We start from the raw sequence: 113,266 nt of genomic DNA, 5'->3' as shown, positions 1-113,266 counted from the left end.
TCTGTATATCAAATGCCAACTTTGTCTTGGTTTTCCTGGGACGGGTGGCTTCCATGTTGCCTACAGTCCTGAGACTGTTTCACTACTTTTTTTAAAATGCAACATTCATGTGCCGTTGTTAAAGAAAATGAGGGTAGATGATTAGTGTTAATCTTTTTATATAAAATTTGAATATCAAAATAAAGTTGTATTGTGCCTTTATTATCCATTCAGAATTTTTAGTTGGAAATTCTTCATTTTAGTACCGTACCTATCAAAGCAAAACAACACTTAAATCAAATTCAAGTGCTTTTAATGCTTGGTATAAAATACCAAAACTAGATTGAGGTTCCAAATTGCTAAGTCGACTTCCGTTTCCAACAAAAACTTTTTGCAAAGCATACTACTTGAAATCAGTCTGCGTCATCCGCCTAAGATGGCAGGCGTGGACACAGTGGAGGACAAAAAAAAATTAATACTAGAAGCAAATAATGAATGTTGTAGGAAGTGTAATGGAGAATATGCATAAACTGGGCATTTGTATACATTATGGCAAACATATCGTAGAAGCACATTTTTGTGACCCAAAAATGTCACAAAAGGAGGGAGGCCACAGAACAGGGTGTTTGCAGAATTTTGCAATGGTGTTTCCAATACAGTGGTGCCTCGCTAGACAAAATTCGTTTCACAGGTCTTTTCTTATAGCGAAAAATTCGTCTAGCGAATCCCATAGGAATGCATTGAATTTTTTTAAAAAAATTTTGCCCATAGGAACGCATTAATTGAATTTCAATGCATTACTATGGGAAACCGCGATTCGCTAGACGAATTTTTCGTAAAACGCATTCGTCTAGCGAGGCAACCTCTGCTCGAAAAATCCTTTCGTTAAGCGGAAATTTCGTTAAGCAGGGCATTCGTTAAGCAAGGCACCACTGTATATTCATTTTCACTTAAACGTGCGGTTCGCCTGTACTTCACTCAGTCTCAGAAGGCTGACACCATCAGTTCAGGGTCTTACCACAAGGGGCAGTGACAGATTCCAGCAGTTCCTGGAGGTCTACCCTGACAACCTTTCCAGGCTGGTTAGTGAGACGAACCAATTCCCGCCGCAGAAAAAGAAAACAATTTAAAAGGCTATAGATAGTTTAATAAATCAAAGGCCTGGTTATAGAGGAATATTTTCATTTGGCACCTAAATACTGTATATTCCTTCGTATAAGACTACTTTTTAACCCAGGAAAATATTCTCAAAAGTCGGGGGGTCGTCTTATACGCCGGGTCGTATTTCTTATACGTCAAGTATATCCCAAACTCTATATTTTAACTGGAAAAGTTGGGGGGAGTCTTATACGCCCAGTCGTCTTATATGCCAGAATATACGGTATATGTAGCAAAGGCACCAGGTGAGCCTCCCTGGGGAGAGCATCCCACAAATGGGGAGCCACTACAGAAAAGGCCCATTCTCATGCTACTGCCCTACATACCTCTCGAGGAGGCACACAAAGAAGAGCCTCTGATGATGATCACAGAGTCCAGGGTGGTTCATAGAGAGGTGGTCCTTGAGGCATTGCAGTCCTGAGCCATTTAAGGCTTCAGAGGTCAAAACTAGCACTTTGAATTGGGCCTGGAAACTTAATTGGCAGCCAGTGCATTTAGGCCAGGATTGGTGTAATGTCCCCAAGCCACCTTTCCCTGGTCAGCAACATGGCTGCTGAATACTATACCAGCTGAAGTTTCTGAACCATCTTCAAAGGCAGCCGGACATTTTAACACATTGCTGTACTCTAACCTAGAAGCTACCAGAGCATAGATGACGGATCAAGCTCCCTCCTGAAAGCATTCCAACTGCTATCAAGACGAAGTCCATTCCCTGCAATTCTGCTCTGCTTCCAGAGTTAAGTGGGAAGAGTGGTGGTTGTTGCTCCCCAAGACAACTGGAATTGAGCCATTCAGTGCTTTTTTTGGTGCAAATTAGGTGCTGGTTCTCCATATCTGTGACTACGGTCACAAAAAGACCTACATTATAGCAAAAAGATGGTAATATTTGGAGCATTAGTCATGCTCTGAGTAGATTGATAGACTGAAGTCTTGATTTCAGCAAGTCTTACTGAGTGTGAGTTACTTGGATATCATACTGTAATGTTACGAGCTGCTGCCTGAGCTTGTTTTTTTCCTCTTCCCTCCTCTTCCCCTTCCCCTCATGTGCCATGTCCTTTACACTGTAAGCCTGAGGGCAAGGAATGTCTTACTACGGTACTGATTTTTAGAAGTCATTCTGGAAGCTCTCTTGGCTAACGAGTAAGGTATAAATGCTTTAAACAAACCTAATTATGGCAATTACGTGTGCTGGCTCTGCCTTACTGGAACAATGTCGAAAAGTAGTTTGAGCAAACAGGATGAACTGTGAGGGGGCACAGTCTTCCAGCTGTACCTATTTAGCTGTATGCATTGTACAGTACTTGCTCTCTCCTAATATGCACATGTTGCTACTGGCACATTCTGAATTTGTTCCTGGGTTGTAGAACTTACCTGCCAACTGCACCTACTTGGTTGCAACTATCAGAGGCTGGCTCTCCCTATCTTGCCCATATTAAGGCTGCAATCTGATATTCATACTTCCCTGAAGGTAGGTTCCGTTGAACACTGAAACCTACTTGTGAGTAAACATGATTAGGATTAATGTCCTAATGGAGACCTGGACATGTTTGTAGTTGGGATGTGAGACACACATCTTATAGGAAATAGTTGATTCCCTGCCCTTCACCCTATGACCCTACGGTGGGTTACAGAAATTAAAACACAGTGTCCAAAACAGTTTAAAACAGAAATAAAGCAGGCCATTAAAATATACATCACAGGTGTGTCACTGAAAGCTGTATAAGGTGGAAATTATTGTTTATTGCTTAAAGTGAAAATTTAATAAAAATTATATTTATAAAAAAGCTGTATAAGGAAGATGCCAGACAAACCTCTGTGGGAAGGGGGCTTATTTATTTCAATTAATTAAATTTATATACCACCCTTTGTCCAAAGATCTGAGGCTGGTTCCCAAAATAAAAATACAGGATAAAAGCAAAAAATAAAAGAAAGCAAAGCAAAACCCTCTTCCACACATTTAAAAAGCTATACAACATTGATCAGCCAAAAGCCAGGTTGAAGAGGAACGCTTTTGCCTGTCACTTAAAGATGTACATGTGAAGTTCCAAAACTTAACGGCCACCACAGAGAATGCCAAGACCACCCCTGAACTTCACTTTATTTTCAAAAGCTACAAACACTGCCTTTTATAATATCCTTCCAATTGCACATAATACTACAGTGGAACCTTGGTTTATGAACACCTCGATTTATGAATTTTCGGTTTACGAACACCACGGACCCATCTGGAACGGATTAATTCACTTTCCATTACTTTCAGTGGGAAAGTTCGTTTCAGTTTATGAATGCTTCAGTTTATGAACAGACTTTCGGAACCAATTACACCCATGCTTTGGGTTAAGTACCCTTCAGGTTGAGTACTCCGTGGACCCGTCTGGAACGGATTAATCCACTTTCCATTACTTTCAATTGGAAAGTTCACTTCAGTTTATGAACGCTTCAGTTTAAGTACTCTGCGGACCGTCTGGAACAGATTAATCCACTTTCCATTACTTTCAATGGGAAAGTTCGCTTCAGTTTATGAACGCTTCAGTTTATGAACAGACTTCCAGAACCAATTGTGTTCATAAACCAAGGTACCACTGTACATTTCCAACGTATGGATTCCTGCACCCAATTTATTATTGGGTTTAGGCCTGTGTACCAAGAGGTCTGGTCTCAAAGGACAAGCAGGGCTTTGTTTGAGTCAAGACTCATTACATATAGCCCAGAGCCAGATCTGAATATTATGGTATTCAGTCCTACCTGGAGCACGGTACTAAACTAGGAGATGGTTGCTAATTGGGATGTCCTTGTTTTCAAATCTTGTATCTGCCATGAACTAAGGGTATTTCCAGATTACCACTACCTTCAAGTGGGGTTCGATCACATGCCAGCGTGTTCAGGTTGAACAATTAAAAGTCTAGTGCAACAAGCCCACTTCCCCCAAAGACTTTTTGCAGTAAGGAAAGTGATGGGGGAAATGTGCTGCAGCAAATTGTGAGATATGCAGATGACACAACCTTGATGGCAGAAAGTGAGGAGGAATTAAAGAACCTTTTAATGAGGGTGAAAGAGGAGAGTGCAAAATATGGTCTGAAGCTCAACATCAAAAAAACCAAGATCATGGCCACTGGTCCCATCACCTCCTGGCAAATAGAAGGGGAAGAAATGGAGGCAGTGAGAGATTTTACTTTCTTGGGCTCCTTGATCACTGCAGATGGTGACAGCAGTCACGAAATTAAAAGACGCCTGCTTCTTGGGAGAAAAGCAGTGACAAACCTAGACAGCATCTTAAAAAGCAGAGACATCACCTTGCCTACAAAGGTCCGTATAGTTAAAGCTATGGTTTTCCCAGTAGTGATGTATGGAAGTGAGAGTTGGACCATAAAGAAGGCTGATCGCCGAAGAATTGATGCTTTTGAATTATGGTGCTGGAGGAGACTCTTGAGAGTCCCATGGACTGCAAGAAGATCAAATCTATCCATTCTTAAGGAAATCAGCCCTGAGTGCTCACTGGAAGGGCAGATCGTGAAGCTGAGGCTCCAATACTTTGGCCACCTCATGAGAAGAGAAGAATCCTTGGAAAAGACCCTGATGTTGGGAAAGATTGAGGGCACTAGGAGAAGGGGACGACAGAGGACGAGATGGTTGGACAGTGTTCTCGAAGCTACGAACATGAGTTTGACCAAACTGTGGGAGGCAGTGGAAGACAGGAGTGCCTGGCGTGCTATGGTCCATGGGGTCACGAAGAGTCGGACACGACTAAACAACAACAACAACTTCTCACTGCAAGTGAATCAGAATGAATGCTCAATAAACAGGTTGTCTGCAAGCAACCTTGCCACTTCTCAGCCCTCACCCACCTTGAAGTAAATAATCTCACCCTTTAATAGTTGGCTGACAAAATTGGCCAAATTACATTTATGAGGCTTAACACTTCATTTGGGAACAGCTGGTTTGTTTAAAAATATCTATCTGCGCATGTAATTCCCTTTCAGAATTTGTCTGTTACACAGCCTAACGCCTCCCAACTTTTCCAAACCTTTCCACCCTGTTGGATGTGATGTCAATAAGTGCCTAGCATCTTGGGCAGGCTATGCTGGCCATGACCCTGCAGTTAGATTCCTCTTCTTCCCAAGGCGGTGTGTGTGTGTGTGTGTGTGTGTGTGAACAAAGTTTAGGACTCTGAACCTGAAAAGGGAGAATATGAGGAGCCAGCCCCCAAAAGTCCTTCCACCAGGTGTGCCTGTATGGCCTGGACCCCTGCTACTGCCATCATCTGACTCAGAGGCTCCCCAGCTCTGTTGCAATAGGAGACTAAAAGAGCAGGTTGGGCCCCTTTAAAGAAAGAAACACTTCCCAGTACAGGTAGGGCTAATAATAACTGGGAAGCAGCTGCTTCCACTACAGAAGATGGTCTCAGTTTGGTTCTTGCTGAAGCAACACCAAGGTTTTATGTTGATATAGGAGAGCGGAACAAGCCTGTTACGTGTGAATAGCCCTAGGATAACCTGAACACTGTGATCAATGCATTGGTAATCTCATGACTGGGTTACAGTGGTACCTTGGTTCTCAAACTTAATCTATTCCGGAAGTACGTTCCAAAACAGAAGCATTCCAAAACCAAGGCGGCTTTCCCATAGAAAGTAATGCAAAATGGATTCATCTGTTACATACTTTTAAAAACAACCCCTAAAGCAGCAATTTAACATGAATTATACTGTGTAAGCCAGGGGTCTCCAAGCTTTCCTTGCCCCGGGCTGGTGTCTCGAGTGACGATCGTGCGGCGGGCCGGAGGGCAGGGGAGCACGTGTTCGTATGCGCGTGCACACGCTGTTTCCGGTGCACTTCTGGGTTGGAGGAGCAGCAGAAATAGCTTGTGTGCATGCGCATGGGCCTCCTCCGCCCCGGATGTGCACCGGAAATAGCGTTTGCACACACGTTGCACATCTAGGGCGGAGGAGGCCTGTGCGCATGCACACAAGCTATTTTCGGTGCTCCTCCATCCCGGAAGTGGGTCCCCGTGCCGCGCCGGTAAGAGTGTGTGGTGGGAGGCGGCGTTTGCTGCGGGCCAGATAAACGAGTCCCTTGGGCCTTATCTGGCCTACGGGCTGTAGGTTGGTGACTACTGATCTAACGAGACCATTGACCCATAAAATGAAAGCAATAAACAATGTACTATAGCCACACAATCAATCAGTAGCTGAACTGGGTTCCACACAGTCACAAAAACAAAACAAAGAAGGGCTGCAAAAACAAAAACGCAAAAGAAATAGCAAAAACAGATAGACCTCAGTGTGGCACTCAAACCAGAAGTGTGGCACTCAAACCGGCAGCATAACACTCAAAGAGGAGCACATTCAGCTTCCGAAAAAAATTAACAAACCAGAACACACACTCTTGGGTTTGCAGTGTTTGGGTTCCAAGTTGTTTGAGTACCAAGGCGTTCGAGAACCAAGGTACCACTGTACTGTACTGCACTTTATGTGGGGCTTCCCTTAAGGGTAGTTTGGAGGTGTAGTTTGGCGCTGAATGCTGTGAATGAGGTGTTAAAATGGGACACCTAGAGGAGCACATATGAACACCTGTGCAAAGAAAACTACATTGGCTGCTTATTAGCCACTATGCAATGCTAGTATGCATTGCATACTATGTTAGTAACATTCAATGGCCTGAACAACTTAGGGACCTAGTTACCTGAAAGGCTGCCGGCTCCTATATGCGGCGGGAAATCGCTGGGATCATCTTGGAAGCTCCTATTAGTGGCACTGCATATTATAGAAAATTGTGTCATAAAAGACCAGTTTCTTCTCCTGGCCCTGTTCTCTGCAACACTCTGACCTCTGCCACTGGTTACCAGCTTCAAACATACCTTTTTATCTCAGGCTTTTCCTAATTGTTGAAGCTGGACCTTGTATTTTGTATTTTATAATGCTTTGTTTTAGTTTGGGGGCAGGGGGGAGAGAGCAGAATATTTTTTTAAAAAATGCTTTATTGCATGTCTGCCATTTTTTATTAACTTGTATTGATGGTTTATTGGGCATTCAATACTAATTTAAAATGTGCGTGGGGGGAATTACTGGATTGTTCTTGTTTTTGATTATGCATTCTGTGTTTTTATATCATGATTTTAACCTGTAAACCACCCTAAGATCTGCGGCTATAGGATGGTATACATATTTAATAAATAATAATAAATAGTTTTAGTGAGGTAAATTGTTGATATTTAAAAATATTAAAGTGGCATAGAAATAGTTTAAAACAAGCAAAGGGTGCCCATGCCCCGATCCTTCACAACCCCCATGTCCTGAACCTGTGCCGAATCTTATAGGGTTCCTGCAAGGATTAAGACAAAGCAATGCATTTGGGATTAAAACAAAATCCCTTCTACCCTCGACTCAGCTGAAATACTTTTCTTATTTTGGGGAAAGGGAAAGGGATGGGAAGTCAGAAACTGATGAATGGGAAAGAGATAAACATCCCTCAGCCCATTTGCAACACAAATCTTCCAGTTTTGATAGGTGACTCCAGTGAAGTTTAGCCCTGAATGCCAAGGGATAAACTTACCTCACAGTTATTCTGAAGATAAAATGGGGAGCATGCAGGGAAGGGGCATAGAAAAGAAGGATCGTGGATTATATTTGTAAAATGTAATAAACGCCTGGGAAACTCTACTGGTCTTTTGCCGGACTACAACTCCCATTATCTCTGACCATTGGGGGGGGTTATTGGGTTGCTTTTATTTTGATTATGTATTTTGTGGTTTTATATTTTGATTTTGTTCTGTGAACAGTCCTGAGAACTCCGGGTATAGGGTGGGGGCTGGAGTTTTAACTGCATCCACTCAAGGGCTCCTTGTCAAAGTCATCCTATGCATGCTTACTTCTGAGTAAGCTCCCTGCTGCTGAGCTGAACGGGGCTTTTGACAGGACTGGCCAAAGTCATGCAGCTAAAGGTGGCCTTGTTTATTTAAGAGTGAGGTGAAAGGGGGAATTCTGGCACCATGGCCTGAGAACAAAGAAGGCCTAACTTGTGGTATGGCAGTATATGTATATGTGTTTGTGTATATATATATATATTTAAAAAATACACATACTTATACAAATAAAACCCTCACAATATATATATTTGTATACATATACATATACACACGCACATATACTGCCATACCACAAGTTAGGCCTTCTTTGCTCTCAGGCCATGGTGCCAGAATTCCCCCTTTCACCCCACTCTTAAATAAACAAGGCCACCTCGATAAATAAAAATGATACAGGGATTGGGGAAACTAGTCGTCTTTTTCTTCCTCTTCCTCCTTCCGCCCCGGCCTCTCCTTCTCCAAGAGCGCGGGAGCCCGTTTTCGCGAGGAGCGCGCGCAGGCGCACTGACTCCCTCCGAGGGAACGGGAGGGGTGGGCGACGACGGCGACGTCAGGACGCCTTTTCCGCCTTGCGCGAGGCGCGCCGCGCCGCCATTTTAACCTGCCCAACTCCCCCATTCCCCCCCGCTTCCGTGCCTTAACCCCGCGCGCGCGCGCGCTGTTCGCCCCGCCCAGAGAGAGAGGGAGGGAGGGAACTCGAAACTCCTCCTCCGCCGGCGACGCCGCTGCCGCCGCCACCCCCGCACTTCGTCTCCCGCCGCCCTGGCCCGGAAACGCCCGAGCCGGGGCCGAATGTGCGTGCGTGTGCGCGCGTGCGCGTAGGCTCCCTCCTTTTCCCCCTTCCCTCCCTCAGCCCTCCTCCTCCTCCTCCTCCTTCCCCCTCAGCAAAATGGCGGCGCGTGGAGGCCTTGGGAGCCAGTGAGTGACTCGCCGTCCCTCCTCCACCACCTCCTCTTCTTCCTCCTCCTCCTCCTATCCCCCCACCCCTTCCCTCACGCTCCTCTCCGTCGCCGCCAGGCTCATTTGCATCGGGCAGTCGCCGCCCCCCCGCCCTCCTTCCACCTCGTAGTTGTTGTGTTTCTCCCCCTCCACACACACCACCAATTCTCACCCACTTACACACACACACACACACATCCTCCTCCTCCTTCACGGTTGTTCCTCCTCCTCTCCCCACCCCCTTCTCCCCCCCTTCCATCTCTCTCTCTTTCTGTCACAGCCGCCCCTCCCCCCGTCCCCGCTCTCGCTTCCCTCCCTCCCTCCCCCTCTCTCAATCCACACCTCCCCCAACCAACACCGCCAAGCCCATCAATCAATCAGCGGCGACCGGGAGCGGATCGATCAATGGTCGGGAGGAGGAGGCGGCGGCGGCTGCTGCTGGTTAATGAACAATGTGTGAGAGCTGCGCCGAGCTGCTGGAGGTGTTAAACGAGAGTAAGTCGGAGGCCTCCGAGCTTCGGAGGAGGAGGAGGAAGGGGCGAAAAAGACGGTTTTCTATCTATTTATTTCCCCCCACCCCTTCTCATCCTCCGACGATTTCCCCCCTTCCCCCATTTTCTTTTCTTTTGCACGAACCTCCCCGTGTGGAGGAGGGGGGGCGGAATACCGGGCACCGCGTCGCCCTCCCATTTCACCACCACCACCTTTATACAGTATATATCTAAAATCCACTTGGCCTCGTTTTGGAGGAGAGGCAGGCTTGGCCATGTTGTGCAGAGTGGGAACAGGAAGGCCGGTTCCTGGGCCCGCCGCAGGGCTGCCAATCCCCGGGACTCGGCCCGAGGAAGCGGCCGGTGGGGGAACGGAGGAAGATGGGGAACGGTTGTATCTCCCCGTCGTCGTCCTCGCTACCCTTCCCACCCACCCCCACCCCACCATGCCACCCCTCGAAACGAGGGCGAAGGGACACGGATGCGGAGGTTTTATTGGTAGCAAAGGGGTTTCCTCAACCCCCGCCCCCACCGCGCCCCAGTTGAAGGGTGCAAGGGGGGCAGCAACTTAAAAGCCTCTCTTGTAGCTCTTCCCGTGGCATTTCTGCCGGCATCCTCTCGCCCTGCAGCCGAGGCCTAGCTCTCCTGCTTGCCTGGGGTCGGGATGAGGCGGCAGGCAGGCAGGCAGGCAGGCGAGCCCGGCTTGTGCTGCGAGTTGGCTGCGTGGATGTGCTCTGAGCACAGGAGGAGGGAGGAGTAAAGCTCTAGTTGCAATATACTCCACTGTCCTCCCGCCGCCTCGCCCGCTGTACTGAGGTCCTAAGAGGGGACGAGCGGCAAAGGGGTCTTGAACCGGGAGTAACCCCTTGGGGCGTTTTGTTTTTGGTCTGTCAAGGGTTGGGGTTACTACGAAGGAGGAGGTGGTAGTGGTGTGCCTTTTTATTTTGGATCCATATAGTGAGTTTTGCACTGTTGCCTCTGGTTCTGTCATATTCTGCTGCGCTACTATTAACATTTAACGTACTGTACCGTAATGCCTTTTTGTATCTGTTGTAAATTTTTACTATACTCTTACTCTAGTAAACTACTGCAGTTGTTTATTGTGTTCAAAGTTCTTTCTTTCTTCCTTTTTTCAAAAACCTAACTCCTCCCATCTTCTGCATATCTGCACAATTGGTTTTTCTGTTGCAGCTCTCAAGCTCACCTGGACTCCTGTTTCCAGAATTTCTTGTTCCCTTGCTGGGATATTAGTTGCAAACAAACATCCCTGTCTTGTATACTTAGTAAAGGATTTAAACAGTCATCTTTGAAGTAGAATGCGTCTGATATGCATTATTTTGTCTAAATCCCTTGCAACTGAGACTTGGTTCCTTGTGAATATGTGTAAAGTTTGGATTAAAATGGATTCCGAGTTCAAGTTTATGCAAGCTGCTTGGAACTTTTTATTGCTGTGGATGACCTGGGTAAAGAACTGCCAATAAAGGAAAGCATGGGTACCATAGATAGAGGGTGGATGTTGATAGGCAAATCTCCCTAAAATGTTAGAATGTGTAAATAATGAAATTGATGTAAAAGGGGGGAAATCCTTGTACAGTTCCTGATCGTATAAAAGGTGTCCAGAGAACATTATCTTCTGTGTGTGCAGGCTGAAGGAAAATGGAGAAAATGTTTATATACACTTATTTCTCAATCCTGTACAGTATTTGGAAGGTGGTGGTGATTGCTAATAAATGCAATATAGGGTTTTTGTTAGGATAAGCTCCTGGAAGAGGAATAGATCAAATAAAACTCTTGACCAGAACTTAATCACTTTCTAATTAAAGTCTACCGGTACTTTACCAGCTGGTTTGGTTATTAACATGTAATTACTTACATGTAATTATTTTAGCTTGTTATTGAAGAGTTAAATGTTTTGCCAATGGTGTATTCTGTAGCCCTTATTATTTGAAGATTTGGTATGTCCATTTCTGATAAAAGATCCAAAGCTAGTACCTGTGCTTGCATAGCCGCTGTGAAGCCTGTGACTTGCTCTGACTGTGTTATGATTGGAGTCAGTGGTTGGTTTTACTGCTTGTAAGTGTTGATATATTTGTTTCTATTATATAGTTTGTTGGTATGGACTGGTATGGCTTTAACTTTGAGCTGGAGAGAGAGAACCCTGATGTGATCAATCTGGAATGACTGTAGATTATGGATTATCAATCAATGAGACCTCAGATTTATTGAACAGGTGTTAATGAGGCTTTGGATGGTTTGATTTTAGAAACTTATTTTCATAAGATTTGAGTATCCATATTGAGCACACTAAAATAGCATTAAAAGAATTATAAAGAGTTCTAATTGCTATACTTAAGGCAGACATAAGCAAACTCAGCTCTGCAGATTTTTTGGGACTACCCATCATCCCTGACCACTGGTCCTGTTAGCTAGGGATGATGGGAGTTGTAGTCCCAAAACATCTGGAGGGCCAAGTTTGCCTATGCCTGACTTAAGGCAATGCTGTAGTGTACTGTTCTAGGGGCAGTTGTAGTTTAATGTTCTATGGACAGGTGTCACTGGTTAAGGAAAATAGGTGGAGGGAAGAAAAGTAATTGCAGTAGTACTTAAAATTCAGAAAAGAATGTTGGCAGTGCATTTGTATTTTCATGAATTTCCCCCCAGTGTAAGTCCCACTAACTTCCATGATATTAGGCTGCAAGCCTAACATGTCTACTCAAAATCAGACATGAAACCAAAGTGGCTTACACCAAGGTAAGTGGGGTTAAGACTGCCGGCTAATTATGCAATGAATATAAAATCATGGCTTTTCAAGTATCTGCAGTGCTTTGCATGAAGTGAGCTTATCATAAATATTTGACTGTGTGTACATCATACATCTAAAGCACATCCTCCCACTAAAGAATCCTGGGAACTGGTTTACTTATCACAAGCTACAATTAGCAGCATTCTTAACCACAGCAGTTCACAGGATTCCTGGAGTAGAGGTGGATCATGTTTTAAATGTATAGTGTATATGCAGCCTTCCCCCCTTGTGCGTGCATGCATGCGTACTCCTCACTTTCTTGCCCACTTTAGTGCATCTGGTTTATGCCTAGTTGTAACTGACAATTCTGAGAACCGAATTTACTAACTTATGCTATGAAAGGGACCCAAATTACATGATGTCCATTTGTTTCATTTGCAGTATCTCAAGAATCCCCCAAAATCACACTAGTAATGGCATAGAGAGAGAATGGCAGATGCGGACTCCCTTATAACACATGCAACGTACAAAATGTAGAGCAAATTAAAAATAGTTGCATCACTTGTGAGAAGATATTACCCATTGAGTGTTGTGCATTGCAGATTGTGGGGTGGAGGCTTACCTTTTTACTGTTTTATTCAAGAAACTTCATTATTTACTTGTTTTAGTTTTACAGCTATTACAACTGGAAATTCCAAGTCTACATTCACTTCAAAAGGGAAGAAAGCAGCCAGTGAAAACTGGTAATGAATGAGGTCATGTTTAAAACTTGTGAGTCAGAGATTGCCAACAGTTCTCTGCCTTGCCTGCTGAGCATTTGGAATTGCTTTTCATTCTACTAAAACTACTGGAGCTGAGCCTTGAGAGAGGTTCGGGAACTAAATTAAACTTCCACTGTGTCACTGAATATTGTTAAAGAGTATTTGTGTATACTAAGCAGAAAACCCAAATATGTATTTTGACACGTGCCGTTTTGAAAGAGAGAGTGGGATATTTAAAACAAACTGTTTTAGATACCAAGTTGCATGCAATAATTGGGACAAGGAGGAAATAATACAACGTTCAAGAAAACATTAAAAAAATTGGGCAAAGGTGATGGAATCACATAGGTGAAGGATTTACATAGCAAGGGGACTACTAGTTTTCCTCTTATCCACAACACTATTCTAAAATTTGTTCCTTCCTGCTGGCTGGGAAATAGTCTCTAGCTAGCCCAAGTAAGAGAATGAGAGGCACTTGCCACAGCAGAGGATATAGAAAGGCTAGAACAGGATGGGGCAGTTATCTCCTTGCTATGAAAGTTTTCCCCAAGAAACATGCATTTTGCTGCCACAGCTTTCCTTTTCCTGTGCTTTGTGTGCAACTAGGAATAGAGACAACATAATGCAATAGAAAACAATTCCACTTTTTGATGCACCTAATTTGCCTCAAAAAATACTATCCCATCGCAAGAATGAGGCAAAAGGTGTCAGCTGCTGTGATATAAGTTATTTGAGTGTAGTGTACCATCTATATTGTTGACAATATTGGGTTAAAAGTTTCTGAATCGGATTATATAATAGTAGAATATTGTGTTTGGGGAAGTTGTGGGGATATTCTGGAACTCTCTGCAGTTCTGCTTTCTACAGTTATACTCAGCGGTGGACTGAGGCACTACAAAGAGGAAGTGTGAGGCTCCTTTTGTCTAAACCAGGGATTGGGTACCTGTGGCGCTCCAGGTGTTGGTCTGCAGCTTTCATAATCCTCCTCCATTTGGCTATGCTATCTGTTGGCCCTGGTTCTACATCCGCACTGTAAGCAGTGCTGCTGCATGTTAATATAGTGCTATCAATATGTGTGGTGGTCAATCTGGGCCCCTGATAGATTGCCCCTTGGAGAATGCTGCTCTTGACAGAAAAAAGGTTCCTCAACCTTGCTTTACAGAGCGCCAAGCAAAAGGACCTTAAAATCTAAATCTAAAGACTATTGGGTTCCATCCTTGTTTTCCTTCTTCTGGATAAATATTGCTGGAATTTAAAATTTAGAGAGTGTTAATAAAACAGATGTGGGGTGTGTGTGTCAACATGACCATTAGCAGCTACTTTGAGTAATGCTTAGAAATGATTTGTGGAACATAAAGTAATGTGGTCTTTAGAACTTAATGCAGTGTTGGCTTCTCTTCAGAGATCACGTGGACTATAGTCCTGCTGCTCCGTTGATGAAAGTTAAGCACGTGATAAGTGTTTGTTTTTAATATTATCCTAATCCCCATCCCTCCAATGGGTTCAGTATGAGTAATCTACTAATACAGAACTCTGATCTAGAATTAAATTCTTGGTTAACTTGTGTTCCTAGGAGAGCTGTTCCATGTTCCTTGTGGACCATGTGGGAATGCTCTTTTGAGACGCAACCATATCCAAATAGCTGTGAAAATGTGAGATCAGGACTATACTATGTGCATGTTTCACAGAGGAGGTATATGAATTGACTGCAACTCTTAATATTGGATGTTGACGCTTTGTCTCTGAAATAGATTTGTGCATTGAATTTCTGATGTAATAACATAGATTGGAGATTTTAGAGCCACAGTTTCAAATTAGTAATGCCTACTGCATTTCACTTGAGCAGGCCCTATTGTTGCCTTCGCTTCCTCCCCTGCTCTCTTCTTCCTTCCCACAGGGCAGACACTGCCTGAGGCCCCTATAGAGATAGTCTGCCTGGAGCAGGCCTCGTTGTAGTCTTAGAAACTTATTGGAATCCAAAGAATCCACTTCTTATGAGTCTTTCTGTAGTAATATATAGGGTCTATATATGTAGTACTTTTGGACAGAAGAACAGATTTCTGAGTTTAGAATAGGCTTGCTTTTAATTTATGAAAGGTGTCTATGTGTCAATTATGTACAGTATTCAGGGAAAAAATTGCAATGTATCCACATTGGGTTCTACCCAGGTAGTGGCTTTGCACTAGCAGAAGTGTTGCCATCACTCCAAGGTGCATCTCTGTGCTGTACCACATTCTGTTCCAGAGGGCTCCCTAATCCTGAGGGGTATAGGAATCTGCATTCTGTAGGAAGGATTAGCAAGAATCGGATGCCCTGTCTTGCATAAGCAGAATCATTTCTTTTCAAAGCCACCACTAGCATGGAACCATGACTGAATGCTATTAATAAATGATAATTGGGAATTGATTCTGAATAGTGTTCCAAATTCCCCAGGCACATTTCACACCTGGCTATCAGCCACTTGCGACCAAGTAAAGATGCCCAGGTGCCAGGATTGGCACCTGACGTCTCTACCATCTGGAGATGCATGCCCGGGGATCATTGGATCTGCTCTGCTTTCACAAACTAATAACCCAACCTGTAGAATTCTATCCATTATCTTTTATCTGCACATTAAGAATGAATTTCAGGAGTCATCAAGTCATATTGAAAAATACGACCCAAAAATGGCAAACAGTCATTCGTTTTGGCGACTGTAATTCTGGTTTAAAGAGCCATTTGGCACCTAGCTTATTTATTGATGAGTTTCTAATAATGATTCTGAAGTACAAAATCTAGTGCATGAATATGACAACCTAATAAGTAGTTACAGTAGTACCCAATAGGACAAATTTGTGAAGAACCTATCATATGGTTTTCTGTGGTAAGGAAAGCTGCAATTCTATGCATAATTACTTGAGAGTAATTCCTATTAAGATTCCAAGCATATACGTCACCTGTGGTTGATCAAGCATGGAAGCCTTACTATGTTTAGGCTGGCTTGCAAATTACTGTAACTATTTACATGCAGCTGCCTTTGAAGACTCATTGGGAATGAAATTTCACCTGGTGCAGAATTCAATTCATTGACTGAGGCCAGTTTTTCAGAACTGGGGTTTGAAATTAGCAGGGTGCTATGTTTATTTTGTGCCTAAAGATTCTCCATTTGTAAGCACCTCAAAAAGTCTGGGTGCTATTTTTTGTGCCTAGCTGACACTCAAGGATTACTGAAATGTATGTGTTTTGAAGCCTTGCAGTGTATGTTAAGGTTAGACAATATGTTAAGGAGTTTAACCATAAAGAGTACAGTGGAGCCTCGGGTGATGTTGCCTCCGGCTTACGTCACCCTCGGCTTGTGACCGGCGCAAACCTAGAAATACCGGAACAGGTTACTTCCGGTTTTGAGCATGCACAGAAGTGCTAAACCGTGGCGTGCGTGGGCAGACACGACGCTTTGGGTTACATCATTTTCGGGTTGCGGCAGGGCCTCCGGATCCCCGCTGTAACCCGAGGTTCCACTGTAGAGTGTTTTGGAAACTGAAGTTTGGTATCAATATTTTATTGTAAACACCAAATTCAACATACATATATTAACAATTTCTGTTTGAAATTTGATATTAACAATGTGTCACTAATAATAATAATATTATTATTATTATTATTAATAATAATAATTTATTTATACCCCGCCCATCTGGCCGGGTTCCCCCAGCCACTCTGGGCGGCTTCCAACAAAATATTAAAATACAGAAATCCATCAAACATTAAAAGCCTCCCTGAACAGGGCTGCCTTCAGATGTCTTCTAAAAGTCTGGTAGTTGTTTTCCTCTTGGACATCTGTTGGGAGGGCGTTCCACAGGGCAGGCGCCACCACCGAGAAGGCCCTCTGCCTAGTTCCCTGCAACTTGGCTTCTCGCAACGAGGGAACTGCCAGAAGGCCCTCGGTGCTGGACCTCAGTGTCTCCGGGCAGACTTAGGTGAATTGCATATTAGTTCATGCTTATCAAAATAATAAATAAAAAGTGTTGCCAACCCCCCCAAATGATGACTAGACATTCTGTTTTGGCACCCACAACTCAGGTCCCAGGAGCCATTTGGCTTTTAGCTTTTCTATCCCAGTTTCTAACACTGTCCAGAACATATAACACCAATGCTATTTCAACTGTAATGGCTTTTGATAAGTTTTCAGTCCCTATTGAAGATGCTGGTTATTTCCTTTAACATCTTATATGACTTAGGACCAGGTGCCTCTCATATGAATTTGCCTAACCACTCAGACCATTGGGAAAGGCACTGTCTGGATTCAGCTGGTGGAGATGTTGTGAGACTGGCTTTTTTGTTACAGCACCCAGATTATGGAGCTCCCTAGCACAGAAAATCTGCTTTGGCTCCTATACTGGCCATGTTTTGGCAACACCTGTATACCTATTTATTTCAGCAGGTTTATGGCCTAACTGACATTTGATCCATCTTCTGACCCTTGGATTTCCCCCCCACTTCTTGGATTATTTTGTCTGCTGCATTGTTTATTATTCTGTTTTTAAATTATTGCTGATTATCACTTTTGTTGTAAGATGCTTTGAGCTCAGCTCAGAAGCTAGAAAAGTGGGGTATAAATATTAATATAATATTTTATGGGCTATTACCTTATTTTCAAAGCCACAGTTGAGATTTACATGCTTGCTTACAGGCTTAGAAATTCATGGAACCTGTCCCAAAGAGTAGATTCACTAGATTCTTGTTTGGGACTGATATAATCACTACCTCTCATTCTGTAATCATAATCACTACTACAGATTAAAGTCACTACCTTTCATTTCTCTCAGTACATTTAAGCAAATAATTCACTTTTTTTATCTTGAAGTACAAAGTGATGAGTTAGGATTGTGGGAGTTTTTTTGTCCCCGGAAATAACTTGTAAATTAATGTAGCTTTTCCCAGGCTAGTACTGTCCAGATGTTGCTGAACTACATTGTTCTTGGCCATTGGCCATGTTGTCGGAGCTGCTTTCAGATAAGGTGCGAGGGGCAGGTGGAAAGTGCTGTGCACGCCTGTGTACTCCAGAAGTAAGTTCCACTGAGTTTAGCAGGACTACCCTTAGGTAAGTGTGTCTGGGTTTGCAGCCTTATTGTGGTATAAACCTTTGTGGAATACAGTGGTACCTCAGGTTACAAACGCTTTGGGTTACAAACACTTTGGGTTACAAACTCCACTAACCTGGAAGTAGTACCTCGGGTTGAGAACTTTGCCCCAGGATGAGAATGGAAATTGCTCGGCGGCGGCAGCGGGAAGCCCCATTAGCTAAACTGCACCTCAGGTTAAGAACAGTTTCAGGTTAAGAACGGGCCTCTGGAATAAATTAAGTTTGTAACCCGAGGTACCACTGTAGAGCCCACTTAGATTCACGAAGCATTAGGTGTAGTTGGCAGGTGACGACGGTGTATGCATTTTTCTATCTTCACACACATGGGAAGGAATGGTAAATTGTAGACCCAGCAAAGGGCAGCAGAGGCCTGTGACACTATTATGACTCTCAGTATGCAAGATAACAACAGAATGATGCATTCATAGCAACAGTCAGTGTGATGATACTGTTTTTTTAGTTTTTCTATGCTAATTTTCCACCAGTAGTGCAAAAGAAATCCAGAGTTGTGATAAAATCTGAATTCAACAGAACCAGATTTGCTGATGAATTTTAGTTTGGTGGTTTTATGCTGGAGCTTCCTTTGGTAGTATGATTACTTGAGTTCCAATAATGACCTCATTTGAACATAATATTTAACTGTGTTTTAGGATGTGGTGCTGAAGCTCATGGGGGGCAGTGTCTTATAGCAGGCCTTCTCAGTGGTGGTGCCCTGGATTTGGAATGCTTCCCTAAGGAAGTTTGGCTTCATTCGGTTAGTTTTTGTCTGTCACTATGAAGACTCACTTTTATGTAAGCATTTGGTAATAATTTATTGGGCCCTGAGCTGTCAGTAGCTGCTGTTTGGAATGTCAGTATGTGTTCCTGATTTTAGTGTTTATTTGATTTTAATGCTCTTTTATTTTGTGCTGATGGTACCGGTATTAGGTGTATGCATATGGTATTTGTTGTTTAGCTACTGTATGCACCCCTGGGATTGTAGCTGATGAAGGGCAGCCAAGAAATCTAATAAAAAGAAAGAAAACTTGTATTAGCAAGGAGGTTATCTGGGATGTGGCTAAATGTCACTTGTCTTTCATAATGCCATTTGTGGTGCTATAGGCATTGTGACTATTATGCATTGTTAATATCTTTGTTGGCTCAAAACATGAGGTTTGTGGTTTTCTTGATCACATTCTGAGACCTTGGGCATTGATAATGGCTGAGAGCAGGAAAGAAGCAGAAGTCTCAGCAAAGGAAGAAGGGATACAAAAAACTTATGGAATATGCAGAAATGGCGAAACTTACCAGAAGAATAAAAAAATCAAATAACATACTTTTTTAAATAAAAGAATGGAAATGGTTTATTGAATATTTACAGATAAATTGTAAACAGATAAGAACATTGGCAGGATTATTGTAATAAGCTCCAGTTTCATAAGAGTATATTTTTAAAGTAGATGAATACATTGGAAAATTAAGTTAATTTGGATATGCAGAAGATATTAAAAATAAATGTAAGGAACCGCAGAAAGAGGGGGAAGGAAGTCAAGTTTTGAAATGTTTACCTGTTTCTCATATTTTAAGACATACCCATAAAATAAGCCATAGCAGGATTTTTAAGCATTCAAGGAATATAAGCCATACCCCGAAAATAAGACATAGTGATAGGCGCAGCAGCAATGCCAGCCGCGGCAGGAGGAGGAGGAAAAAAATAAGACATCCCTTGAAAATAAGCCATAGTGTGGTTTTTTGAGGAAAAAATAAATATAAGACATGTCTTATAATATGAGAAACACGGTAAATGACTGTAAACTTAGTGAAATATATAAACCTGAAAAGTATTTATTTATTTTTTTTAAAAAGATAATGGCTGAGAGCAGTACTTCCACTCATTTGCTTCCCAGGAGGCAACAGTTTCACAGTGAATGTTTTAATCTCTGTGTTAAATGTGTTCTTTTTTTAGGAACGCTGCTTAAATTTCAAATCTAGGCACAATAGTTGTTGAGCTTTTGGGGGGGGGAGTTTTTGAGCATTTTAAGGCAAAAAACAAGACAGCCAACATGGGCTGCTGTATGTCCGGATTTTCCCAGACATTTTGCTGATTTCCACCCGGACATTGCTTCTGACAATGTTCTGGGTATGTCCAGAATATCCGGACATGTGGGAACCCTAACTTAGCTGTTGTCCTTTATATTTGATCACAAGTTATTCTGTTTCTCTTCAAATGTTTACTAAAATTCCAAGTATAATAATAATATTAATAATTGTTGTTGTTTAGTCGTGTCCGACTCTTCGTGACCCCATGGACCATAGCACGCCAGGCACTCCTGTCTTGCACTGCCTCCCGCAGTTTGGTCAAACTCATGTTCGTAGCTTCGAGAACACTGTCCAACCATCTTGTCCTCTGTCATCCCCTTCTCCTAGTGCCCTCAATCTTTCCCAACATCAGGGTCTTTTCCAAGGATTCTTCTCTTCTCATGAGGTGGCCAAAGTATAATAATAATAATAATAATAATTACTAGCCTTTTCAAAAAGAGGAACAGAGAGAATATTTAAACCCCTCCTCCTCCCTTCCCTCACCCTGTCCCACTTACAACTTCATGACAAAAACAGCATGTATACATATACCATATGACTTCCTTTCCACCCTTTTTCTGGTTCCTTTGCTTTTCTACTACTACACGTAATCCACATCCTTTTAATCATCCAATTTGTTATCTATTAAATTATCTATTTCATCTCTGCTTCATTTACTCAAGACTTGCTAAGCTATGTATTTGTTTATACTGGTTCTTAAAATATTCAATAAATATTGTCCACTCCTCCTTGTATTCCTTATCTTCGTTTTCTCGTACCCTGTTCATCAGACCAGCCAGTTCAGCATATTTGAACATTGCACGTTGCCATTCTTCCTTAGTGGGTACTACAGTCATACCTCTAGTTGTGTTAGGTTCATGTTGCGGATTTTCAGGTTGCGAACGTGGCAAACCCAGAGGTATACGTCCGGGTTTCACCGCTCAGAAGTGTTCTGCGTGCTTCGCACATGCACAGAAGCGCTCTATCACGCACGCGCAGAAGCGCTGCTCTAGTTGCAGACTTGTAGGGGGTGCGAACAGATCGTGTCCGCAACTAGAGGTACCACTGTATACTTGTTCTCTACCTTTGTTCCAATAAGCTTCTAGCTGTGGTGGTGGTGCATACAGTAGTAGTAAACTCTTTTGGTTTGGGGGGGACCTCTGTTACGATCCCCAAGAGGAAAATCTCATTTTGGGGAATGTTTTTTAAAGTATCTTTTTAATTTATTATATATAGTTTCCCAATATACCTTAATTATTTTACACAACCACCATGTGAAAAAATATCCCTCAATTTCATTACACTTCCAACATATATCTTTTTCTTTTTTAGACATTTTCGCCAATCTAGTGGGTGTTAAATACAATCTAGTAGGCCATTTTCATCATGGCGTAAAATTCATATTTATTTTCCACAACTTTCCCCATAATTCATTATGAGTGACCAAACTTCAGGAGGCAGTGGAAGACAGAAGTGCCTGGCGTGCTCTGGTCCATAGGGTCACAAAGAGTCGGACACGACTAAACAACAACAACAACAATAATTGTGATGCACGTCTCGTGCCCACTCCATAGCTGCCAAGTCTCCCGTTTTTCAAGGGAAACCCCCGTATTAAAACCCGTTTCCTGCTGTTATCCCAAATAGAGGTAAATCCTCTGGATTTCCTACCTGCCAGGGAGGCTCCTTCTGCGCATGTCTGGACATGCGCAGAACCGATTTTGGGTGCCGCTCTGCCCATGTCTGGGCACCAGAAGTCGCTTCTACATGTGTCTGGACATGCGTAGAAGCAACTTCCGGTGCCGCTCTGCCCATGTTTGGGCACCGGAAATTGGGCATCATCGGCACCGGAAGTTGCTTCTACGCATGTCCAGACATGCGTAGAAGTGACTTCTGGTGCCGCACCGCTGCTGATCCTGGATTTTTCTTACTGGGAGTTGGAGGGTATGGCCCACTTTCACAGTTTGTTTCATACAGAGCTAATTTTTTTAGAGACTAAGTGCACTACTAATGAAATATCTTTGCCCCACCCCTTACACCGGATGCCTTTACTGTGAAGAGAAAGGAATATAGAATTGATGGATGCTTAATACTCCTAAAAATAGGATTTTATTTAGACGCCTTAGTTCCTTGTTTTGAGAGCATTAATATCAGACAGTCATATTCAGTCCATCTTGCCCAGTATTTATAGGTGTAGTAAGAACTGAGCAGTCAGGCCATTGGTCCATCTGGCTTGGTAGTGTCAATGATAAGTGGCAGTGGCTCTCCAGGAACTTAGATATCTTTCTCAGCCCTACCTGGAAGCATCAGATGCTGAAGTATCATCCTTCCTTAAGGAAGACAACTTGAAAGGTAAAGGACAATACAACTAGATATTTTAAAGTACTTTGATTTTTCCACTAGAAGAAAAAACCAACAGCAAAATAAAGTAATCATTTTTTAATTTATTTAAAAAATTGTTGGTTTCTGTTCTATTTATTCCCCTTTATGCATCCACCTGTTCATTATGAGTCGAACAACAGTATTGCTGCTTACTTCCTATAAAGCCAAGGCTTTATATCAGGGATGGAGAACCTTTTGGCTCCACAGGTCAGATGCTTATCAAGATCAGCCTTTTGAGCCAGATTTGAATCAGGAAGTGGTGTGCTTTGGAATCTCCCACTGAAATGTAGTGGTCCCCGTCCCCCCAATCATTTTAGCATGGAAATGATGGGGACACACACACATACATGACTCGATTCTAGCAGGGCCTTGAAATCCTGCCAAACTGAGCAGGATTGAACTCCAACTCATGAACTGATGGGTGAAGGTTAAATCCTGTTCAGTTTGACCCCAGCTACTGTTCTTTGCTGGGAACAGATGTGCACAGCCAAAGCAGGATTTAACCCTGACCATCTGCTGATGTCAGAGTAACATCAGCTGATGGGTGGATGTTCATGGTTTGGGGAAAACTGTCTTGTGGGCCAGCTTGGGCTCCCTGGTGCGCCAACATTGGCCTGTGAGCGGGAGGTTCTCTACCTACCACTTCTTTATATACCAAATGTTTTATAAAATCTTCAGAGCCATTGGAATGTTCATAAAACATTCCATAACGCCTAAATTGCTGAGCTGGATATAACTCATTTTAACCTGTTGAAGCAAGAGCTGGTTTAAATAATGCCCCCACCCCCACATTTGCTTCTGTTTTTTCTTTGGCTGGATTTATCTGATTTATTGGGCAAGGTGTCAAATCCACATGTTCTTTAATTTTATACTTCAAGTTGATTGTTCATTTGTATGACCATTTGTATGTTAATCTGTATTTGCCATAGTTGATTATAGAGTTGTGGCCTATATGGAAAATTCTGATTTTTTTATTTTAAAAAAATATGGGAAGTTTCCTAACTTTTGTTTTGCTTTGGAAGATTTCAGATACCCTAGCAGGTGATCTGATTTGACTCCATTCATTTTGTATCTAGTAAACAAAGCTAAAAACTTCAACACTATCAAGCTTGCTTAATATGAGTGAAGTCGTGAAGTAGAAAATTTTCTGCTGCAAAATGAAGTTTTGAAAACAATTTCACCTAATATTACTGGGTGATTATCTAATTCCAGCTTTGAAACTGGAAATCAATTATGGCTTTTAGGAAGTGGGAGCTGCTATATATTCAGCAATGTGTTCTTAATTCTTCAGAGGAATTGCTTTCCTGAGTTATCTGGTCCAACCATAAGGCAGTATATAAGGTGCCTGAAACCTTCCCAGTTGCAGATGCCACTGTTCTTGAATAGCTTGCTCTGTTGTCGAAACTCTATTACCTTCTGGATCCTTTGAAAGTTTTCAGTTGTCTGACAATACAGTTATCCACTTGCTTATCTTGGCTTTGTTACAGGAAGCTAGGAGAAATTGTCCCCTTTGGTGAAAGCAACGTAAACTTTTCCTTATATGAGGGAAGAATGCCAGCTACTTTGAAAGTACCAATGATTCAGTCCTGGTTTCACCAGCAATAATGGAAATTATATGGAAAATTTTCAACTAGTTTGTAATTGCCATTCTTGGGCAGGCCTGTAAGGCATATGGTCCTGATTCAACTGGAAGCATTCATGGATGCAAAATCTTCTGCATTTATTTCAGCCTGTTTTTTTCCATAACAATGGCATGTTGGCTTTTCCTAGCTTATTGTATTTGATAGAATCAATCTCAAAATTATGTTGGGATGTCTTTGTGGATCCCACCATGTTGGAATTGGAGGCACTGCTCTTAAGTATTGTGATCGTAACTCTTCAGGTGTGCTCAAATGATAATCTTGGGTGACTTCTGCTTGACCCTATGAGAATCAGTTATCTTTTGCTTATATTCAACATTTATAGGCTATTGCTGTCGGTTTGGAATGAATAGTTGTTGCTATGAGTCTGGAAGTTTATTTGTTTTTTTAAACTATTTTTTAAAACTTAATGCTGCTTGTAGTTTTAATCCCAGGTCTATATTCAAGGGTGGTTTTTTAAAGTTGCTTTTTAAAAGGTAAAATAACAATCCAGTGAGAACTATGAAATAAAGAAAAAGAGAGAAAAAGTATGCCCTCCTGGAGCTCACAGCTATTGCTTCATAAAATAAAATACATTGTCAAGATTCACAATTCACACAGTGAATTAGATGTTATAACAAAAGCCGACCCGATACACAAAGAGTACCAGACAAATATTATGAATTCCAAATAAAGCCATATTTCATTGTGACTTGCCATCTCTGTGGTTGGCCTGTCATATAAGTAACAAATGGCCACCAAATGGAGGGAAAAAATCCCTTGGTTTAACTGAACCCTCAGATACCCTGAATTTATAAATCAAATTCTCAGAAATGAGAATAGCCATTACGGTACTTTATTGAACCAAATATTTAAAAAAGGACCCGAGGACTCCTCCCAGCCCAGTGATATGGCCACACAAGCAGCTACTTAAAAACAAAAAAGGTCAGTGATTTACATAAGCTAGTCCATATTTGACAAATCAAAAATTGACAAAAGACACAATTTGGGGTTTAAAGTCACTGGTACACCTACAGGTATTACAGAAATTTCCTTCATTACCTCTTCCCAAGAGGCAGGACTACCCCATGTGTCAATAGTTGTCTTTTTTGTTACACCCTTCCAACACAGGGGAACCAACTCTAGTTTGATGTGCAAGGCAGAACCATCAATGTGCAAGTTAAGAACCATCAATGGATTATTTTTCAGGAATTCTCTTGGATAGTTGCAAGGAAGGTGGGTAAGCCATTGTTTTACCTACTGCACATTATCCAATAGACTTCCAGGATTGTCTCTCAAATAGATATCAAAGAAGAGAGGGGAGAAAACTGATGGTCTAGCAACAAAGAGTGTATAAGAGAGACATGGCCTCTTTATGCTCTGGATCTAACCAAAGCAGGTGTTTTCTAGCACTTTGGGGTTTTACATACCACCTACTACATTCAAATGTTGAATGCTTAAGAAATGCTGATTGAAAAACTTAACTCTAAATATTACTTTTCCACCTGTGGATAATCCCTGAAGCATTTAGAAAATATGTTGTTTACTTTAATATGCTTTTAGTAGACAGCTTAACGTTTCAAACGTTCTTCATGGCATTGATGATTCAATTGTTTTTCTTTAGTATCTGACATTGAAGGTGGTGATGGATTGCAGCTCAGAAAGGAACATGCACTCAAAGTGTTTGCTTATATCAATTCTTGGACACAAAGGTAAATCCAGCTTTTTAAGTGCTCCCAATTTATGATGCATCTTTGTAAGTTCATGCCCATGTATTTATAAGTACATTGTACATAAATAGTAAGCATAAAGAAGGACTATGGCATGAAGATTACTTTGCTTCTTCTCAGCTAACTGTTTTTGAAATTTTAAGACAAGTGTGGAAGAGTTTTATAGGTTCTAGTTAACTTGTGAAGCAGGGGTATCTTATTATTTTAAAACATGTTTATTTTTTTAAATTTAAATGTTGGAGAGTGGTGATGTAGGATTTCTACATAGGATTTCTACATATAATTTTAAAAGTTAATTATTGGGTCTTATTGATTTCAAAATAGCTTTTGCTGGAATTGTCACAGAGGAGAAATTTTAACGTATTAGTCACAGCCAGAAGGGTATCTGTTTGAAATAGTGATAGATTATTTGCAATGATTCATGCTGTGCACTATGTCTGAAGAGAAAAGCAGCATTATAGTGGAAAGGACTAGTGTCTGAAAGTACAAATCACAACCTCTCGACCCAAGGTATTTTTGGAAAAGGATTGTGATTGGTGGGAAAACGCCTACATACTGATTAAACAGTGGCATTTGGGTTTGTGGAACACACCACCTATAAAAGAAGCATATGCTTATATTGATTAATATCTAATAAATCTCCTAGAATGTGATATTGTCTGTGCCTGCCGAGCAAGGCTTACTTTGCCAATAAACGCCTTAAATACACACCTTGCAAGGTTGGCCAGATGAGATTTTTTTCCAGTGGAGAAACGGAGCATACCAGAAAGGATTCATTCCTTTTCTGGAAGGCAGTGTCAAAACAAGAAAAAATGGTTGCCTGTGACCAACCAGAAGTAGGAACCCCTTCCTACCAATCTTGACTGTGTTTTCTTCAGAAGAGTAGGGTTAACTTTTGGCTCCTCAATGCTTTTCCTCAAGGTACAGGACTGACTTTATTTTTCTTTATTTTTTAACCTTTTCAGATTGTTCCCTTTTCTTTTATCTTTAGTTGCCTCCCCTCTCGGTGTTTAATCTAGGGCAGGCATGGCCAAACCTGGCCCTCCAGATGTTTTGAGACTACAACTCCTACCATCCCTAGCTAACAGGGCCAGTGGTCAGGGGTGATGGGAATTGTAGTCCCAAAACAGCTGGAGGGCCAAGTTTGGAAGTGGGTATTGGGTTATAGTGGGAGTAGCTGGAGCAATATTTTCAACCCCCTTATCCAAGTCTATGTGGGGTTGTAGGGATTCTTCCTCTGTCCCTGGATGGTTGCAATACCTATGGGAGGGGATGCAGAAAAGGCCTCCTCAGTAAGGAGCAGTGATGCCCAAGTATCTTGTTTCATCCTGACTACATGCGTAGCTGCTGAAGCTGAAGAACCAAGAGGGCAAGCATGGTGGTCAAGCAAAGTTGGCCAGGCTAAAGGTCTTTTATTTAAACAACAGGAATGACGTTGCCTTTGAATCTTGGAAGATGTGGAATATCCCCTGGAATCAATAGTAGCAAAACTTCAATGCAATTATTTCACTGTGATTTTATTTATTTATTTAAAAAAAAAACCACATTGTTACTGTTCACTATGCTGGTCAGTACATATTAAATACAAAAGATTTCTGTATAAGGTGTTTTAGTTCAATATAATTATCTACAGGTGTGCACAATGCCGGTTGCTAGTGGCAACCATAAATGTAATCCGGTTGCTGCTGGTCTCCTGTATTTACAGCACAAAATGATGCTTTCCCCTCCCACATTGCCTGTACAACAAATGAGTCTTTTTTTACCAGGTAAAATTGATGGCACCCCACACCTTCAGAGTCCTTTGGCATATGCTCAGTGCTTGGGGGATGGGTGGCATTGGACTCACACTTCATGGCAGACATTGGAGAAAGTCAGAAGCTTCATAGATGTTTCTTGCTGTTTCTGACATTTCCCAACACCGTGTGATGCCGATTTTTATTAATCCTTTTTATTTATAATGGTAAAGAACTCTCAGATCATGCTATAGTTTTACAAATACCAAGGGCACAAGTATCACAGTATTTATGTAACCGCAATCAATTTGTATCAGTCTTCCTTCATATAAGACCATAAATACAAGATGGAAGAAACATGACACGTTCAGCCTCAGGTTATCTACATGAATTATTGCTTAGTCATTTGTTTCTGAAGCTCTTCTAACATTTTCCATCTTGATTTACCATTTAAATCCCTTTTAAAACAGGCAATGTCTGTGCTGCTTCAAGGAGTATAAGCATTTGGAGATCTTCAACCAAGTTGTGTGTGCGCTTATAAATTTAGTGATTGCCCAGGTTCAAGCTCTTCGGGACCAGCTGTGTAAACATTGCACTATCAACATAGACTCAGCATGGCAAGATGAGAATAATCCATCTGATGAGCCACTGAATGTAGAAAGAGAATCTCGTGGAGGAGAAAATGGGGAAAGACACAAGTCCATAGAGAAAAAGTTAGACTCTGGAAGAACTTGTATCCTGTCAGAGGAAGAACCCACAAAGGGCGCTGATGCCTTCAGCATATGGAGCACTGAGGAAAAGGAGAAGCTTTTGCTTTGTGTAGCGAAAATATTTCAGATCCAGTTTCCCCTGTATACTGCTTATAAGCATAATACGCATCCTACAATAGAGGTACATGTTATCCTAATTAACACATACAAAGGTGGGCTGTTCTGTGCTGAAACCATTACTTGATTCATTGTTTGACTTTCCAGTTTGTAAGTTCTTACTATTTTGTCAAAGCATAACTCTTTTTTAAAAATAATCCTTTGGAAGGTACAGTGGTGCCTCGACTTACGAATTTAATCCGTTCCGAAGACACCTTCGTAAGTCGAAAAATTCGTAAGTCGAAAAACGCCATTGGAAACGCGGTTTCCCATAGGAATGCATTGAAAATTGAAAAATTCGTAAGTCGAAGCAACCCTATCTAAAAATTCGTAAGTCGAAAAATCCCTATCTAAAACCGCCGCGGTTTTTTCGGATGTCGAGACATTCATAAGCGCGAGACCCCCATTCGTAAGTCGGAATTTCGGTTGAGTCATTCGTCAGTTGAGGCACTACTGTAGTTAGGTTTCTATTCTGCTACCTTGTTCAATTATATTTGTAGCCTGATTTTGTAAATTGGCTCAAACCCCCAAGGACTTGTCCTGCTGCTGCCTGAACACAAATATTGTGAAAGTAAAAATTGAGTAGAAACCAGCTTGCAAGGGAAGGCACCCTAACCACTCCTCCTTTCATCACTATTACTACACCTAGTTAGTCCACAATGTGCTATGCCAAGAGTGGTTTTGGATCCAAGTTCCAGAGAATCAAGGCATCAATTTATCACCCTCAATTTATCACCCTATAGATATTGATGCTGACTTCTGTGATCTATGGTTCATTGGATTGAAAGAACATACTCTGTAATAGGCAAATTCAAATTATTGCATTACTTTTCTTGAAGCCCAAGAAAACATATGGCTTTGTCTAGAAGGCGGAAACAAAACAAAACAGTTTATATACTAGGTTCTGTATGCAAGCATGTGGCTTTTAAAAACGGCAAAATTCAGTCGCCTTGAATCAAACATGCATTGTTGCAGCCTTAGGAAAATATTATTGAATTTCACGGCTGTGTTATCTAAATTATGGATGATGTTCATCTTTTTCTTTCATGTTGGTTAAGTTCATAACATTTATTATTTTTTAAACAGGATATTTCTGCACAAGAAAGCAATATATTGGGAGCATTCTGTGATATGAATGTAAGTTAGCTTTATTTCTGTATATAAGATGTGTATAGTTTTAATAAATTACAGCTCATTAACTTCCAGAAGCCTGCTCCATCTCAGTAGTTTAGAGTGATCCAGGATACGCTATAACTGGAAGAACCCATTAAAATAAATAGAATTTTCAAGCTGCCTTAAACAGATTCAGCCCATTGGCTCATCTAGCTTAATATTGCTCATGCTGACGGGCAATGGCTGCCTCTGGTTTCAGAAAGGGGTTTTTCCTAGCCCCATCTGGAGATTACAGGGATTGAACATGGGACTTTCTGCATGAATATTATGTGTTCATTGAGCTACAGCCCCTCTCATTAGTCCATCATATGGAGCTCATAAGGAGGCCTTTTCCTTACCTGATCCTTTTAACTAGAGATGAAGGACTGAACCTGGTGCCTTCTGCATGGAAAATAAAGTACAGTCAAACTTCGGTTGTCAAACGTAATCCGTTCCAGAAGACCATTCGACTTCTGAAACGTTCGTAGCACATTTGGCTTCCGAAAATTGTTTGAAAACGGAGCAGTTACTTCTGAGTTTTTGGCTCCATTCCAAAATGGAGGAGTTTGGGAAATGAGGTTTGACTGTACTGAGCTTTAATGTTAATGTACAATCCAGCTAAAGTCAGTTGTTCCTGGGCTGCACTTGGGACTACCCTAGCAGCTTAGTTATGGCCACCCAAGACCAGCCCAGGTAGAAACCTTCTAGTGATTTTGAAAGATATTTGGGGAAGTCTCCTGAAGAAGGAAGTCCCATAGTCATAGGGTACATTTTGTACTTGTCGCTTGCTCTTTGAACTTTGTATATAAATGATTTATGACTACTTTTTGAAAGAGCTTATATGCAACAGACCATTTGAAAATGGTAAGAAAATAAATAAATAAATAAAGTACACACACAGTTGAAGCAAGCAATGGAATCCATTAGATCATTCTGTAAAAGCCAGCAGAAACCATATCCAACAATGCTATCCTGAAAAAGCATGGTTGAATATAAAAAAAGTATTAAGAACTAATTGCTGGCACCATCCTAATTCCAGGAGAAATGTATTTCAAAGTGTGGGTGAAAGTAAATTTTAATACTTGGCTTTTCTCCTAAGATACTGGTCATTCCAACATAATTTAGAGTCCTTTCAAGCAGTGTGTGTTTTGGCTCTCCATACTTCTGAGTTGAGCACTGTGGCATTAAACCCTCCCATCCTTCTGAGCAAGCAGACACAATGTGGTATAGATATATCTCGCGTCAGAATCATGGTCTTGCACATTTTCTGACAACCAAACCAAAAGTCCCCCATCAGCCATGTCTGGGTGACCTGCTAGATGCTGGGTGATCTTGCTTTTGCAGTCCCAAGCAGGTAGTTGAGATGCTTCTTGTGAGCCTTAAATGAACCCGTAGAGTGGTGGATTGAGTACAATCCCAATCTTCCATTGTGCTTAGGCTCTACTCCCTTTCTGAGTGGGGTTTTGTGCATGGTTTGTTCTTGGGGCTGTGTTCAACTTGAATGGTCATATATTGCACTGCTGTCTTGGATGTGGGTGAGTAGAAAGGCAGAAGAAAGCTAGAAAGAAATAATAAAAATATATTTATTCATATAGATTGACCAAGGTTTGCAGATACGCAATGAATGTGAAATGTGGTCCTTCAAACGTCTTCATGCATACGGCACCCTTAGGTAAATTGAGTCAAACTTTGAAGACATGAATAAGTCAGACATTAACCCCTTTGAATTGTGCCTGGAACACAAAAGAAAGTCAGTGCAGAACCTGGAAGACTGGCGTAATGCCCACAAAAAGCCTTTCAGAATAGTCTATAGGAGGATTATTAAGATGCTGTCATTTTGGTTGAGAAAAATTTATATGTGGACATTTGTAATATATATTTTAATGTGTTCTTATGTCCATAGGATGTAGAAGTACCGCTGCACTTGCTTCGCTATGTTTGCTTATTTTGCGGGAAAAATGGTCTTTCCCTCATGAAGGACTGTTTTGAATATGGAGCCCCTGAAACATTGCCATTTCTCATAGCACATGCATTTATCACTGTGGTCTCTAATGTGAGTATGTGTCCAAGATTTTCTCATTTATTTAACATGGATGCAGTAAATGTTGCCTGTAAAGTCGTCTTAAAGGCAAGAGGCTTTCTGTGGTAACATGTACTAGTCCCAAAACCTCTAAATTTTAATTATACTAATTTTACTTCTAAGTTACAAAAATGCTGCACTTTAAAAAATTGGAATATATTTGCTTGCATACCCCTTTATTGCAACCATTGACTAAAAATCCAGATGCTGAGAAAAATAGTTTAGTTATTCACAATATCTTTGTGACAAATTCCATCATTTTTTTTAAATCTTGCTTTCATAATATGTGTCTTCCATAGCTACAATTTGTTCATTTTTCACAGGATAATTTTTCAAATTCCTGTGCTCCAGAGTAATTTGCAATAAACTGCACCACAATAACAGATTTATTTTCCATCCAGCTCAGTAATTTAAAGTATGTTCTGATGCCACACAGACAGAGGGCTTATAAATGAGGTTTGGGTACTTCCAGTGGAAAACCACTGGGTGAAAGTGAAACGGTTACGGTGTAAATGTTAGGATTTATTTATTTATATGTTTTTGGCTTAACTTTATGCAAAACAACCACCAGTTAAACATACTTAAGCCAGATGTGAAATATAAAGAAAGCCCAGTTATTTTCCACCACTGTGTCAGTCTCACAGGCTACCACTTTTCTGTGTTGTTCCTCTGGTGATTACTGTGGAGTCCATTCATTTGAACGATGCTCATTAAAACTTGCAACTGGCATAGATATTGTTTCCAGGTGGTTGCGCTGGCATATATTTAACATGGGCAAATACAACCTTCAACAACCAAGTTGTTCTATTGTATTGATGTTTTGAGAATGTCTGTGTTTGTATTTGTGATAGCCACAGAGCAAGTGTATGAAAGGTATTCTTTAGAAATACCTTATTATACAGTTGAATTGGAGGCCCAGTTGTAAATATTTTCTAATGAAGTAGTGTATTTTTCATTCACATCTGACCCTTGAACTGAATTAAGAGAAAGTAAGTTTGCCACATATTTGGTTCTGAAAAAGGAAGAGAATTTAAAAGAGTCTGCTGGATCAGGTCAATGGCCTATCTAGTCCTTCATCCTGTTCTCACAGTGGCCAACTAGATGCCTGTGGGAAACCCACAAGCAGGATCGGAACACAAGGGCATTCTTCCCTTCCTGTGGTTTCCAGCAACTGGGATTCAGAAGCATTGCTGCTTCCAGTTGTGGAGGCTAAGCATAGCCATCATGGCTAGTAGCCATTGATTGCCCTCTTCTCCATGAATTTGTCTGATCCTCTTCTAAAGCCTAGGTTGGTGGCCATCACGAGTGCAAAGCATCAGTGGCTACCATCTTAATAATGGCACTAGGCTGGGTGGAAATGTTTCAGTCTCTCTGCCCTGCCCAGTGGCACAACAGGATTGCCCCTGAAGGGGGCAATGAGGAGGAAAATCCCCTCCCTCAATACACAGTGCTTTAGAGGAGAGGGCATGATAGGGATCCATGCGGTCTCTGTGTTGTATGTAAGTATTTGGGAGTGAATGAGCAAAATGAGAGTGAGTCTGATGACCATATCCCTTTGCCCATGCCAACACCTGAACCTCAGCCCTCAGAGTGTTAGCCAGCACCTAATGTGGGTCTTGGCCAAAACAGTTTAGACACCCTTGCATTAGTGTAATAGAGCCATGCCTCAGATTCCAGAGTGAGGCCCCAATTGAATGCGCTTCGTTGCCCTCTATGGGCTGGGGCTAATAGGAAAAGGCATCAGAAAACTTTCTGCGAAAGCACATTCCATCTCTATTATTTTTCTCTTACACAAAAACTTGCCTTCTACCCTTCTGGCTTAGGGGACCCAGGCAAACTGGCATTCCATTTCCGTCTTCTGCATGAACCCAAGTTTTGAATGTAAAAAAGTTTTTTTTTATTAAGGGTTTTCTTGGTTTATAAAGATATGTGCAATGTCTCTTAGCATTTTTACAAATCAGTTTCATTTGTCGAGACATTGGTGAGGAGAGGGGAAGGAAAGTAGATGGGTAAAAAAGTTATGTGAAGGGAAAATAAATGTCCCTCTTTTCAGTAGGCAAGTTATGTGAATCTGAAATACAGTTGCTGGTATAACATGTCGATTCATAGTGTTCAATTTTTGTATTTGCTATACAGATCAGAATATGGCTGCACATCCCTGCTGTTATGCAACACATTATACCGTTTAGGACTTATGTTATCAGGTTTGTTTTGCAGACCCATTATTGGGTTTTTCTTGTCAAAATAAATTCAAATCACTCAGATGGTATATCTAATGTGACAGAAGCTAATAAGCAAATAGTATTGCTTGCAATTAATATTAGTAAGTGATTTGGTGCTTGGTTTCTAGGCATGAGTTTACATACACTCAGGTATTTAACATACTGTGCTGTATACGTACTGAGATTGGGAGTAGCTTGGGCTTGTGTGCTTTCTCTCATTCTCCCCCACCCCTGAAACTGCTTCAGGAGATCCATGTTCGTTTTAAGCATGGGATCCCTGGTGCATTTAACTTCTGCACACAATGATAAGGATGTAGGAGGTTCAAGTGAGGGAAAACATGCACCTGAAGCCTGTTTCTGATGTCACTGTACATAAGCAGATGCTGTTGTACTCCCAAATCCCATCAGTCCCAGCTAGCATGTCCCAACAGGGAGAAATTACGGGAGTTGTAGTTCAACATCTGAAGGAGACTACGTTGGCTGTCTCTAGCATCATGGTTCAAGGAATAAATGGTATCCAAACTTGCCTTTATATCATAAGCTAGCCTGCTATTGGATGGACTGCTTTTAAAACTGCAGGGATGCCTTGATTTCCATAATGCTGGAAATCCCTTGTTGTCCCTTCCAAGTGTAATTAAGCAGTTACAATATTTGACTGCAGTCCTGAAGGCTTCCAGAAGAGCGTATGGCTATTAAAAATGATTTGTTAAAATTAAACTGATTTGCCGATACTAATTTGAACTTTCCCCCCATCCCTACCATTTTGTTTAGGTATTTATGTAAACTGTCGGACCAGGAATTAAGACAGAGTGCAGCTCGTAACATGGCAGATTTAATGTGGAGCACAGTGAAAGAGCCACTGGATACTGCCTTGTGTTTTGATAAAGAGAGTCTTGATCTTGCATTTAAGTACTTTATGTCACCAACCTTAACCATGAGATTGGCCGGCCTCAGCCAAATAACAGTAAGACTTGTAAAACTATATAAACACATATACAGAATTATTTTCATCTGCACTTGAACAGTTATAAACTAAGGTGTAGCAGTCAAAGCTTAGTCTATAGATGCAGCAATGCTAGATGGGAGTGGGGTAATATGTTCTCTATATGAATAACTTCCTCCAAGTAGAAAGCTAGCATAATGGGAAATGAGTCATTCTAGGATGTTTTTACACGGAGAAACACTTAAATTTGGTTTCGCTACCTGTAGTCTGAAATCATATAGACTGCTTTACCACCTAAGGCTTCTTAGCACCTTGTTTGCAACAGGTGTAGACCACGCCTATCTTTGTAACATTCAAGGCCCTTGTAAGCAGTTTTTTAAAAAGATATCTGCTGTTGGGAATGGAGGCGGAGGTACAGTACCACAGACATTGGGTGATACGCAACTTAATAGTCATGTTAATGCAAGGATTAGTGCTAGTGCAAGGATTAGTGCCAGCACTACAGGATGTCACCCCTCCTTCCCTTCTATGCACCATGAGCTGCTCTGGAAGGTTATGGGGAAACCCAGAACAGATGTAGCTGAGCACACATGGGGAAGAGGTGGTTGTGAAGAGAGTGTCCCATTGCAGAAGGAGAAATTCTTTTGCTGGTGTGTAACATTCACAGTTGTACGCTGCATCCAAACACACCTTGAGCACACCCAAATAAAGTGAATGAAAGTGTTTACTTGAGCGATTCATTTCAGTGGGACTTGCACAGAAGGTGTCTCTTGGGGGATTGTGTCTCAGGTTTATAATTTGTGAAGCTAGGCTATAAAATGCTAAGAATCTTGATACAGTTGCATTTTGCAAGCACAGCAGAAAATCGGATGTGCGGCTTGACTTACTGCATTTCAAAACAGCCCTGTTTATTTTAAACTGTGTCGTAGAGGAGCAATGTCTTTTTCAACTTCTTTGACAAAACTCCTGTATGGCCAGAGTATGTCAGGCTGTCACAACTAGCACAGTGATTTATGACATGTCTTCACAGGGAAGAAACTGCAGTAGCACGGTCAGCCCTGCATTGCATTGCATTACTAGTTCAAGCAGACCATAAGCAAAAGCATTTAAAGGCATACAGAGTATAGTGTGCACTAGAGCAGGCTTCCTCAACCTTGGCCCTCCAGATATTTTTGGCCTACAACTCCCATGTTCCCTAGTTAGCGGGACCAGTGGTCAGGGATGCTGGGAATTGTCTCAAAACATCTGGAGGGCCGATCTGATTCATTCATCACTGACATTGTGTTTACAGAGGTCTTGTTGCCAAAGCTCCTTGAAGTTGCTAGCCTGCACAATTTTTTACTTGCTTTCCTTTTTAACTTTTGTTGTTACTGTTCTTAAATTTGCAAATAAAAAATTAAGGTAAAGTAAAGAAGGATTTTTGTTAAAGGAAATAATATATGAATAATACTAATTGTAACAGAAAAAACCATAATCAGTTAACATTACAGATAAAGTAACAATGCATAGAATTGTAAAGTTGGAAGGGGCGAAGGGGCCACAAGGGTCATTTAGTCCAACCCCCTGCAATACAGGAATTTTTTGCCCAGCATGAGACTTGAACCCATCACTTTTAAAGTAAGAGTGTTATGCTCTACCAGCTGAGATATCCTAGACACATGCATTTTAAGTTTCACAAATAAGTTAATATAAGCCCTCCAAATGTCCAAATAGGTATCCACACAAAATTGGCATCTGTATGAAATATGTGCAAATGCAGCCAGGGCTGTGTAGCCTCAGACCATTCGGTAATAGAAGGATAACATTCTAATTCCCTATTTGATACCCGAGTTCCTCAACGTCTATCTTATAAAAATCCATTAAGCATTTACAAGCAGCCGTTACAGGTTTAGCTTCCTGTAAGGACCCAATAATTTTTTCCAACAACTCTGGTGATGCCAGAATGCTCAAAGCAGATGGTGCCATAAATAGAAACTAGCAAATACTGTACAGCCAGTACAGAAGCAGATCGGGTGGCAAAATAGAGCACTCTGTCTTTCACCTAGAGAGGCATGGAATTTGGATGCCCTCCCTTATTTCCAGACTAGTACCTAGATGTCCAGAATTGCTTTCTTGGAACATAAGAATTTGATATATTTTTCCAGACTATGTATGGAAGCAGAAATCAGCATTTGTAACCCACATTGCCTTTAGCAAGGTCAGTTGTGGGCGCATGTTTTATACGGTAGCTTTTTCTAAATGCCACAGGAACTCTCAGTGTAATAATGTTTGTTTACAGAACACCATCTTTGTTGTATGGTGAATTCTTCCATTTGAAAACTAGGTCAAGAGCAAAATATTCAAAGAATGTGGTTCTGAAATTAAATAGGGAATATTTGAAGGCTGGCATCAAACTTCAATAGTGTTCATATTTCTGAAGCTTACGAGGCCACAGGTGGAACGTTATTACAGTAAGCTAGAACATTCACTGTCCATAAGCAGTTGGCTCTGTATCTGGATTCCTCTCAGTTGGTACATTGCAAATTCCAGAAGGTCATTTCAGACAAATTAATATCAGAACCATTTTTAAAAAAAGAAAAACACTCTGCAGTTTCCAGATCATTCTCCATTGTACTCGCACTACAGGATATGAGTCAAATAATCACATTTTGAATGTTTGTTTTCCATTACGATGGGCCAGTTAATGTGTCTTCAAAACACAAACCAATGGTCCTTTGGTCACATGTAATTAAATCTGTCGTCCAGGCATCACCCAAAAAATTGATGAGGGAGGAGGTGGATGTAAAATCTGGCTGTGCTCATTTTTGTCCTTTGCTCAGGGCCAATCAAGTTTTAAAAAGGGGTGAAAAGAGCAGCGAAGAGTGACATCGTGGATGGTGAAAGAGAGGATTAAAAAGTCTTGTTCCTTCCTAGGAAGCACTGCACCTTGTGTACTCTTGCTTGAGGGAGGAGGTGGGGAGGAAAGAAGGAACAGATGCCAAACAAGGCTGTTCAGTGAGTAACGTGAATGAAATTGCCATGTGGTCTGCTTTAATTTCTTTGGAAGAACACATGGTTTATTCTGTATGTCCAAGGGCTTTTGATTGCTGTTTGTAACAGAACACAGCTGCAGTACTATGAACACTCATGTAAAATAGAGCTGAACTGGCTTTGTTGACATGTGCTTTCTAGGAAGACAGCCTGTCTTTGAGGCATCCTTATAACCTTCAGTGATGATTCCATACTCTCCTTACCTGTGCTGAACATTCGTTTGTGAACTAGTAATGAGTAGAGGGAGGAACTATTAATTCCATTAGGAGGAAATGGTCTTCATGAGAAGCACCTTGCTCAGTGGTAGAGAAGGGTCATTGCTCAGTGGCTGAGCACAATAATAATAATAATAATAATAATAATAATAATAATTTATATCCCGCCCATCTGACTGGGTTTCCCCAGCATCAGCGGTAGAGGTTTGATCCCTGGTATCTCTAGGAGGGCTGGGATAGACCCTGACCTGAAAGCATGGGGAGCTGCTGCAAGTCAGTGTAGACAACACTGAATTAGAGGGACCACTAGTCTGACTAATAATGTTTGCATGCTTTCAAGTTTCTCAGAGTTCTTCATCAGGCCGGTAGAGATTGTAGCTGAATCAAGGGAAGATTTTTTGAAATGTGACCCTGCTCTTACTCCCACTCCAAACTCCCAATTCAAGTAGTTGAGGTTTTTTCAGGATGACAGAGTCCTTGCTTGTATCCCAGGAGAGGTACAATCCTTTCTTAATTTGGAAGTTGGTAGCCTCCTGAGCCCCTCCCACTGCAACTTCAGTTATGACAAAGCATTTGTCTGTTTCTTATTGTCATCTTTTGACAAATGTAACTAAAATTGGTCCTTCATTTTGCCAGGGTCATCTTAAGTGGGATCTTGAGTCACTATTTAAGGGTTTTACATCAGTTTAGGGATCTCTTGTTGTGCAAAATAAGAGCCAGATCTGATTAAGTCAGTTTTTATTGATGCTTCAGTTAAACGAATGAAATCCTTTTTGAGTTTATAAAGCTAAACTTTATAAACTTTCCTCTCCCTTTTCCCCCCCAACTGTAGAATCAACTTCACACCTTCAACGATGTGTGTAATAATGAATCATTGGTTTCAGACACAGAAACGTAAGTAGTTTTTTAGTACCTTTCATTTAAATACATGCGCTCTGACCACTGGACATTCACTTCTACACCTCCCCATGTCAGTTTGTGATGTGTCAGAAGCCCAAATATCGACATTGCATCCCAACTGCAGGCACTGGGTGGGACTGGGCAATGTGGCAGACGCTGTCCAACTTTTTCACTGTGAGCATAGCTGCAAATTCACAGGAAAAGAGTTTCTGACTTTCTAGTGGCTGGGCACCACCCACCACTTAAATCAGCATTCTTGAAAAATGTTGCCATTCTAGCTGCCAGCCTTGTGTTTTGGTTTGTTGCTTTTGTGAAATAAACAAATGCCCGCCAGAGGTTAGGATGAGAGAAATCCACTTGAAACTTGAATGCCTACCCCCTTCTGGTTTTGTGAAATGTCGCAGTAGTAGAGGAAAGATAATGAGAAATCAAAAATAGCAGCACTAGTCTAAGTTTAACTCGCATTGCTATTCTTGGCATAGGACGAGAAGTCTCTCTTATGACATCCAGAAAAATTTCCTTGGCGCCTGCACAGTTGTGGGCAAATGGTTTTAGCTTTTGGCAAATGGGGGTCCTAGTTTGCCTTATCCAGGGGAGATAAAGGAAACTGGTGATTCATTGAAAATCAACCAACAATTGACCTAATGGTGATAAAAAGATAAATATTGTGCCTACCTGTCCTCAGAAACATAGAAAGAGAATCAGAGTTAGAGGCCTGTATTGGAGACTCATACAATAATTGGAGTATAGCAGAAAAATTGTTTTGCTTATACACTTACGTACCTTTGGAAATAGATGGGAAAGTTGATGTAAAAGGGAAAAAAGATAATAAATGTCAGAATGATGGTAACATTAATAAATGCAAGAGAAGCACAGTGTTAGCAGATTTTCATTATCTTTTGTAGTTCATGACTTGCAGAATTCAGTGGCATTTAATAATAATAATATTTATATCTAGCCTTTTTCCCACACCAGGGCTCAAGGCAGCTTACAAAACACAGATAAAAAGCTAAAAACAGAGAAAAGATAATAGTTAAAAAGTAATTAACACTAATAGAATCAAAACATATTTAAAAGATCTATTAAAAATACAGATAACAACAAAAACACCCCAGCACTAGTCCTTTCCAATCAGTTTCTAAAGGCCTTTGGAATAAAAAGGTATTCACCTGCCAGCAGAAGGACAACAAGGAGGGAGCCAGTCTAACTTCTCTGAGAAGAGAGTTCTAAAGTCTTCAAGCAGCCACCAAGAAGTCTCCTATGTCCCCATCAGGCATTCCTTTAAGGCTGCTTGGACTGAGATAAGGGACTCCCCAGAGATCTCAGTGCCAGGGCAGGTTCCTATGAGAAAATAACAATCTTTCAGATAGCCTGCCACTGAGCCCAAGAGCCCAGCAGAGCTGTTCTAGCCAAGGGAGTTGTATAATCCCGGTATGATAACCAGCCCTCACCAACTGTCTGGTTGCAGCTCTTTGGGCCATACTGTCTGGTTGCACCAACTGTCTGGTTGCAGCTCTTTGGGAAGTTAGCCACATAATAATAATAATAATAATAATAATAATAATAATAATAATAATAATTTATTTATACCCCACCCATCTGGCCGGGCCTCCCCAGCCACTCTGAGCGGCTTCCAACAGAAAAATAAAACACAGCAAACTATTAAACATTAAAAGCCTCCCTGAACAGGGCTGCCTTCAGATTTCTTCTAAAAGTCTGGTAGTTGTTTTCCTCTTTGACATCTGTTGGGAGGGCGTTCCACAGGGCAGGCGCCACCACCGAGAAGGCCCTCTGCCTAGTTCCCTGCAACTTGGCCTCTCGCAACGAGGGAACCGCCAGAAGGCCCTCAGTGCTGGACCTCAGTGTCCGGGCAGAATGATGGAGGTGGAGACACTCCTTCAGGTATACTGGACCGAGGCCGTTTAGGGCTTTAAAGGTCAGCACCAACACTTTGAATTGTGCTCGGAAACGTACTGGGAGCCAACGTAGATCTTTCAAGACCGGTGTTATGTGGTCTCGGCGGCCGCTCCCAGTCACCAGTCTGTCTGCCGCATTCTGGATTAGTTGTAGTTTCCGAGTCACCTTCAAAGGTAGCCCCACGTAGAACGCATTGCAGTAGTCCAAGCGGGAGATATGCATGCACCACTCTGGCTAGACAGTCTGCAGGCAGGTAGGGTCTCAGCCTGCGTACCAGATGAAGCTGATAAACAGCTGCCCTGGACACAGAATTGACCTGCGCCTCCATGGACAGCTGTGAGTCCAAAATGACTCCCAGGCTGCGCACCTGGTCCTTCAGGGGCACAGTTACCCCATTCAGAACCAGGGAATCCTCCACACCTGCCCGCCTCCTGTCCCCCATGAACAGTACTTCTGTCTTGTCAGGATTCATCCTCAATCTGTTAGCCGCCATCCATCCTCCAACCGCCTCCAGGCACTCGCACAGTACCTTCACCGCCTTCACTGGTTCTGATTTGAAAGAGAGGTAGAGCTGGGTATCATCCGCATACTGATGAACACCCAGCCCAAACCCCCTGATGATCTCTCCCAGCGGCTGCTTGTAGATGTTAAAAAGCATGGGGGAGAGGACAGAACCCTGAGGCACCCCACAAGTGAGAGCCCAGGGGTCTGAACACTCGCCCCCCCCACACCAGGGCAGTTTCAGTCCCATGATGAGGCCTGAATCCCGTCTGGAAGGGATCCAAATGGTCCGCTTCTTCCAGGCGTGCCTGGGGTTGTTCAGCAACCACTCGCTCAATCACCTTGCCCAAGAATGGAAGATTTGAGACTGGGCCATATTAGCCGCATCTAAAGATGTTTTTTAAAGAAGCGGTTTAATGACCGCCTCTTTCAGCGGGTCTGGGAATACTCCCTCATAGAGGGAAGCATTTAGCACCCCGCGGAACCCATCGCCCAGCCCTTCCCGGCTCGCTTTGATTAGTCAGGATGGGCAAGGGTCAAGGAGACAGGTGGTTGGTTTCACTCATCCAAGCAGCCTGTCCACATCCTCAGAGGTAACAAATTGAAATTGATCCCATGAAACATGACTAGACTGGGCTCCAGCACTCTCCCGCCCCGGCCCTGCTCCCACATGTAGAGTGCATTAATTAAAGCACAAAAGTAATTGACTAATAGCCTGATGGAGGGCATGTTTGCTTAGAAATAAATTCCTTCATTTCAGTGGATTAATTATTTAATTTGCACTGGCCTCCAGAAAAGCACTTCTATTGTAACAGCGTGTTCCCCCCCCTTATTTATCTTCTGCCACAGGTTTAGTTTAAATGAATTTGTAGCTATAAGTGTACCAGCCATTTCCACTTTGTTCAAAACAATTCCTTGAATTTGGAAAGTAATCCTTGGTTGTAAATCTGTTAGGAAAGAACAATGGCCTTTTATTTAGGAGAATGAGCATAATATGAGCGTATGAAGTTGCTTGCTTATGGTTTCCCCATTTTATGTAGGTCCATTGCTAAAGAGCTTGCAGACTGGCTGATCAACAACAATGTGGTAGAACATATTTTTGGACCAAATTTGCATATTGAGGTAGGTTTAAAGTGAAGTATGATTTTCTTTGTTAACCATGAAGCTATGTTTTTAATATTTGATATATTTTTTTCCTTGTTTTCCCTCCCAGATCATTAAGCAGTGCCAAGTGATTCTTAATTTTCTTGCTGCTGAAGGCCGGCTTAGTACGCAGCACATAGATTGCATTTGGGCTGCAGCACAGGTATGTCTATACTTAAGCAAGAAACAGGCCAATAATATGTTGGCTAAATTTCATGGAGCTTAAATTTTGTTCATGGAGCTTAAATAGTTATCTAAAATGAACAGAACCCATAATAACTAGTCTTACTTTTTTTTAATAGAGCTGTGCCATACAAAGCAAACTGCTCAGGTGGCAGAGTTGGTGGGCCTAAACATTTTCAAGTGCTCCTTTCCGATTCTCTACCTTCCTGCGCAGCTGTCTTGGTGCCATTTTTTTTATAAAAAAATAACTCATGGTTCCTAGCTGGCCGTGTGGCCAACATGATATCACACCAGTTTTATATTCCTTTAAGGATTTTGTCTTCTTTACACAACAATTGTGCAAACCAGTGTAATGTCCAAATATTAACAGTTCCTGTAAAAGTGATATCCTGCTTTCTTCCCCTGTACTAAGGAAACACGAAGTTCCAGGCAGATTTTCCTCACTCTTTTTATTCTAATGCTAAATTATCTTGGTTTAGACTTTGTTCCCTTTGATTAAAGACACACCAAAAAGTGTTGAAGTTATGCTGAAATCTTAGATGCATATCTAGCTACCATTTTACACCCTTTTTGTTACTCTGACACTAGTTTTATCTTTACTACCTTTAATACGCAGAACATTTTTAAAGAGGGAAATTGCCACAATAATGAAATCTACAGGGGAAAAATGTACAAAAATGTGTTTCAGTTTCTCTGAATGTATCTCTTCTCTTTGTGTTTCTTTTTGAAGTTGAAGCATTGTAGTCGCTATATACACGATTTGTTTCCCTCCTTGATCAAGAATTTGGATCCTGTTCCACTTAGGCATCTTCTTAATTTAGTTTCAACACTCCATCCAAGTGCACATACTGAACAGGTAAAAACAAAGAATTTTGAAGCAGTCTCTTTTCTGTTTTGGTTCACTTAGGAAGTTCTCTTGCATGTGTCCTGTTGAAGTGAACAAAATCTACACATGAATGCTGTTATAAGATGAAAGCCCTTGCATTCTGTTCCTTATATCAGTGTTTCCCAAACTTGTGCCTCCAGCTGTTTTCGGACTACAATTCCCATCATTCCTGACCACTGGTCTTGCTAGCTAGGGATGATGGGAGTTGTAGTCCCAAAACATCTGGAGGCACAAGGTTGGGAAACACTGCCTTATATGGACTATGGTTTATATTCTTTGATTCTGCATTGCAAGAGGCTGGTCTGGATGACCTTTGGTGTCACTTCCAGCTCTACAATTCCATTCTTCTTCTCCCCCACCTCCCTTCTTGTTAGAGAAGACTACTTTTGGCCCTATTACAGTATAAGAGCTTGGGTTTCCCAGTTATAGTACAAAAGACAACATAGTTTTATATATAAAACTCCATTTTGCTTGTGAAGTATTTTTTTTGTCATGTATTGAATATACAGTGGAACCTCGGTTTATGAACACCTCGGTTTATGAATTTTCGGTTTATGAACGCCGCAGACCCATCTGGAACGGATTAATTCACTTTCCATTACTTTTAATGGGAAAGTTCGCTTCAGTTTATGAACGCTTCAGTTTATGAACAGACTTCCGGAACCAATTACACCCATGTTTCAGTTTATGAACGCTTCAGTTTAAGTACTTCGCGGACCCGTCTGGAACGGATTAATCCACTTTCCATTACTTTCAATGGAAAAGTTCGCTTCAGTTTATGAACGGTTACTCCGCGGACCGTCTGGAACGGATTAATCCACTTTCCATTACTTTCAATGGGAAAGTTCGCTTCAGTTTATGAACGCTTCAGTTTATGAACAGACTTCCGGAACCAATTGTGTTCATAAACCGAGGTACCACTGTAATGAGAAACAAGTCCTGTTTTCTGTTGGGAGTACAGTTTCTGCTTTGATTTACAGACCTTGTATTTGGCATCCATGCTCATTAAAGCACTGTGGAATAATGCACTAGCAGCTAAGGCTCAGCTATCAAAACAGAGCTCATTTGCATCATTACTCAGTACAAACCTACCAATGGGTAATAAGAAAGGTGAGTGTTTATTTTCTTCCTTGGTTTAATGTATTGTTACCAACTTGAAATCTTACTGCTGGTCTTATTACAAAGAGATTGCTAATGGTTTTGATTTTGAAGACGATTTAGGTATTATTATATATAATTCCCCCCCCCCTTTTGCTCATGCCCTTTTCTCCTTTACTTCTTTATAGGCAATGGATTTTTTTCTACAGTTAGCCTCTTTCCTTATAGAAACAAGTGCAGTTAATAATATACTGTGGGTGATGTCCAACTAAGTCATACTCAAAACAGACCAGCTGAAATCAATGGATTTAAGTTTGTTGGTTTTGGTGGGCCTATTCCGAGTATGACTAATGATGGATATTGCCCTATATATTTTTTATCCCACTTTTCAGAAAATTGTTTTCTCCCAAAGTGGTTCATGTCAATAGGCCTTGCCTTCAGGGATTACAAACTAAAAGGACAAGACACACAAGAGATGGGGCGTGGAGGGAGATAGTAGTAGATGAGGGTGCTCAGTTCTTCGAGGCCAGAAGGAATTGGTAAGCTGTAAGCAGGTGTTTATATCCACTTTGGGCCAGGCTGATCTTCCTTTGCTGGCGCACTTGCTTGCATAGACAGGTGGTAGCTCTTATTCCTTTGCCCCATGGATAGGGACATAGTGTCCTGTCACCTTCTTCAGTTCCAGATAAACTGACAGTTGAAGCAGAGTGTTCTTTCTGCTGGTCAAAATATAATTGTAACTATTAATTGTAACTATCGAAAAGGCTACAGTGATCAAAATTATAATGACTATTCAGGATGGTTTTGTACTACCGGTACCTTCCAGCATTGAATGCCTCAGTACCAGTTGCTCAGGGGCACAAATGCAAAGAGTACTATCTCACCCAAGTCCTGCTTGTTGGTTTCTTAAAGCCTCTGATTCACTATAGTTTCTTACTTAGCCTAAACTATCAAGCCAAGGTTAGCAATCTTGGAACGATCCAGGTTGGTAAACCCACTTTGAACCATAGTTTTAATACCCTGGCTTGTTCCAAAGCAGGTAACCATAGTTTCTTGTTTTGAGTGACGTAGGAAGATGGCTTTCCCCTGTGATATCAGTTGTGTAAAGTAGGAAAACCCGGTTCCTTCTCATGAAAGGAGCTGTATTGATTTTAGCCGAAGTTAATAAACATCATTTTATTATTTCAAAAGGCTCTTAAATAACCCCAAATAACAATAGGAACATATTGTATATAGAACAAGTAGATATTTCAGTCACTACCTATATAATAATAATTATCTGGCTGGGTTTCTATATTAGTAAAGATCAGGGATGTCTAATCTGTGTTCACTCCAGATATTGTTGGACTACAATTCCATTCACTCTTGAGATTTGGCCATTGTGGGAGTTGGAGTCCTACAACTTCTTGAGGGTCACAGGTTAGCCGCACCGGTTATAGACTGTATATTGTATAATGTTAACTCAATTGGAATGTTCTTCCCCTTTTTGTCTCCTCTTCAGAGGAAGAAGAGCTCCGAAGAGCTGCTCCTTCACCATGTAAGTTGTTGTAGAAAGGCACTTTGAAATCAAATATGATTTGGGAGTCATGATTATTCCCTAGGTCAGCGACCTTTGTATCACCTCCTGTTTTCTCCAGATGTCAGCCCAATGTTCAGTGCCATCAGCTCCGAAAATGGCTTGAGAATGTTTTATAGTGTTTGTTTGATTCTAATATTTTTAATTGTAAGGCACCTTGGCAAAAAGATAGTTAATAGATGTTTTATTTGGCAGAGGCTGAAAGAAAGTTATACTTTGTGGCAGATGACAATTTGAATTATACACATTCACTCACTTTGGGTTGATTCCAGTGGTACCGCTCATCTGATGGTAAAACCTCACCAGCCATTGCAGATTTAGGAGACGGTGGGTGGGCTGTGGGAGAGTTCACTGAATATTGCTTCCCCCATTAGCTGAAAAAGATAATACATTAAGCTCCTTGGAGAAAAAGGTGAGATAAAAATGCATTAAATCAATTAAAAAAACTGATGATAATTGTGAGAATTAAATTTATTTATAATCCCCCCCATCTCAAGAGTTCATAGTCATTTCACAGCAGTGAGATGACACTTAACTCTGTGTCAGACGTGGCTTCATCCAAGTCAGGAGAATAAAGTTTGGTGCAGAAAGGCAAAGCCGGTCTGTAGCAAGAGCAGCAGTAGAACCCCCTTATTGTAATTTATTTTGGTGTTGACAGGAGAGTTTGAGCAAGCATCTCAATCCTGTGTTAAAATTATTTAAAGCAGTGATCCCAATTAGCTAAGTACTGTAGAGACCCTGTGTTTTTCAGAAGTCAACTCCTTGCTCTCTTAGGTAATTTTTGTTGTATGAATGGTGCCACAGATCCTCTCAGTGGGTTGCGTGGACTCCTGATTGGGAAGCACTGGTTTAAAGCATTTGCTTTTCCATTACATGGAGTAACTTGAAAAGCTCTTTCTAAAATAGGGTCACCTGCAGCAAGTCCTCAAAGCAGTGACAACAGTGATACTCACCAGAGTGGAGGGAGTGATATTGAAATGGAGGAACAGCTGATCAGCAGAAATAAACATGTCCAGCAGCGGCTTTCAGATACAGAGGTAAAATAAATAACTGTTTTTCTCTGATGGTTATCAAAGAATCTGTCAGTATGAAAGGTTGTTGTTGTTGTTAATAAGGTAACTGGTATTCTACCCTTCATTTAGAAAAGAGGTACCATGGTGGTTCTCCCTCTTTGTTTTTCTCAACTCCACTGGCCAATCTTCTCTGATGTTTTTAGAGCAATAATTACTTTGTGAAGAGCTGCTAATGGAAAAAGTACAGTTTGCTGAAGTATCGGTCTTGTCTGTGCATTAATACCATCACTTGATATCTTTCACCACCTTACCTTAGGTGGGTCCCCACCCACTGCCAGCATGTCCCCTCCATCCAGATTATCCCCGAGGGTCATTTAGTCCAACCCCCTACAATGTGGGAAACTCACCTTCTGAGGCAGTCTGTTCCACTGTCAAACAGCTTTTATCATCTAGAGAGTTCTTCCTGATGTTGAGTCAAAAATCTCCTTTCTTGGAGTTTGAAGCCATTGGTTCAAGTCCTACCTTCCAGAGCAGGAAAAAAACAAACTTGCTCCATCTCCTATGTGACAGCCCTTGAAATATTTGAAGATGGCTATCATACCTCCTCTGTCCTGTCCTCACCATAATGGGTTGTTGTTAGCCACCCTGGGAATACCTGTTGACATTGGAAGTGCAGAATAGTAATTTTAGAAAGTAAATGCTTGGTGGTTTTGTATCCTTAAAAAAAATGAAAATTAAAGGAGTCGATGCAGGGGAGTTCCGATGAAACGGCAAACAGCGGTGAAGATGGCAGCAGTGGGCCAGGTAGCAGTAGTGGGCACAGCGATGGATCCAGCAACGAGGCCAACTCCAGCCATGCAAGTCAATCTGCAGGGAGCCCAGGCAGCGAGGTGCAGTCAGAAGACATTGCCGACATCGAAGCTCTCAAGGAAGATGAAGAGGACGATGAGGACAGATGTCACAGTTCCCAGAAAAATGGCCGGAATGCAGAGCTGCGGAGCCGGAAAATGGAATCCCAATCAGGCATTTGCTTGGGAGACTCCCAGGGAGCAGCGGAGAGGGGCGGTGTCAGCAACGGGACTGGAAATGACCATGTTTTTAATACTGACTCGGTCCCCTCGGTGGATAATAGAATTAGAATGCTTGATCCCTGTTCACATGGGGAGGACACAGAGCATGACATGGCTGGGGAAATCGGCACAGCTCATATATCCCAAGGCTCTCAAGATTCTTGTATAACGCATACCGGGGACTTCCTTGGGGAAGCCATTGGAAATGAGCTATTTAACTGCCGGCAGTTTATTGGGCCACAGCACCACCACCAGCACCATCACCACCACCACCATCATCACCATCATGAAGGGTAAGTTACTTGCGCGCGCGCACACACACACATATATTCTGGAACATAATCACATTTGCATGCCTATTGCTTGCCTTGCATCATCCTTACAGCATTTACTTATCTTGGAAAGAGGTGCAAGGAGCTGAATTGGGGCCTGAAGTTTCCCTGACCAATTCACAAAGTCCGATTAAGAACTCTCCCATGTTTCCCCCAAATTTTGAACAGGCTGCACTAGCTAAAGCATTCTGTCATCTAGTGTACAGTCAAGCAGAATGCATGCAGTCCTAGTTACCAACCATTTAAAAGAATGTAGCTGAAGCTGAGCAGATACATTTTAATATTAAGACCGGCTCCTTCCCTACATACTCTCTTGGCTGTTAAGATAATCAGAGTGCCTTCTCAGTAGTTTCACTACTAAGTAGTTTCACTGCCTTCAGAAGCTCAGGGTGGTGGAGCCCGCAATAAGGCATTCTCTGTGGCAGCCCGTAAGTTGTGTAACTCCCCACAGAGGTGCGCCTGGCAACTTCATTATATTGTTTTCTCTTAATGCTGTTCACCTGAGATGTTTATTTTCAAGAACCACCCTATTTTTTGTGGTAGCGCTTTTTGTAACTGCATACTTATTAAATTGTTTTTTAAAGTTTAAACCATATGGTGAAGGGGTATATTCAGAATTATATTCAGTGGTGATATTTTCTCTTTGCATATATGCAAGTGCTGCTTTTCCGTAGTCTACTGGGTCTTCATGGACTGAAAGCAATAAGTTGGCTTATTCTTGCCTGTATCTTACAGACACATGGTCGATGACATGTTAAGTGCTGATGATGTCAGTTGTAGCAGTTCCCAAGTCAGTGCAAAATCGGAAAAAAATATGGCAGATTTTGATGGTGAGGAATCTGGTTGCGAAGAAGAACTGGTGCAGATTAACTCGCATGCCGAACTGACATCTCACCTTCAGCAGCACCTTCCAAATCTTGCTTCCATTTATCATGAGCATCTCAGCCAAGGTAAGATGTAGCAAAGGAAAGAACAGCCACATTTTATTTCAGTGGTCTAGCTACTTAAAAGGAAACAAAGCAGAACCCAAGTACCATGCCTGTGGTAGAGATAACCTGATAGGAATTAGTTATTTAAATCAAATCATGAGCAAATACAGGTTTCACCTTCATGCCCTATCATGGGCCATGTTGAATAGGACTGATAGGAATTGTGGTTCGAAACATAGAGAGGGCACTAGGTTAAGGAAGGCTGATACTAGAGGTTCTCAATCTCTTTTTCTGACCCTGCTCCTTTAACAACAGCCTAACAGGATCTTTGACTTGTAAAGCCTTTCCCGCATGTTGGGGAAAGCTTTCATTTGTTCCATTGGCGTGTGTCCAGGCCGCAGGAGCACTAAAAAGTGGCAACTCTGTGATCCGTTCCCCTGGATGCTTAAATAGCATTTATATCAAAATTAATTTCAGGAGGGTAAAAAAGAGAGCAAGTGAAGAAAGGCAGCCTGCCTTGGCCATTATTGCTGTCATCAAAATACCCATTTTGTTTTTTTAAAAAAAACTTTTAGGAGTAGAATAATGGAGAGAGGTGTAAAGAGAATGTGAGTTGCTAGATTGCTTTATAAAGGCAGATAATACAGCATTGGGCCTGCAGGAGGATTGGCTGATACTTGGCGAGCCTTTTGCTTATGGAGTAATTTTGCTACATTCAAGAACTGTCTTATTGTCCCCAGTCAGTAATGTTCTGTGGATTCTTCTTGACTCATTTATGTTGTTTCAGCAGCACCCTTATAGAAGGGAATTTCATTTCTAGAACCTTTTAGAAAGGAAAGAGGCAGGTGAGCCCTTTTTAACACCACATCTCAAGGGCTGTGCATTACAAGAGCAAGAGTGTAGCATGAGAACAATTAGGGCTTGGTAAAAGAAAATGCGCATAACTGAATTACCTGCTTAGAAAATGGCACCACTGCAGCTTTTGTGGTACAAAATCCTTGGGGGCAGCTGATAAAGGTTGGGGGTAGGATCAGGCTTAAGGCTTCAGAATCAGTCAGAAGTTTTTCTGTGTTTGAGTTTGAATTTATTTATGTCTGAGTTAAGAGGTCTGCAGTAGTTTGCCTATTCTGGTTGAGACCCATAGAAAAAGATTAAGAACCTGCCCTTCAAGGTCAAGACTGTATCAAGTAAAAAGATTCCTGTGCCACTTCCTTCCAATTTGCTGCAGAAATGATATCTGATCCTGAGCTAAATAGATGTGTTCTGTCATGTGTAAGTCCTGCATCTTGCAGAAGCTCTATATTTTATGATGGATGCTGCATTCAACCTACAGGAACACTTGTGATGTCCCACGGATATAGATAAGCAATTGTGGGCTGGATTGCAGGCATGGGGATTCCAGCTTGGGGACACTGGGTCTCGTGTGCACATAGGAAGATTCATTAGTCCATCTAGTTCAGGGTTTCAAGCAAGTAGAGGTTCCAGCGACTGAACATGGGATCTTCTGCATACAAAGTAGATTCTGTACCACTGACCTGCAGCAACACTTAATTTGGAGATGCCTCTTCAAACACTTAATTTGGAGATGACTCTTCCTTCTGTTAAAGTGAACAGGGAGACAGCAAACACAATTCTTTGTTTATCTCAATAAATACAGACCCTGGATTGGGACAGTTGTCTTTAATCGCATTATCACAATAGCTCTTTTTTTGCAACAGGTTTTTACTTTTGAAGCAGTTTCACATCCTAATTAAATAACTTTACAAGCAAATACAGACATTTGCAATTGTAATGCTTTTCAATGAAAATTTGAGTTTGAATGCTAAGTGGCTGGTAATATATGACGAAAGGCCTTTATTTTAAAGGGTTGAGGAATCTTCTGCTTCCTCACTGTATTCTAACAAATAGTATTGACATTGCATGTGCTTGTATTGGGTCTCTCTGTACCCTCTCCTGGCTTAGTTTTCCCAAGTGTATTTGTTCCAACCATTTGTAGGTTTGTGATCTTTAGCCGTTATTAACAGCTGTTGATGGACAAAGTCCATTCAAATCAGGATACACATTCCATATTTTTAATAACACCTGTCTTTTGCTCAGGGCCAGCAGTTCATAAGCACCAGTACAACAGCAACGCAGTGACAGATATTAACTTGGACAATGTTTGTAAGAAGGGAAATACCCTTTTGTGGGATCTGGTCCAGGATGAAGATGCAGTAAGTTGAATATCACACAAGAATATTTGATAGAGAAAATGTAATAATAATTGTCAATAACTTTTCTCTTACTTGCTCTAGATTCATCTATCTGAAGGTTTAATAAATGAAGCAGAGAAGCTTCTGTGTTCGTTAGTATGTTGGTTTACTGATAGACAGATTCGAATGAGGTTCATTGAAGGCTGCCTAGAAAATTTAGCAAATAACAGGTAAATGAGCTTGAGTGGCACATCAGTGTCTTACTACCGATCCATTTCTTTGTCCATCAAATCTCTAAAAGCTGCTTTATTTGAACTCATATTTGAAAAATGGATTCTCAGTTCAGTCTATATTGATTTGCTGCTATGAGCATATGGATGGTGACCAAAGAGCCAGAACCACACCAGAAAGAAAGTGAATTTAAACTTGATTTAAAATAACTGACAAATGGTAACTTTCATTTGAAACAACAAAAGCACGATCTAAAATAAACTTAAGTTATATTTTTTTAAAAAAGGATTACAGTACAGTAATACCTCGGGTTACGAACGCGATCCGTTCCGGATCGCAGTTCGTAACCCGAAAAGTTCGTAACCTGAACGCTGCGCAAAGCGCCATTTTGCGCATGCGCAGACCGCGCGCGCCGCTTCTGCGCACGCACGCGTGGCGAAAACACTTCCGGGTTTGCGCAGTTCGTAACCCGAACTGTTCGCAAACCGAGGTGTTCGTAACCCGAGGTACAACTGTATGGTAGATGGAACAGTTACCGTGAAGCTACCAGATAAATATATTTGCGTTATTAACTGCTTATAACAAGAAACTGCAAGTGAAGAAAATACATATGAAAGCAGTTCTAACTCCCACCCTCTGTCGTGGACCACATGGTGTGGTGGTACTCACCTGATCATCCATCACATCTGTGCCTGCTTACTGTGGTGGGATGAGGTCAGCACAGTGGAAACGCACTGCCAGGAGCATGGGATTGGTTCTGCCCCACCTCCCAGTTAGCAACAGCAATGGAAGTCAGATGAGCACTGTCGTCTCACAACTTGCTTCAGTCCAGCTAACTTGAGCAAAAGCCATGAGAATGCCGTCAAAAGGTCCATATCTTCCAGATTTGCTGTAGTGAGGCCTGCTTGTTCCCATTGGAATCCATGGGAATTAGGGGGAAAGCAAAATAGAATTAAATAAAATCCTAAGAAAAATCAAACCTCTATGAGGCTTGTTCCAGAAGAAGTCTAAGTCTCCTCTTGACAAACAGACAAGCTTGCTTAATACAAATTACAAATCAAAATGTAGAAATCACAAATTTACTCTTCCATCTCCCCAAAACACTCATCATCAAGGAAGGTGCTGTTTTTAGAAGGGGAACAAGAATAGGGCTGTGTAAACTAAAGGTTGCAAAAAGGAAGGAAGGTTGGGATTTAAAGGCAAGTTAGTAACCCTTTTTGGTATATCCCTAATTGAAAGAGCCCTACCAATTCAAATCTTCTCCCACACTGGGTCTCTGTACTTGCCCTTCTGAATAATGTACGCCTCAATCATAGTTCTTCATTAATTTAGAACGGCAGTCCCAAAGTTAGATTGCTTCTTCCTTTCCTCCCATACAAAGGCATCTTTTTCTCTAAATGTGGCTACATGATACATTTTAATTTAAGGGCTATAAATCTCAGAGAACATTGATCCTGTGATGTTACTCTATACCTGTCTCCTCAGATCAGTGGTAGTTTCTCTTCGTCTTCTCCCAAAATTATTTGGTACCTTTCAACAATTTGGAAGCAGTTATGACACACATTGGATAACCATGTAAGTACAACATGTCCTGTCTGTACAGAAGAGGGTGGTTGATCATTGAGGGATTACTGTTCTGATATTGGCTCCTCCCTAGCTACCTTTAGTTTGTCAAACGCTGAGCATAGATTATTAACCCGACCCTTCCCTGAAATTTCAGGGCAGTTTTTAACATTTCCTTGCTCAAGCCCATCCCTTCCTGTTTGGTGTTAAATGGAATCTTGGCCTCTTTTGATTCTCTTCCGCCCCCTCCCCCCTAAAAAGAGAGGCTACCCATTTCCGACTCTAATCTCCATAGTTTGACAGTGGCTCTCCTGATCCTCATAGTAGGGAGTCAGTGCTGTGTGGCTCCTTCGCGCATTAGAAAGGTAATGGTAGAAGCTCAAGTCTAGTGTGGTGTAGTGGCCAGTGTGGTGTAGTGGTTAAGAGCAGTGGACTCTTAATCTGGTGAGCCAGGTTCGATTCCCTGCTCCTCCCTCACAGAGTGTTTGTGGGGGGGGGATTGTTAGCCGCTTTGAGACTCCTTAGGGTAGTGATTAAGCGGGATATCAAATCCAAGTCGATAATTTTACATGGAGAAGACTTTATCATGGATTTCTCCCACATGAATTGGGTCTTCTGACATTACTTTTGTATCACACAAAAGAACTATGTTACAGCATTTCCCCATATCGCGAAGGTAACGTCAGAAGGCACCTTAAGGCCTAAGCATATGTCATAAAAGGTTTGTTAGGAGCACATTATGTTGCCTGCAGTAATAGGAGCAAGCTTCTACCTGGCTAAATTTGTGGCATTCTTAAAAGTTGTTTGTACAAATATTTTTTATTGCATTTGACAAATATTTAAAGTGGCAGGTTCACAATATTTGCTGCTAAGTTTCCTTCACAATTCCTGTTTTAAATTAAATCATGGTAGTATGTCCCAAAGCAATTATAATAATAAAGATTAAAGCTGATTTCAAATGTAATTATTCTCTTGTGTTTATTGCTACTTCTTTGCTATGGAGTGCTTGTAATCTATACAATTAATTCCAGAATGTTACTCAAGATAGCCAAATATGATGCTGGACTTGTCGTTCCCCAATCTGGGACATTCTTCCTTTATGTTAAATCTGCTAATCCCTTTTAAATACTAAAAGTGTTCAGATCAGACTGGACTGAGAAGCAGGAAGCTCTGATGAGGACAGGCAAAATAAACTACGTTGTGCATAATCTTCCACTAATATCCTGGGCTATAGCAAATGAATGAGTTGCCCTTCAATTGTTTGTGACTAAGTCATGCATGTTGCAGATTTCTGAGCCACCTTTGAGCTGAGAAATTTTATGAGGAGCGTTGGAATGTCCTGTAGTTAGCTTTTTGAAAGATAGTTTGCATCGTTTGTTTGTATGCAATTTCCCCCCAAGACATATGGATATGAAATGACAAATGTTACTTAAATTGAAACAGGTGGGCCGAAAAAGAACTTAATATGATGAAGCTCTTCTTTGATAATTTGGTGTACTACATTCAAGCTGTCAGGGAAGGACGCCATAAACATGCATTGTAAGTATGGTGTTGCAGTGGGGGTGTGTGTGTATCTTGTCTGTTCATGGTTTTGATGTTTTTAACATTTATCTGAACCTTGTTAAAAATCCATCTTCACATGGTCGAAATTTGCTCCTGATCAAACAAAATTCCTTTCTACACCTTATTTATTGATGTGTATTTATACTCATCAGTATTTCCTTTCACCCACATTATCACTTGTGAATAACAAAGTCTTTTTGTAAAGGCCCATTTTGAGCCGGTTTGAGATGGCATTTGGCTAAAGGAAAGTACACCAAGGTCATGCGTGTGTGACTATTATCTCACTCTCATACCCATCTTCCTATATTTAGCAGCAAAAAAATGGTTTGCTTTTAATTAGTCTACAGTATGCTTGCCGAGCTTTCTTTCACTTTGAACATTGGGCACTCAGTGAAAATGGGTCTGTGTTGGAGGGTTGTTTGTGGCAAAGGGGTTAAGGGTGAGCATCTTTTATGGTTGGGTGGTGCAAAGATGTATGGATAGGTAGAGCAGCTTTATAGGGTGCACTTGTGGGTGTGGAGGTGGTTGTCATAAGACTGATGGTAGCTGAAAAAGGTTGAGGGAAAATCTGTTCCAAAGTAGGCCCATGTTGAGCCAAGCTGACATTATGTGGGAGTGGAATTTTAATGTTTGTTAAGTGTTAGTTTTAGAGGGAGTGTTTTGTTTCTTTGTTTCACTAGCTTTGGAGTCCTGCTATTCTAGGAGTGCCAAGTGGGAATTCTTTGAACAACAAAAAAATTCCCCTGCTTTTGTAGTTCCAAAACAGTTTTGTCATATTAGTTTGGGGAGTTGAGGCCAAAGACTCCTTGTTGGAACCCTTCTTCTTACCTAGTAAGCATTGTTATCCATCCCAAGCCATATGAGCTGAGCCAAAAATGTACGGTAATAAATAGATGAATATTTTCATATGTATCTTAAAATTATACGGTATTTTAAAAAAATGTTTGCAGTGGTGGAGTCTGTTAAATTTGCTTGTACACAAACAGTTTGTATCTTAAATTGACCAGGAGTGCAGATGCCATCTCACCCGCAGAGGTCCTCCTTAGAGCACTCATTTGGTGACCCTTGCGATTGAGGGATGAGGGTGGCAAGCACTTCCGTCACCTGTGGAGGAACTTTTATAAAGTCTGAATGTCTGATCTGTGTTAGGGAGAGATGCCCAGGGCCAACTATGGTCAAGATCTTGTGCGCTGCACAATATTTTGTCTAAAATCAGCACTGATGCCAGTGGTGGAGGAAGTGGAGCAGGCAGGGCACCACCTCACCCCGCCTAGAATATTTTGTATATTAAGTGGCAGGGGTAGAAGAAAATGTTTGAAACCGGGTGGTATTAGATTTAAGCTTTACTCAGAGTAGACCCATCGAAATGAATTGACCTTACTTAGCCACAAATACCACACTTTGAGAATGCTAAGGAAAAACCATCTTCCACAAAAGCTGCTGCTTGCCTTCTATCACTGTGCCATACAGAGCGTGCTCACATATGGTTTATGTGTGTGGTGCAGAAGCTGTACTTCTCAGGATAGGACAGGGCTGTGCAGAATTATTAAAACAGCAGAGAGCATTATTGGCTGCTCACTCTCTACCTTAGAACAAATCTATACCACCAGGTGCCATAGAAAAGCACTAGGCATTTCAAGAGATCTAACGCACCCTGGTCACCGTTTCTTCGAGCTCGTGCCATCGGGACGGAGATATAGAACAATGCAGGCAAGAATGAGCCGTCTCAGGAACAGTTTCTTCTATAGAGTGATTTTGTCCTTAAATGGAAAGTCTGGACTTTGAAGTCATCTTATTTTACTTGTTATATTGTACCATATTGCCCTGTTTTAATTAGGTTTTTGTAGTATTTTTTTTATTATGTGGAATGCTTTATCTGAGTGGATGTGGTAACCGAGCAATTTCGTTGTTTTCGTTGATTTATCTTACCTTTTAAAATAAAATATTAAAGATTTTCCCCATTTACAAAAGCACATGCATTGTCTCTTTCTTCAGGTTGTGTTTTCTACAGATCAGTTATATTTGTTGTGAGACATTGGTATTATATGTAGTATAGAATTGGGAAGAAAAGAGAGGGGGTGGGGTGGTAAAGCTTATGTTCTTTTACTTAGTGTTTTTGTGTCAGCGTCACTTGAGTAGGTTCTCTTTCTATTCACCTGTTAGGTTTCCTTGGTGGTGAGAGAGGTTAGGGTGGCCTAGGATGTGATTGATTGTCTTTGGCTGCAGTGGGATTTGTTTGTGCGTCTGTGAGGGGCGGTGTTGTTGAGTTAAGTTAGCCATATTGAATCGTCTGCTGTCGGTGGGTTCGTATTGTTGTCTTGTAGGGCTGTGTTAAAGGGGAGCCACACTGGAGTGAAAGCTATTTCTTCCCGTGTCAGTTGCAGTCTGTTGGTTGGCTTTTCTAGCAAGGCTGTTTCCCATTCTACTTGATACCAGTGTTCCGTGTTTATTCCTGACAGCTCCTTCCAGTGTTTCCAGGCTATGATGTTTCTGGCTGCTGAGAGTAGGTGGGTTATGAGCTCTTTATAGTGTGAGTGGGCATTGTTATCTTGGAAAATATTCAATAGGGCCAGTTCTGGGGTGACTTCTAGTACCAGTTTAGTTATTTTGCTTATTTCTTGAATGCCTGTTGTCCAGAAGAGTTGGGCTTGGGGGCATTCCCACCACATGTGGAGGTTTGTGTCTGTGGAGGTGCAGCCTCTCCAGCATTTTGGTCAGGCTCCTGTGCATATCAGTGCCAGTTTCCATGGTGTTAGGTACCATCTGTAAGTGAGTTTCAGAGTGAGTTCTTTTCTTTTTGCTGATACTGATTTAAAGGGGGGTTTAGAACACATTCTAGTCCATTGGGTGGGGTTGATTTTGTAGCCTATGTCATCCTCCCATTGTTTATTGATTGCGTCAAGGGGGTTTGTGGGGCTTTGGAGCAGTGTTTTGTATATCGTGGATGCCACCCCCTTGCCATGTCCCATTGCTGTTAGGAGAAAGTTTTCGAAGGTGGTCAAGGGCCTAGTGGCTGTTGATCTAACTACTGGATTATTTAAGAAGGTATGTAGCTGATGGTGTGTTAGCCATGGTATTTGGGTGTCCCCTTGTTTGTTTTGTATTTCTTGTGTCGATATGGGTTTGCTGTTTTTGTAGAAGTCTGCTAGGCGATATAGGCCTTTGGCTTGCCAGGTTTATATCTGAAGATTTTTTTTGCTGCATGGTGGAAGAGTGGGTACCACCCATATGTTCAATTCTTTTTTGGGGTGGTTTGACCCCAGTTATGAAAAAGGGTTTAAACAATGGCAAAACAGTTGTTGATGAAGATGTGCTGAAATAACAAATAATTTCCATGATAGGTACAGCCACAGTGCAGAAGTTCAAGTGCGCCTTCAGTTTTTGACATGTGTCTTTTCAACTCTAGGATCACCAGATCATTTCAGTAAGTTCTAAATATATGTACATATATGTACACATACTTTTTCTTTTAAATAACAAGGTTGATTTGCTGGAACCGTATAATAGAAATACCATTGTTACATCAGCCAGACAAACAAGGGAAGTAACAGAAAGGAAATGGCTTCTTTCTTTAAAGCTAAAATAAAAATGAATACTAAGAGTCCGGTAGCCATCTTAAGGTATCTGAAACATAGAAGATGGAGCAAGCTTGCTTTTTGCTGCCCCAGAGTCTAGGATCCAAACTAATGGGTAAAATTAGGAAGAACTTCCTGACAGTAAGAGCTTTTTGACAGTGGAATGGACTAACCCAAAGGTGACGGACTCTCCTTCACTGGAGATTTTAAGAAGGTTGGCTGGCCCATCTGTCAGGGATTCTTTAGCTTTTATTCCTATATAACAAGGGGTTGGGCCAGATGACCCTTGGGTTCCCTTCCAGCTCTAGAGTTCTACCATTTAATAAGTTTGAGAAGCCAAGTTGTTTAGCCCTTTAGAGCTTTTAGGGCTCTTCCGGGTTGGTGTGATTTGAGAGACTGAAGGTGCTGTTTCAATCCCGTCAATGATACAGGTAAAACCAGTAGACAGGCGTGTGTGGGGTCAGGTTGCCTTGCTGTGTTTACTGTGGGAATGACTTTTGGGGAAAGAAGTTAGCTGTCTTTTACCAGGATGTTGTCATATGTTGCTTTGAATCTCTAGGGTTGAGTCTGGAGCAAGTAGACATACTATGGCACTGTTTAGTAGAAGATTCTGAATGCTATGATGATGCTCTGCACTGGTTCTTAAATCAAGTGCGAAGCAAAGACCAGCATGCCATGGGAATGGAAACCTACAAGCATCTTTTTTTAGAAAAGGTAGAAGGGAAATAGCTTCTTACATACAAAACCTATTAACTTTTCTCTTTGAAAACAAGGCTGATGTTGATGGAAGCAAAACATGCTTTTATTTTATTTAGATGCCTCAGCTAAAGCCCGAAACCATTAGTATGACTGGATTAAACTTGTTTCAGCATTTATGTAACTTGGCTCGATTGGCTACTAGTGCATATGATGGCGGTTCAAACTCAGAGGTAAGCAAGAGTATTACATTGCTGTTTCCCTTCTTTCAAAGTTTTACATAACTCTTCAGTTCTTCACGAGATAGATTTACTATACTTAGTGAATATTTGCTGAGCGGTACAATTTAGTAAATGCAGTTTGACCTTTCTGTGTTCCTGTGTTAAGACTTCCTGTTCTGTAAATGATAAGCAGCAGCTTATCTGACAAGGGAGTTGTAACTACCATATCAGAGATACTGAGATTGGGAATTATGTCTCTTGAGGACTAAGGATGCTGTTTCTCCTTGGAAGAAAGCAGTTTGTATACGTTTGGTATGGAACTGGCTGAAGTTGTATCTTGCCTATGTAAAGAGTTGAAATGGTGGTGGTGGTGAGGGTTAGATTATTTCTATTGACCTTTGCATGAAAATAGGGTGGAAATTAGTTTTCAGAAAGCTGCCCAGTTGATTTGGGATTGTTATTTTACTCAGTCCTGTTAATTGAAGCCAAGGATTCTGAAAAGGGGAAAGTGGAGCTGCTAAGGAAGTTGAACCATAACTTAAAACTAACCTCACTCTGCATGGGTTTTGATATAACTCCAAACTGCGATGAGGAAACTTTCAGTTTTTAACCTTCTCTGCACAGCCGTATTAGAGGAGGAGTCGCCCAGAGTCTTTCACAGATCACAAAACATAGTTTAGCATCATTTCCAAACATGTCTGACCAGTACACCCAATAAGTGGGGGCAGGGGGACAGACAGAAAGCACCTCTGTTAACCTGTACTGGCACCCCCCAATTTGTGTGGGGATTGCGGTCTGTGAAACTGCATGCAATTGAAACAGCCTGCTCCGCCCTTTCAGTGACGTCTTTTATGACGTTTCCGGGTCAATTCCAGGTTCAGCGTTTTGCGCGATCACATATCTGTCCCTCCTAAAACGGGGGTTGCCTATATTGTGGAAAATGCATAGATGATACATGATATTGTACAGCACAGCATTGACATGATAATGATTAGGTGGTCATTCGTATGAAAGAAATAACCCAGTTTCTCACTTCTTTTTTGCAGTTATGTGGCATGGACCAATTCTGGGGTATTGCTTTAAGAGCACAGTCTGGAGATGTGAGCCGTGCAGCTATACAGTATATTAACTCCTATTATATTAATGGTATGATATAATTCAGTTTAAGATACTGTGTGTTGCTCAGTCCCATGTTGTATATCAGTGATACCGTACTTCAACTCTCTTTTTCTTAGGAGGGCAGATAAGTTTCATCATGCTTACGGAATGTTTTCTTATAAATCATATTTTAGGTAAAACGGGTCTGGAGAAAGAGCAAGAATTTATTAGCAAGTGCATGGAAAGCCTAATGATAGCATCCAGTAATCTTGAGCAGGATTCTCACTCTAGCCTCACCATTATTGAACGAGGACTTCTGATGCTCAAGACACATTTGGAAGCTTTTCGGAGAAGGTAAACTATGTCTATAGTTACTTTATTTAATAAAGTTGCTGTTTAATGATATTCATGGAATCACACAGGGTGCTTGCACTAGCCTCATAGAATTTAATGGTGGTTTATCTTTTTCCCAGTTGTCACATACAGTCGTACCTCGGTTTACGACCCGCTCGGGTTGCGAACACTTCGGGTTACGAACTCCGCAAACCCGGAAGTGTTTTCGGCGCGCGCGCGTCCCGCGCATGCGCAGAAGCAGCACACACGCTATGCGCAGAAGCGGCGCTCGGTTTGCAACTTTTTTGGGTTACGAACCGCGATCCGGAAAGGATCGTGTTCGTAACCCGAGGTACTACTGTACAGTCATATGGGCTGCTGTTAGTAAGTGCACTATTATTTTGGTACCTTCATCAAAGTAAAAATTGTTAAAGGGGTCTAGAGAGTTCACAACCAGCAATATTACCCCCCCCCTATTAAAATCAGTGTTTAGGCACTGCCAAACATATGGTAAATATGCTTTTCTTTTGAACAGCTCATTCGATGCCATATATATCAAACTCTTCCTGAAATGCCCCTAGTTTCAATTGCAGATTGTTCCCCTTCAGCTCATGCAACTGGCTTTACAGTTCTTTGGATCCTGGCCAAAGTTTATAACGGCAAGATTCAAAAGGTTCAGAAATTCATGGAGTCTCCTTTCCTTGCCCCAGCTTTAGCCACACCCCAAATGCCAGCCTGAATAGGAAAGTCTAAAATGCTACCATAAGAAATGTTTAGGTGGTTCAATTGGTTTAAGACACAAATTGCCAATGAATTTCCTTTTTATATGATAAATATTATTTCTTTCTCAGGTTTGCTTATCATCTGCGACAGTGGCAAATTGAGGGCACTGGCATCAGCAGCCATTTAAAAGCCTTGAGTGACAAACAGTCATTGCCTCTCAGAATTGTTTGCCAGCCAGCTGGGCTTCCTGACAAGGTACAGTCTAGCAAGTTTTTTCTGAAAGAGCATTGTATTATGTCCCTGCTTTCCCGCTATTTTCAGCTAAACAAATTTGTTATGTTTCAGATGACAATTGAAATGTATCCGAGTGATCAGGTAGCCGATCTGAGAGCCGAAGTTACACATTGGTATGAGAATTTGCAGAAAGAGCAGCTAAACCAACAGGCTCAGCTGCAGGAGTTTGGCCAAAGCAGTCGGAAAGGAGATTTTCCGGGTATGTTTTAAAGCATGTTGACATAACTTCAGCAGGGTGGATTTGATTTAAATCAAACTGATTTAAGTCACGATTTAAGTCACGATTTAAATCACTAGTCAGTAAGGCTTGATTTAAATAATAGTTTACTACATAAAGACAAATTCTTGCTGGTATAACTTTAATATGCAAGTAGATGAAGATTTTTAGAATAACAACTTTTCATATTAGTTTTTTATCCCCAGTTTGATAGATTAATCATTCATACCGGGTATTTGGACAACTTTACTGTTGTACTTAGGAAGGAGAAAAAATAATCATTACCTTAATAATAACAATTTAAATAGATTTATTCAACTGAAACAATAACATTACAGCATATGTTATTTGCTTAAACAAACATCCATGTTTGTTAACTAATTTGGCTAAACAAATGTCAGCCCAGCCTACACATGAAAAACTTAAATACTGTCCACTCCAAACAATCAGAAAAATATTGTTTCTATTCTAATCACTGAACTTCTTGAAATTTAGCACTGAAGGGGTTGTTTCTGTATTCATAGGTTTGTAGAACAATAGGATTAAGGTCTTTTTCTCAACTTTGTTCATGTTATAACATTTTTGCTGTGAAGAAGAGGCATGTGATCTCTGTTGAGTCAAATTCAGTTTTGAGAACTGCAAAAGTAAACCAAGCATCTGTGATAATATCTTGTAGGCAGAGAAACTGCCCAATAATCTTACAAAAACCTCTGGAAGAGCATGACATTGTGAATGGATTAATGGAATTTATTTACCCCCAAAATTAAACATATACAACCTTATTCTACATAGTTAAAAAACTAATCTTTATTTCATGATGGAATAACCTTTGGATGGTAATATATGGATGGTAATAAATGCTCAAAAAGCATTTTATTTTAAAAAATCGATTTAAATAAAAAATTGATTTTTATTTTATTTTATTTTTTAAAAAAATCATTGATTTTTATCCACCCTGAACTTCAGCCTGGCTTCTTTGCCCCTCATTTAGAATACTTCTGAAGTAAACACAACTAAGGGAAATACAGTGGTACCTCGTAAGACGAATGCCCTGCAAGACGAATTTTCTGCAAGACGAATGCGTCTTGCGATCTGATCTGATGGTGTCTCGCAAGACAAATTCATTTTACGAAAAAATTGTCTTGCGAATCACGGTTTCCCATAGGAATGCATTGAAATTTAATTAATGTGCTCCTATGGGCAATTAAGATTGCCGGAAGAAATATCAACAACCTCAGATATGCAGATGACACAACCTTGATGGCAGAAAGCGAGGAGGAATTAAAGAACCTTTTAATGAGGGTGAAAGAGGAGAGCGCAAAATATGGTCTGAAGCTCAACATCAAAAAAACCAAGATCATGGCCACTGGTCCCATCACCTCCTGGCAAATAGAAGGGGAAGAAATGGAGGCAGTGAGAGATTTTACCTTCTTGGGCTCCTTGATCACTGCAGATGGTGACAGCAGTCACGAAATTAAAAGACGCCTGCTTCTTGGGAGGAAAGCAATGACAAACCTAGACAGCATCTTAAAAAGCAGAGACATCACCTTGCCGACAAAGGTCCGTATAGTTAAAGCTATGGTTTTCCCAGTAGTGATGTATGGAAGTGAGAGCTGGACCATAAAGAAGGCTGATCGCCGAAGAATTGATGCTTTTGAATTCTGGTGCTGGAGGAGACTCTTGAGAGTCCCATGGACTGCTAGAAGATCAAACCTATCCATTCTTAAGGAAATCAGCCCTGAGTGCTCCCTGGAAGGACAGATCGTGAAGCTGAAGCTCCAATACTTTGGCCACCTCATGAGAAGAGAAGAATCCTTGGAAAAGACCCTGATGTTGGGAAAGATTGAGGGCACTAGGAGAAGGGGACGACAGAGGACAAGATGGTTGGACAGTGTTCTCGAAGCTACGAACATGAGTTTGACCAAACTGCGGGAGGCAGTGCAAGACAGGAGTGCCTGGCGTGCTATGGTCCATGGGGTCACGAAGAGTCGGACACGACTAAACGACTAAACAACAACAATGGGCAAAAAAATGCATTCCTATGGGAAACCATGATTCGCAAGATGAATTTTTTGCAAAATGAATTGACTCACGGAACAAATTAAATTCGTCTTGCAAGGCACCACTGTAGCAGTGTGGGTGGCCTTGTTTCTCCTTCGATTTTAACAGGATTTAATGTTCATACAAGGTTAGCATTTCTTCTACAAATGCTAGTTTTTCTTAAATATTCTCTCCAAATTAGTATATTATTATTATATAGTATAATAATAGTAATAATGATCTGTGTTGATAAAGGAAATGAGCCAACACCCCCCAATTGATTTTCTTTTTTTCAATGATCAAATAGTGAAGCAAGTTGTGATGTTTCTTTAGGTGGCCTCATGGGACCTGTGAGAATGATCTCTTCTGGACATGAACTAACAACTGACTACGATGAAAAAACTCTTCATGAATTGGGCTTTAAAGATATGCAGGTAGCGAGAAACATATCAAAGAAGTCGTTTTACAACATTTTACATTGTCACATGGTAATGGTTTTCATTTCCACAGTAACATCGATGTACATGCTGGTATGCAGAGTTTCATAAGCAAAAACAAGAGACAGGTCTTGGGAAACCTAAAATCTAAAGCAGACAGCAGGGGAATGTTGCAGTCTATTTAGTTTCCTACTCCAGCTAATGCTCATGTAAAATAGAAATGTTCTTCATACAGCAGTGAGCATTGCTGCTACTTGGTTGCCTTGAGGGGGAAAGCCATGCTTTGAAGTAAGGTAATTATGAACATAGTACTTAAAGATGCAAGCAATTTTATCTCATGTTTTCAAGATGTGGCCACTGAGGAGGGGGTTGTATCTTCCCTTGGGGTCTTAAGTAAGGTTGAAATGTTATTCGCCATCTATATCCCAAGGAGGAGCAGAGCCCCTTTTAGACCACCAAATGTCTTTCCCTGGGGAAGTATTATAATATTGTCTTCATGCATATTGATTTTGTTAAGACTGCAGAGTTGGTGGGCCACAACCCTCTTCACCTTTCTCAGTCGCACTGTTACACTTTTAGTTGGATCTCTTTAATCATTTTTTTTTTAAAAAAAATACTCTCCACTGTTTCTTCTCTTGTGGCTGTATTATTCTTTACAGTACCACTTTTAAGATCATTGTCGTTAAGGACTCTCTCTGGCGTACAGACTTGTTCCTTGCCAGGTTTTGTGCATTTTGCCTTCAGCTACAGGAGCAGGCTTTGGGGCAGCATTTGATAGTGTGCTTAAAACCACTTGGTGCACATTACAGATGGGGTGGGTGGGATGGCAGTTGTCTTCGAAAAGCTGCCTTACGGACATGTTGATTACAGTACATGCTTCTTCTTACAAATAAATCCCTATTTGTTATTCCAAGATGGTGTTTGTGTCCTTGGGAGCTCCACGGAGAGAGCGAAAGGGAGAAGGCGTTCAGCTTCCCGCATCCTGCTTACCACCACCTCAGAAGGACAACATTCCGATGCTCTTACTCCTGCAAGAACCTCATCTTACCACCCTGTTTGATTTGCTGGAGATGCTTGCCTCCTTTAAACCTCCTCCTGCTGAAGTGGCTATGGAAGATAGCGAGGTAATTTTAATCAAATTCTTATGGCTGTGCCTACTTGCTGCACTCACCAACCCCCTGCCATTCTCCCCACATTAACCTCCCCACCCCATGCAACAATTAAGCTCTCTATTCACCTTCCCAGGCCCATTTTTGAAGCCACATTTTCATTCAGTAATCTTGGTATAGTATTATGAATGAATGTCGTCCTACATCTTTGGTTGTAAATATCACGTGTTTCATTTAGGTTGAATTAATTATGATTTAACGTGAGGCATTTTGTATGTTTGTTCACAGAGTCTAAAATGTGAAGAACTTCATCTTCATGCAGAAAATCTGTCCAGGCGAGTTTGGGAGTTGTTGATGCTTCTGCCTACTTGTCCCAATATGCTTCAGGCATTTCAAAATATTTCTGATGAACAGGTGAGTGAAGAATCACTCCTTATATATTTGCATCTGTCAACACATGAGGCTGGTAGCCTCTTATGGCGTTTTCATTCATTCTGTTTTTGGTGGCATGTTGGTGTCACGTGTTCCAGTGCCCATGACGGTTGGTTTGCCATCTCTGGCAATGCCAGTTAGGAATGGTATTGTCACGAAAAGTATCAGAAGCACGTCTAGGAGAGTGTTGGCTTTGTTGACATGTTCACAACAGCTCAAGTGTAAATTCATTTGAATTGGCATGTTCATTCATTGGAATTGGCATGTTCATTCATTCATGGTGTGGCATCAGGCACCTGCATGGTAGTGCACCAGAGATTCCTGTTGCGCTTACATGGTATCATGCATGGTGAATTCTTCTGACCCAGATATTAACACTATGAATGCCAAAAGTGCAAGAGCATTCACAAATGCGTACAGGCCAAAGCTGCTTGGAGTTTTGAAGCTCAGTGAAATTGTACTAGAAAGGCTATAGGAAACGATGGCGGAGTGCTCTTATTGACCCACTGACAATACATCCTGGGATAGCAGGTGGAGACAGTTTTACATTTCGGTGGTTGTGCTGATTTATTATAGCAACACTTGCACCGAACTGTACATACTTCTCTTTGAGTTACTGTAAAAGCTCTGTATTTTCTTACGTTTCAGCCACCATGTGTGAGAGGATATTTGAAAGTTGTTCTCTATGGCCGTGATCTAATGTATGTGTGAGTGAGGGAGAACCCTGGACATAGTGGAGTATTTCTTTGAAGTTTTCCCTGCAACACTGCGGAAGACAATAAGCTATGTTTCAGTTTAATATTTTTTTTTTAAAAAAAAGTAAACTGAAAACAGGTTGCTTCTTCTGTAGAAACCACAAAGAAACTACCACTGCTTTGAGGTTTTGTTTGGTTTTTTTTAAAAATTACAATCAAGCAGTTAATATGTTTTATGGAATAAATTCCAGTATTTTCTTCTTTTGATTTCACTTTGGCTTCAGGGTGAAAAACCAGAACCCACCAGCGCTCCCCAAACCACAACCCAAGAACCTTTGTTTCATGTTGTCCACATCAGTAGTTTTCAGTCTTAATAGTTAATAAACCTTATACCCAAATTATTGCTCATCATTTCTAACCTGGTGTGCTGGTGTTGCTTATTTCTTCACTTACAAGTTATACTCTTCTGTCTTTTTTAAAAGGGTAATGATGGGTTCAACTGGAAAGATCTTTTGAGAATAAAAAGTGCCCACAAACTTTTGTATGCCCTTGAAATAATTGAAGCTCTTGGAAAACCCAACAGAAGAATAAGGCGAGAATCCACGGTAGTGTCATTCTTTTTCCTATGCATAGCATGAAGTGCCTTTTATAATCTGTGTATTTTTTGTAATGCTAATGTTCTCGTCCTTGACTTTAGGGAAGTTACAGTGATCTGTATCCAGATTCTGATGACTCAAGTGAAGATCAAATAGAAAACAGTAAAAACACATGGAGCTGCAAGGTTTGATACTACTATTGAAAGCTATTCCAGTGATTGCATGCATAATCTTTATTCTGTTGATGTTAGTCTGACATTTCAGAACTTGCATAAGTGAAGGCACAATTTTAAGAGAAAGGTCTAGCTTGCTGAAACCGTAATGTGAAAGTATTATGTGAATGATCCTATCAGTGGGGTATTTTACAAGTTAACAGAGAATAATGTAGTGGAGCAAGATAGCAGAGATCATGGACTGCTTCCATTTTAGACAGCAAATGTGGATTGCATTCTTGAAAGTGTGTAAAACCAAAAGGAAACGTGAACTCTTTTTCTTGAGACAATAAAAAGTTGCTCGGTAATGTACACAAATATTCTTGTATCCTGCGACCAAAGTTGTTTTGAGTTTTCGTTTGCTCTTAACTGCTACTTTTATTATTATTTTGTTTGTAGTTCGTTGCTTCTGGAGGGCTTCAGCAGCTCCTGGAAATCTTTAACTCTGGGATTCTAGAACCTAAAGAGCAGGAATCATGGACTGTGGTAGGTGGCGTGCCTGGTTCTTAACCATGATGGGTTACCATTGCATAGGCGTGCTGTTGGAAGCTTGTGTGTCAGTTGTTTTCTGCCAACGGAGTATATTTTCAGAGTCCTTTTCAGAAGCTCTCGGGGCTTTATGATTTGCAGTGCATATGGGACTCTTTGAGCTGTGGGAATTTCTACAGTGTTCCTATATAGCTCTGCTTTTAAAATGTCCTGCTATTAGCTGAATAAATTGCAAAGGAAAGCCAAGCTAATCCAGGCTTTTCTTACTTGCAGTGGCTACTAGACTGCCTTGCGTGCTTGCTGAAGTTGATATGCCAGTTTGCGGTAGATCCGTCTGATCTGGATTTGGCTTATCACGACGTCTTTGCCTGGTCTGGAGTAGCAGAGAGCCACAGGAAAAGAACTTGGCCAGGGAAATCACGCAAGACTGCGGGAGACCACACAAAGGGCTTGCATATACCTCGCTTGACAGAGGTGAGAAACGAACAGTGCATATTCAGTGAATTTCAACATAATCTTTTTTGAACTTGGCTTATCCTGATGCATACTGGTTCTTTCAGTCTTGGATTCTTCAGCTATGTGGCTTCCATTCCCAAGACTTAAAAAAGACACGGTGTGCATGCAGACACAGGCATACAGACAGAGTCCACTTGTTTGTAGACTGCATACCTAGAGAATAAAAGAGAGAGATTTTTGTTAGTACTTCAATACAGTCTGAAATCCCCCTCCAAAAAAATATTTTCCAAATACTATGGTTTCTCCCACTCTTTGCGTGCAAAAGATCCCAGCTTCAACCCCAAGCACCTCCTGTAAATAAGCAAACAAACAAAAAAGGGTGAGGCAGCACGTGATGGCAATCCAGTCAGAGTAGAAAACACTTAAAGACAGATAGTCTGGGCTGATATAAAATGGTTTCCTACAGGTCTTCAGGTTACATACGAAAATTACTTAGTAGAAAGAAATCATCTGATAAAAATGTTCAGCAAATGAAGCAGTGTGTTCATTGAACAAGAAGCTTAAACCGTGCTGTGTAAATATTCCATATTTACACATTAACAAGAGGACTTTTCCTCTGCACCTTAAATTAGCATAAAGCTTAAGTATGAAGGTGTAATATTAATATTTCACGTGTAATATTAATGGCTGCGACTGCACAGGCTGTAGCCTGCATCACGAGAGGCTTGGGAGGCAAACCATCCGACACCCCCTTGTTAACTACCACTACCACTACCACCAAGTGCATATCTTTTTTATGGTTGCTGCTGCTAAACAGCCCTTAAAGTCCAGAATGGCTCAACCTCCTCGCGTTGCATTTAGGTGTATGGTGAATAAACACTGCCTCATATGGCAGATTTTCATAGTAAATTTGAATGTACTTGGATGGATGGCTGAAGTTCAGGGTATCTTGCTTATCACTCCAATACATAGAGTCAGAACATTTATTTTTCTGATTTGATTTAAAGCATAAGAAATATGTTATATTTTAAGATAGCAGTTGCATTAACTGTTTTCTTTTGGCTTCAATTTTTTTAAAGGTATTTCTTGTACTTGTCCAGGGAACCAGTTTGATACAGCGACTTATGTGTGTTGCCTATACGTATGACAACCTGGCGCCTAGGTACAATAACCTTTTTTTAATATCTTTGGTAAGATTTATAGTATACATATTTGCATTAAAGCGTCGTACTGAATTCCCAGTTTCAGAAAGGATTATGAAGTTACAAATAGACGAAGCTATTTAGGTTTTCTTTAAAGTGTCTTTATTAGTTCAGTAATTTGCAAACTTGAGCCGCAAACCAGCCCTCAAGAGCTGAAGGAAAAGTGAGCAACTGCATGTGCTGCCTTGATTGTTACTTGGTGCCCAAAGGCTGGCCAAAGAAGACCTGATTATGGCCCAGAGGCCTCGAGAGATTGAAAGAAGGTTGTTAGGTTAGCCCAGAGCTGCCCAATTAGCCACTACAGTGGTACCTTGACTTATGAAGGCGATCCGTTCCGCGGCGCTCTTCGGAAGTTGAAACCTTGGAAGTCGAAGCGTCCATTTTGTGCATGCGCATGTGCGGCGAAAATACTTCCGGGTTAGCGGACTTCGGAAGCCGAAACCTTCAGAAGTCGAGGCATTCGTAAGTTGAGGTACCATTGTATTCTGCATCAGTGTTGGGCATCATTCTGGTTGCTGAAGACACTTGGTTTGGCTTTTCCATTTGTCCTGATCCCTGTTGGTGTGAATACTGGCAGTTCCCACAGCCCTCATTGCTGGCACAGGATGCAGCAGATCCGCTATTTTTCAGACATGCTAAATATATTTCTCCAAGGAGTAGTAAGCTGATCTCAAGGGAGTTACAGCCCACACCAAGTTAGGAATCTGCCTGTCATGAGTATCTCTGAGTATCTCAGGGGGCCTAAATCAGGTCTGTTCCCAGCAGCCGTTGCTAACTTGGCGCAAGGTGCCGCACAGTATGACCTCTCTGCTTTGCCCTTGGATTAGGCCCCCTTTCCCCTCATTTAATATTAGAAATACTACAGCATTTAAGTTAGTTCCTGCATTTGCATAGTTATGAAAAATCCTGCATTTTAGTTTGTTCTCTGCTAGTCTCATTGCACAAAGCATCCTGGGGGAAAATTAGGAGCAGAGCACAAAACCCTCTATATTAAATTATATTTTAACATTTTGATAATCCATTGAGAACAAATGAGTAATATTTTGAGGAGTGAAATAAAACATCCCTTTTCATTGTTTGTTTTTTTGCGGAAGGCCTTTTTTTTTTTTTTAGAGTTTTGTACCAAGATCTTACTGACTTTATTTTCTTCCTATACAGGGTATTGAAAGCTCAAGCTGATCATAGGTCAAGACATGAAGGTTAGTGAATAAATGAAGACAGGAAGGTTACTAAACCCTTTTCCCCTGATTCGTAGCTAATTGTATATGTCATGTCATTATGAGTAATGATTTCAGACAAGATTTCCCTTTGCAGTAGAGCTGACCAACAAAACTTTGCTATGGAGAGCATTTATTAGACTTGAGCAGTGAAGCTGCTGTGTTGAAGCATTTATTTTTGCTGTTCAGAGCACTTTCCAGTTTTATTTTATTTAAACATTTTCCCCTCTGCTCTTTAACCTAAAAAGAAGCCCAGAACAGCTTGTAAGTATGTAATATAGTACCTGCCCTCAGGCTTGTAATCTAAAAGCCATGTCATTTCTCAAGGCAAACTTAGTTCTGGTTTCTAACCTTTTATGGAAAGGAGTGGAGGGGGGGGAATTAATTTGAAAGCAAAGCTCACAGAATAGAGCATTATGCACCATTAGGAAACTTAAAGGGTGGAGATTATCCAGGAGTGGACTGCTCCTCCCACTTGCTTTAGTGTCAGGGTTGTTCATGTGACTTCATGCTTGATCTTCAGTGTCTGGAGTGTTCTGCAGTTCCAGACCTGTCTGCTTCGAAGCAACAGCAAAATTGAGGTGTGTGTGTGTGTGTTTTCATGTTTCATGGACAAGCAGCTGACCACAACATTTTTCTTTCCCTCACTTTGGATAGTGCGCAAGGAATGGTGGGGTGTCACAGCCATCTTTGTTCACCTGATAGTTTATCTGACCTGACAAGGGCTTCTGCTATATGTTTTCTCTATGCTCCGTGGAGTAGAGAACAATAATTGGCTCCAAAGAGGCTTGGAAAGAACTCCTAGGCTAGTTCCATCAAGAAGGCACGAATACCTCGTTTTTGTGAAGGCCAGCCTTGCCGCTCAGATGTGAACATAGGTGTCATGCTGAGTTTCAATTTACTGTGATGAATAAGATTGTGTATATAGCCGAGGGAGCTGTTTTTTGTTTTCCTGCGGTATACAGATTGGCAAAAGTTGTGGCAACACACTTAAGAGTTTTTGTTTTTACTTGAAGCTGCAAGCTTTCTTGTAACAGCTCAGTTCTTCCAGTAGATTTTTGTGTTTTGTTTACTGTCCAGACCTTGAGATTGGTAGGTGGAGACTTTTGCGAAGTAATGATGTTAGTACTTCCACAATTAAGCAGCTTTACCGTGATGAGGGCTTTGCACAATCAGGTTCTTCCCACAAGCAGTAAAATGGTTGTTGTCAAGTGGGATTCAACACCTTGGGATCTGGCTTTCTTGGAAGAAAGCGGAAAATACATACCAAGCTTTGGTCCATGTGTTTGCAGTTAGCAAGTGTCATATGTCTCATCAGGCCTTCTATTAGCTTAATGCCTCTTTCTTCTTGGTTTTGTGCCTGACCCTTTTACCATGCTTGAACATCTAAGCAAAACCTTCATTCTCAGCATAGTGCAATGAGAACATCCAATGGTGGATTGTTTGCTCCTGCTACCCAGGGCAGGCAGAGGCACATGACAAATATTGTATACAGAAGCTCTGTTTCAGAAGACTCCACCTTTTCATATTTTCCCCCTTCGGCAGACTAGTGTTTTGGAAAATAAATAATAGGAATATATGGGCATGCACACCTCATTAAAAGCAGAATTTTATCTCGCTGACCCATGAAAGCTTATGCAATGCATATTAATCTGGATTACTTAGTATATGGGAAATAAGATGCTGTGATTGTTCTTACATATTGTGACTAGATCTTAGCCTTTAAATAAATGAATTAGCATTGTATGTGTGTGATGTATGATTATTGTATGTGGTTCTTCCTTTTTAGTTACTCACTATTCAATGTGGCTCCTAGTGAGCTGGGCTCACTGCTGCTCTTTGGTGAAATCCAGCCTAGCAGACAGCGATAATTTACAAGACTGGCTAAAGAAACTCACCCTTCTCATTCCTGAGGTAAGCCTAAGGGGTGGGGGAAACATAATTCTAGTTAAATTAACAAACCTTTGTGCCAAATTCAGTTGAAAGGTCTTAGCTTCATATATCTCATTTGCTTTCTTAATTAGCAACATATTCTTAGGCATATCCACTCAAAGGGTTGTAGGCAAGTAAGTCACACTCAGAGTAAACCCACTGACTGGACTAACTTAAGTCCATTGATTTAATTGGGCCTACTTTGCTTATGACTTTGTTGGGTAGAACTCAGAAGTGAAATCTGCTGTGTTTAATAAAACTTGTTCTGAGATTAGTTAGGGTATAAAGTAGCCGTTCTCTTCAGCTTTCAAAGCCAAGGTTACAAATTGATTTTCAGTATAAATTGCTCCGTCTGCATGATTCTTTTATCTCTCAGAACTTGGTTGGAAGCCTTTGGTTTTCCCCTCATCTATAAAACTAAGACAAGTGATAAGTTTCAGAATGCCAGCAACTAACAGACATGTTGAAAGTAGTTTTCATAAGTATGCTAGAGGGAAAGAGGATTTAAAAAAAAAGGTTTTCATTTTGTGCTATTCTCTTTTCATTTCAGACTGCAGTTCGTCACGAGTCCTGCAATGGCCTGTATAAATTATCGCTGTCAGGTTTGGATGGGGGAGACTCAATAAACAGATCTTTTCTGCTACTGGCTGCTTCAACGTTGCTCAAGTTTCTTCCTGATGCTCAGGCGTTAAAGCCTATCAAGGTAAAACAACAACGCAAACAAACAAACAAACAAGAAACCTAGCAGCTTCATTTGTATGGTATTTGTATTGTGTAGCAAATAAAAACACATTTCTCCCAATTAAATTGATCCAATCCACAGTTCTCAGATTTTTGAGTCCAGCCTCCCTAAGGGGGGGGAGCAGCAGTTGCTAGAGCAAGTTTTTCTCTGCCTACTTCCAACCCAAATCCTGATGGTTTGTGCTTTTTGATTAGATCAGCAGTTAAAAAGAATGCATGTCTTGCTGGTTTTCCACAATTTGTAACATTTACTTGTGGACCTACACCTAGCTCTGTAAGATCAGTTCTGTTCTACCTGCCTTCCCATATGCTGTTACTGTCTATCCTGCCAGCTTTATAATGTCTTGTGTGGATGCAGTCAGTTTCCCCTTGACGTGCCCCTCCTCCTCCTCCACCCCTCTGATAATATGTTGCTATGTGTCTGCTGCTGTAAGCTTTTTATGGTTATTTGTCATGGAGTAGGTGGGTCATGATTATAAAACAAAGGTTGTTTTGTTGGCATGGCTTATGTAAGCACTGATTTGCAATTTGTATTAGTAAAGGTAAAACAATTTCTCAGTTGTTTACCTTTTGGCATTTCAGAGCAATAGATCATGTAATAGTCACCATCTAGTTTTGACCCTTCATCATATTCAATGTGATTTTTTGTTTTTTGGATCAAAATAGATAAAACAAAGCACAAACTTTTATTTTCTCAGATTGAAGATTATGAAGAAGAACCTATCTTACAGTCTGGCTGTAAGGAATATTTCTGGTTGCTGTGCAAACTAATAGATAATATACATGTAAAAGATGCTAGTCAGGTAGGTACAATTGGTTTTATATTAAAGAATCCCCCCTTCCAATTGCTCCCTGCAACCTTGCTCCTTAGAAACCGAGGCAGGTTTGACTATACTCAGAGCATGGGTTAATAAGAAGCCTCAAGAATTGAAAAATGCAATCCTCGTAGCTGTTCTGTTGACCCATTCCTTTGCACGTTCAGACAAAAATGGCTTTCTTCAGGAGCCAGAATGGGACCTGTCTATACAACACACGCAAGGCCAGTGTGTTTGGGGTTTTTAGTTCAGACAAACAAAACTTGCTACTTTTCTTCTCATCCATGCGAGCGTAAGATAGATAAGGCTCTCCACTGTTGTTTTGCAACCAAGCAGGATTCAGTTGTGTTGTCAGAGCTGATCAGTGCTTGAGCACAGCCATTTGGATATAAATCTTAAGATTGTAAGTATCAGAGGGGAAAAAGGCTTACCTAATACTTATTTAAGAAAATGCTTGGTGAACATCAGCATGACTAGTTTCTCCAGTCGAAAAGAGCTTTAGGCTTGCTTTTCTTACACAACAGCTCCCTGTGCCAGACAGCAGACCTCTGTTGCATGAAAGGAATTTCAAAAGCTTGTGAATACTGTTTTGGAGGCCTGCTGGTCAAAGGAAGAATTTCTGAATTTCCACTAGGCTTGCCCAGGAATCTGGGTGCACCTGATTTATTTATTTACTTCATAAAGGTTACACACTGCTTAATTGTAAGGAGGGGGTGGGGAACCCTCAAAGCAGTTTACCTAAAAAAGAAAAAAAATTGAATACTACCCTATAGCTTTATTTTCAAAGGAAAAAATCCTTTTCTTTGTACAAGAGTGAGACTAAAATTGCACACAGTAGCTTTTTATTGCATAACCCAGGCATCCCCAAACTGCGGCCCTCCAGATGTTTTGGCCTACAACTCCCATGATCCCTAGCTAACAGGACCAGTGGTCAGGGAAGATGGGAAATGTAGTCCAAAACATCTGGAGGGCTGAAGTTTGGGGATGCCTGGCATAACCCAACCAGTGTATTTCATCAATTTATTTATATTTACATCTACATTTCTCTCTCTCTTTAGACCACATTGCTTGATTTAGATGCCTTAGCAAGACATTTGGCAGATTGCATTCGAAGGTAAGCTTTAAATTTGTTAGTTCACTTCAGGCGTATTTTCAATAGCAGACTGTTTTAGCTGACAGGCACTCAATTTGCATTTTACAGTAGAGAAATCCTTGACCATCAAGATGGCAACATAGAAGATGATGGTCTTACAGGTCTGCTCCGCTTGGCAACAAGTGTAGTCAAACACAAACCGCCTTTTAAATTCTCCCGAGAAGGACAGGTAAGAACTTGACCTGCTCTACCACCACAGTTTCCTCAGAACCTTGGGCGCAAACCAGAGACTGTTTTCCTTTGTTAAAGGGAAATTTTCACCGCAAGCCCCATTGATTTCATGAAAATTCTGCATGCCTGGCTTTCTCCGTAGAGCACTACACAAAATTGCCATTACTATAACCATAGCTGTTATACTTCTCTCATTTTGCAGGAGTTCCTGAGAGACATCTTCAATCTTCTGTTCTTGCTGCCAAGCCTAAAAGACCGTCAGCAGCCAAAGTGCAAGTCTCATTCTTCAAGGGCTGCTGCTTACGACCTGTTGGTAGAAATGGTAAAAGGTTCCGTAGAGAACTACAGGCTGCTCCACAACTGGGTTATGGCACAACACATGCAATGTAAGAATATTTTGTTAGTTTGAGAATGGAGGTGTTTTCTGTGTCTTTCCTTGCCTTAGAATTTTTGGATGTTTATTGATAAAATGCTGCGGTGCCCTTTTTGCTCACCCCTTGTGAGAAGCCAGTCCGTCCTTAACAAACAGAAATCTGTTTGCTTTTGTTCTTTAAGGAGAGATCTTCACTGCTGACATTTTCTGGCTAAACTGAGAAAATGCTGGAGTTTCTTGGTTGTTCTCCTGTTCCATGTTCAGTATTAATTAGCAAAAGTAGAACAGTGCCAGCATCCATTTGGCTTTCATTTCAGTGGCTTCTTTTGGCTCAGTAAATGGATCTGAACATTGTTGTAATCAAAATCTGCCCTTGTTCCCTTACGGGGTACACAAGAGCCCTTATAGAGTCCTTTGTAGGTTCTCCATCGGTAGGAGAAAATAACAGGCTGACCAGAGAATTTTGAGAAGCAAAGCAGCCTGATCTAGTAAGCCTGATCTTTATTAAACTGTTGCAACAGGGTGCTCCCCCACACGCAGGAGAGAGGAGGAGGACCACAAACCATGTGTGCTTGCCCTTATATAGCCATTTTGAAATTCCTTGCCCTGGAGCTCAAGACCACCCCTCCATACACCCTACATACATCACAGAAGGGGTGTAGCCCAAGACCACCCCCCACAAACATCATACCTACATCACAGAAAAGGCGGTCTACAACAGAAATTTGAATGTTGTTGTTTTTCCTGTCTGCCAGGTTCCTGTCTGATAATGCCTTATCTGATTGCTTTTTCTGGTAGTCTGGCTATTCCTCTAAGATGGTAATTACTTAATTCCTGAGACAATGGGAAGGTTTTTTTTTCATTTCCTTCCTCCTTGCAGAGAAACATTTGGTCAGTTTGGGAGTTAAAATGGTTTCAGGACTGTCTTCCTGTGCTGCTTCAGACATGTGGTTTATATATTGCTGTGGTTAAACCACTGAGCCTAGGGCTTGCTGATTAAAAGGTCGGCAGATCAGAATCCCTGTGATGGGGTGAGCTCCCGTTGCTCGGTCCCAGCTCCTGCCAACCTAGCAGTTCGAAAGCACGTCAAAATGCAAGTAGATAAATAGGAACCGCTACAGCGGGAAGGTAAACGGCGTTTCCATGTACTGCTCTGGTTTGCCAGAAGCGGCTTTGTCATGCTGGCCACATGACCTGGAAGCTGTATGCCGGCTCCCTCGGCCAATAAAGCGAGATGAGCGCTGCAATCCCAGAGTCGGTCACGACTGGACCTAATGGTCATGGGTCCCTTTACCTTTACCATAAAATATTAGTCTTGCATTACCTGTGGCATTCAAAAATCAAAGCAGTTACTTATGGAAAACTCAATACGGAAGCCTCATGGCACATTCGCCTTCTGAAAAGCATTCAAAAACTGAAGCAGTTACTTCTGGGTTTTCGGTGTTTGAAAACCGAAACGTTCAACTTTCGAGACGTTCGAAAATCGAGGTACCACTGTATAACCCCAAACATAATGTGGTTAGGAGAAGAGACAATCAGTGGCCATTCTGACTTGTCACAAATAATCAGACAGATTTGAAACCCAGTATTACAAAATAAAATTGTCATTTCTTCCAGCTTCCCATGCACCTTACAAGTGGGATTATTGGCCACATGATGATGTCAGAGCTGAGTGCAGGTTTGTGGGTCTAACCAACCTTGGAGCAACGTGTTACTTGGCATCAACTATTCAGCAGCTGTATATGATACCGGAAGCCAGGCAAGCCATCTTCACTGCAAAGGTATGACCTTCCTGGTTCAACAGGAAGCAAGTTTTCCATTTTAGTTGGGGTGCTGTAGTGATTAGGCAAAGAGTTCATTTAGCCACAGTGAATAATAGTTTTAAGCAATATTGCTCAGTGGTGAAATACACACAAATTGTCTCCCCAGTTAAAAAGAATCTTGGGTATCAATGTTAGTGAAGGCTCCTGCCTGCCTGAGACACTGAAGAGCAGCTGCCAATCAGAATAGACTGCAGTTGCATAGATCGACCAATGATACGACTTACTCATATGCTCATTGTAACATTCATCCCTTTCAAAGTCTACTCATCAGAATCCAGCACTAGGGTTGGGGCTGACCTCAGTGTAATCAAGTCAGAGGCCAAAATTGAAGTGGGAGTTTGTTTTCTGAAATTGGTCAACTGCAGAAGGAAAGTGTTTTATCTTGTAGAAGGAGATAGAGAGAATTCCCATCAATATGCATACATTGATGCAATAAGTCGATAGATAAACTCCCCCTCCCCCAGCCTAAAATAAGTAATTCATTTACTAATTCATAAATGCAACTTAGTAAATGAAGTCTAGCTTCTCTGGAGCAGTTTTAATCTGGCTACATTGTGAAATGCTTTAATCCTACAGTTTTCTCCAACTTTAAGAAAAGATTTTTTTTTTCATAACCTACAAACTTCACAAAATAACATTCCTTTTCCCACTCTTACATCTTTTTAAAAAAGTATTCCGAGGATATGAAGCACAAGACCACCCTCTTAGAACTTCAGAAAATGTTTACACATCTAATGGTAAGTTTGGGAAAGTGCTTATGAAAATAAATGCTTAGTTTTGTATTTGATGACCTTAATAGCTGTCTGCTAGTCTATGACTGCATGCTGCAGCGGTGAAGCATAATAGGTTGTTCTGTTTTAACTTCAGAGACATCCATTATGTTGGTGGCATCCATCTGATTTGCTCAAGGCGAAGACATGTTTCTGAAGTTTTATTTATTATTTTATTTATTAATTAAATCTGTATACTGCCCTTCATCCAAGGATCCCAGGGTTCTTTTTTTAGTCCTCTTCTGGCACTTCCTCCAGTTTCACCCTACCTTCATCCAGGCAGAGTCTGTGCCTCTTTTTTTTTAGCTCAGGGCTGTGTATATAGGGCTATATATATTCTTTCCTTAGTTTCTGCTGCCCTTCTGTATGTCCTGCCCCTGGACAGATGACTGCACTGCAGTTGGACCTTTTCTCAGAAGAAGGAGTTTAAATAATGTCTCACTATTTTCTGCAGCCTAAACAGAAAGCTTTATAACGCTTTGCCAGCAGAGAGTGCAAGCGGGTGTCACGAATTGGAAAATGCCTCTGAGCAAGCTGGTTTCCCTTCCCTCCTTCTTTATCAAGATGTACTGCCAAAAAAATAAAAATAAAATTAAAGAATCCCTTCATACAAGGATAAATCTAAACGCCCTCACATAAATTATTGGAGAGGCTCATCTTGCCTCAGTCTTAATGCCAAATCCAAACATCCCACTTTTTCAAAAGAGCACTTTTCTGAGTTTTCTTAACAAGCATTCTGAGCCACCTGAAACTTGCCCCATCAGTTCTGACCATCTACAGTGGTACCTCCGGTTACGAACTTAGTTCGTTCTGGAGGTCCATTCTTAACCCGAAACTGTTCTTAACATGAGGCACACTTTCGCTAATGGTGCCTCCCGCTGCCGCCTCACTGCTGGCGCGCGACTTCCGCTCGCATCCCGGGGCAAAGTTCACAACCAGGAGCATCTACTTCTGGGTTAGCGGAGCTCGTTACCTAAAGCGTTTTTAAGGAGGACGGTACAAGGTTTCACTGTATTCCGCCTGCAGACAGGCAAAGTTGAGGACTGGCACACCCTCTCAGGTTCAGAAAGCCCCTATTCAGGAAGCCTCCTCCTCTCACACTTGAAGCATGTAAGATTCTGGCTATGCATTTCATGTTATAGCACAGCCCCAATTTTGTGTTATGTGACACCCTCATGGCAGGCATTTTGTGACTGGTCACTGTGCTTTCTCAAAATTCCAAATGTGCCCCTTGCCTCAAAAAGCTTGGCAGCCTTTAGGCTTTAGTATATGAAGAAAATATAATAAATATTGACCCAAATTTACGGCAGTTAGGTCACCATAAGTGGCACTGCACTTCTGGAATGTTATGATAATGTTTCTTCAAATATTCTGAGGTTGGCATTCCAATCCCATTGCCCAAAACTACCCATTCATGTGCTTGCCCCTAAACGATGGGATTCATTGAGAAGTCAATGATGAGTTCTGATTTGACTCAATATGTTGTTGCATCTCACAATTTATTCATAAGGTGTTTGAGTCTGCCCAGTGTTCTGATCATGGGATTTCAGCTGTTATAGAAAACATTTCTTAGCTCCCAGAAGAAATGTCCTCCACATTATAGTCTGAAATAATATCAAGACAATATCTTGATATTACAAATGCAGCATTGTAACCCTAAGGGGACGACAGAGGACAAGATGGTTGGACAGTGTTCTCGAAGCTACGAACATGAGTTTGACCAAACTGCGGGAGGCAGTGCAAGACAGGAGTGCCTGGCGTGCTATGGTCCATGGGATCACGAAGAGTCGGACACGACTAAACAACAACAACAAACCCTAATCCCAGCCTCTTTTCTTAATACAGGCTGCTGGAATGGAAGGTGTTGACTCTTATAAAACTCTAAGGGGTTTGTTTTGGCAAGTTGAAGGGCCGTAGCTCAGTGGCAGAGCATCTGTTTTGCAGGCAGATGATTCAATCCCCTAGCATTTCTAGGTAGGCCTGGGAATGTTCTCTATCTGGAACCCTGAAGGACTGCTCCCAATCAGTATAAACAACACTGGGCTAATGGTCTCACTCAGTATAAGGCGGCAGCTTAGCTTTCAGAAGGTTTGTTTGAACATGTTCCAAATTTCGGCCCTATAATAGTTCAATTTTGTAGGCAAGGTAATGTCTCTGCTTTTTTAGACAGCATCTTAAAAAGCCAGAGACATCACCTTGCCTACAAAGGTCTGTATAGTTAAAGCTATGGTTTCCCCAGTAGTGATGTATGGAAGTGAGAGCTGGACCATAAAGAAGGCTGATCGCCGAAGAATTGATGCTTTTGAATTATGGTGCTGGAGGAGACTCTTGAGAGTCCCATGGACTGCAAGAAGAGCAAACCTATCCATTCTGAAGGAAATCAGCCCTGAGTGCTCACTGGAAGGACAGATCGTGAAGCTGAGGCTCCAATACTTTGGCCACTTCGTGAGAAGAGAAGACTCCCTGGAAAAGACCCTGATGTTGGGAAAGATTGAGGGCACTAGGAGAAGGGGACGACAGAGGATGAGATGGTTGGTCAGTGTCCTCGAAGCTACCAACATGAGTCTGACCAAACTGCAAGAGGCAGTGCAAGACAGGAGTGCCTGGAATGCTATGGTCCATGGGATCACAAAGAGTCGGGACACGACTAAACAACAACAACAACAACAATAGTTCAATAACCTTCTGTGCAATCTCAGAGCTGCAGAAATCATAATTACTCCTTCACTTCTATTGAAGCTCAGAGCTGCATGTGATTATCTTGCTTCTGCTAGCACAGAAGCATCCAAAGATGTATCTGCAAGAATTATTGTGTGTGTTGTTACTTTTTAAAATTAAAGATTTAATTGCTTCTTTTGCTTGCTTCTGACTGTCTGTTTTTAACATAGGAAAGTGAATGCAAAGCATACAATCCAAGGCCATTCTGCAAAACCTACACCATGGATAAACAGCCACTTAATACCGGTGAACAAAAAGACATGACTGAATTCTTCACAGATCTAATAACAAAAATTGAAGAAATGTCTCCAGAATTGGTAAGCTGTCAATAATTATTAATATTTTTAAACCAGGCTTCAGATTTCATTTTATTTTATTGTCCTGACAGAAGTAAATTATTTTTGACTTCATTCATTCACAGAAGAATACGGTGAAAAGCTTGTTTGGAGGTGTTATCACAAACAATGTTGTTTCCTTGGTGAGTGGCTGCTTAACTTTGCCTGCCAATTTCCCTCCCCACTCCCCAAACCTAGACTGTTGCTTTTCAAGTAGGAATAAATTTACTGATTCCTGTTAATTCTTTTTTTAAAAAAAACACAAACAAACCACTTTCTCTTAGGACTGTGAACATGTCAGCCAGACTGCTGAAGAGTTCTACACGGTGAGATGCCAGGTCGCAGACATGAAGAATATTTATGTAAGTGGTTCTGAACCTGCAGTGATTGTAGGCCTCTGTTAAGCAAACATATGAAGCAACTGAATGCAGAATCAATGATCTGTCTAGCCCAGTATTGCCTGCTTTGACTGTCAGCAACTCAACCACTGATTAATCTCCCCTCCTTATAATAATATATGGCTAAATTCAGCATTGCACTAAGTCATTCTGTCAGGCCAAGTTCTATGGCACCTCAGACAGAACAACCCACCCTCTCCTCCTCTCGTGTGATGTTGTGAGGGATCTCCACCACCTTGTCCCCTGAGCTGATTTTGGGGATCACATGGAGGGAGGGTTGCATAAGTGGAAGGATTTCCACTGAGGGGACTCATTTGTTGAATCCTGCACCTAATTTTAACAATTCATGCTGACTAAGAACTAGTGGGCGCTCTCCCTTCCGCTGATGGAAGGCACCTGCCAATGGAACGCAGGTGATGACCCGCTGTGTGCGGTGATGCCCCACCCTCTGCTGTGGGCTCCCCTCAATGTCCAGAGGCTTGCAGGGGAAGGAGGAACAGCTGAAAATTCCCTCCCTCCACATTCTGCTGACAAATGTCGGCAATCAGCAGAGGAAGCACCACTGGATATAACCTAGTGCCATAACTGTTAAAATAGTGTCGCAACTATCTCCAGAAAGGTAATATTCTGCACCTAGCTGCTGTAGGTTTTGCAGTTGGTGATGGTGTTAGAAAGAATAATGTATTATTATCCTTTCTATACCAGCACCTTTGTTCACAGCTTGAATGTGGACTTGTGTTTTTTTGTTTTATTTTTTTACGATGCCTTGCATGAGATACAAGTCCAATCTTAGATCGGGGAACACAGCTGCATGTATTAAAAACAAGTATTTGTGTTAGGGCAGGAGTTCACAGTGCTGACTCTACATTGTGTTCTCTTCTGAAGATACAGCATATCATTTCTCATGCTCAATTTTTTTTCATTTCTTTAGCTTGCACAAATGAATACATAAATAAATAAAGCTTTTTCCTTCCTGTTTTATGTACAGGAATCCCTTGATGAAGTTACCATTAAAGATACCCTGGAAGGGGACAACATGTATACATGCTCTCACTGCGGAAAGAAAGTACGGGCTGAAAAAAGGTATCATTGAGGGAAAACACTTGGGGATATTTTTTTTATCTTGTTGATGTTTAATTTTGGTAGAAGTTACCAGTCTAAACAGGCATAAACCCAGTTCACTCACAACACTAAGCCAATCCGTGGCTTAGTGCAAATGTGTGGATTCCTGGAGCAAATATCACAGCTGCTATACTCCTCCCTGGTTCAGCTGCTGTTGCACTACCAGGGCTGAGCCATGGTTTGCCTTGGAATCATAGAGTTGGAAGAGACCACAAGGGCCATCCAGTCCTTATTCCCTTATTCCCTCCAAACCAAGGCTCTTCTCCCCTAGACAAACTGGGAACAAATCTCGATTTCAGCTCATGGTTTGTCTAGAACGAGACAACTGTGAGCCATGATCTTTATTCTGGGACCTTGCATGCTCATCCTAAGCCACAATTTTGCTTAGGGTTCCGTGACAGCTGGGTCATGCATACCAGTAACAGAACTGCTTGTGCTATACAGTGGTGCCTCGCTTAACGAATGCCCTGCTTAATGAAATTTTCGCTTAACGAAAGGTTTTTTCTAGCGGAGGTTGCCTCGCTAGACGAATTCGTTTTACGAAAAATTCGTCTAGCGAATCGCGGTTTCCCATAGGAATGCATTGAAATTCAATTAATGTGTTCCTATGGGCAAAAAAAAAATTCAATGCATTCCTATGGGATTCGCTAGACAAATTTTTCATTATAAGAAAAGACCCGTGGAACGAATTAAATTCGTCTGGCGAGGCACCACTGTACATGAGCAATACTTTCAAAAATAACAGTGGTCCTCGAAAGAAGGCACACACCGCAAGGAATTATTTGCTTCTTTTGTCTTTAGGGCTTGTTTTAAGAAGTTGCCTCGCATTTTAAGCTTCAATACAATGAGATACACTTTTAACATGGTCACTATGATGAAGGAGAAAGTCAACACACACTTCTCATTCCCCCTGCGTCTGGACATGACACCTTACACTGAAGATTTTCTTATGGGGAAAAATGACAGGAAAGAAGGTATTTGAATTTAGTTCACCTCCGCAGTTTTGCGCCTGGCAAACTGTTTCAGTTTGATCATTCCTCTTCATCTATTTGGATATTTCTGGCAACATGGTTTCCACTAGAGTTGGGCAGATGCCATGGTACTTTGGCCCTTCAAGTGATGAGCATTCAAAAAACTTTGTGGGGCTTTTTGAACGTTTTGACATGACTGGTTAATGGTGCAGTTGATTGCCTGCCGCTCCATCTTCCCCAAGGAAGAAGATTTGCTTTTAATTACTTTTCTTACCAGAGCAACCATGATCCAGAGTGGGAAGGCCAGCCACTAAGCCTTTCATGCGTTCATTAAAGGCCTTTCCATCAGCTGTCCCCTTTTCCTTTGTGGAAGAGGAGGGACTTAACAGAGAGGTTAGGAATGGGACCCAGTTTAAGGTAGGCCTAGTCAAAGGGGTGCTGCTCCCACCTTGATTTGGGGTCATTGTAATCCATTAAGCAGGAATGCCCATTTATTGGTGCATGTACACACACACTGGGTTGGTGTCTTTCTGCAGGGCTGCCAAATATATTCTAGCTTGTTTGTACTTGGTCTCCTCCAGTAATTAAAAGAATGAGATTCTAAAAGTTGTTATATATTCTTTAAGGTTTCAAGGATGACAGCAACAGTTCCAAAGAGACCAAGAGCTTTGAGTACGATTTAATAGGTGTAACTGTCCATACTGGAACAGCAGATGGGGGACACTACTACAGCTTTATCCGGGATATTGTTAATCCTCATGCGTACAAAAACAACAAGTGGTGAGTGATAAATGTTCAATCTTCAACTCATGTCGCAGTAGATGATTTTTTAGGGGGGGAAACCCCAGGGAGTATGGGAGAAAGCTGTAGGTAAAAGGGGAAGAGGGAGCATTCTTGATCATCAAATGATGGGTTTGGTAGTATGTTTGAACAGTAGTCTTTTTGCAAAAGTAGTCTTTTTGCAATAGTTTTTAAATATATATTTTCAACCTTACATGTTTTCAGATTTAGTTATCTTCATTCTGTCCTGGCTTTTGTAAAAAAAAAAAAAGGTAAAGGGGACCCTTCACCATTAGGTCCAGTCGTGATTGACTCTGGGGTTGTGGCGCTTATCTCGCGTTATTGGCCGAGGGAGCCGGCGTACAGCTTCCAGGTCATGTGGCCAGCATGACAAAGCCACTTCTGGTGAACCAGAGCAGCACACGGAAACTCTGTTTACCTTCCCGCTGTAGCAGTACCTATTTATCTACTTGCACTTTGACATGCTTTCGAACTGCTAGGTTGGCCTGTGTCATCTAACTCAGTACTATATTTATTTCTTGTAATTTCACATCAAGGACTCTGCAGAATTACAGCCATATTCCATCCAGCAGAGTAAAATGTTTTATATAAATCGGCTTGATACACGAGTGTAACGTGTTGTGTTTTCTAGGTATCTTTTCAATGATGCTGAAGTAAAGCCATTTGATTCTGCTCAGCTGGCTTCTGAATGTTTCGGCGGAGAAATGACAGTGAGTTGTAATCTCTCTCTCTCTCTTACAAGGTCAGAAAGACACCCACATAGTTGCAATCCCCATCAGCACTTTTTAAGCAGAAAGAGAGGCAGCAGAAAACTGGTACTGTGCCACCTTTCAAATACATTGTGAACTTCTGTAGAGCCTATAATCACTGTATGAAATGCATAGACTAGGTTAGATTGTTGCAGTAATCTACCCTAGAGGTTACCAGAGCATAGATGACAGAAGTTAGGCTATCCCTGTCTAGGTAGGGGCACAGATGAGCCACCAGCTGAAGCTGATGGAAGGCCACCTGAGCCTCAAGGAGCAAAGGATACAGAAGTAGCCTCAAGCATCTGACTAAATAAATCTCCCTTACTTTCAAGTAAGAGTCGCTTTTGTTGTGCTTTGGGATGGGAGTGATTACCTTAGGAAATGCAAAGGGGCTAAACATTTTTGGAGATACCAATTCACAGCTGTAAGATCCTCACATTGCCATGACTTTTGAGTAGGTGCAGTTATGCCAGTCACATCAGATATGTCCTGTATTTTACTGGTAATTACAATGTAGGTGCTAGCTTAATTCCACACTTCACTGAGCAACTCATAACAAAATTGAACTTGGAAAGTTAGAGCCCCTTTTTTGTTCTTAAGGACTTAGAGTAGTGATCAAAGGCGCTGTAGCTGGAAAATCAACCATGAAGAGAATTAAATTACTTCTGTGCCAATAAATGGGTGTAAAATTGGGGTTGGCCTTTGTACCATGTCGTGCAGGCAAAACAGCCATAACAGAAAGGATGGATCTTTTTTAAAAAAAATCCTTTTCCTTCTTTCAGACAAAGACGTATGATTCTGTTACTGATAAATTTATGGATTTCTCCTTTGAAAAGGTACTTGCTTTATCACTCGATTTTGAAAAGAAACTCATCATCATGTTTCTCCCTCTTTCTGTTTTGAATTAACACTGTTGGTTTTTTTGCTTCCCCCAGACCCATAGTGCATACATGCTCTTTTATAAACGGATGGAGCCAGAAGAAGAGAATGGCCGAGACTACAAATTTGATGTTTCGTCCGAGTTGCTAGAGGTATATATGGCTACATTGAAAATGACAATGTAAACTTTTAAGGGTTCTTTTTCCAACTATCTTTATTAGCAGAATTTTATCTTGCCACTTTCAACCAGCCATTTGCTTTAAGCTCACCAAGTGACTGATAAACTGATCTTCCTCCCTTGATGGAGCTGCAAAATGGGATACAGTCAAATTGTTGGGTACAAATACTTTGCTGTAATACCACTCAAGGACCATGAGTTTGTGCCTGTGTCAGCGAGTTCTCATTGCACTGTGGATCACCAGGATGTTGAAATACAGTCAAACCTCTGCTCCCGAACGCCTCCTTTACCGTACATTTTGGTTCCTGAACGCCGGAAACCTGGAAGTGTGTGTTACGGTTTTCGAAAGTTTTTTGGAAGCCAAACATCCGATGTGGCTTCTGCTTGTTGAACATTTCGGAAGCTGACCGGGATTCCGGAATGGATTAACTTCGACAACCGAGGTTTGACTGTATCCAAAAAGTTAGAAAGGATGTTTAGTATTATGAGTGCTAGGTTAGTTGAGTACTTCGGTTTAGATAAAGTGTTGGGAAGAGCATGCAGCTCTGCAGGGGGAAATGCATTCTTTTGTATGCAGGCGGTTCAGTTTTCAGTCCGTGGCATCTCCAATAAAGAGCCCTAGGGACAAGACTGGGAGAAACCTCTGCCTGATACATAGGGTAGCTCCTGCCAGTGATGATGAATAATGCTGAGCCTGACTCTGTATATGGCAGTTTCATATATTTTTTAAAAAATGTGGCTTGGATCCCAAGATAAATTTGCTCAAGATAATTTTTCATGGAAGTTAAAAGTTTTTCACCCCCCTATACACCCCCCCCCCACAAAAAACCAGATTTTGGCCCTCTTGAACAATATGAGATTGGGGGTGTCTGTGGAGGAGGGGCAGTCTTGGGATCCAAGCGTGTGAGTGGAATCCAACTGCACTGTTCCGTTTGTGCAAACAGGATTTCCCCTTCCACTCCTCTCACCTTCCCCACCCTGTGCACCCCCCAAATCTGCTCTTGAGGGTTGGGGCACCCTCTAGCGCAGATTAAGGAGGTGCTGCAGGATGGAGAAGTGGAACGTGCAGCTCCATTACATCTGCTGGAGCAACACTGGATCCCATCCTATGAGTTTGGCATTGTTTGTTTAAAAGAAGACACCATGACCTGGTAGGTTAGTAGTGAAACATGCCATATGTTTTGAGACTACAATTCCCATCATCCCTGACCACTGTTAGCTAGCGATAAAGGGAGTTGTAGTCCCAAAACATGAAGGGCCGAGTTTACCTATGCCTGGAGTAGACCATGGCCCGGGGAGGAGGAAGGGAGAGAGATTTTCAACATGTATTCATTGTTTTTTCTGATCTTGCCTGCTCCAAATACTCCCAGGAAAGGGTACATAGTTGGTTTCTCTCTCTTTCTCCCTGCCTGTCTTTCCCTATCACTGATATCACACTTGCTTTACGTATCAGCTAACTTTGAACTATTGTGTTAAGTTTCAATTGCCGTGTGAGAGATAAGGTTCCTTACTGAAGACTTTGGCTCTATCTTTCTGAATTGTGTGGCTCTGAAGGAGTAAACAGCTTTGCACTTGCTTTTTCTCTTCAGTGGATATGGCATGATAACATGCAGTTTCTTCAAGACAAGAATATTTTTGAGCACACATATTTTGGGTAAGCTATGCCTGACTTGAGAACATTAAAAAAATAAAACTCTTACCCAGATTTTAAAATTCAATTTAAGTAACTGATAACATATTTATCTGGCCTAGGTTCATGTGGCAATTGTGCAGTAGCATCCCCAGCACTTTACCAGATCCAAAAGCGGTTTCTCTGATGACAGCCAAGGTAGGATCCCTTATCACATTTTTAAAGCCCATCTTTTACTGTTGGTTCAGTGCACTCTGTGTGACTGTCAATTATTGTCTTACAGCTAAGCACCTCTTTTGTCCTCGAAACATTTATCCATTCAAAAGAAAAGGTACGTTGCTTAATTAACACAGGCATAAAATTGCTTAAGGAAAATTACTTCCCTTCAGTTTGTGGAAATAAAAACAAAGCAGAATTTGTAATAAAAAATTATTTTGCCTCAAATGATACATTGATTCAGGCTCCAAATGTATGGCTTTTTGTAAAACCCTTTGAAGCAGCGTGGACCAGTTTGTTATATATGTATTTTTCCTTTCCCAAGATATGGTCATCTTTCCTTCAGACTTCATACAAGATTAATCCATATACACAAACTATTGTTTCATAAGCAAATTAAATGTGTATTTAATGCAGAAGGCATGCAAATTAATGCATACAGACGTACCTTGAAAGTCAAATGAATCCGTTCTAGAAGTCCGTTCAACTTCCAAAATGTTCGTGAACCAAGGTGCGGTTTCCGATTGGCTGCAGTAAGCTCCTGCAGCCAATCAGAAGTTGCGTTGGATGTTCGGGTTCCAAAGAATGTTCGAAAACCGAAACAATCACTTCCAGTTTTCGATCGTTCGGGAGCCAAAACATTCGGCAACTAAGCTGTTTGAATTCCAAGGTACAACGGCATTTTAGGCTATATAGCCCAAGATGACTGTAGCACAGGGTCCCCAAACTAAGGCCCGGAGGCCGGATGCAGCCCAATTGCCTTCTAAATCCGGCCCCAGGACGGTCCAGGAATCAGCATGTTTTTACATGAGCAGAATGTGTCCTTTTATTTAAAATGCATCTCTGGGTTATTTGTGGGGCATAGGAATTTGTTCATTTTTTTTTTTCAAAATATAGTCCGGTCCCCCACAAGGTCTGAGGGACAGTGGACCGGCCCCCTGCTGAAAAAGTTTGCTGACCCCTTCTAGCATGTGACACAGACCATTTTATTAAAGGAAACACTTTCAATAAGGAAGATGTGGAAGGGTACCAACCATTCCTTGTGAGATACCTGTTTATTTTAACTCGGAGGCTACATTTATTTTTATGTAGCCACTCAGTACCAAATTTAGGCTTCATTTCTTTTTCTGCCCTCTTTAGCCTACAATGCTTCAGTGGATCGAACTGTTAACCAAACAATTTAACAACAGCCAAGCTGCTTGTGAGGTAAGATTGAAATGGACATTTTTTTTATTGTAGTTTGTGCTGTAAGAGGTGAATATGATAGATGCAGAGAGAGTACTTCTCCCCAGATATATTTATTTAGAGGAGACCTTAAATAATAATTAGGCATTTACCAGGGTACTTTTGGTAAACATGTTGGATCAGGCAAAACATTGTAAGATTGTAAGAAGGGAATGTCGATATTCTGAACAGCCTTTGGTGAGACACCAGTGTATGAGAAGGACAAAAAGTTGGAGATACGTTGGTGTGGCACAACGCAGCCTTTGCCACATGCTGAGTGGGGCTGGTGGAGATTGTGGTCCAAAGTATCTACCTTATATCCAGGCTGCTCAGTCTGGTCTGCATATCACAAACCAGAGTGCCTCCTAAATAGAGAGCAACAAGAGATAGAGCTTGTCGCATAGTAACGCCTACAGAACCTCTCCAGTCTTCAGACTTTGGATCTAGCTCATCGCTGTAGATCAGATTCTGCTAGAAGGCAGGGAAGGCTAAGTTCTTTATGTCAAGAAAACTGTTCTGGCCATGGGGATATGTTTTCCCCACTTCTTCCCTGAGTAGAAAATAATTGCTAGATCACTTTGGGGCTTTTACACAAATGCTTCTTTAATTAATTATAATAAAATACCATACAGTTTTATTAAGGTATAACACATTAGAAAAGACTGTTTCGCTTAAAATAGAGTGTGAGCTGAATTGTGAACAATATGTGTTTTTTCTTCCCAGTGGTTTCTGGATCGTATGGCTGATGATGACTGGTGGCCCATGCAGATTCTAATAAAATGCCCCAATCAGATTGTGAGACAGGTGAGCAAAATGGACCATGCAATCTGCCATATAAAATAGTTGTTGCTGTTTGAGATTAACCTGTCTCTTGTGTGTAGCCATTTTTGTTCTTTTCCCTTTCCTTGTTACACCCAGAAAATCCTGGGCTGCTTTCTTCTCTGTCCACTAGTAGGCTAGAATTAATTTTAGCCATTTAAGTACTCAAAATGTTTAATGCCTTCAATCTGCCTGCACAATTAATCCTTCTATACAATGGAAGTGTTCATAGTTTTCCAAGTCATTAGCTCTGAAGCAGTTTGGCAGCTTTGGGCATGCTTTTATACCGAGGAAGAATTAGGTGCACATGTTCACCTGAGAATTGAAGTTCATATACAAAATGGATTGCAGAAGAGTTGCTTTTAGGTGTGCCATTTTGCAACAAGTGGAAGCCTGTTCACACAGACAGCAGTGTATACAACCCATTCAAGCCATTTTTTCCTGTTGGTTGGCTTGACATCCACTCTGAAACTCAAAAGCTTGCTCAGTATTTTATGACACTTCCAATTTGTGCTACTTATAGTTTCCTACTGTGGTTTGTGGCTTTTCCTTAACATATCAATGCTGCTGCCTGCAACTTTATGTGTGTGTGGTGTATGTGTTTGCAAACATGTACATTTACACTTAAAACGTTTCAGCCAGTTGTATCCCTCTTTTAACTGGTGGGAATTGAAGGTCGTCAAAGAAGACCTCCAAGGTTGGGGGATCCAGAATCTGGCCTCCTGGCTGAAACCAGTTCCCTGTCCCAGCTCTATAATGTCATGGGTGAAGTGGTATTTAGGTACATGAAACACAAGATCAGTTTAGTCATGGCTGATCTTTGAACAATGTAGTCCTAGTATTCTGTTTTTTGAAGTCCTATTAAAATTATCTGTGAAGTCCCAAACAAAGTCACCCTCCAGCCTATTATTTTACAGATGTTCCAGCGCTTGTGTATTCATGTGATTCAGCGGCTGAGACCTGTGCATGCTCATCTTTACCTGCAGCCAGGAATAGAAGACTGGTAAAGCATTTGTACCTGATAACGTTTTCTTCTTAAAAGTTATTTCAGCTATTCAAAATGCCTGTTTTATTATTTAAAGTGATCATTAGAAAGCATTACAAAAAACCACCTTTCTGTTTCAGGCTGTTTCCTTTTTTATATATACTGCTGTGTGGTCACAAGGCTGAGTAAAACGGAACAAGTTCTAAACAGCTTCCCTCTGTAGATTGTTTTTTGTCATCTTCAGCCTTATCCTATGCATGTTTTTATTCTGATGTACGTCCTACAGAGTTCTATAGGACTTTTTTTAACCAGGTAACCGTGCATAGGATTCAGTCTTAGCTGTAGCGCATAGAATGCCTGAGGATAATGCAGTATGCACATAAACATGGAATCTTTGAACATCCCTTTAGATTGGCCTGAGATCGCTTTTGCCTGCAGAGTCCTTAACAATACACTGAATGATTCAAATTGAAATGTATTTTCAGTTCGGATGACATGGATGGCCCTGTGGAAGATATTGGTAGTCGCTCGTGCGTAACCCGCTTTGTGAAGACTCTGTTGTCAATTATGGAGCATGGTGTTAAACCTCACAGTAAACATCTCACAGAGTACTTTGCCTTTCTTTACGAATTTGCCAAAATGGGAGAAGAGGAGGTGAGTGCAGCTTTGGTTGGTCTGATTCTCTGTGGACTCTGCAGTTTCTATTTGTGGGTGTGGGTGGGTGTGACCATTCTGCTGTGCCATCTGCTGTCTCAGATTTTTGTTACTGTACACATTTTTTAAATGTCTGTGCCTTTATTGTATATAGTCAGAGAGGGAGAAAAGCCAACCTTGGGATGGGAGGTGGGCCATAAATAACTAGAATCAGTAAATAAACTACATTGCTTACACATTCGAATAATTTTCAACTGTTTCCAGAGCCAGTTCTTGCTTTCACTGCAAGCCATATCAACAATGGTCCATTTCTACATGGGAACCAAAGGACCCGAAAATGTAAGTCTTAAGATATTCACCTTTCCAGCCAAGTGATAATGTTTGTTTCTCCACACCTCATGTTGGCCACATATTAAGTGACCGCTAAAATGATGGAAATGGCTTTATTAACGTGAGCCCTTTTTTAAGAGTCGTTTTTGTAAACTCTGTTTTGTGGTACCTGGGAGTGCCTTGAAAGTTCTTAAACGAGAAGGTCACTGATGAGGACAAACTTTGGCTCCTGATTTCCCCCTTCAGTGCAGGGGTCCATACAGGTGTATATGGTGCTCCATAATGTGGGGAGATGCTTAAAGCCCAGGAGGTCTGGCCCAAACCCCATGTGGGCTTGGAGTTGAATCCTTGTCATTGCGTGAAAGGACAATAAAGGCCAACACCTGTCTGATGCATAATGGGAGGGAGTTCCAAAGGCCCTATTCCTACATTGTATGGGATGGATCTCCTGATGAGCTCGTATCTGTCGGAAGCCCTCTCATTAAGCTACTCTTGTGGTTAAGCCCTGATGCAGAGTAACTTGATTGATTATTAAAATAAATGGCCTTTATAGTTAGTGTTTTCTGAACAGACCTGAAGGAGCGTCTCCACCCCCATTGTTCTGCCCGGACACTGAGGTCCAGTGCCGAGGGCCTTCTGGCGGTTCCCTCGTTGTGAGAAGCCAAGTTGCAGGGAACCAGGCAGAGGGCACCCGCCCTGTGGAATGCCCTCCCATCAGATGTCAAAGAGATTTTTAGAAGACATCTGAAGGCAGCCCTGTTTAGAGAGGCTTTTAATCTTTAATTGATTATTTTATTCTTCTGTTGGAAGCTGCCCAGAGTTGCTGGGGAAACCCAGCCAGATGGGCGGGGTATAAATAATAAATTATTATTATTATTATTATTATTATTATTATTATTATTATTATTCCAAGGATTTCACATGGATTACCTTAGAGCAGTGGTGGCCAAACTTGGCCCTCCAGCTGTTTGGGGACTACAACTCCCATCATACCTAGCTAACATGACCAGTGGTCAGGGATGATGGGAATTGTAGAACTGGAGAGCCAGGTTTGGCCATCACTGCCTTAGAGGCATTATCCCTGTGGGTTTATATCACTACCCCATATTACAAAAGAGGCCAGGACCAAGAGAATCCCAGGAAATGATAAAGTGAAAAGGTTCATCTCTCAGTCAGACCTGCAAGGTGATTTCTTCCAGCTTGCCATGAGAATTACATGTGGGCTGTCGTTTTCCTCCCCTGCCTGTCCTTTAGCCACAAGTTGAAGTATTATCAGAAGAAGAAGGAGAAGAGGAAGAAGAGGAGGAAGATATTCTTTCTTTAGCAGAAGAAAAATACAGGCCTGCTGCACTTGAAAAGATGATAGCTCTGATAGCTCTTCTGGTTGAGCAGTCCCGCTCAGAGAGGTAAGGAGCAGCCACACACAGGCACAGCTTCTCGCTTGGGTTTACCAGGGTGGTTCAACCCGTGGCCTTAAGGCCTTTTTGGCAGCCCTCAGTTTAGTGGGCTGCCCTGGTTTAGACTCTTTCTTTAAGTGCAGTTAGATGCAAAACTCTAAGTGCACTCGCCTCACTTATTTTTTGAGTGGTGCCTCTTGTACAATGAGCTGGGCTGATCACTGGAAGTGGTTGGTGGTGGGGCTCCCAAAATCTGTAGCAAGAGTAGTGGAGAGATTGCACTTATCAGCAGCATGAAGCAGGCAAAGGGAGGGTCTACCTCTCTACAATCTGTTCTGGCTCACCTAGTGGAGAAGAACTGAGTATCTGTATGTGCAACCTTGTATGGATCACTCTGAGAGAATGAACATTACAGGAAAGCAACTCTTACTTTTTCAGTAGATTGATGAAATGAATCAGTTTGGTTTCTTAAATTGTGTTTTTAGGCACTTGACTTTATCCCAGAATGACATGGCGGCTTTAACAGGAGGCAAGGTAAAATATATTTGGATGTTGGAAAAGTACAACTGTTTTCAAATGTGCCTTATTTAAAAGTGCCTGCTGTACTGACACCTTTGGATTTGTTTCAGGGTTTTCCTTTCTTGTTTCAACATATCCGTGATGGGATAAATATCAGGCAGACCTGCAATCTTATATTCAGCCTTTGCCGGTACAATAACAGACTTGCAGAACATGTAAGTATCAGCTGCTGTTGACTCTGTTTGTTCTAGGAGCTTAACTGGGAAAGTTGCACTGGAGTTGCATATATAATCGAAGTTTTCCTTTCTCTCTTACAGATTGTTTCCATGCTTTTCACATCTATAGCCAAGTTGACTCCTGAGGTGCGTACGGTTATGGTATTGCTACCAATTTACTGGCCTGACATTTGCGTCTATACTTCTACAGATTAGTGTGGGCCTGTATCAATCTTTAGCAGCCAGTTCCTCTCAATTTCTCCATTTGTGCCCCCTAAAAGACCTGGCATTTTCAAGTTAAAAGGGTTGGTGGGAAATACCACTGTCTAACTCAGGTGCCAGTCAGATGAAGCTGGACTAATATATTCTTAAGGCCAAGATTTCGCCACGTAAAAAGAATAGACTCTGGGGTGGAATTGCATGGCTTAGAGGCTGGTGTCTCTGATCATGCCCTGTCCCATTCTACTATATAATGAATAGCTGCTGTTCATTTTTGTGGGGAAATGTGCTGAATTTGAGAACAGTGGGTAGAAAGAACAGCCCTGACAGTGGGTAGCTTCCATTGAAATGGACCCTATATGGAGGATAATGCCGTTCTGTTCACAGTGCACAGAAACAACATGCACCTTCTCTTCCTGCCCTCATCTTTCCCTTTCCCCTTGTTTCTGCAGTACACAAGCCCTCCCTCTGCACACACACACATGCACATAAGTATGCCTACAAGCAGGACTCGAGTACAACAGCAGTCTCCCTGTTGAGATTCCCAATAACTGGTATTCATAGGAAAAGTCTGGTGCTAAACCTCTGCTGCCTTGTGGGGAAAAGTCTCAGGAGTAAACCCTACAAACATCCAGAGTGGAGTCCCTAAGACTGTTGGATGGTGTCTTGTATGCTGCTACTGCAGCCAAGCTGGTACCAGACATATTTCTCTGCTTTCTTTTCAACCATATCAGTGAGGCCGAGAAGGGAGTCTTGTCGTCTGGGCAGCCCAGGACCTCCATACACACTGCCCAGGCTTGCACCCCCGGGGAGGTCACTTCAGTGCTGCTAACAGGGTGGTTTAACTTCACTGCTGGAGGCACACTCCATTGTCTCTTGAGACAGGCGGATGCCAACAACTGCCTTCAACAGTCAGTGTAGAACACAGCCACCATGGCTACTAGCCATGGATAGCCTTATCCTCTGTGAACACATATATCGCCGTCGTCAGCATCACGTTAGTTATAAATAATGAACTGAATTTGATGGACTGCACAGTGTGGCGGGCATAATTCTTCCTTCCACCAAAGGAAGCCAAGTTGAATAGATGCATGACATCAGGGCTTGGCTAAGGAGACCTCTGCAGTAGTTGCATACATCCATAAACAATTTCCAGGGTGCTTTGTAGTAGCTGAGGAATGTTGTGGCCGTAAATCTTACAGCTGCATAAATGCACATAAACTTTTCACAGGATGAAATCAGCCATGGATTAAAAGTTGGTTTTCAAGGCATGCCAGTGATTTCCTGATGTGATTTATAGGCAGTGTTTTGATGTGCCTTTTGTTTATTTTCAACGCTGCAGGCAGCCAATCCCTTTTTCAAGTTGCTGACCATGCTTATGGAATTTGCGGGTGGCCCTCCTGGAATGCCACCATTTGCTTCTTACATCCTCCAGAGGATATGGGAGGTAAAGTATGCAGAGCTTATCAAGCAGAGATTCAAAGACTCCCAGCCCTTGCTCATCTATTTTCCACCAAGGTATCGAGATGAAATAACCTTCAAGAACTACTCTTAAGCTTTCCCCCACCTAACTGAGAACTCTGGAAATAGTAGCTCTTGCATATTCCTCCATCAGATATTAGATGGTGTTAAGAAAACGGCCAATCCTGTTTTAGCTTTCTTTTCATTGTGGCACTGAACTATGTACAGCTGGCATGAAACAGATGGTGCAGATCTCCAGTAGGACTGTACCACTTTAGTCTTCACATTTGGAGTTTTCCTGAATGTCTTCTCTCCGAGTCCATAAGTTTTGACATGGTGCATGATTTTCGAGTAAATGCTCCCCATGCAGAAAATCCCCATGGGAGGACTCCACCGCCTGAGCCAGTGAATAGTTTGAATTGTGCCTACTGTTTTGTACAGGAAGCCTCCCTTCCATGTGTTAAGGGAGTAGCCCATTAGAGACGCAGGGTTAGGGGTATGTCTCCCCAAGTTAATTTCGGAGCATGGGGGAATACTTAAAGTAGCTAGCTACTGTCAGGACTACCTTGCCTTCTGACTCTGTTTCATGAACAGGTATCACATCAGATACCTGCATCTGAGGCAAAATGTGCAAGACCCTGCACCCCTCTTGCAGAAAAGCACACATGCAGCCTTGTTCAATACCTGCAGTCTTGGCCATGTTCACAATATGTTGAATGCCAGTCGGGAGTCTCTGTGGGTTTGGCTGACTCTTCCATCCCCCCCCCCCCTTTTTCCTGCCTAGGTGATTGAGTACAACCCTTCTCAGTGCCTGGATTGGCTAGCAGTGCAGACGCCTCGAAATAAGCTTGCCCACAGTTGGGTGTTGCAGAATATGGAGAACTGGGTAGAACGCTTTCTTTTGGCTCACAACTACCCTAGAGTGAGAACCTGTAAGTTGTTGTTAAGTGGGAGGAAATTACCCTTTTCTCGTTTTAACTTGTATAATGGTTTCGTCGTTTAATTGCAGTTGTAAGTGAAAATGTGGGTTCTGCTGTTTTGTTTATTTCAGTTAACAGTATTTGAATATTTGGAAGGTCTAGCTGTGTTTCCCTTTCTCCTATCTGTATTATGTGTGGTTTTATGAAACTCAAGCTCTTACTTCTTTTTTTTAAAAAAGAGTATTTTCACAACCTGGAGAGGTTTGGTCTGTCTGTTCACCTGTGTTTTTCCCCCCTTTGCAGCTGCTGCCTACCTTCTGGTCTCTCTCATTCCAAGCAATTCATTCCGACAGATGTTCCGATCCACCCGCTCACTCCACATCCCCACCCGGGACCTTCCCCTTAGCCCAGACACCACGGTTGTCCTTCACCAGGTCTATAACGTGCTCCTCGGTCTGCTCTCACGAGCTAAGCTCTACGTAGACGCTGCTGTTCACGGGACTACGAAACTGGTGCCCTACTTCAGCTTCATGACCTACTGCTTGATTTCCAAAACAGAGAAACTGATGTTTTCTACCTACTTTATGGACTTGTGGAACCTTTTCCAGCCGAAGCTCTCTGAGCCCGCCATCGCCACCAACCACAACAAGCAGGCCTTGCTCTCTTTCTGGTACAATGTCTGCGTTGACTGCCCCGAGAATGTGCGCCTTATTGTACAGAACCCTGTGGTAACCAAGAACATTGCCTTCAATTACATCCTAGCGGACCACGACGACCAGGACGTGGTGCTCTTTAACCGTGGGATGCTACCTGCCTACTACGGCATTCTGCGGCTGTGCTGTGAGCAGTCCCCTGCATTCACCAGGCAGCTGGCTTCTCATCAGAATATCCAGTGGGCCTTTAAGAATCTCACCCCACACGCTAGCCAGTACCCTGGGGTAAGTCCCTTTGCCCAACAGACAGGATGGGGAAATTGGTGTTGTGCTGGGGTTTTCTACAACACAAGAGCCAGGATTCTGGATTGGCCAGCAGCGTTTTTTACGGGAGTGCCATTTTGAGGAAAAAACAGAAGGTATCGGGGCCCAGAGCCCATCCAGTGAATGCAGTTGCTTCTCCCTTCTGTGTTGGATGTCTCTGAGTGGGCTGCTTTTGTTGCTTGAAGGCTTCAAACTCTCTTCAAACAGAACAATCCCTCCTTGCTTTTCCTGCCTCTGCAAGGCCAATTGGTGGCATTGAGAGGGCTCGATTTGCGCCTGGGTTCTCTGTTTGTTGATTCCCAACTTAGAGATGGTGAAGAAAACAAGAGCCCAGGCACCTGTAATATGTCCCATAGTTTTAGAGTGCTTTTATCTTTTAATTTTATCATATATTTACTTGTTTTTTTTGGGGGGGGGAATTATTCCATAAATATGAAGGGCGGCAATTTAATAGGATTGGCAGGGGGCAGAAATTAGTACCACATGAGCCCAAGAGTGCCTTTTTATTTTAAATGTGGCATTACAAAGCAAATGCTTGAGTGTGCAAATTTCCTGATTCTTGAAATTTGCTTCATTCTAGGAGCGTCCCTGCCCCCCCCCCCAGTGAGTTAATGATCAGGACTTGAAAATGGTTTGTTAAGGTGACTGTTTTAGCCTGATGCTTGTTCTGGTTTGTTTAGGCTGTGGAGGAGCTGTTTAACCTCATGCAACTGTTTGTAGCTCAGAGGCCAGATATGAGAGAGGAAGAGCTGGAAGACATCAAGCAGTTTAAGAAAACTACCATAAGCTGTTACCTTCGCTGCTTAGATGGGCGTTCATGCTGGACTACTTTAATAAGGTATCTCGCTTTTGGAATTTTGGTATAAAAGAAATTCATGGACCACATATAACAATTTGAAATCTGGTAACTGCACGCACACAGAGGGAGAGAATGTACAAAGGACCCAAGCAGTCATCATTGTGTTTTCAACTATTTTGTGAATATTAATTTTGTTTAGTGCCTATAGTACTGGGAACCCCCCTGCTGATATGCACATCCCCCTTTATTTTTGTTTTCCTAGGCAGCAAACAAAAGTGGGTATTTCCCCCTTTCTCTCCTGCACTCACATTGAACACTGGAGATACCGCGCTGAAATTTGCTTATGTGTACCCTTGTGTATGGTTGCATAGTTTTCTGTTTGGCACTCATTCTCCCCCCACAGTGCACATTTTCCAGGGGTGAATGAAAGATACGTCATCATTTTTAATGCAAGGCCTGTCACCAGGATCGAGAGTGAATAGTTATATTTGATACACCATGTTCACTGGGAGGGTGTGATTGTTCCCAGGTCTTGCTCTTTGGCTGCCCATAAGAATCCAGTTGGCCACTGCAAGAACAGGCTGCTGGACTAGGTGATCCATTGGCCTGATCCAGCAGGATCTTCTTATGTTCAGGACACAGTGCCACATTTTGCCCTCCCAATATGCCTGCTCATCCCTTGCACCTATTTTCAAAATGTCACAATCGCTAATAAAAAAATTATTTAAAACAATATGGTAGCATGCTTAAGCTCATGTTTCTCTCCCTTACTGTTTTCTCCCCCTAGTGCCTTCCGAATATTACTAGAAACAGATGAGGACCGGCTTCTTGTTGTGTTCAACAGAGGCTTAATCCTGATGACAGAGGTAAGAATATCATTCCTATTGTTTGTGGGGGTTTTAAAAAAAAACTTGTGCTGAGGAAACATAACAGAGTAAATTATGAGGACACTATATTCATATAAATGCTTTTTGAAATGTTAATAACATGCTAACACTACTTTTATATATATATTTGCAGTCCTTCAACACATTGCACATGATGTACCACGAAGCCACAGCTTGCCATGTAACTGGAGACCTGGTTGAACTTCTGTCCATATTCCTTTCTGTTCTCAAGTCCACCCGGCCATATCTGCAAAGAAAAGGTTTGGGCGTTATTTATCACGTATATTTACATTTCTCTTTTAAAAATTAAAGGGGGGGGGAATGTATAATTGTCAGTATAATTCAACGATTTATAGTGGTTGAATAACCAAACTGTGTTCTTGTATTTGCAGATGTGAAACAAGCACTGATCCAGTGGCAGGAGAGAATAGAATTTGCCCACAAACTTTTAACTTTGCTAAATTCATACAGCCCCCCGGAACTTAGAAACACTTGTATAGGTAAGGTATATTTGGGTTAGCGCCGCCCAAAGGCTTAATGAACAGTTAACATTTAAGAAAGCTTTCTATTAATCTGTCTTTTTTCTAAATCTGGGTGCCCACATGCAGGCATAGAACATACAAAAATGGAGGGGGGCATTTCAGAGTAGAAGGAGCTTGATGGTCGAGACACTCTTGTAGAAAAACATCAAAGGCTGCCAACAGGGTCCCCATCCATCTCCGGGTGCGGGTTTCACACATGCTGCCCTCATGCCCCCGTTTTAAAGCCCAGTTCATACTTCCCTTCTCCCTTAGTCTCTTCAGTGACACATGCATTCAGCCTGAAATGAATGGTGGATGTGGGGAGAAGAGGGATCTATCTCAGATAAAGCCCCTAGGTTTTCCCCAAACACCAATGCCTGTAATTTCTACCATCCGAAGAGCATCACACAGATTAGCTGTGTTAGCTACTGGAACTGTGCATCAGATTTGGCCAAACTAGACATATCTGGAGAGGGACATGGGCATTGGGTGAGTTGGGTACAGACAGCCACGGATCGCTGTGAGTTGGGTTGGATGGCCAGAGCAATCCATGGCTGTCAGGGGGCATCAGGCGGGAGAACCATGTGACTAGGACAAGCTCTACCTGACTGGCAGCTGCATCTCGTCAGGAGGAGTTAGGCCCAACACTGTGGTTCTCCTTTCTGCCTGATGTTCTGTCCTGCAGGAGCAATGCCTTCTTTCAACAGCTGTTGAGCAGTGCCATTGATCCTGTGGGATACGGCTTCTGCTTCACAAGCAGCTTTCTTTCAGGAAAGAAAGCTTGTACCGTGTTTCCCCTTTTTTAAGACACCGTCTTATAACTTTTTTTCCTCAAAAAAACACACGGTGGCTTATTTTCAGGGGGTGTCTTTTTTTTTTAAGTGCTGGTACAACTGGGTCCCACTGGCTCAGGACACTCGGTGCTCTCTTCCGCGCACATTATAAACACCACACTCTAGCCTACTGTGCTATCCAGGTTTTACTGTCAACCAGGCTGGCAGCAGCTCTCCAGAATTTCAAACTTGGGGGTACCTGGGGGTTAAACCTGGGATCCTTCTGCTCCCCGGGCTCTCTCACGCCGGCCGAGGAATGAGGAGGGAGGCCGTGACCCGTCCCGCTCTGAGATGCTTGTGAGGGAAGCGCGAGGGGGACGAGGCTTGGGCCCATGCCCCTGGCGCGCGCGCGCGGCTGAATGACGAGCCGAAGCGGAACCTTTTCTCTGGGGGGGGGGGAGACGCGCGCGCGCACACACACACACACACACACACACACATACACACTGAGAGAGAGACACGCACAGGGAGAGAAAGAGACGCGCGCACACACACACACACACACACACAGAGACGCACGGGGGAGAGAAAGAAAGAGACGCGCGCGCACACACACACACACACACACACAGAGACGCACGGGGGAGAGAGAGAAAGAGACGCGCGCGCACACACACACACACAGAGACGCACGGGGAGAGAGAGAAAGAGACGCGCGCACACACACACACACACAGAGAGAGACGCACGGGGGAGAGAAAGAAAGAGACGCGCGCGCGCACACACACACACACAGAGACGCACGGGGGAGAGAGAGAAAGAGACGCGCGCGCGCACACACACACACACAGAGACGCACGGGGGAGAGAGAGAAAGAGACGCGCGCGCACACACACACACACAGAGACGCACGGGGGAGAGAGAGAAAGAGACGCGCGCGCACACACACACACACACAGAGAGACGCACGGGGGAGAGAGAGAAAGAGACGCGCGCACACACACACACACACAGAGACGCACGGGGGAGAGAGAGAAAGAGACGCGCGCACACACACACACACACAGAGACGCACGGGGGGAAGAGAGAGAAAGAGACGCGCGCACACACACACAGAGAGAGACGGACGCACGGGGAGAGAAAGAAAGAGACGCGCACAAACACACACACAGAGAGACGCACGGGGGGGAGAGAGAGAGACGCGCGCGCGCACACACACACAGACGGACGCACAGGAAGAGAAAGAAAGAGACGCGCGCACACAGAGAGAGAGACGCACGGGGGAGAGAGAGAAAGAGACGCGCGCACACGCACACAGAGAGAGAGACGGACGCACAGGGAGAGAAAGAAAGAGACGCGCGCACACACAGAGAGCGTGCGGCTGCAGCGCTCACGAAGCAGCGCTGCACTTAGGGGAAGATGGCCAGGGAGGGGGGCTGCGGGGTCAAGGCAACGCGTGAAAGGGAGGGATGGCGAGGAAGAAGTGGGGAGTGAAGTGATCGGGGCTTTAACATGCCCGCACGCGCAAAAGGGAGGCTCGGAATGTGGAGATCGGTTCTGGCTGCTTCTCTTAAAGTGCCGCAAGTAACGAGCCTCTCTCTCTTTCCTCCTGCCGCTCGTGCCCTTGGTGCTTCGTGCGGCGCTGCTTCACGCTTTGTCAGCGCTGCAGCCGCCACCGCTTCTGGGCACCCACCCGACCCCGCAGGCTTCCTCCTCCTGCCGCGGCCGGCATTGCAGGAGCTGGGTCCTGCTGGCTGGTGCTCCGTGCGGCACTGCTGCACGCTTTATTGGCACTAAAGCAGCCACCGCCGCTTCCGGGCACTGACCCGACCCGGCAGGCTTCCTCCTCCTGTCGCGGCCGGCATGCTGGGTCCTGCTAGCTGGTGCGGAAGTATGGCTTATTTTCGGGGTATGTCTTATAGCTCTCAAATGGTTAAAAACCCTGCCATGGCTTACTTTCTGACTACGTATTAAAAAAGGGGAAACACGGTAAGTGAAAGCATCCAATCCTGCTTTGGTGTCCCAACTGTAATCTTAAACCCTCTTTGAACCTTTTGCTAAAATAGAAGATTTATGCAGTGTATTTCAGTTTTGTCAAGTGAGCAGTTGAGCCCAGACCTATATCTGAGAAAAATGCAAAACCAATGTTTGCTTTGCAGATGTCCTCAAGGAGCTGGTGCTCTTAAGCCCTCACGATTTCCTGCACACTCTGGTTCCATTTCTGCAGCACAACCATTGCACATACCACCACAGCAACATCCCAAGTACGTGTTTCTGGTTGAAAAGGCTGTTTGTGTGTCTAGCCCAGGATTTTGTTGCAGGATTCAATTGTTCTGAGATTTCAGATTTTCCCCAAGACATAAGGCAGCCTAGGAGGGTGAGGAAGGTGAGGGGTTCTCCCTTTTGACCTCAAGGGATATGGCTTATTTAAGTAATTTCAGGCATACTTTTATTGGGCTGACTTTATCAACAGGGGGAGAGGACATAAGGAATAGTATGATTAAAAAAAGAAAGCAGAGCAGCTTTGTGCATAATTCCTATTAGATGGGCAGGTACTAGGCCTAGGGCTTTCTCAGTGGTAGCCCTATGCCTTTGGAACTTCATTCCTGTGGAGATATGTGCAGCCTCATCAGTGCAGGTCTTTAAAAAAAACACCTGAAGACACCTGGCTGAACTGTGCTGTAGTTAAAAAAAAACACAACCCTTTATCTGGTTGGTGTGTGTGTCTGTTTTGTAATTGGATTGTGTCTTACGAGTCTCGAAAGCAACCTTGTGAGGGCAATTTGCCCTGAAAAGGCAGGTTAAAACCTTTTGAATGAAAATAAATGTTCACCACAGCATCAGAACATAAAGGAGGGGTAGTAATACAGAGCAGAAATCACCTGGGAACAAATGAGGGTGAGATGGTGGGTCGATATCTAAGCCCGATTGCTTGCCCATGACCACCACTTGTCATCAAACAGATTCCCATTCCAAGGAGCCTGGATAACAATTGGGTAAATTATAAACCTGCCAATAAATGGTATTGGTAACATGACTACATGTTGATGGGAATGATTCCAGTTGCCGATGCAGTTGGGTTGCGCACACACACGTTTTTATTTTTATTGTTTTTAAGAATATTACTAGTTACTTTTAAGTGTCAAGCTGCATAGATTAAGTGCCTGTTTTTTGTTCTCTAATTTCTGTTTCAGTGTCTCTTGGTCCTTACTTCCCATGCCGTGAAAATTTGAAATTGATAGGAGGCAAAAGTAACATCCGCCCACCTCGCCCTGAGCTTAATATGTGCCTCTTGCCTACTATGGTTGAAGCCAGCAAGGTACATCTGTTGGGGAAGGGCTTCTCTTCGGGATTCCTGGTGGGGTTGAGCGAGGCTCCAAGGCTGCTGTGCCTTGGAAGTTGTGGACTTCGCTCACCACTGGTGCTGAAGACTGCTGTTAAATGCTGTGCATGTAACAAAATGCTAGCAACTAGTTTGCTGTGGTGGTGTGTTAATAAGAAACTGCTCTGGGAAGCAGGATGGAGAATACAGTACTTAATCTTTCCTTACCCATCACTTCCGTGCTCCAAATCTTTCTTTCACATACACAGGGTTCCAAATGCGTTTAAACTTTGTGCCATGGTTGAGGGTGGCTTAGGAGGATTGGAGAAGTCATGGTCAGGGGAAGGGTTAAGTGCAGATTCGTGCACAGAGACACTCGCCAGTTAGTTGCTTTTCCACTTCCACTCCGCGTCGGGGCCTCTTTTGAAACCACGCGGCAATAAACCCGCTTTCCTTACATCTTCAGGGCAAAGATGAAGTTTATGACCGCATGCTGCTAGATTACTTTTTCTCGTATCATCAGTTCATCCATCTGCTGTGCCGAGTTGCCATCAATTGTGAGAAGTTCACAGAGACCTTAGTAAAGATGAGTAAGTACAGAAGAATCTCTGCACCTGAGGGGGGCCTTTGGTGGCAGCTGTTGCTTAAACCAGTGTTTCTCAACCTTTTTTGGGCCACGGCACACTTGTTCCGTGAAAAAAATCACGAGGCACACCACCATTAAAAAAGTTTAAAAAATTAACTCTGTGCCGCCCTATATTATAATTATGACTGTAAGAAACACTTGCCAAATATTGCTTTCCGGCGGGTCAGCGCTGCCGAGTTCTTAAAAGATCCGGGTTTCTGATCCACCCCACCCGACCCCGCCGTCCCGTATCTTACCCTGTGCGTGTTCTCGGACTTGTGAGAGGACGATTTGGTCTTCATGCCTCCGTGAATTAGCAACAAACTACCTTTTGAATGATGGAGATTGAATATTTTAAAAGTAGCTACTTGAAGTCCGCTCGATTTTCCAAAAAAGAGACACACGTGCGGCACTATTAGCTGCTGGGGGCTGCCATCTTGGCTAAAGGATTCTGGGATGATCCTGTCACGTGAGGCATGGGGAAAATGGAAATAATGAAAGCTGATTGGTCTGTGGAAACTAGAAGGGGCGAAGAAATAGAACGCCCAGGGAGGTGGAGTTTGCAGCTGCAAAATCGCCCTTCACGTCGCCGCACGTCGCGGCACACCAGCCAGCGTCTCGCGGCACACTAGTGTGCCGTGGAACAGCGGTTGAGAAATGCTGACTTAAACAAAAGACTAAATGCAACAGTGTATTTACAACATTTCATTTTCAAGTGTACCTGAGCATTTCATTGAGCAGATCTTTCATTGTAAGGCTCTGGGGGGGGGGGTTGGGAGTCCATAGCCTTCCATGAGTTGTAGGGCTACAAGTCTCATTGTTCCTGACCATTGGAAATGCTGACCAGGCTCATGGGAGAGAGATACCCTGTTACGCTGCCAACCCATTAAGACCTAGTCTTAAATAGCAGTGAAAGCAGTACAGGATTCATTCTTTATTATTACATTTCTAACCCTCCTTTCATCCAAGGAGTTCAAGGTGGTGAATATATGTCTCCTCTTTTCCACTTTATCCTCACAACAACCTGTGAGGTATGTTAGAGATTGCAATTGGCCTAATTGGGTTTCAAGGTCTCTCAGCTCCTACTCCAGCACACTAAGCACTTGGCACTTACTTTTGGGTAAGCATGCATAGGGTCGCATTGCAAGTCACATGGCATCTGTGGAGCCTGGAGCAAAGTCGGTTGGGACTTACTATAAACATATATTTTTGTATCCATATTGTTTTATAACGGAGAAATGGCATCATCATCCCCACAATTCATCCTGTTCGCTTTTTTGTATATTGCTGATCATTGATCATGATCTGAAATTGCTACTGCTTCTCTTTCCAAATTGTAGGTGTCCTCGTCGCATACGAAGGCTTGCCTCTTCATCTAGCTTTGTTTCCCAAACTTTGGACTGAGCTTTGCCAAACTCAGGTAAAATGTTGTGTGCTTTGCAAGCAGCTCTCAGTCCTTGACAATCTTCACTTAAAATGATCTGCAGTAGCAGATGTTGTGAAAGACCTTTACCTGCCTGAGACCCCTAGGAGCTGCTGCCAGTTGGAGGGACACCATTGGGCTAGGTGGCTAGAGAGTCTTACCTTGGCATAAGCCCAGCTTCCCATTTACCACATGTGAAACCAGTGTAGGTCTAGATATAAGCCATGGGTAGGCAATCTAAGGCCCGGGGGCCAGATCAGGCCCAATTGCCTTCTAAATCCGGCCCGCAGACGGTCCGGGAATCAGTGTGTTTTTACATGAGTAGAATGTGTCCTTTTATTTAAAATGCATCTCTGGGATATTTGTGGGGCATAGGAATTTGTTCATTAATTTTTTTCAACATATAGTCCAGCCCCCCACAAGGTCTGGGGGACAGTGGACCGGGCCCCTGCTGAAAAAGTTTGCTGACCCCTGCTATAAGCAGTGCAGCAGGTGCTGCTATTTCCTACGCAAGCACCTTGTGCTTGGTACAGCAGCCTGCAAGTGCTGAGGAACCATGGCAACTTGGAGCGGCACTTCTCTGCTAAGCTGCCTTCGCAAGCCCTGCTGGAGTGAATAAGTGTTGTCTGGTGCATGTGTGTGAAAGACTGCAGCCGTTGTCTCCAGCAGCAACACAAAACTGGCCCTGGTTCTGAAGCCTTCCTTTTCTTTCTCCCTTCAGTCTGCCATGTCAAAGAACTGCATCAAGCTCCTGTGCGAAGATCCTGTGTTTGCAGAATACATTAAGTGCATCCTCATGGACGAAAGGACCTTTCTCAATAACAACGTTGTGTACACTTTCTTAACACATTTTCTTCTCAAGGTATGTCCATCAGGCATCTGTGTGTGTTGCTCAATGCACCCTCACAGAGCTTTGACTCATATTAATTAGACCAGAGGTTTTCAACCTTTTTGTCTCCACGGCTCCCATGAGCAACTACATTCTTTTTGCGGCACCCCTGTGGGGCTCAGGAGCCCAGTTATGTCACCCCTTGCCTGAAGAGCTGGCAGCCCCACACCCCTTTTCAAACACCCTCCCTTGTGGAGTGTTCCCTCAGCCTCCTCTCCCCTTTTCTTGGGAGTCCTCTGGGCAGTTGCTGCCGCCACCCCTGGTCTCTGAGCTGCCCCTTCCCCCGCCCTAAAGAGAGGTTCCTCCTCACACTGCCCCACAGGGGCCTGGGAAGTACCCTTTGGCCAGCCCCAGAGGCTCAATTTGCATGGGGGGATTGCTGCCAGGGTTGCTGCTGCTGCTGCTGCTGCTGCAACAAACAGCCATGCAAGTCTTTGGGAGGCTGAGATGCGAGAGGGCATCATAGGGGGAAGGGAAGCAAAGAGGGACAGGCCAGTGTTGTCCACAGCACCCCTGACTATCATTCAAGGCACCCCAGGGTGCCACAGCATACTGGTTGAAAACCACTGAATTAGATTGTAACCACACGTAGGCTTGGCGTGATTGAAGAAAAGGAACACTCGGCCGTAGGTTGCTGGGTGGACTCCTAGAATGTAGGTAGGTTGTTTGTTGAGGTGGAGCCTACTTTTACTTTACAAATCACCTTACTCGAAGGATAGAGCTTCTGCTGAGTTTGTTCAGTAGGGAGTGGGATGAAAGGTGTTTCATATTTCCGTCATATCTAAGAAAGAAAATCCACACACTTCCAAGCAAACGTGAGGACAGAATACACATATTGCTGCTACTTCTGCAGGCCACTGACCAATTGAAATAAGTCACAGAATCATAGAATTGTAGAGTTGGAAGGGACCCCGGGGGTTATCGTGTCCAGCACCCCCCGGCAATAAAGGAATATCAAAGCACACATACCACTTTCATGTGTTGACAGCCAAGTTTAAAAATCATGTTTAATTTTTTTACAGGTGCAAGGGCAGGTTTTTTCTGAAGCAAATTGTGCTGGAGTAATCAATAATTTGGTTACAAATCTGATCAACCAGTATCAGAGCTTAGAATCAGATTTCGCCAATCAGCGAGTTGAAATTTTTAAAGCAAGCTCCACTTTAAATGGGGTAAGTTACCTCTCTTCCCCCCTCCCTTTCAGCTTAAAATAAATACCAGAGGTTTATTTTCATTCTGCTGTGCCTTCAGTGTATGTACCGTATCCAAAAGTCATAACTAAGTTGTTGTTGTTTTTTAAAAATGCCTAGTTTATACAGTCTCTGGGTCTGCTATATTCTTTTTGAGATGGGCAGTGGAAATTGCTCTCAGTATTCCAGGTTGGAAAAAAAGAATGGCACATGGAATTGTACCAGGATTGATGCTGGTCTCATGTCCTGAATTGCAATCAGCAATTAAACCACCACTTTCTTGGTTCAGACCTAGTGGGATACTGCAGTTTAGCAAGCAGCAATGGAGGCGCCAAAATCAGGCACACAAGGGAACACAAGAAGGTATACAAGATGGTTTGAGAAACCATGGTTTATTAGGCTAATAATGTTACCTCTGAACCAGAGCTGTGACTTCAATGGTGTTACTTGGCAAAATTTAGATAAGGAAGTCAGGGCATGTAGCTAGAAGTAATTGGTGTGTGCAAGTACCCCTCAGTGAGCCCTGTGTAGACATTCAGATTGTTCTGAGGAGGCTGGGTGAAGAGAATCGTGCAAGCTTTAGTTGATTCAGCCGTTGATTCAGTTAGTAAACATTTTCATATGGGTAAAAAAAAAAGTGAAGCAGTGAGCATATTTGGTGTTTGTTCAAATCATGCGCACACCATGCTTAGAGGTGAGGGTGCCTCTCTTTCAAGATGCTGTGTTTTATATATTTATCTTCCAAATTTTAAAAAAATGAAATGTGCCTGTTTAGCCAGGGCACCTTATTAATTGCTTAAACATTTGTTTTTAATTTGATTGAACATTGCAGCCCTAATAAAACTGTGTGGTCAGTATGGGCAGTCCTCTCCCATGGCAGCCTATTAAGTTCATCATCAGAGCATAAGTTGCTTGTTTAAGATTGTCATAGTAAAATGATTCAGGTGTCCGTTCTGCCGGGATGCAGACATCTTAGAATCCTTTCAGTAGCATTTCAATGTTCCCGCGTCAGATCTTTCGGAGTTTAGAACTGGATCTTCATTAAGTAAGTTTATTTTTCTGTGTTTTCTTTTCCAGGACCTTCGAGCCCTCACTTTGCTGCTTTCCGTGCACACCCCCAAACAGCTGAATGCTGCCCTAATTCCAACACTGCAAGAACTGTTAAACAAATGCAGGACTTGTCAGCAACAGAAGAACTCGCTGCAGGAGCAAGAAGCCAAAGAAAGAAAAACTAAAGGTTTGTTCTGGAGTAGTCCTTGAGTCCCCACCCCTCTAGATGCTGATTTGGCTTCTCTTAACTGCATTTTCAGATTTCACTCACTCTCTTTATATTGATTACTTGCTGCCCCTTTGCCCAGTGTCCTTACTGGTGTCCCTGAAATGCCAAGCACCCCCACCCCTTTTAAGCTGCTAACTGGGTTAAAAAGGTAAAGGGATCCCTGACCATTATGTCCAGTCGTGACCGACTCTGGGGTTGCGGCGCTCATCTCGCGTTATTGGCCGAGGGAGCTGGCGTACAGCTTTCAGGTCATGTGGCCAGCATGACAAAGCCACTTCTGGCGAACCAGAGCAGCACACAGAAACGCCGTTTACCTTCCCACTGTAGTGGTACCTATTTATCTACTTGCACTTTGACGTGCTTTCGAATTGCTAGGTTGGCAGGAGCAGGGACCGAGCAACAGGAGCTCAGCCTTTCGCAGGGATTTGAACCACCGACCTTCTGATCGGCAAGCCCTAGGCTCAGTGGTTTAACCCACAGTGCCACCCGCGTCCCTCACTAACTGGGTTAAGCAGGTGTAAAACTGGAGCGCTTTGATGTTGCTCCACAGGAAAGCAGGAGCTGTGTCCAAATCAAGCCATAGCCTGCATTTTGGAGCATGCGTCATGTTGGATGCATCTCCCACTCTGACTAGGATACCCATATATTGGCCATAAAGACATCCAGTGCAAGAGTAATGACATCCTCCTGGGTAAAGATGTTACAGATGCAGTGAGATTCCCAGGAGGCCAGATGATTCCTTAGAAAGCACAGTCCCATTTCCTGACCCAAGGGCAGCCTGCCTTATTTTCTTGCCAAGGGATATCAATTGCTGGACAGGTCCAGAGCCAAATGTGGGTGGTTAGCTGAGCTATCTTTAGTTGCAAGCATTGCCCATTGTTCCAGTAGCCGGTGAAGACAATTTCTGACTCTTGTTGAGTCTAAGAGTGAACCATAGCTCCGGAAAAAGTGCCTTTGCCCTGAGTGTTAAAAGTTTGGGGAAGCATTGCTATGGAGCAAATCGGATGTGTATATTACAGCATACTGTATTTCGACCATATTATAGATGATGAAGGAGCTACTCCAGTAAAAAGAAGACGGGTTAGCAGCGATGAGGAGCACACAGTAGACAGTTGCATCAGTGATCTGAAAACTGAACCTAGGGAGGCCTTGACGCCAACTAGCACCTCAGATAATGAGACAAGAGACTCCTCGATCATTGACCCAGGCACGGAGCAGGACCTGCCCTCCCCTGAAAACAGCTCCGTTAAAGAGTACCGGATGGAAGTTCCGTCTTCGTTCTCTGAAGACATGATGCTAGCTGCCCGTTCACAGCATGGGGAGGAACAGCCAGGCAGTGGTAGATTTGAAGAATGTAAAGAGCTGAAAGAGCCACCGAGCTCCAAGGATTCCAACATTGTTGAGGATGACGCAGAGTTCCCCTCCACATCCATTTCTGCTGTTCTGTCTGACCTCACAGATTTGAAAAATTGTGAAGGTCAAGCCTCGCAGGACCCCGAGTCTGGCTTGTCGCTCAGTTGCAGCCATTCCAGAGGACTCTTGAGTCACATGCAGCAGCAGCAAGACATTTTAGACATCCTTTGCAGGACCATTGAGTCTACGATTCATGTGGTTTCGAGGATATCTGGCAAAGGAAACCAAGCTGCTTCTTGACAATAGAGGAGCATGTCTGCTTTTAAAGTCTTTTTCCCCCTTCAAAAAAATGCTGTTTGTATAAGTTTTGCTTATTTCTGTTTTGTGCTTCAGTTTGTCCAGTGCTTTCTGCTTGAATTGCAAGATTAAATTTATATGCTTAATTCTTGGTCAGGCAGAACTCCAGATTAAAAAGGAAAAAAATTAGCATCTACCGTACACTTTCTTAAAGGGCAATCAGATAATGAATATGTTTTATGTAATTCAAAGTTCACTGTAGTGGCTTTCATTTAATATGGCTGTCTGGGAGAACAGGGTCTCCTCACCCTGTATGATGTAATTTAAACTGATGGCATTTTTACTGTGTATAATATGGTGTCCTCTGTGCCAGTTTTGTACCTTACAATAGAGGCAAATTGCCTCCAATCGCTGTGGTTTTTATTATCAAAATTAAGTTTACTTGTATACTAAACAACCACAAGAAATTTGATTCTGTAAAGAATCCTCTAGCTGTGGCCTGACAGTATATATATAAATATATATATATGGTGCTTTATTTAACAGAATACCTGTGGAGGAAATAAAGCACACTTGATGTAAAATTAATTGTTTTATTTTTATTGACATGACCGATTGCTATTCTGTGCACTTCATTAAACTGATTGTGACGACTTTTCATTCGTTTTTATATATGTTGCCTCAGTGCTCCAGTTTTGTTTTTTTAACCAAAGCTGCAAGCTAAGAGTGGGTGACTCAAGCTAGTCTGGGATATGATGAACTGGACCCAGTACTTGTTTATAGTTCTCCCTCTGGAACAGGGGTCAGCAACCTTTTTCAGCTGTGGGCCGGTCCACCATCCCTCAGACCATGTGGTGGGCCAGACTATGTTTTTTTTGGGGGGGGATGATCAAATTCCTATGCCCCACAAATAACCCAGAGGTGCATTTTAAATAAAAGCACACATTCTACTCATGTAAAAACACGCTGATTCCCAGACCACTCGTGGGCCAGATTGAGAAGGTAATAGGGCCGCATCCAGCCCACAGGCCTTAGGTTGCCAACCCCTGCTCTGGAAGAAGAAGTTCATGTGTCCCCTCCTCCAGTGTCCTGGGTGCAGATTGTCTGACCCACCTATCTTCAGAGACTTGGCTGGGTTTCGGGCCTAATGAGCACAGCAGCTTTTGCCCCATAGGTCCTACTCCATGAAATCATTTGC

The 113,266-nt window shown here is 42.3% G+C and overlaps 1 protein-coding gene across 2 annotated transcripts; it reads left to right on the top strand.

Annotated features, from left to right (window-relative positions):
* The first annotated feature begins 8,872 nt into the window (after positions 1–8,872).
* USP34 (ubiquitin specific peptidase 34) lies at positions 8,873–112,726 on the top strand. 2 transcript variants are annotated; one of them, XM_035110900.3, is made up of 81 exons: positions 9,105–9,430; positions 25,733–25,820; positions 28,042–28,462; positions 29,524–29,574; positions 31,493–31,642; positions 33,806–33,873; positions 34,663–34,855; positions 37,748–37,828; positions 38,912–38,973; positions 42,438–42,519; positions 42,611–42,703; positions 43,454–43,579; positions 44,590–44,719; positions 46,209–46,244; positions 47,190–47,320; positions 48,037–48,659; positions 49,434–49,648; positions 51,725–51,840; positions 51,922–52,049; positions 53,536–53,625; positions 55,057–55,152; positions 58,518–58,600; positions 59,311–59,465; positions 59,567–59,680; positions 60,715–60,814; positions 60,961–61,120; positions 61,951–62,077; positions 62,168–62,315; positions 64,707–64,807; positions 65,725–65,934; positions 66,208–66,333; positions 67,529–67,651; positions 67,744–67,827; positions 68,254–68,340; positions 68,617–68,817; positions 69,879–69,961; positions 71,160–71,200; positions 73,008–73,132; positions 73,701–73,853; positions 74,590–74,694; positions 75,765–75,820; positions 75,908–76,028; positions 76,233–76,416; positions 78,021–78,184; positions 78,898–78,963; positions 81,885–82,031; positions 82,136–82,192; positions 82,334–82,411; positions 83,436–83,530; positions 84,371–84,543; positions 85,167–85,320; positions 85,973–86,051; positions 86,873–86,926; positions 87,026–87,121; positions 88,737–88,801; positions 88,900–88,975; positions 89,061–89,108; positions 90,134–90,199; positions 90,941–91,021; positions 91,954–92,039; positions 92,507–92,675; positions 92,940–93,014; positions 94,260–94,411; positions 94,888–94,936; positions 95,032–95,136; positions 95,239–95,283; positions 96,698–96,802; positions 97,601–97,748; positions 98,040–98,674; positions 99,394–99,551; positions 100,300–100,378; positions 100,533–100,659; positions 100,792–100,899; positions 103,853–103,957; positions 104,888–105,012; positions 105,482–105,605; positions 106,981–107,060; positions 107,785–107,925; positions 108,975–109,121; positions 110,217–110,376; positions 111,464–112,726. In XM_035110900.3, exons 1-81 carry the CDS (start codon positions 9,388–9,390, stop codon positions 112,069–112,071), a joined length of 10,740 nt encoding a protein of 3,579 aa, XP_034966791.3. In that variant the 5' UTR covers positions 9,105–9,387; the 3' UTR covers positions 112,072–112,726. The 2 variants fall into 2 exon arrangements, with proteins under 2 accessions (XP_034966792.3, XP_034966791.3); XM_035110901.3 differs by lacking the exon at positions 37,748–37,828 and having other exon boundaries at positions 8,873–9,430.
* Positions 112,727–113,266: the final 540 nt, after the last annotated feature.

Source organism: Zootoca vivipara, chromosome 3 (assembly GCF_965207765.1).
Source record: "Zootoca vivipara chromosome 3, rZooViv2.hap1.1, whole genome shotgun sequence".
Lineage (NCBI taxonomy): Eukaryota > Metazoa > Chordata > Lepidosauria > Squamata > Lacertidae > Zootoca > Zootoca vivipara.
This window is presented reverse-complemented; position numbering and strand designations above follow the sequence as displayed.

Coding starts and splice junctions, on each gene's coding strand:
- USP34 (XM_035110900.3), top strand. CDS start 9,388: ATGTGTGAGAGCTGCGCCGAGCTGCTGGAGGTGTTAAACGAGA. Junction 60,815..60,960: donor TAACTCCTATTATATTAATG/GTATGATATAAT, acceptor ATCATATTTTAG/GTAAAACGGGTCTGGAGAAA. Junction 85,321..85,972: donor GCGTACAAAAACAACAAGTG/GTGAGTGATAAA, acceptor TGTGTTTTCTAG/GTATCTTTTCAATGATGCTG.